This window comes from Mercenaria mercenaria, chromosome 3 (assembly GCF_021730395.1).
Source record: "Mercenaria mercenaria strain notata chromosome 3, MADL_Memer_1, whole genome shotgun sequence".
NCBI lineage: Eukaryota > Metazoa > Mollusca > Bivalvia > Venerida > Veneridae > Mercenaria > Mercenaria mercenaria.
In genome coordinates, this window is record NC_069363.1 from 73,623,289 (window position 1) to 73,757,113 (window position 133,825).

The 133,825-nt window shown below is 35.2% G+C and overlaps 4 protein-coding genes across 5 annotated transcripts; 1 reads left to right on the forward strand and 3 right to left on the reverse strand.

Annotated features, from left to right (window-relative positions):
• The first annotated feature begins 5,479 nt into the window (after nucleotides 1–5,479).
• On the forward strand, nucleotides 5,480–15,554 carry LOC123525686 (uncharacterized). Its single transcript, XM_045304828.2, has 5 exons — nucleotides 5,480–5,582; nucleotides 10,633–11,235; nucleotides 11,625–11,684; nucleotides 12,225–12,626; nucleotides 13,376–15,554. Exons 2-5 carry the CDS (start codon nucleotides 10,644–10,646, stop codon nucleotides 15,091–15,093), a joined length of 2,772 nt encoding a protein of 923 aa, XP_045160763.2. The 5' UTR covers nucleotides 5,480–5,582; nucleotides 10,633–10,643; the 3' UTR covers nucleotides 15,094–15,554.
• A 3,930-nt stretch (nucleotides 15,555–19,484) lies between these two features.
• On the reverse strand, nucleotides 19,485–34,164 carry LOC123524398 (neurogenic locus Notch protein-like). The gene is made up of 5 exons (XM_045302567.2): nucleotides 33,837–34,164; nucleotides 27,899–28,045; nucleotides 27,503–27,688; nucleotides 22,095–22,202; nucleotides 19,485–20,771 (listed from the first exon to the last, which is right to left on the reverse strand). The coding sequence occupies exons 1-5, from the start codon at nucleotides 33,889–33,891 to the stop codon at nucleotides 20,647–20,649; spliced, it is 621 nt and encodes a 206-aa protein (XP_045158502.2). The 5' UTR covers nucleotides 33,892–34,164; the 3' UTR covers nucleotides 19,485–20,646.
• Nucleotides 34,165–44,812: 10,648 nt separating this feature from the next.
• Nucleotides 44,813–94,467, reverse strand: LOC123524396 (uncharacterized). Of its 2 annotated transcripts, none has more exons than XM_053538901.1 (5): nucleotides 94,229–94,467; nucleotides 52,197–52,814; nucleotides 51,668–51,727; nucleotides 49,784–50,188; nucleotides 44,813–48,980 (listed from the first exon to the last, which is right to left on the reverse strand). In XM_053538901.1, the coding sequence occupies exons 1-5, from the start codon at nucleotides 94,251–94,253 to the stop codon at nucleotides 47,281–47,283; spliced, it is 2,808 nt and encodes a 935-aa protein (XP_053394876.1). In that variant the 5' UTR covers nucleotides 94,254–94,467; the 3' UTR covers nucleotides 44,813–47,280. The 2 variants fall into 2 exon arrangements, with proteins under 2 accessions (XP_053394876.1, XP_045158496.2); XM_045302561.2 differs by having other exon boundaries at nucleotides 49,784–50,203.
• Nucleotides 94,468–109,112: 14,645 nt separating this feature from the next.
• LOC128556055 (uncharacterized) lies at nucleotides 109,113–112,772 on the reverse strand. Its single transcript, XM_053539962.1, has 4 exons — nucleotides 112,566–112,772; nucleotides 112,097–112,258; nucleotides 109,767–109,925; nucleotides 109,113–109,263 (listed from the first exon to the last, which is right to left on the reverse strand). Exons 1-4 carry the CDS (start codon nucleotides 112,750–112,752, stop codon nucleotides 109,133–109,135), a joined length of 639 nt encoding a protein of 212 aa, XP_053395937.1. The 5' UTR covers nucleotides 112,753–112,772; the 3' UTR covers nucleotides 109,113–109,132.
• Between the last annotated feature and the right edge of the window lie 21,053 nt (nucleotides 112,773–133,825).

Here is a 133,825-nt window from a genome sequence, read left to right on the forward strand (position 1 = left end):
GTCTTTTTATCAAATCGTCACAGAGAACATTCGCCCCGCCCGGGGATCGAACTCGCGACCCCGCGATCCGTAGACCAACGCTGCCCCTACTGAACTAAGCAGGCGGGCTGATAACATGACTAATTAACATAATAAGACACTGTTTTGACAAGTTAACACCACACTCTGACATGATAACATGAAATTTTAGACATAAGACAGCTGTGGCGTTCCATACGTCTTCCATTAAATTTTTGGAAGAGGGTCACGCAATGAACACGTGTTTGTAATAATTATGAAATCGAACAAGCAATAAAAGAAAATATTTTTAACAGATAGAGAAAACATGTCCGGGTTTTGTCGAGATGGTTTGAGACTCGTAAAAGTCACACAATCGATAAACCGCAATAATCATTGTTAGTTTGTTTCATTTTTCTAGATGTATAAACAGATTTTTTTGTGTTTGCAAGAAGCTTCAATTTTCAACAGATCATCATGAAACTTGAGCAGTATGGATGTCTTGTCAAAGCAGTATAGCTCTCATGATTTTTCGTGGGACATTTCATCTAAACTTGTTAACTATATTTGATTTTAAAGAAAAATGGTCGCTTGCGGGCCTTACTACCTTCTATATAATTATGTTGTTATAATCAAAATAATGATTTTTCTACAAAAATTGTTCAAGTTGTTTCCACCATGTCTTTAACAGCTAATCCTTGATTTAAGAAAAAAAAATCAAACTCAATTGTTAATTAGGTTTCCTCCTATTAGATTTGCTAATGCAGTGGTAGTACGTTAGTGTTTGTTAAAAAGAATGGTCGCCGTGAGCATGGCACGTTTTCTATACTTGTTTGATTTGAAAAAACAGTCTCTATGGGAACAATTAACTAATGAATGATTTAATGGAATATTTTTTCAGAAAAATGAATGTAAATATTCACCTTTCTGTACAATCATAATTTAGGTGATATAGAGGTTGTAAGGGTATGGGAACATTACGAGAAATTTTACCGTATAAAGGACCTGTATATAAATGGAAAAGTACGAAGGGCGGTTGGAAAATAGCCGGACTTTTCATGCAGCTACTTACACATAGCATACATGGTCGAAAACTATATTTTATCGCCTATAAATCGGTCAGTTTAGTTTTGATGAGAAATGCGTATACACGAAGTTTTAAGCATTTAAACAAGGTAGGTGCTACCGCTACCGTGAACTCAACGCTGGAGGGACAGAGATCTGTAATACAAGTAACCTTTATCTTTTGGATTAGGAAAAACCCTTGCCACATTTTTCAAAGGTTACAGAAAGGTGTTTCTAAAGGCTGCATATCCTGTTCATTTTATCTTTTTTGGTTTTCTGGGTTTCACAGTTTAAGTTGGACAGGACAAGCGTAAGAGACAAGTCTAGGTCAGGGAGGCCCACTGAGGCAGTGACCTATACAGTGGCTGTGTATGTTGAGGTTTCGCAGAGTGATATTGCAGGAGGTAGCCAATCAGTTTAGGGGCACGTCAGATTTTACACGCAAAATTTGGTATAAGCAAGATAATTGCTAGGTGGGTGCCGACACAGCATATAGAAGACCTAACGGCATCTAGGGTACCCGTAGCATAAGAACATTTGAGGCGTTTTAGCTGTTATATTATGCTGGTTCATTTTGCTGAACCTGAAACAGAAGCCAAGTCAAAGCAGTGGAAACTAGCTGGTTTCCCAACAGCTGTATTTCTTTGTTGGTAATGTTATGCTGGTTGCTTTTGTGGGCTTTCGTGTAATAATACTGGCTCGTTTCATGCGTTTCATGCCAAAATGTCATACTTTGACTGCTAGATACTGTTCAGAAGTAATTTTGAAAAGAGCTCAAATAAAAACTGAAAACGATCTGTCCGAGATTAGCCCAGACATGACAATGCCCCCTCTCATACTGCCTCATATACAGTAGCACTTATCAACTCCTACAAATAGCAGTTGTTGCCCTACCTTCCGTACAGCCCTGACTGTAACTTATATTTGTTTCCAAAACTCAAAAAAAAAGGCTCGCTGGAAACAAATATGAAAGTAGGGCGGCTTTGATTTCAGCTGAGAATCGGTACCTTATCAGTAGGTCTACTTCATGGTTTGCAAAAATAAAATACAAAAGCTCCCACGAAAATGTCAAAAGTGTATAAATGTAGGATGGGAATACGTTGAAAAAGAATTAAAAAAAAAATTGAAAAATATTGAACAATTTATGAAAACGAGCAAAACGTTCGCCCCTCGTATTTCGCTGGCAAGTTATTATTACGAATAAAATTCGGCTTTCGTGGATTATGCAAGGTCGGACTTGCACGCCTCGTGGAATCCGATCTGGCAAAAATCCGCTCAAGCCGAATACAGCATCCCAGATCGAGCTACTGTTATAATAACCCTATTGTATCACATACAAGATTATAGATAGATCAAATAAGCATATCATGCGAATTTCGTAAAATCATGCATACTGGGGAGAGGCCATAGTAAGTAAATTTTGATAATTGTATTTTTTTCAAATTTGACCGTCGATTCAAAAATCTAACATCTTGATTTTCGAATACCATCAACAATAATTTCAAACCAAATGTACCGGGTATATGTAATAGAATGACCCATTGAACATTTTGACCCTTAACCTAAAGTACAGTGTTCGAGCTTGTACCTGAACATTCCGAAACATATAATAGGACTGTAGTGAAAATAACGTTACTCGTATATGCTGTGTTTATATAATGCTAGCTTTAGTTTAGTTTTCCCAACATATACGGATAAATTTTAAAGTTGTGAAATATGGGCTTTGATATAACAAACAAAGGACTTTGTATGAAGATGTAACTATCAACTCGGCTTTTACTAATATTTTGCGCCCACGTTGTTCTGTGACTGAAATTCTGTTGAAAAGGGCCTTAAACGTCAATAAAAACAATTAATTTACTGAATCATTATGACTGATTCTTTTTCAGTTAATGGTAGTACTATAGTTTATTATTTACATCTACTTTCATTTAAGTGAATGCAAGAAGCAGTTCACCGGTATTAAGAGGGGGCTTGGGACTGTACCAGTAGGCTTTTGTTTAATCAGTTCATGCGATTACTTCGGTATTGATGAGGCATACAAAAAATTTTCGTTTTAATATTAATCATTCTCTTGTACTTTCAGCTAAACAATGACTGCTTTGAATGTGTTACAGATATACATTTTCCATTTCGAATCCAATTATTACTTGATATTGGACTACACGAGTAAACTTAATGTGTATATAAATCGTTTTCTTTCCTCAATGCAGTCCGAATCCAATATTAAACAAATTCCACGTGGAAAACACAGTACTGAGCCCTAAAATCAAAATTACAGTACTGCTAATACAAATGAGTTACGTTATAACTGCAAGAGTGTCTATCAAAGAACAGGCCTGAAATCTCCCGCTACAACATTCAGTCTGGTGGAGTTTGTTGAAGCTTTAAGTTGTCAAAATGCAAAGGTAGGATTTACACTTACTAAAAATGATTTTCGTAATTAGTTTAGACAGTATTCTATTACTCTTAAGAATATAACAATTTCAAGAACATATATCTACAAAGAATATCTAACAACAAGTTCTGACAGCATTATATCTATCATTCCATACAGCAATATAAGCAAAAGGAACGAAAACATAAAATTGTAAGCTATGTTTTCTTTCATTGAATAGTTTCAAAAGTAAATGAAATTAACAGACATGCATGGTCGTCACAAAATTATCACGAATGATTTTTAAATATAGGAGTGACTCTCTGTTGGCCCTTCTGCTGACCTGTCTTCTAATCGGAGTGGTCACCCCCTCACCTCGTTATTCCCTTTCCCGCCTCAATCCCACCTGCCTTTTCGTATACCATTCAACACAAAATAAGGTAAATTGCAGTCGCCAGATACAAGAGCCATGGACGGATCTTCACCATTGTACGAAGATTTTGTAATTTTGTCATTTTCATGAAAATTTCAGCACTGTAGGTTTTTTTTCTTCTTTTTTGTTTTTGTTGTTTTGTTGTTTTTTGGGGTTTTTTTGCTGACGAATCCCGAGGCACTATATGGTACCAACGTAACCCTCCAAATTGACGTCCTCTGGACAAATATTCTATATATGCATACCTTTGCATATGCAGCATGATGTGACACCGTACCTGTTTTACAGTTCGAGAACAACTTCAATAGTTTACTGCAGATGTTGTCTTTCATAGCTTGAATCGATAACTATATTTTCACGTACCTTGACGTTGTGCCACTGTCTATTTTTGTGCTTTTCAGCTTACCTCTCGTAACACCGGCCATATCAATGTCTCTTCACATATAGTCCATCAAACATTGGTATTTGAACAGGTTCCTCCATTATATGATATTTGTAATCACTGATATTTATGTTTCAGTTCTGTTTTTTTTTTCAGGCAAGATTCTGTTTAAAGGAACATTCTACTGACGTTACATTATACATCTGTGAACCAACAGAATGACATAGATCTAATATGATCAGTAGTTCGCTTCTTGTATTCCATATAAAATACATAAAATCATTTGATTTGCTTATTTGCAGGTATCAATTTTGCATTTCTTTAAATGTCTTATTATTGATTTAAAATATAATTCATTCAGGATAAATGATTTATTTCATCAAAATGGTTTGGCACCAGTATATATTTTGTACTATTAAGAATATCAAATGGCGTCCAAAGACAGACATTGTAAGACTTTAGTGTGATTATCTGCTATTATATTTTGCTCGTTGTAATTCAGATATAGTAAATGTATTGACATAATTTTAAAGATGGGTAATTAAATCTGAGCAACACTTTATGACATTTTTCAGTGTTCACATATTCTGTTAGAGATTTATTTAAGGAGCATTAAAAGCTATTATATAGTGTTAGATCACTATTTGAAATGTATGTTTCATTACTTTTTATGAAATTTTGAAATTATCTCCTTTGAAAATGAAAATACTTAAAAAGTTGACCAAATCTTTTAATTTCAATATATTTTCCAGTTTTACATATGCATTTGGTAAATATTGGGATATTTCAATTACCTGAAACAAAAAGCAAGTTTTAAAACAGTTTGTAGCTTCAGAATTAATATATTTTCAACCAAGATAGACAAAGGGACGTAATAATAATTTTATGAATTAGTATTTTTAATTGATTTTGGCAAAATACGTACTTGTCAATGCACATATTTGACAACGTTAATAAGTAATACTTATATTCATATTATTCCTTAGGCAAAATGTGTTTATTAAAGTTAACTTGCGCTAAAATTGGTTGGGCAACCAGGACAGGAAAATCAAACTTTAAAAATACTTGTAACTGAAAATCTGATTTGTATTAAAAACTCGGTGTACACAAATTGGTGTAAATATCAGTTGATTAAGTTTTGAACAAATAAGTTAATTGATTAAAATCTGATTAACAACCTTTAATAGATTGTCGTGCGTAGTTTTACATACCCAGCCATGCGGGTTTACATAACAAAGATTATATTATATTTTCCATCTGTACCTTGTACGCTAATATGCAAAGTGTATCTGTAACTTGAGGTTATGGGTAGTAGGAATACTATACCCGTAAGTTTCCAGTATTATCTTACTATATTTATTAATTTTGATTTATTACAAAAAAAAATCATTCGAATGTAGTATTAACTAACATTGAATTTGCAGTAAAATATATAATGATAATTTTTATGCATAAACGTTTAAGAAAACTGTTTCACAAAAATTAATAATTTTGTCGGTAACTGTGCATTAAAGTCAGCATTTGAATTACACTTATTTCCTCATTTTTTATCTAATATTATTTCTAAAATGTATCTTTAAGCATATATTTGAATAGTTTTAATGGTTAGGCATCGGATTTTTTATAAGGCAGACCCAGATTATTATCTAAAATCTGAAACAAGTCAATTTTAGATTGTTATAAGATTTAATTTTACTTTGATGTCTTCTTAAATTAAGGTGGAATGCGCCTAATTTGAAGTTGTTAGGTTTCTGTTATGAAATTTTGTTTAATATAAAATTCAGCATATTCCTCATAGAATGCGTAGTTTACTTGTTTGATATTTCTGTAACTTTTTTCTCTACAAACCTTCAAACACGACTATTGACGTCCATTTTTGATGAACCATGATTTCACGTCCGTCCGTCAGACTGTTTTCTTAAATCGTTCTGTTCAGTCAACAAGTATCGATTTGCTTGTTTCTCATCATATTTTCATTTAAAAACGTCTTTGAAATGGTGTATAATTTGTGGAGATCATTTTAACGTTGAAGCCGATATTTACGTTAAAGTGGCGTCAGAGCGACAAATATATGACGTTTAGTTTTGAATAAAAAGTTTGCGTTAATCTTGTCTCATGTAAAACCCAAACGATGCAATTTCACAAAAGACTAACGTGATCATGAAAACTTCATTTTCTGTCGATTGAAGGAATAAAATTCAGGGAACATTTAAAGTTGTGTGTATGTACTGCATAATAGCATGCAATTCTCTCTAACGGAAATTGATACCACATTTTAGCTCGACTGAAGAATAACGAGAGCTATTCTACTTGCCCGTGTATCGTCGTTGCCGTTGGTTAAAGGTTTGTGTGCAAAATCAAATATTAGGTGCCATTGCATACATATGATTGAAACTTCACATAAGGCTTCCTAATTGTTAAACCTACTGCAATAGTCATGCAAAAATAGGTATGTTGAATTTGATGCAACTTATATCCTATTTTCAGCTTAAAAAGGTGGTTAAAGTTTTTCATGCAACTAACTTTCAAGCTGTATTTCAAGAACAAATTAATTGAAACTTCAAAAAACCGTCTTTGTTATCAGGCCTACTGACACAGCCTTGTAAGATAACTTTCGATAAAAAAAAATATTAAAATCATGCCCCATTTAACCCGCCGTGACGCAAATCACCAGAGCTTAGCAAATGCGACTTCCTTGTCATAGGACAAGTTTCAAATTGATTCAATGGCTGTTTCACTGTAAATTTTAGGTGCATTTGTCTCCAATAATTTTCTATTCGGACTTTCTATATTTTTTAATTTGTTTGGCATTTGTAATGTTCCTTTTGTTTCTTCAAATATGATAAAATAAGGCACTGCCACAATCGGGAATCGATCCGACATAACATTTGAAAAGAACTGTCTAATGACAGCACGGAAGGACACATTTTTTAATTCGATTTAAATATCTCTTTCGGTATACCGCACGTTACCGTAGAGGGATCGATCCTGATTTTCGTCGCTAAGCGTAGGATCGATTCCCTATCATTTTTAAAGGTATATTTTGGAATTAAAACAACACTGCCTGTAATGTATTGTATTACAGGTAATTCCAGCCTCTTGGAATGGCGTTATCTCCGGAGAGGTATTTTTATTTATATGAACTGTGTTCACGAGGTGCTTTTATTCACAAGTGCACACTACATGTATATATACCATATATCCATATTTGTACTGTTGTTCAAGACGTGCCGGGAGTACACATTTTTTAGTTCGATAGTATATGTCTCATTCGGTATATCGCATGTACCGTAGAGGGATCGATAGGATCGATTTCCTAATAAACACAAATCTCGCTAGCAACCAATACATGCAAAAGACTAAGAATAACAAAATCTTTGGTGTAATTTATAAAAATTTATTATTTCCTTTCGTCTGGTGATATATATTTTTTCGGCGTAGCTGTATAACATGGATTTTGACCTACCTTCTATAGTAATCGGGATACGGATCAAGTAGGAGCTGAAAAGATAAACCATTTACTACTTAGCCTTAATTGATTTAATATCAGAAGGCACATAATAAAGAGATGATATTTAGTAGTTTTGTTACAAAAAAACTAAAATGATTTATTCTAATTTTAAAGTCTTAGTTATTTATCACCGCAAGTGAAATCGAAAGTAAATTTCTTTCTCCGTTGCGTACCTTGCTTAAAGATGAATGAGTATAACGGCTGGTTGTAACCGTAGAAACAGTGTACCCGGTTTCGCAACATACGCGGTTTCACACACCCGGCAAATTCATGTGACAATTAAAATAATGAGTACATTAACAACAGCTCTTATTAGCAGTGATCTTCCAGAATACAAAAACATTCTTGCCAGCAATATATATATATCACATGATCACATGGATCAAAAGAATTACCGACATATTTGTATGCATTTGAACGCAATGATGTGTGTTAAAACATCAATAGATAGCTTAATACTGGTGCATTGATCAAAATGAACAAAATAATTATGATCAATAGGGATTCATTATGACGGTTTAAAGGTTGCATACATTGATAATATCTCTATGCTTAATTAGTTTATGGCTTTTATAGAATACATGTTGAGTGTACTAAAATTCAAATTTTTTATGTTTTTTTCAGGTGAAATCATGCTAATGTGGTCACCAACATTTCTAATATTAATGTGGGTTGTTCCAATCTTCTCCATGTCGAAAGAGTAGAAATGTTTGATATCAAAATATTGACTTTCTCAATTTGAGCAAAATGGTACACAATCTTGATCATGACGTTTTTTAAATGAATTTTAGGCTCCCCAATTATAGTTCATATCAAAAGCTCCCGAAGTCTATCAAAATTCAATGGTAAAGTAAGTTACTCTACTTTCGAACATTGAAAAGCAATACTGTACTTACCTTTGTCTTTAATAAAAGTTCAATTCCAAATAGCCAATGAGTCTATTAAGGCTAGTGAAAAAATTAGGTGTAACGAAATTGACTGCTCATTTATTAAGCTTTAACCAAACCATACAAAAATGTTTTTCTTCTCAAAAATTATTAAATGATTTTTATGTAAACAAACCCATACACCATGTTTACCATCAAATTTTTCACACCTATCAAAGAATGTCACTAAATTCAGTTGAATATTGATTGCTTTATTTTTTAATGTATGACCCCAAGAAAAACCATTTATTTTCATTGTGTAAACAGTATAAGTTTTAAATAATGTTTGATACCGAAATTATTCACTGCAATTAACTTTGTTTGCAACATTTAAATTAAAATCTCTTTGTTGGTTTAGGTAGTTGACTGTAACGAATTCAACAAAATAGAGTATCACTAATTGTTTTTTCAGATTTAATTCGTTGTTTAAGGAAAGCAAATGATCGTGCAGTCCCCACCAGAAATATGTTGGAATTAGAGATTTGCTTAAAATACATTACAAGAGTCTTCCTAGTCAGGACTCCTAACAAGTAGAATTTAACCACTGCTTGAAAAGTTGTATATACTTTGACGACAATGATTTTGGTTTTACAAATTTAACTTTTTTGTAATTCTCAATTGTGATATAACATTTACATTTGTGATATATCAAGTTGTGTAAACCCATGTATCACAATTGACGAACAATAATATAAACAACTTGCTAAAAATCAAACAGAATAACGTTTCTTGATGCCGTTAAATAATTCAACAGGACCTGTCATGCATTTAATTAACTACATTTCATGCATTACTAAATTGCTATCAGGGCATCACAACAACTTACAAAGATAACTGTCAGTTAATCTGAGGAAATGCAGTGCATATTGTATATTGAATACAAAGGATTTAACAATGGTAGTCATATTTCCTGCCAGAATAATTTTGTAAATCGGAACCATAATTTTCTTCACATTTGATCAAGACTAATAAATATATGGCTATTCAGTTTATTGAATCAATCAAGTTTGTCCCCCCTTTGATTTATTATGCGTAGTACATCTCTACAGTGTACTTTAAATTTATTTGTATTTGATCTCGTATTTCTTACCTTAACAATGCATTTAGCTCTGGAGTCATTCTCTCTATTCAAAGTTATTGCTTCAAACCATACATGATCAGAACAGCATCCAGGTTAGTCCCATTTTGGCTTGATAGCAGCTGACGCTATCTATGGGACAAGTGGGCTATCCGATTTTAGTCAAGAAATGGAGCTTCGACATGTTTGTGTTCACTAAGCGCTTAACACAAGTTAGATCATTAGAAGTATTTTTGAAATTTGAATTACTTACCCTGGCTGCACAACCAAGATTTCGTTTCATATTGCTGTAATATACCAATAGTTATCAAATACAGGTGCACAACTAGATATTAGTTTGAAATAAAAAAGAAATATCGTTTCTAAACACTTTCATAATAAAGGATGTGGGGTTGTTAATTACAAATGTTATCATACTGTATATTGTCCAGGGGCAGTAACAACATTAGGTTGTCTAACCGTAAATTTCGTCATTACTTAACTTTGAAACCAACGCATTCAAAATTTATGTTTTTTTTCTCTATAAACACAAATGTGATCATTTCTAGTAAAATTAACCTCAACACGTGTGTGTGCCTGCAAAGATTTTACTTCTATCACCTATCAAAGAATTAAGTTCTAGTTATAAATCTCTACCTTAAGTATGTGATTGCGTTTCTTTTTTTTTAATGTTTTGAATCACTCTGGCAATGAAATACGTGCAAAGTAGTACGCGAATGTAGTTATTGAATGAAAAGTGATATTTATCATACATATGTTTTTTACCGAGCTATTATTAACACGTGCAAATGTTCACACAAATTTTGCATTTTAACTGTAAGATATCTTTCTTAACTGGTCTCGGACTTTTCATGTAATTGCAGACTAAAGAAGAATGTCACAACGTAAAGAAAGGTACGGTCGACTAACTGTTCTCTTGTCAGGGTGTGTAACGAAATTGAGCAGACGCTTGGTGTTGAAATGCGTGAAAGATTCGTCACCCGGAGACCACGAACCATATCCGTGGGAAGTTAAGCATTTCTTGAAGTACAACAGAGGAAAGATCTTGCGCTCAGATCATGGATCTCGCAAAAGGGATAAGATGTTTAATCGCAGCGGAAATGGATATATCAACATTGAGGACTGGGATCTCCCGCTCTGCTGTTTCGTCTTACAAGAAATCTGTCAACTTCCGTCAAATATAGCTGAAGACATCAAATATGTAAGAAAAGTCCGCAACCAGTTGTGTCATGCTCCAAGTCCAGAACTGCCTGACCACAGATACGAAAAACATATAGGCAAACTTAGTCAAATACTTCAGACAGGACTGGCGTTTATTGATGACACTGATTTGAAAGAAGAAATGATGAACGAGTTTGACCTCTGCCAGACAAGGCTGTTTAGATTAGACGTGGACATGTGTACAGATATGAATAAGGATGTGGACTTAGGCGAAATCAAGACAAGTCTTGATCAAGACGATAAAGGTGTTCAGTTTATCGTGAGTGAGTGAGTGAGTGAATGAGTGAGTGAGTATTTTCAAATGTTAGTTTCACTGGTACACAGCTTCACCCTTATCCAGACAAGAATGAATTATATGTAATCGGAAAATCACAGTAAAATATACTTCAAATGCATATTACTCCACGAACATAAAACTAAACACCCACCCTATATACATATTTCGATTTTTCTGAAACAAACAAAAACAGTCTTTGTAACACACTCACAGCTTTCGTATTTGAGATTATCCTTAATAAACATCAATTTTTACGAATTCGTATTTCAGTATAATTAGAATTCATCGGTATTGCTTTAATTTAAAATATTTGAGGTCTCTGGTAAGCACTTTCAAGTAACATACTGTGTATTTCAGAAGAATTAATTGCTGTTACAAGACGAGACATGGTAATACTAGCGAATCAGGCAGTCCCAGGTTAGTACTTTTGATAATCATTGTTTTGTTGGGTTTAGAGAGTGAATGTTAAGTATCATGCACACAGCTTATTTCTTATGGCGACGCAAAGTTGGGCACATTTCCAGACTATCCTCTACAAGAAGATTCAAGAAGTCTGTTCATGGGAGGTAATTAGATGTGTAACACTCCCCACGCCTTCTAGCTCCGAACGACGTTTTATAATATAGATACGCTAAATCCATCCAATGATCCCGACAATATAGCAACACCAAAACGAAGTACTGAGAGAATTTAAAGAAGCGGCACGCGGCAAAATTAGGACTGTTCATGTGATATTTGATAAAGTCTGTAAGAAAATCATTAGTAGGCATATAATGCAAGCAATTAGAATAATAACAAGCTCTGTTTGAATGGGCTGTTAGCCAGTTTAGTAGCTTCTTCGGTTACTATTTGATATCCCAAGATATATATGGAGGTCTATTCCTGTTAGCGACTATATCAAATAACTTGTAACTTTTAAGAGACGATGATTAACTCCTGTAGATCGTTCCTTTTCAGACGCTGCTGTTGAACTCGTTCTGACGGGATGCACGGACGACAACCGAAATAATATATCTGAGCTCCTTGTCAGTCTGTTTAATAAAAACTTAAAGAACACAGATATTTTCAATGAGCTGTCACAGGAGCATCTGAAAAGCATTCGAGAAGCCGTTTCTGCTGCAGTTACCTCACTTATGTCTGATGGAAAAGAAATAATATCTGCAAAGAAGAAATGCGTCAGCCTTACAATAAGGTGTGACTCATTTGTCGCCCTTGCATCTTTATTGAAAGAATGTGTCACGGGGGAAATGACGCAGAAATTTGACGCAGTGGCAATGGCATTACGGAAAGCTTACAGTCATTGTGAGCTATGTGTTGTAATTTATGAGTATGAATTCTGGAAATGCATTATGGAGACAGGTGAATAACGTTACTAACGTACATGGACATTTATTCCGTTTTTTTTTTATTTTGTTTTTTTTTTACATTTTTATATAAACGGGAAATTGAGGTATTGAGGTACCTAGAAGAGATTTTATTATATAGAGATTATACAGATTTTACGCATCAGCAAAAATAGTTATCTCGATGGTAAAAAGACATATTAGATTACTTAAATACCTTATATAAACGAACATTTAAATCATCTTTAAGAAAAACAAGTCAGATTTTGAACGGGTTGATTTAGCAACTCATTCAAGATTTTAACATGAAAATTGTATATCATATTATATTTCTTGCTTGAGAGAGGTATTGGAGGCATTAAATTACGAGGTCTGCATTACTTTAGAATATCGAACCCACGAAATGTATTGCTTGGTCAATATTGTTTATTCAGAATAATTAGGGTATATTATATTGCTGAAATACCGTAATTTCGTTTTAGAGCATTTAAAATACTTGACTAAGAAACTGATATGTATACAAGAAATACACAGACGCCTAATTGCGATCAGGAACGTAATTGGCGGAAATCAATATAGTTTGAGAGCATTTCAGACAGAAGGTAGGAATTTTCATTATTGAGGAAGTTACAAGCAGTTATTCTTTCGAATTGTAAAAACATACTCGTAATTGTAGCAGTATTAACTGTGTTACGAAAGATTCTCTATTCACTGGGAAACTTCTGTAACCTTGTGTATAGGAAATATTGTACCAATTATTTGCAGATACTTCAGATGAGACAGATAGCGACACTAGTGAATCAAGAAGTATTGGTCATGGTTATGAAGAACACAAAGAAATAAAATCAAGCACAATTAGTGATCAAGAACAGCGGAGTCGGTCTCTTTCCGTTGATGAATCGGCAACAAAAAGTAAACTGGGTCTAAACTTAGTGGATACGTATGTTGAAAATGAATGTTCCAACGAAGAAATCAAGAATCAGGTTGAACAACAAGAATATGAGATTACTGAAAAATGCAAATTGCATACAACCAAATTAGTAGAATGCTTTTGTAGTCGCCACGACGTGCTTTGTTGCACAATTTGTGTTGTATCTGAGCATTTAAAGTGTGGGGAAAATGTTATATACATTCCTAACGAAGTTCGTGGCACCGACGTGACTGACAGTCCAGAGCTAAAAATGGTAACAAATAAATTCAAAGCTCTTACTGAAAGAACAACTAACAGTCAAACTCGTGTAAAATTGAATAGAGAAGCCATCGATGCTTACCAAGGTGATGCAAAATCATATATAAACCAGTTACAGAAAGAAATGAATGAACGCTTTGAACAGATGAAGTGTGAAATTGACGAAAAATTGAACGACTTCAGGAGAGAGGACACTGAAAATATGGAAGCTCTGGACTCATACTGTTCCTCTGTCTTAACAATATTAGCAAGAGAAGCAAATGAAATCGATGAAGCTGAGAAAAGCAGGAATGTGTGCCAACTGTATACAGCTATGAAGAAACAAAAGATGAACGCGTTCAAGCTTGAGCAACAGGTGAAAGAAATCGAAAACAGAAATGAAATAAATCGATATGGATTTCAGCCAGATTCTAAACTTGTTGATTTATTACAAGGAAAACTGGCAGGTATAGGTCGCATTATAAAACGGGAAGCCAAGACATACAAAGTAAGGCATGTAACCAATATTGACATAACTGCACAAGAAGACAATGACTCTAGCACATGTTGTATTTCGGGAATAGCAGTTCTGTCTGATGAGCATTTAGTAGCCAGTGATTCCGAAAATAAACTAATAAAACTAGTATGCATCAAGGAAAGCAAAGTTAAATCGTCCGTTTTGCTAATCTCCTCTACAGCAGATTTAACTGCAATTAATGAAAAAGAAATCGTCGTTGCACTTCCAGGTGTGAACACTTTGCAGTTTGTGACATTATCAGATGAAATAAAATTGAAGGTCGATCGAAGAATTTCAGTAGATCAAGCATGTCACGGCGTTGCTTATCATGATAACAAGTTGATCGTTTCCTTTATCCCTAAAACGTACTTGCGACCGAGCACAGTGCAAATTCTAGATATGTCGGGAAAAACACTGAAGTTCATATATCGAACGTGGATTGGAAGTCCAGGTTACCTTACCATCAATAGTTCAACAAACATCCTGTACATGTCGGACTGGTATAATGCAACCGTGACTAACTTGTCTCTGGACGGCGACTTAAACGCAGTGTTTTTAAACAAGGACATGGGAAAGCCAAGTGGTATTATTCATGACTCAGAAGGTTATGTGTATGTATGTGGTCGTAAAACTAACAACATCATGCAGTTGTCTGCTGACTGTAAACAAGTTCAGATACTAGAAGGACTTGGGGCTAATGTGCTTGAACCTGTTAGCTTAGCTTTCAACAAGGCTGACCAAAGGATGTATGTTGGAATGAATAGAAGTAAGGTCATCAAGGCATTCTATCTGATATGATAAGTTCACATAATAAGACATGTCCAAATCATGACAGCTTGGCTTGGTTTGACTATTATTATCATCAGGCTCATTTCTTACAAATAAAATGGCATAAAATTATTATCAGTGTATATAGTCCAAGTTTCAGTGCTGAACTTTTTGAAATTATTTCAAAGGTCAAGAAACGGCCTATGTAATTTTTATTAATGTTTTTCGAAACATTGATATAATGTGTCTGAAGAAAGAAAGAAAACTACAGTGCATAATTCGAGATTCTGCATTTTTATGGACAAAACTCTGCCGTCGGATTCAATTTTTAAAATTGCCGTTTTTTATTTTCATTTTCAAATGTTGTTGGACCTTTGCTATGAATTTTGACTTCGACTAAAGTGTTAATAATGTAACATAAAAGTTTTCCTCTGAGTGACTTTGATTCAAATGTTTATGTGGTCACATAACTATATATATTTATAAGTTATCACGTTGTTTCTTTATGTTGTATGTTAGAACTCTGTAAATAATGAAATATATTGTAAATATATTCAGCCCTGCCTCGGAGCCCAGTGGTAGAGCGTCCGCTTCGAGTGCGGGAGGTCGTGGGTTAGATCCCCAGCCGCGTCATACCAAAGACGTAAAAAAATGATACTAGTAGCTTCTTCGCTTGGCGCTCAGCATTAAGAGGCTAGTGCTAGGACTGGTCAGCCCGGTGTCAGTATAATGTGACTGGGTGGGGTATCTGAATGGGGTATCATGCCACGTGTCTACGGCGTGATATTCCAGTGAGGCAGCATTATAAAGCTGGGCATCACTGCTACAAGTAGACGCCGTCGTTTATATGACTGAAAAACTGTTGAAAAAGACGTTAAACCCGAACACACACTCTTGCAAATTGAAAGAAATGAAGCATCTACCTGTTTACCCATAATTCAGGGTATGTAACTCTTTTCTACAGATTTAGTTGAAAGGCACTAGAATCCAGATCGTTCGAAAATAAACAAAAAAAGTTTTTTAAGATATCCGGAAATTAATGCTGTATTTCTTAAGAAAGCTTTGAAACTTAATTTCTGACAGACTGTATGTTAAGGAAACACATGAAAACTAATTTTTACTAAGCTTGTCTATAGGTTAATTGCCTCGGTTATAAATATCTTAACCTCATTGAACACTTAATTCTCTATAGCAGTATTGGTAACGACAGCGGAAAGCGGCCCAGGTTCGATTCCCGACGCGGTCATCTTTTTTTCTTAATATGGCAATTTGAAAATAGTTTAGGAACAAAAACTAATATTCTTATGTTCACAATATGACCAAACTTCAATTAGAAAGAAAGATCATTTTTAGCCAAAGTCTGAAGGTCAGTGCCTTTAAACAGGATAAATTTTTGAGAACAAATTATAACATTTGGAAAAAATACCAGACTAAGTAAGATTTCGACACAGCGAACTCTTATACTTGCGAGTTCTGAAATGAAAAATTGGCGATACTGGATGAATATCTAAATAAACTGTTAATACCCACCAACGCTAGTATATATTATATTAAAAAGCCAAATGTTTCCAAATATATAAAAGTCCCTGTAAGTTATATTGGTCATTTTTCGATTTTTCATTTACTGACGCTTGGCGCTATGCCATATGCTTTCAAAGAGCTTCATTTTTTGTACTATCGTGATAATAAGATAAACAATGATTTTATTTATTGTGAAGCAAAAAATAAACATTTATGATATCTTTTGCTTCTGTTTATCGATTAATTCCTGTTACGATTTTGTCTTCCAGTGGATATCGTATTTATAACCACTGAGACTGGAAGACCGATTGGTTAAGGCCAGTGGCTTTGAATCACTTGCCTCACGTAGAGACATCTATCCAGCTGGCTTTCGGAAGGTTGGTGCACACTCATGTCTAAAAATGCTCGTAAGGGTACCTGGGGTCTTCAGTCGCAATCAAAAGCTGAGGAAATCGCCATATGAACTATGATTTTGTCGATGTGACATTTAACCCAACAACAGTGAGAGGAGCTGGAAATAGTTTTGGGTATCATAGCTCACGTTCCTAGTCTTTGGCACATCTAATGTGTCTTGTGATTTTCGGTTTCTAACTGGTCTGTTTAATACACATTTATCGGCTAGAGACTGATCATGTAGAACCTTGTATGTGTGGGTCAGAATTTGTACCGTATCCTGTTTAGGTATTCCCGGATAACCAATGGAATGGACTTTCTACAGTACGGATAGAATATGACTGCAGTGGAAAGTCCTACTGGTAATACCAGCTGCTGTGTTCTGAACATGTTGCGATTTGTCCAGTTGCGTAATTACAGCAGTCTAAAGGTGAGATAACTTCGTGACTACGCAGTTGTACTTTTCGAGCCTGTTTGCTGTTCCATATCCTTTATTTTAGTGATGAAAGATTCCTCATACCGATTGTTGATTTTATTACAGAGTAAGCGACCTTCACCGATACGACAGCATTGTGCCTGCAATTCAATGTGATCATTACTACCTTTGTTCTTTTCAGCTTTCTGCTTCAGTACGTTGCGATGCGAGACGAACCACAGTGTTATTTACATATATATAGTATTCACAAGAATGCAGTGTATCAAAAAGCAGTTCAAGAAGTATTTTATAAATAATTGCTCTGTTTATGAATTTTAAGCAAATAGTGATATTATTAAATACCCCACCCACCTGCTATAAAATTGTGAATACACGTATTTTTTTTCTTTCTAATTTCTGACACATGTTTGGTGCTCAGTCCTTTTACTCTTGGACGATACACTTCCCATTTTGGTTGAAAAGCAGATAATCTGCTTTGATGCTTTCCATTTTAAGTGTATGTAACAGGACAAAAGTGGTGTATTCCATGATATGCAGACAACCCGCTTTATTGTTTTCATACTGCCTGTTTCTTTTTAGTCCTTTATGGTGTTTCTCGTTCAACTCTGCCATTAACAAAGGCCTCGAGTACACACGTTTATGCTTATTTAGTTTTGATTTTCATTTTTTTTTCACACAAGCATGTCTGTGATTCAATGTTGTATGTATGTCTATCCGCATACCGCTGTCTTCGAAAAATGACCAATATAACTTACAGGGAAGTCTTATTGTATGTGTATACCTTGTTGCAAGGAGCTATCTACGATATTAGAGGGACTGTATACGAAAACTAGCAGAATTCGGTCCAAATTTAGTTTTATATACATGGATCAAAATGCTGTAATGCACTTTTTTCTACGTTGCATTTCCTTACATACTACTTGTTCCACACCAGAAAGTTAATGTTGGAATTTGTTCAACCCTGAAAGTTAAAATGACCAGCTTATCTTGACGTTTTGGTGATATGTCTTTTTAAAGGTAAACAAGTAGAACGGTAGTGACATAGGTTCATAAAGATAATCACCAAGAAATATTAATGCACGTTGCATTGTCCAGCCTTTTTCGAACAAAAAAGGATGCACAGAAATGGACGGCGTCCCTCCACGTGTTCGGTCCAAAACTCTGTCATCCATCAAGGTATTTCGAAATTATTTTGCACAAATGTTTCCTATAAGAAGTCGATATTTTTCGCGTAAAACCCAAACCCTAAGCTCCAAGGTCAATGTCATACTTGGAGGTCAAATATTAACAGAGAGTGTTTCGTGTCTAACTATCAATTATCAAGGAATTTTGAAGTTACTTGGCGACTTGTCATGCGCAAGACCCAGACCCATAACACAGAGGTCAAGGTCACATTTTGAGGTCAAGGGTAAAGAGGGTCTGTTTCATGTCCGGTCTCTACCATTCATTATGGGATTTCAAAATCACTTGGCACAAATATTTCCCGTATTAAGATAATATGTTATGTGCAAGACCCAGGCCCCTATCTCAAAGGTCAAGGTGACACTTAGAGGTCAAAGATGTTAGTCTCTTTTTTGTCTGGCCAATAACTTTACTTGGCATGGATGGAAATTCAAATTACTTGGCACAAAAATTCACCATAACAAAATGATGTGTCGCATGTAAGATACAGACCTTTAGCTCAACACCATGGCCACACTTGGAGATAAAAGATTTTTGGTATTTTTTGTCTGGTCTGTAACTTTTTTATGCATGGATATATATTCAAATAACATGCCATAAATATTCACCATTACAAGACATTGGTCTTTTGCAACACCAAGACTCCTCTCACAAAAGTCAAGGTCACGAACTCTCTTTTCTTTTTGTTGGTACATGCAACTACTTCAATTTTTATGCTAATGTGCAAAATATGTGTTGTTTTTTTTTTTTTTTTTTTTTGTTGTTGTTTTTTTCCATCAATTTTCCCACTTATTTAAAAATGAAATCATGTTTAAGATAAGATAATTGGTATTGATAGATATGAAAAAGCTATTACCAATTGCAGGTTTCCAGAATGCAAACCCAAGCATAAGTTACAACTTTATTGAATATATAGGTTAATACAGCATCACTTTATGTTGACATGCAGTGCAGCTCTATACATATCTACTTTTACATGTGAATGATTAAAGCAATGGTTAAAACAAGTTTCATTAGTACCATATAAATGTTGTCTCCCAAAGTCATGCATTTCATTTGTTTATTATTGTTTCCCTTTAATATGATAAAATATTTCATTAAATTTTTATTTCTTTTTTCCTACAAATTTAAAAATAAAATCGCATTAAATCTTTAAAATACTGAAGCATTCATCAATTTTCCAGACAATTTTATACCACATACCTCTTTATACAATTATTGACTTTTTCATAGGTTGATATCAGGATTTATCAACCCGAAAAGAGTTATATTCACCGAGCCGAAGGCTCGAAGGTTTTCCAAGCACCTACTTTGATCTATTTTTATTATCAGGTTGATATTGGTTTTCCAAGCACCTAAAAAGATCCAACAAATGGAATATGACCGGCAGTTACGGAATGAACCTCCTCTGGAAACCCAATTAGTTGTTAAAGTGTTAAAGATATGTACCACTAAACTGTTGAAATTGTAAGTGCATGAAAGTTCGTGGCGGGAACTACCTTCAATGTTTCAAGTGAAGTCATATCAAACTTCTTGCATGTAGTCACCCATTCCCCAGTTTACCCCCTTTAACCCTAGATACATGTGCATGATTTTGTTATGGGGGTACTAATCATTGTTTCAGACATCGACAACAGTCAAAAAGTCAGAAATTCATTGGTTCAGAATTACACTTAATCGATGAACAAAGATATACACGTACATAAGTACTTACACGAACCATAATATCTATGACCAATCTTATCAAGATGTAAAAGAAATATATTAGTCTCGAAGAACTATTTAACTTTTTCCAAACTAAACATAGTGACGTCATGAAGTTGCTTGTTGAGCGTGGAGTTCATGTGCTCAGTTTGGTTTGAACCATTAAATTAAGGTGAAAATTGTGTATCATTTCTGTGAAATCGACTGATCTTTTATTCGTGAACACCAGATTTTAAATATTCAATAGTGGCTGCACTGTGCATGAAAATATTGCATCACTAGGTGAAAGACGTTTCGATCAAACACTTGAAAGACAAATATCACCTATGTCTAAGCCTTGAATAGATTTAAACTGTCAGCATAGCATACATAAAGAAAGACAGAAACGGTATGATGATACTGCAAACGAGTTGGGACCCTTTTCCATCTTTGGATTCCTCTGTTTTGATCTCTCCGACGTCACAAGAAGAGCCTGTTATGCAAGGGAAAAAAACTTTATAATAGCAATGAAGTCTTAAATGCTGATATACAATTTTAATAATACAATTATTACTGCTATTCAAAGTCTCGCTGTATATAGAAATATATATAATATTTTCCCTTTAATGTTACGGCTGAAATATTAATAAGCAATTACTTATTTTAAAAAGTTTGTTCTTTTCACTTTTTTTTCTTAATATGTTTACTTTAAATAAGAAAACATCAGTAAAAATACCCCAATTAGCTATGTACACGCAGTTAATAGGATAAAAATGATACCTTCAAGACAGTGAACAACAACACAAAATAACAACGGTTCTCAAAATATATTATTTTGGATGATTCAAATCCGAATCTTATTAAGTTGTTTATAAGCTTTTAAATAACATCGAAACAAATAAGTTATTGTTTCTCCCATCTTTCCTTCTTACAAATCAAAATAAAGACGCACGATAATCTAAACTTGTATGTAGAAAGCTTAATATCTATACTACAATGCATTCATTTTTGTACGACTTGAATTTATTATTTGCATTAACTTTGTAATTCTGTGTACTGAAATAATCACGTTATATCTCATTGCTGCTGACAAGTCTGGCCTAAAGGTTCATCAGCTATGCTTTATTGAAAAAGAATTTCTTATTTTGTGATATGAAATATAGCCATGTCTACAGAAAAAAATTCGAATTTTTGACACCACCATTTAAAATACTTCGAACTTTTTGAAGAATTGAAGCAGTTCCTTTGTGCCTAAATTTCATGTCACATTCCTCAAAAAAAGCTGTTGTATATATCATCTCTTTCTATTTTCTGTTTCGTAACGAATGAAGTACTCCAGCATAAAACATAAAGCACATTATGGGTTTTTGTTGTTGGCTTTTTTTTTTTTTTTGTTTTTTTTTTTTTTTTTTTTTTGTGGTGAGGGACGAGTTTAAACTGATGAGTAAAAATGACGTCAATATGATCAGAGAACTTCAGTAAGCCTACTGGCTTCCAGTCCAATCCAACATTTATGCATGTATCTTATTATCTAAAATGTACATATTGGGAAATACAAATATGTTTATACCAAACAACGTTGACCTTCCGGCGCAGTTTAGGAGCATTGATGGACAATATATTCATTGATTTAGCTTTTCATACGTTTTATGCTAGAATAGCGTTAACACATGTTTGTTTCTAGTTTAAACTGCTGCTGAACCACTCGAGATACGTTGGCATCCTCACCCTACTGAGGCTTGAGAAACCAACCAGTCGCTCAGAATTCAGCAGATGCTACAACAACAATCAGCATGCTTTATCCCTACATTATTACCTCGTTTACAATCACAGATCTTTCCAGTCCACCCTTCTTTGCATGTGCATTGAAAATCTCCTTTTGTATTTTGGCATGTACCGTCGTTTAAGCATGGGTTAACAGCATCTGCAATATGTGTATTCATAAAGGAAATAAATATAACATTCATTTATAAAATTGATATAAGTATATGCATCTATTTTTATGACAAACCCAATTTCTACTACAGTGTAAAACAAATGAAGCGTTTAGTTTCTAAACAATATTGCTCCGGCCTTCGTACACATTGTTCTAGAGATCAAAACAATTTCACCAGGTGATTTTCTGTGATATATGTTTATATTTGTGACATCTAATGCAAAGAAAATATGCATTGTTAGAAGCTCATAATGTCTTTGTATATATTCAGTGGATACCACATTTTTATTATGGGTACCACATATGTCTATTTTCTATTAAATTATATGCCTTTCTTCCCCTTTTCTATATTTTGCATAAAATTAGAATGTACTTGTTGGATTTTTGATGCAACCCGTCTGAAATATTTTTCCGTTACAACTTTTTGTTCTGAGCTTTTTTTGCAAATGCGTGACTCTGGGCCTGTGGTCGTGGTGCTCTATGCTTCCGACTTGACTTAATGAGATATTATATAAATTATCACACTTCTAAGCAGTGATAGATGAGAAAGAAAAAAACATAATACATATATGGAAAAAGTATGTTTATCTGGACAGAAAAACGTTTTTGCTTTGAACAGAGCTGCTGTCTTATTAATTAATTATTCACTATTGTCTTTTAAATCAGGTTTAGAGTGATACATTAGACTTTAGAAATGTCTTCTTCTTAAAGCAGAAAACATAAAAATATCAAATAGATATTGGATTCTTCTCCAACACAGATGTTACACAGATTACATAATTTCAAATTACAATAAAGTGTATTCCAGCTTCCAAATTCAAGTAGAAAATACATCGTTGAATGCCTGAAAAAGCACACATACTTACCTATGGCAAGAGTGGTCATTCATTTTTTTTTGCTACCATATGTATACAATTATCTCAAAAATCATTCACTGATATCAATAAAATTTCATTGTAAAGTATATTTTGGTTATTTGAAGCATTTGAAAATCATTTCCTTTCTATCTGGAAAGTATTCCTCAAGACTATACGATTTTGTCCTTATATAGCAGGAAGTTTTGTTTTCCACCTTTTATTGGAGTCCCTACACTACTTGAAAAGACAATCAGTCGAAATTTATTCAGGAAAGTTAATTCTTATATTTTATAGAATGCGTTTAAGAAATACTCCTTTATTTTACAAAATATCCAAAAAAGTAAACTATGGAGCAAACCATATACAAACTCGCTTTATACAAAATTATCCGGACCTAAGAAATATGTTCGTATCAAACGCAATTCGTATTAATGACTGTATGACCCCCCCCCCCCCCCCCCCCCCCCCACCACGAATAATTTGTCCGAGCTAGTTGGGCAGTATCACTGGTATCATCGGTGAATAGATTCCGATATAAGGAAGTAGTTAATAGTTTTAAACTGATTAAGTTAATTTATTCAGATAACATTGAAATTACTCAACAAAAATCATACTTAAACACGTAAAACTGTATCAGTTTTCAGTTCACACTTCATAGTTCACACTTCACAATTCACACTTCATAGTTTAAACTTCGCAGTTCATACTTAATAGTTCATACTTCACAGTTCACACGTTACAATTTAAACTTCTCAAATCAAACTACATAGTTCACACATCATGGTTCATATTTCATAGTTCATACTTCTCAGTTCATACTTCATAGTTCATACTTCACAGTTCACACTTCACACCGAACTTCATAGTTTGTGTGAAATATAAATTGTGAGGTATAAGCTGTATAGAAATATATCAGTTTTCAGTTCACACTTCATAGTACACATTTCACAGTTCATAATTCACACTTCACAGTTCACACTTCATAGTTTACACTTCGCAGTTCATACTTCACAGTTCACACTTCATAGTTCAAACTTCACAGTTTATAGTTCACAGTTCAAACTTCTTAATTCAAACTTCATAGTTCACACTTCATGGTTCATGTTTCATAGTTCGCACTTCATAGTTCGCACTTCATAGTCCACACTTCATAGTTCATACTTCACACCGACTTTCGGCACAAACGTAGCTGCTTCGTCCACGAGGCAAGGAAACTCAATCGGGAGTTCAAAACTGAGCTGAACATACCAACGACTCCCCTAGGCAGTGAAGACATTTTAAACCCAATAGCGAATGATCTTTTCCTAGTGACTGTGAGAAATGCTGTTCCTCATCTTGACTGCGGGAAGCAAGAGGATGAAGGTATTCGGAAGAGCCTTACACTGGCTATGATCAATGAAGACTATGCTCCGGAAACATGGACTCATGTCTATACAGATGGATCAGCCACATGCGCCATCAAAGATGGGGTAGCAGGAGTTTTCATTGAATATCCATCTGGCAAGAGAGAAACACTACATGCAGCCACAGGAAAACACTGCAGCACAAGGCAGAGACTGAAGCACTCATGAAGGCCGTCTTAAGGGTTCAAGACTCGGCATAAGAAAGCTCCTCCGTCGTCTTTCTCACAGATGCACTGTCTGTCTTGGAAGCTCTGATCAACGATTAGCTTCGCAGCAAGCCAGGAGAATGCAGAGCCTAAGTATAACCTGCAAAGTAGCACCTCAATGGATTCCATCCCATTGTGGCAATGAAGAGGCAGACCAACTGGCTAAGCTAGGAGCTCATTTAGAACAACCAACAATACTTGTGAGCTGCAAGGAGAAAGTTACCATCATCAAAGCATTAACGAGACCGAGGATAGAGGAAAATGCTTTTTATCTACTTTTTCAGTCTGAACAAGTGATGCTGGTCAGGCTTCGCTCAGGGCACAACAAGACCAATGCTCAGATGTACAAGAAATACAGACTGGTACCATCACCAACCTGTCCATGGGTCGGGGAAGATCAGAGTACGGACCATATACTCCAGAGATGCAAAAGGCATGACCAGGAGCGAGCTGCAACTTGGCTGAAAGATACCTCATACAAGAAACTGTATGGAGGCACTGCGGCAAACCACAAGTTTCATCGAGGCAGCTGATCTGACAGTGTAGTAATGTGTACGAAGAAGAAGAAGAAGTGTGAATTGTTAACTCTGAGGTATGAACTAGGAAGTGTGAAGTGTGACCTATGAAGTGCGAACTCTGAAGTGTGAACTGTGAAGTATGAAGTGCGAACACTGAAGTATGAACTGTTAACTATGAAGTATGAACTGTGAAGTATGAACTGTGAACTATGAAGTATGAAGTCCGAACTGTGAAGTGTGAACTATGAAGTGTGAAGTGAGAAGTATGAAGCGAGAAGTCACCACCGGGCTTTCGTAGACATGCAAAGGTCCTGCTTCGAGCAGAGAAGTTCAGGTCTTTTCAAGACCATCCCATGAAAGCCAGGTTGGATGACTACACAAAAATATCGGCTGAAACGTGGCAGCTTTGTTCACGAGGCAAGGAAACTCAATCGAGGGTTCAAAACTGAGCTGAACATACCAAAACCTCCCCTAGGCAGTAAAGACATTATAACCCAACTAGCAAATGATCTGTCCCCAGTGACTATGATACTTACTGTTCCTAATCTTGACTGCGGGACGCAAGAGGATGAAGGTACACAGAAGAGCCTCACACTGGCTATAATCAATGAAGACTATCCTCCAGAAACATGGACTCATGTCTAGATGGATAAGCCACATGCGCCACAAAAGATGGAGGAGCAGGAGGATTCATTCAATACTCATCTGGCAAGAGAGAAACACAACATGCAGCCACAGGAAAACACTGCAGCACAAGGCAGAGACTGAAGCACTCATGAAGGCCGTCTCAATGGTTCAAGACTCGGGTTAAGAAAGCCCCTCAGTCATCTTTCTCACAGGTGCACTGTCTGTCATTGAAGCTCTGATCAACAGTAGAGCTCCGCAGCTAACCAGGAGAATGCAGAGCCTGAGTATAACCTGCAAAGTAGCACTTCAATGGATTCCATCCCATTGTGGGCTTGCAGGCAATGAGGAAGCAGACCAACTGGCTAAGCTAGGAGCTCAGTCAGAACAACCAACAACACTTGTGAGCTACAAGGAGAAAGTCACCATGAGCAAAGCATTAACGAAACCAAGGATAGAGGAAGATGCTTTTTATCTCCTTGATCGGTCTGAACAAGTGATGCTGGTCAGGTGCGAACTCTGAAGTATGAACTATGAAGTGTGAACTGTCAAGTATGAAATATGAACTACGAAGTATGAACTCTGAAGTGTGAACTGTGAAGTATGAACTGTGAACTATGAAGTGCTAACTCTGAAATGTGAACTGTGAAGTATGAACTGTGAACTATGAAGTGCGAAGTGTGAAGTATGAACTGTGAATTATGAAGTATGAAGTCTGAACTGTGAAGTCTGAACTATGAAGTGTGAAGTATGAAGTGAGAAGTATGAAGCGAGAAGTCACCACCGGGCTTTCGTACAATCGATTAAAGTTTGTATATTTTGTAAGACATCGGCCACCTCTATCAACGTCAGTAATGTGTTTAAAATTATTTACACCTCTTTAAATCTTGACCTGTCAATTCATTAAATTGTTTTATATTAACATGACACACAAAGGACCGAGTATTTGTTTTTGAATAAGTGTGAACTACTCCATCCAATTACCACGTGGCACAAGGTTGGCCATATTGTTATTTTCAGCACATTTTATTTACTTTGATTAAATATCAGCACTGTACAGTTTCAAACTATTAAATAGTCAAGCGTAACAAGGGCGAAATGGCCTCCGACTTCTAAAATTAATTGGTATCAAAAGATGGAAAATTTTAATATTTCGGCTAACTGGGACTTCCAAAATGTGTTCGTGTCTACCGATTATTCGTATGAAGCGAGTTCGCTATTACCGAAATAATTTTACAAAGAATATAGAAGGACTCGACCGGGAATTCCGGATTTTGTCCGTTTTATCCGAAAATTCGTATCAAGCGAGTTCGTATTAAGTGGACTCGACTAATAACATTCTGACACAACTAGTTCAATTAATACGTTATTTCAAGAGACTGCACGGTCTACCTGAATAACTTGACATATTGTTTTCATTGTTTTCTATTTACAAACTCATTTACATATGCATTTTAAACCTTAAATCTTCCTGATGAATAATCATAGGGAATATTTACTTAAGTTATGTTATTTACTGTTGTACAACACGGGGAAGTTAATCAGAGTTATACACATTATATATCGGCAATTATAAAGCTTTGGTCCTTGAAAGCACATATAGTTTGATAAAATGTGTGTTTTATATTTCATTTTAAACATTTAATACGTATGCACAAGTAAAAAAAAACGTTCTCGTACCTTCGCATTCATTGACGTCTATTTCACATTGCATACCAGTCCAGCCGGGCACACAACCCCGACAGTGAGCTATCCCTGTCGCTCCTTCACAGATTGTGTTCGGACCGCAGTCACCAAAACATAAGCTACCCTTTGGACAATTTATCTTTCTTTCCAAACAGGGGTCATCAAGAGTACAGTTTGCTCCTGTGGAAGAAAAAAAATCGACTTTATCAGAAACACAAAAATTTCCTTTTATTTATTTCTACTGTATGATATAAATTTGATTTAAAAGTGTGTCAAGCAAACTATTACATGTACAATGTTCAGTAAAAATAAAACAACAAAAATGAGTATAGTCCAAATTTCAAAGAAATGACTTAGTTCTGAGCTTAGCGTAAGATATTTTAAACAAACCTGTTTTTCCAGGACTACACATACAGCTAACAAAATCACCAGTATCGATACATTTCGAGTTTTCCGGACACACTGTATTCTCGCATGTTCCAAATGATGGCCCAGGAGGTCCTAAATCTGGTGGAATCTCGGCCGAATGTGTAAATACTGAAGTAGATTAAATCCTCTTATTGAATACATTTTCTTAAATATATGTACCTCACTTATTCTTTATTAGCTGGGCACACAATTGAGCTTTATGGCTTTAACACATAAAGTAGGGAACGTCGGCACGGACGGTATTGACAGTAGAACTACTTCACATCTGCGAGCATGCTTCGTCACATAGGGGACGTCTTTACCAAGAGAGCCAATCGTCATTATCTAGAGAAACAGTCCTCACATGCACGACGTCTATAAGTCTACACCCTGAGAGTCAATCTTGACATGAAGGACGTTTATACCCTTAGAGCTAATCCTCAACTGAGGACGTTTATACATTGATAACCAATCCTCGTATGAAGGACGTCTTTACCTTGAGAGCAAATTTTTACACAGAGGATGTCTATTCCCTAGTAAAGCCACTAATAACATGGAAGACGTCTATACTCTATATAAGAGCAATCTATACATTGTGGGTGTCTATACCACTCCTCACATGGAAGGCGTCTATACCCTGAATGCTAGTCTTCACACGGTGAATATCTATACCCTGAATGCAAGTCTCCACATTGAGAATATCTCTACCCTGAGAGTCGTTCTCCACGTAGAGGACATCTATACCCTGAGAGCCAATACTCGTATGGAGGACATATGTATCAAGAAATCCACTCTTCACATGGAGGATGTCTATACACCGAGAGCTAATAAACATGGAAAACGTGTATTCCTTGAGAGCCAATACTCATATGAAGGACGGCTTTACCCTGAGAGACATGGAGGACGTCTTTACCCTGAGAGCCAGTCTTCACTTGGAGGACGTCTCTACCCTGAGAGCCATCTTCACATGACATGGCGGACGTGTATTCCCTGTGAGCAAGTATTCACATGGAGCACGTCTATATATTGAGAGCCATCTTCACATGGACGACGTCTCTACCCTGAGAGCCATCTTCACTCGGAGCACGTACATACCTAGTCTGTGTTCAGACCCGATGTTTTGTTCACAGGAGATAACTCTTGAGGCTACACAAATTTTGTATCATTATGTCCCTTTTATTCTCAAAACATACGGTCTGTGCAAATCTTGTTTGAGCATCTCCTGAATCCTGGAGATCGACCTTTATCTAAGGTCAAGCTATTTAACAGCTGAAAATGATCATGTTACATGACCTGGTGGTTCTGGGATATTTATTGCCATTCACACATGTTTATAAACAACCCCTTGGTCTGTAGATTATGCACTTTGGTAAAAATTATTGAACTAAAAAGAATACCTAATGAATAATTGTTATATATAGTGGATTAATGCTGTTGTTTAACTTTTTATATATTATGTATTCTGTTTTTAAATTTGAATTATTTATTTTAAAAAAAAGATGTTGCACAGATGATAATGCTTCTATATAATAATTCATGTCTTAATTGCTAAAATAAGGAAATGCTGATTGTAATCTACAATGGATAAGAATACCCGGCAGAAGGAGTTTTAAGAATAGAACTAACACCTTCCTACAAAACAGAAATCATGTATAATGTGGGAAGAAGAGTGAAACTGCTCCCAAGGGACAGAAAGAAACTGACAACAGTTGGCAACCAAACAATGACTTGGGTGTTTTATGAAACAACTGAAAAATATATCTGCCTATCACTGATCTGTTTCAAAGCCATTATTCTAAAATAAATTTCTTTATTTTGAAATAAATAAGCGTGATTTGTAAACAGTTTGCTTTGAATTTCTCTTTCTTTGTTTTCATTGACTTATTATGTACAACTCGCATGAAAGAGAAAAAATATAAGAAAACATCTGGAAAAAGGAGAAGGTCGTTTCCTAAGTCTCCTTTTCAGCCGCAGAAAGTAAACACAGTATGTTCTTTTTGCCCAGTTTTCCTAGTAGAAACTATATACTAGGGCCCCTGCTTACTTGTGAAGCAATTAACCTTATCACTATAGCAGTAAAATTCCTGGCCCCTGTAGAGTTATGTGACACCAGGTCATCACAATAGTGATTTATTGTGGTGTATTTGTATCTGGATCATTTTGATCTGTACATGTATTGTTATAGCTCGAATCTATTACAAAAGGAAGTCTGTGTTATTTATAATTCAATATTGTGAAATTTATTTCAAAAAGAATTGTTTGTTTATAATTGTGGCAAATGAAAACGTCAAGTAAAATTATTATATATCTTAAGCATTTTGTATTTTCTAATTAAGCCCCGAGTTTGATATTCTATATCATCTGAAAATAATATTATAAAGAGTACTATTTACCTGAATTTCCATAATCTATTTCCTAATTAAACTGCATGACCAAGATCAAATGCATAGAGCATCATTTGGGTTTAAGAAAATGGAAATAAACATTCATGTTATAAAAGTCGTAATATGACAAAACCTTCAGTTTTAATAGAAAATCATTTTTAGCCAAAATCTGGAGTCCAGTCCCTTTGAGAAAGCGATTTAGTTTTAACAGTGTTTCAGGCTCATTTCATGATTGAAAAAGTATTAAAGGCACTAACCAGATCTAACCATTTATGATCTAACGTGTCACACACAATTAAGGTCAAACAGTCAAAGTCAGATAAGCGAATTCTGTTAAGAATAAGAAAAAATATCCTTATGATTCACATCATTAACGTAGTTTACATGATTTTGAAGAAAAAAAACATGTATCTTTAATTAAGATGTTGCTGTTTTGAAAGTTTTGATATTGAGATGTACCAATAAATATTTATATATAACTTAATAATTGTTCAGCGAAATATAGTACAGTCCAACTTTGTTCAAGTGCTCCAACTTGCTCGGCCATGTACCAGGCTGGACACGATTAATTCTGCCTTTGCGACCAGTGTAGATCATGATCAGCCTGCATATTCGTGCTGTCTAATCATGATCTGCACTGTTCGCCATTCAGCCAGTATAATTTTGGTAAACATCCCTTTTAACAGCTTTAATGGTACTAGAGGAAGAATCCAGGTGCCCGTCAGGCACGTAGGAAGCATTTTTAGACTGAGGGGCGGGAGGGCGGCACACATTTTGAAAGTCAGCCGACCTATAACAAACCCAGTTCCATTAAATGTTAAACAATGTGTTTTTTTTTTAAATGTTTGATTGTTAAAACATCAAAAACAATTACAAAACTGCAGGGCAAAGCTAAAATTGACTCGTTGTCAAAAGATTGCTAAGATAATTAACTTAATTGGTCAAATTATTGGGGGTGGGGGGCAACACCAGGTGCCCCTCCCTGCATGGTACTAGAGAAAGACCTCAGATTCCCCTCCATGCATGGTACCAGAGGAAGACCCCAGGTGCCCCACCAGGCATAGTACTAAAAGAAGACCACAGGTGCCCCTCTATAGATAATCAGAGCCAAGACTAATGAAGTCAAAATATATAAAAGAATTATTTTTTCTAAAAAAAAAAGATTATCTGGTCGGTAGCCAGACTAGTCTATACCTTGAGAACCATCTTCATATGGAGGACAGGACGTCTATATGCTGAGAGCCAGTCTTTACATGGAGAACGTCTTTACCCTGACAGACATCTTCACATGGCTGACGTGTATTCCCCGAGAGCCAGTCTTCACATGGAGCACGTCTATATATTGAGAGCCATCTTCACATGAACGACGTCATTGCCCTGAAAGCCACGTCCATACGTTGAGAGCCAGCATGGAGGACACGATGTCTAGGTGCTGAGAGCCATTTTCACATGAAACACGTCTATATCCTGAAAGCCATCTTCACATGGAACACGTCTATATCCTAAGAGCCATCTTCACATGGAACACGTCTATATCCTGAGAGCCAGTCTTCACATGGAACCATACATACTAAGTTTTGTAAAAAATTTCTTGGAGTAAAAAACTCAACAAATAATATAATTGTTTTGGGAGAATGTGGCAGACTACCAATGTGTATAACCTATTATTCAAACTGTGTTAAGTATTGGTGTAAACTAATACAGATGGATAACTCTAGATACCCTAAACGGTGTTATTATATGCTAAAATCTTTAGATAACGTAGGCAGAATCACCTGGGCTACTCAGGTCAAACACTTACTATTTTTGTATGGTTTTGGTTATGTTTGGGTTTCACAGGATGTTGGAGATATTGACTACTTCGTTAGTATTTTTCGTCAAAGACTCATAGATTGTCATACACAAAACTGGAAAGAGTCTATCGATGAATCAAGTAGATGTCACCATTATAAACATTTTAAAACTTTTATTAAATACAGAACGTTACCTTACAATAAATTTGCCATTTAAATACAGGCTAGCAATGTCAAAATTTCGTTGTTCAAGCCATAAGCTGCATGTTGAAACTGGTAGGCACAACAATACCCCTTTTGAATCTCGTATCTGCCAATTTTGTTATAATAGAAGTAACACTAGTATTGTTGAATGTGAATATCATGCTTTTTTTCAATGTGAGAAATTTAGTGAGATCCGTAATCAGTATCTTCTTAATTGGTATTCATCTGACAGAAGTATACAAAGTTTTTATAACATACTTAGCTCTGATAATGAAAAGGTGTTATATCAAACAGCATTGTATCTTGAGAAGCTTTTAAATAATGTTTGATCCGTTAATTATGATATTCAGCAGCCTAGAGAACTATTATGTTAAGATATGTTTGCTAGTCGACTGTGTGCTGAATTTATGAATATGTGTCTCAATTTAATCAGTGTATATGTATACATTTTGTGGGATCACAACTATCTGATTGAACCACTTACTATATATTATGTAGTGTATTTTGGGCCGGAGGCCTTTGTTACATTTAATAAACTTGACTTGACTTGACTTGAACACGTCTATATCCTGAGAGCCATCTTCACATGGAACACGTCTATATCCTAAGAGCTAGTCTTCACATGGAGCACGTCTATATCCTGAGAGCCATCTTCACATAGAACAAGTCTATATCATGAGAGCCATCTTCACATGGAACACGTCTATATTCTGAGAGCCATCTTCACATGGAACACGTCTATATCCTGAGAGCTAGTCTTCACATGGAACACGTCTATATCCTGAGAGCTAGTCTTCACATGGAACACGTCTATATCCTGAGAGCCATCTTCACATGGAACACGTCTATATCCTGAGAGCCATCTTCACATGGAACACGTCTATATCCTGAGAGCCATCTTCACATGGAGCACGTCTATATCCTGAGAGCTAGTCTTCACATGGAACATGTCTATATCCTGAGAGCCATCTTCACATAGAGGACGTTTATACCCTGAGAGCTAATCCTTCAATGGAGAATTTCTTTACCCTGGGAGCCAATCCTCATATGAGGAGATATGGTCCACACATGGAAAAGGTGTATATCCTTGGAAATAATCTTCACATGGAGGACGTCTATACTCTAAGAACCAATCCATCTATTGCGGAAAGGCATCAATCGGGTTCGGAGACACGGCCAAAATTAACAGCTATTTGCACAATGTAATTTCCTGTTTTGCAATAGATTACACCACAAAATATTGTAACGTATTAATATGCATTTATGCTTTAGAAGTTATGACAATATCTGTCATAAAAATTCAGTGTAAAACATAATATTTCATTCACCTCTGCAATTGGCATTCGAAGGAACACCACGTAGCACGTGGTGTTTACAAACAAGTAGATACAAATAAATCTGTAAAAAGATCCTTTGGAAGCAAAGAATGCAATCAAGCAGAATAATAGCAGACTTGGTACCTATTAAGATTAAAGTGGAAAATACAAGAAGTAATTTAGCGCATTTAAAATATCAACATTAGATTCTTAGAGACCTTACCTGCCATATATATCATTATTCCAAAACAGAACCAGACTATTTCCAGTTGAACCATTGCGAAGTAATTTTGTCAAGTCCTACCTTGTCCTTGTACTGGATATTTTTGTAGCAAGCTTTCAAACTACAGATTTGTGAAATAGTTAAAAGGCTATCACTTTTTGTCCATTCCAACCGCTTAGAAAACTGACGCTTCTGTTTCTAACCTTAACCACTACTAGACTAGTTTAAAACTTGAGCAAATGTATTTTTGAAATATATGAAACAGAGCTACTGAATGTAAGATATTGATCGTATTTTTTCTCACCAACTTTATACTGCTTGAAACAATTGTATATTATACCCTACAATTGACCTTTCATTATTTCAAGTGGAGAATGTTTATTTATAGTAATAGTTTGAAAGTATTTAACGTTGACCAATTGTACCACTTAACACACAAACACAAAGGAAATGCACTTAAATCAAGAATGACAAGTGAAGATGCGTGAAATCCATGTCAATGATGTTTCTACATCGGGAAAACAAAGTCGTTTTATACGGTGGTATGTACAGGATATGCACTACTTTTTAATATTTAGTTATCTCGAGCACACGACCTATGTTGAGCACTCGAGATAAGTTGTCGAGCGACGATATAAGATGTCAGACCCTAGAGTTAAGATGTCATGTGCTCGAGTAAAAATTCTAGCGATCGAGACCAATATCACCTCCGTGGAAAATCGCTTTTACAACAGCCACAGCAAAACAGATTCTATATCGTACATGGTAGAACAAGACGCCTTTAATGGACCAAAGGCAACGCTTTAATAGCATATAGCTTTTACCTGCCCGTTTTTACAACAGAGACGTCCAAACAGTTTTATGAAATATTTTGGTCAGACGCCAATATGTAGTCTGTATCGTATAAAGGTAGAACAAAAGGGGCCAAAGACAACGGTTTAATAACATTAAGCTTTTATCTGTCTACTTACCTTCAGGTATTGCTACAACATAACTTATTCTTACTACTTTGCCCGCTACCAGCATAAATTTCTATTGTCCACATGCATTTTTTCTTTACCCATGGCTCAAAAGAAATTTCTTTTTAACATCTGCTATAATATAAAACAAAACAAAAGATTGTACCGCTATATGCTGAACAAAATGTAACACAATCATATACTTAATGCATTGATTTAAATACTTGCCCATTTGGGAAGGTCAGCACTGCGATTACAATTAGTTCGAGTTGTAGAAAAACCGATATATCCTTCATACACACTTAACTTTTGTTAAATACGACTAAAAATAAAAAGAATTGTTGCTAATGAATTTAACATCATCCCAGAAAGGGCTATACTAACCGACAGACAATTAAGAGCTGGAAGCGGATCCATATACTATAGCAAGGGGGTCTATGGTTGTTGCACAACAACGAACCCATGTTTTAGAGGTATGTAGCAAAGGTGGTCAACAAGTATGCAGACATATGTAGGCCCTACTTATACATAGTATTATGTTCAACACCTCTGTGCGATGCTGAATGGCCGGCAGGTAGACGCAGCCCTGCTAAACTAAGTCACAGTCAGTTTGACGACATTTAATTGTTTGGTCGGTACAAGGCCCCCTCTAACGGCTGACGGTATGACACGCCAACACAGTACCAATGTGAAACATGGTCAGTCAAATGGCTATAATATTGCATTGCTGATTATCATGACCAAGTTTTGCAATTTCCCTTAAAATAGGAATTAAATATCGCAAAATATGTTATCCTGTGGGCCTTCCTGAAATTACTACGTTTTACTTGATATGATTTTTTAAAATTCGCGATGAACAATTAAATAGTCGCAGTTATTCCTCGGAACAAACAATATAAGAAAATATACACGCAATTAGACAGTTGATCATCATATATTCAAAGACATTTTCTTTATTCACTTAGGGTAGTCTTACAGGTTGGACTGCATAGTGAAAAATGTGTGTTTCATCTTAAATTATGAAAAAAAAATTGACTCATCGAATCTAGGACATGACACATGTGAACCGTCAGACGATTTAATGTCAAAGCTACAATGTCTTCAAGACTGGTAATAAAGAATTTCGATTTAATCATATTTTATTGCTATCTAGAACATGCAATACATAGTACATACAGATTTATAACACAATAAAACAAACAAACATATGATGAAGACGATTTAGGTAAAAAGCAAATGGGTTGGGCCACAAGTTTTACCAACATTAATGACGGCCCTCCCCCGAGATAAGTAATGTAACAAAATGATCAGAGTTGTGTTCAAGATAAATACATACTAAGTAAATGTTTTATATGCAATTTTTTCATATTTACTTTTGGAAAAAAGAGGAAGAAAATAACAACAAAGATAACCTTAGAAATGAAATATCAAATTTAATTTAAAAAAGAAAAAAAAAGGGAAATGTATGTTCTGTTCGCTCTCCACGCCCCCGATGCAATAATGTTTATTTGTAATATATTTGCTTGTTATCCCCTTGACTCTTGTAAATGACAGCTTCTTATGACTTAAATATTAGTCATTGTTAAATCGTCTCGTATGCTTTATATAGTTGTGTACTTGACGAAAAATTATAGCGTTGACTTCATCTGTTAAATTATCCCAGCCAAAAAGTAATTTTCTGGTACTTATGGGATGATACTGTCGCGTGTTAACAAACAATTGTCGACGTTGAAACGCAAAATTTGGACAAATTAAAAAAAGAATGTTCTGCATCTTCATTAATATATCCGCATTCACAGACTGAATTATCTCGTAAGTGGTTTGTGAATAAGTCTGCATTAAGATTGCTGCATTTATTTCGTATTCGTGCGTGACGATTCTGTGGAAATCGCTCTTCGTAAATGAAAAAAGACGGTACTAAATGTGGTTTGAATTTTTTTCGGCGACGCCGTCTAAATTCGTTTTTGTTACCTATGCCACGTGACTTCAGTTTGCAAATCAAACTACTTGATAACGCATTATAGATAATTTATCAAAATAGAAGATTTATGCAACACTCTGCCTGATTGGACGAGAGTGTCAATTTCTTTCACTCTGTTGATTGTGCTACGCTGAGTGAAATGTAGACAAAGCGTTTATCCTAAACGACGCTGTTCACAGTTTTAAAGCTAACTTTGGCTCAGTATATTTAGCAAGAATATTTTTATATCTCAAAATGATAAGTAAGTTTAATAAATATGATAAAAACCTGTTCAAATACCAACATATATCAAAATAAAGAAAGAGATGAATACGGTCTGCGTATCACATGAATAAGGGTGTGATAAGAGTCTTTTATGTAGAGAAGTGCTTTTTAAAAGATTTTCTTTGTTACAATTGTCGTCTGTATATGAAAAGGTTTCTTGCTTTTTTGACTTATTCAGATAGCATATTAAAATGAGTACTTGTTTGCTTTGATATATTTGTTATAAATTATTTAACTGATTTATTATATATGAATATTTTTCTTTAGTATGGTATGCAAATATTGAACTCAGTTGAAATCTGTTTTATTATATATATGCTATATAATGACTGAATCTCATAACACTGAAAAGAAAGTACGCTGCATACAGTTTATCTATGTGATATATGACTACGGTCAAACTTTGCTTATGAAACAGAAATATTGAAATAATTACAATTGTATGTTTTGCTTGACCTTCACATTTTTATTGATGTGACGTCATTGTCCAAAGATTCATGAATAGCGAATATGCATTTGTTAAAGCAGGATCAGTTGGCCTATTTTAGAAATAAATAAAAATAATAAATAAAAAAATCCTTTAATTGATTTTTTCTCATGTATTCTAATCAAACTTGATTTGTAGCATCGGTATTAGGCCCGCAGCCAACTTTGTTCAGCTGGGACATTTAACCCCTTTTAGGGGCTGCTAGAGCTAAAACTTGAAATGCCTTTATACAGCGTCTCATGAACAGCTTGGTGGATCTTTGTCATACTTGGTCTGGAGCATCATTATAAGGTTCTCTTCCAAATTTATTTATATAGGAACTTGGGCCCTATTAGGGACCACTATAGCTAAAAGTAGATATGCCTTTCTTCGCATTAACCACTAAAATGTAATGGATTTTTATCAAACTCGAAGTGTAACAATATCGTAAGGTCTCCTGCTATTTTGTTACAAATGGGGATAGGGACCAATTTAGCTAAAAATATAAACACGTTTAATGACCTCTTCTCATGAACCGCTTCATGAATCTTCATCAATCTACTGCTGTAATTATTCGTCTAAGGATAAACGAAACAAAATTGCAACCCTACGAAACCTTTGCGAAAAATTAAAAGAGAACCATTTAAATTGTTAAAATGCGGTGTTTAGTTTTGCAATTTGAAAAATGTTAGATGAAAGATGAATGTTAGATGAAAAATTCATAAACTTCTTTCCTTATTACAATTACAATTCGCCGACCATCATTTTTAAAGATATTTCTTGTTTTAATTTGTGCCTGAAGATTGATAAAGAATCGGAGCTGCGTATCTGCCGATCAAGGTTATTCCAAAGATTGACTGATGAAGGTATAACTGAATTTGCATAAATTTGTAGCCGACGTGCCACAGTAGCGTAATCTGCATTGTTTCTTAATTCATAAGTGTTAGTTTCGAATAGGGTATCTGGAAATTGTTCTGTTAAATAATTTGGTAACTCTCCACGGCTATATTTATATTCCAGTATTAATTTTTGCATTTGTCTTCTGTCTGATAAAGAAACCCAGCCTATTTCATGGAGTAATCTTTCAATAGATACGGATCGAGTTAGACCTGTTACAATTCGCGCTGCGTCGTATTGAATTCTATCTAATAAATCTTTTTTCGTAAATTGTACAGCTGTCCCAGACTATCGAAGCAATCTAAATAACAGGTCTTAAGTAAGAAATATATATTTGATTCAATGTTTTTCGCTTATAAGTTTGAATTTCAACATTCTCATTGTTCCTAGAATTTTTGCTACACATGCAGTTATATTGGAAATATGATCATGCCATGATCCATTATTGCTAAATGGATCATAAAGATTGACGGCTGTTGCTACTATTAACAACAAACGGGAGTTTCACATGATAAGAACAAAGGTTTTATGTGTTATTAAATAACCAATTATTGTCCGACTTAAATAACGCAGTCCTGAATTAGTATTTGAAATAATTCGTAAGCTTGAACGGACAATAATTTTATCACAGTATTCATTTACGTAATAAACTAAAAAGACAAAATTTCTACTTACCACCAGAAATACTTTGGGTTCAAACTCGCTTAAATTTTAATAAGCGCTATCAACTATGATCAAACTGGAAGTCACGTAGACGCTCAGTAACCTTGTAGGCTGAACACCACTAAATCCGGCTGTTCTTTATTTTATATAAAATTCACTCATTTTAAAACGGGTTTTCGACTTTTTCTATAATATCAGATTTTCAGAGACTTATATTCCCATAAAGAACTATATCGCTACTTTAGAAAAACAAAAAGAAAAGGGGGTGTTAACTTTTATATAAGAAAACTACAGTTCGCTAAATACAACCCGCTAAATTTACTCCTTTTCGCTTCTTTCAATTTCTCTTTTCAAAACCTTAGATTCTTACGCCGCCATTTTTGCATAGAATGCGATAGGATTTATCAATTTCTTCAAATGGCAATTGTTGTCCCACCCTCCGTACAGCCCAGGCTGCAACTTTTATTTGTTTCCAGAAATCAGAAAAGGCTCGCTGAAAACAAATATGAGACCAGGACGGCTTTGATGTTTGCTGTAAATCAGTACCTCAGCAGTAGGTCTACTTCATGGTCTGCAGAGGAAATACAAAAGCTCCCACAAACAAGTCAAAAGCGTGCAGACGTAGGTTGGAAATATGTTGAAAAAGAATGAAAAGATTTGAAAAATACTGAACGGTTTATGAAAAATAGCAAAAGGTCCGTATATTTTCCGACCACCCCTCGTATTTCGCTGGCAAGTTATATCAACTTATGCCTAAAAGTTTTAAAAACACACATGTAATGTATATAGTGACGTTAAATCGGCCGTAAAATATAAATGAAAGAGAAGAAAATATTCTTAGATATGCGTGTTTTAATATACAGTGTAACGAAACGTGATATAATAGCAAAGCTTTCATCACATGACTTTTTCTACCAAAAAGTTCTTTTATGAAATTATTCTTGTACGTATTTATGAATATTTCTGTCAATTGAAACAGGAAGTTGATTTTTTTTGTCTGCTATAGGCCAAATTCTGCAGGGTCCCTAAAATACATACCCGGTACACACGGTTTGGATGCTTTATAATGTCTGAAGCACTCTTTTGATAATTGATACGTTAGACTGTAAGCTGCGTGGTCATTTTTCAGATAATATGGAATATAAGAGCTTTGCTACTGTACTGACAGCCAATTAATGATAGTTGCATCGTCAATAAAATGCGTCTGTTGCAAATTCCGGAAAATATAAATTGTTTGTACAAAGCTTGATATTTAGCTTCATAATCAACAGCAACCAATTTGGAAGAATGCATACGAGTTTTGAATTTTCAGAATATGATCATATTATGCTAAGGAACACCTAGTACGTTTAAATAATATAAATTAATATATACTACATACTTGCATCCAAAGTTAAGATATTATGAGGACATACAGTTATGTTATTTACGTTACCTTGGCTTACTGACAATACTTTTTAAAACATTTTAACAATATTACCGTGTACTACTCGCGCACGGTATTGTAACTATAACATATTTATGTTATAATTGAGAAAAGGGGAATCGGGTAGTGAAACCACTGGCGCCAGACCAGAAAGAAAATGTCTCTGTACATGTTATACCCTACCCTTAGGGGTTCTTATAGAATACCTAGGGGGTTGGTATAACATGTACAGAGGCATTTTCTTCCTGTTCTGGTGCCAGTGAGTGAAACCATTATCCGTGACAAAATAGTTGTACTACTGTTGAATTGCATCGACTATAACGAAAACCCTAACTTACCAAAAAACTCGACTTTTCCGATAACGTTTTCGTTATCGTTTTCTATTTATATTGCTTGATAGCACATGCTACATTATATTATCTGTTGTAGAGATAGTACCTTAGTTTTTCAAATCATAGGTATGAAGTTAAAAAGCTTTGAAATGAAGACAAATGTACATATATTTCTCAAAAATTGATATATTGACAATATTTTAACCAGAAGCGTAGAGTTATGAGCATTTAAGGTTTCGATGGAGGCCTTGAGAAACAAAAATCAAACAACACCAAATCATAGAAAGAAAGAGTTGTTTGACATGAAAATTGAACAGCATGTAAAACATGTATATTACTTTACGAAACAAGTGTCAGTATACTGATATAAACATTGAATTCCGGAAAAGGGCTGCCTAAAGGGGCTCCACTTCCGGACAGTTAAACGCCTTTAAAAACTCACCATTTTCAAAGAACTGTTACACATGTTTGTTTTGATGCATTTGCAATAGCGTGCGAGTGGTGAAATTTCACGTAACAAGGTGGAACATAGTTTTCAGCAATTGTTGATCTTTTTTTCTTTACAAATGGCATTCATTTTCAAAGGGAGACAACTTTTTCTCAAAGATTACTTAAAATAATCGGAAAAAAGTTGTTTCCCTTTGAAAATGAATGCCATTTGTACTTAAAATAATCGGGAACAGTTGTCTCCCTTTGAAAATGAATGCCATTTGTAAAGAAATAAAGATCAACAATTGCTAAAAACTGTGTTCCACCTTGTTATGCGAAATTTCACCACTCGCACGCTATTGCAAATGCATCAAAACGAACATGTGTAACTGTTCTTTGAAAATGGTGAGTTTTTAAAGGCGTTTAACTGTCCGGAAGTGGAGCCCCTTTAGGCAGCCCTTTTCCGGAATTCAATGTTTATATCAGTATACTGACACTTGTTTCGTAAAGTAATATACATGTTTTACATGTTGTTCAATTTTCATGTCAAACAACTCTTTCTTTCTTTGATTTGGTGTTGTTTGATTTTTGTTTCTCAAGGCCTCCATCGAAACCTTAACATTTTCATGTAAAAGAAAATTTTGTGATCAAGGAAATGTAACTCTTCTTGGACCTGGAGAGCAGAAACATCAAAGGGACATAATATAGCGAATATTTCCTAAGTCTAAGACTGTTGTGACTTAACAGTTCGCCCAAGTTGCTCTGCCAATGGAATTGCTCCATTTCATTCAAATCTGGCCATTCTATTTCACATCGGCTGTATGTATTGAATTTAATTGTTAAATGTTACGATTTAATAAGCTAACTGTAAGACGGTTGTAAGTTGAATACAGCAGTTTTAATATATTAATTTCTCGCTTCGCTAACGCTCGCTCGAAATTAATATCTTAAAACACAAATACAAAATCAGCTATATCTAATGTAGTGACATAATTTTAATAGATTGTCGTGCGTAGTTTTACATAGCCAGCCATGCGATCAGTATTATAACCGAGGTTGTTTACCCAGCAAAGGTCATATTATATTTTCTACCTGTAACTTGTAAGTTAGTATGCAAACTGTATTTGTAACTGCAGGTTATGGGGCAGTTGGATTAATATACCAGTAAGTTTCAGTATTATCTTACTAAATTTATTAATTTTGATTTACTATGAATTTATTATTTATTCATTGAAATGTAGTGTTAAGTAACATTGAACGTGCACTAATAGATATATATAATGATTTGTATGCATAAACGGTTAAGAAAACTGTTTCACAAAAGTCAATATTAATGGGTACTTCAAATAATGACTTTAAAGCACAATTAACGACAAAATAATCGGATTATTTTTTATTCAGTTTTTAAACTATGAGCATATGCAAACTATTTTTTTTCTTATACATAGCGAAAAGTAAGTCACTTTTAATGCTTTTAATTGTTTATGATGCAGGGTTCGAACGTGTTTGGGCTCATTAAAATTTTAAGCGAGAGCGAAAGGTTAGTTAAACTAAAATGGCGGATATCAGCGAAAGTGAAAGTAGGTAAATACACATTTTACCTAATTATCTCAAGTTTGCTAATTTAAAGAAAGAAGTCGTTCGTACATCGTGTGACGACTATATCGGTGAGAATGTTACAAGTTTTAACTCGATGAAACGTATTAAAAAGGTTATTGAATACATAAGTTGTTGTGTTTGTAAACAACACGCGGAAACGCCATCTGAAATCATAAAATATTATCGTTAAATGACACTTGGAGATTCTGATTTATTGAAGAAATGCTGCAAACAAGCTATATGACAAAATGAATTACAAAAAGGTGACACTCACTTGTGCATTATATCCAGAAAATGCATTCACAAAGTGTAAGTATGTTTTTTGGTTCAATAAAATAACTGTACGCTTAAGATATGGTTTGTTTAGGCAGATATAGTGTGAAATTCAATAAAGCTGTACGAATAACAAGCAATTAATTTATTTTTCAACACAAATCTGTGATGTTTCTGATGTAGAATTTATAAAAACTAACTTTTATTATTTGCTCCAGTACTTCTTAGAGCTTGACTTTCAAGAAAAAGCTTAGTTTATTATATTTGAAAAAAAAGACATTGTGTCTAAACTCATACGTCCTCCGCCTCTGATTAATGCGGAGATATTGACAGTTACGTGCGGAGACCAGGTAGCAATTCTGACAAGACTGCGCGGATGCACAGGCTGGTCTGGATCCATGCTCGTCGCAAACGCACTATGTTGGTTTTCTCATGGTGCGTCTCAATATATCTGGATTGATACAAATATATGTATAAAATTTACAACGGTTTCGTTTCGCCAGTTTTTTTCTCGGTCCAACTAAAATTGTGAGTTTATTTGACTTAATGTCCAGCATGTTTGCGAAGCCTGCTGTTAAGTTTAGCGGACTTTTGAGTATAACAGATTGAGTGATAACTAATGCACCTCTAAAATACACTGGCTGCAGAACTTACATTCTGAGATGCATTTGTGGTGCATGTTTTTGTTGTTTTCTTTCACGAAAGTCTCATGAAAACCACAGCTATCTGGTAAGGACTAAATCAGTGTGTATAATAATTCATGACAGACACTGTCCAAAAGATTTAGAAAGAAACTTAAAAGCTGAATGATTTGGAGAAAAAACTTATACAAATAATCAAAAAGGATCAAAACTATTCGTTAAAGACTGACTCAGTGTGTATGTAAACAATGACTGGCAGTGAAAAGGGATTAATTTTGAAACCAAAGCCGAATATTTTGCAAAAAAAGGTTCTTCTGGTTTATATTAACAATTCCTCAGATGTCGCAAAGAAGTATAAAATACTTGAAATTTAATATTTATGCTGCTGTAACATGTTAGGGGAGTTAGATGCACGCTGTCACTATGGTCATATTCCACATTGTTGTCCTGTTTACCCTTACCCTGCTAAATTTAAATAATCAATATTTTCATCTTTGAATCTGAAAATACTGCCATTAATTGTAAAAATAGATGCTAACAAAAAGATACTAACTGATTGGCAAACAGTACAGATAATGATCAGACAGTTCAGATGTACATACTGATTATGATCAGACTGCACAGCTGTGCATGCTGATTGTGATCTACACTGATTGCAAAGGCAGACTCAAGCATGATATTCAGCATCAAATGGTTTCTGACACATATTTTATTTTCAGATATAAATTTGAGAAGTTTACACTTTATCTTTACCTCTCTTAATATTTAATACTTAATATTTTTGACACAGATTCAAGCTATTGTGCAATATCTTCATCTACCATTGGAGTCATTAAACACTCCAGTGACAGCTCCAGTTTCCTCAGATATGTCCAGTTTCTCTATCCTGCAACGACATAGTCGGTGGCGCTGTCTCCAGTGACAGCTCTTGTTAGCTTTCGTAATGTTCACTGCAAGTGAATAGTCTTAATCTGGGACTGGGCTTTTACTAAAGACAGATATGTTAAAGTCATTATGTATAATAGGATTCATAAAATAATGTTGAATTTGTGTTCGTTTTGTGTGTTTAATATTTTGACATATTTCAAAGGTACAAAGTACAATCTGTTTATAAACTGGTATGTTTTTTAATTATCAGCGCTAGCATAAATCTTGGAAATGCCAGACATAAACCGATTTCTGGCATAAATCTTAGGGTTCGCATAGGCCACTCCTACTGAGATATGGTTTAAATCTAGGTCACTTCTTATCGTGGTTAAAACAACATGCCTTCAAGTGTGAGAGTAAGTTTGTAGCTTCTTATATTCGTGTCCTACTGATAAATAACACGCTCGGTAGACAGGATCACACAATACTTTAACAAGATAACATAGCTTTATATAATAAAAACACACTCTGCATACAAGATCACACTTTGACATTTTTTCTTATATGTATTAAAAAAAAATGCGTCACAAATGATTTTTCATAGAGCTATTTGGTCTGTGAAAAAAAAAACATGACTGCTAATGGCCTAGACTTGCTTAAATATCTTTTCTATATCTGCCAGAGCTGCGAAACGCAGAACATGAAGACCCTCTTGTTGGAAGAAAAACATCTCAAGCGCTCGACTTATCACCTTTTGCGCACAACACATTATACCGAGCGCTCGACATCTTTTCTCGAGCGCACGATCTCTTATTCCGACTGACCGACATCTTTTTTCTAGATCGCTAGATTTTTACTCGAACACAATACATCTTAACTCCAGAGCCGGACATCTTATCTCGTCGCTCGGTAATTTATCTCGAGCGCACGACATATGTTAACTTGATATTATATTAAACAAGAGGGCCAAGATGGCCCTAGGTCGCTCACCTGAGAAACACACCATAACAGTGTAAACATATTTGATCTAGTGATTTCATGGAAAAAATACTCTGACCAATTATCATTAAAATTGGATCAAAAATCTTTAGTATAAACAAGTATTTTCTTTGATTTGACCTAGTGACCTAGTTTTTGACCCAGACTACCAATATTCGAACTTGACCTAGATTTCATCAAGGCAACCAATATCACAATATTTCATGAAAATCAAGTGTAAAATGCAGCCCCTATCGCATACACAAGTTTTTTCCTTTGATTTGATCTAGTGACCTATTTTTTGATCCCAGGTAAACTAAATTCGAACTTGACCTAAATTTCATTAAGGCATACATTCTGACCAAAATTCATGAAGATTAATTGAAAAATACACCCTCTATCACCTACACAAGGTTTTCCTTTGATTTGACCTAGTGACCTAGTTTTTGATCCCAGATAACTCATTTTCAAACTCGGCCTAGATTTCATCAAGGTAATCATTCCGACCAAAACTCATGAAGACTAATTGAAAAATACAGCTTCTATCTCTAACACAATGTTTTCTTTGATCTGACCTAGTGACCTAGGTTTTTAATCCCAGATGACCCATTTTCGAACTTGGCCTAGACTTCATCAAGGTTATCATTCTGACAAAATTTTATGAATATCATTTGAAAAATACAGACTCTATACACAAGCTAAATGTTGACAGACAGACAAGCGACAGACGACAGCATACAGACAGACAGACGCCGGACGCCGGACATCGAGCGATCACAATAACTCACCTGGTGCTCAGGTGAGCTAAAAAGATGACCGCGTCGGGAATCGAACCCAGACCGCCGCGGCAATAAAGAAGTTTCCGCTGTCGTTACCAATACTGCTGTAGAGGATTAAGTGTTCAATGTGCGTTAAATATAGATATTTAGATATTTATAATCGAGGCAATTTACCTAGAGTAAAGCGTTACAAACGCTTTTCGATTTTCATCGTAAAAAGTAGTAAAAACAACTAGTTCTCGTGTGTTTTCGTAACATACAATCTGTCAATAATTGAGTTTCAAAGATTCTTAAGAAACACGGCATTAATTTCCAGATATCTAAAAAAATTTTTGGCTTGTTTTCGAACTATCTTGAGGCAGGTGCCTTTAAACAAAGTCTTTATCTGTTAAAAGATATATGAAATCGCTATGATAACACCATATTGTTTGAAAGATAAACGACATGCGATCTAATATTTCGTTAAGAACTGGAGCAAGCTTACATAAAATGTATCTAGGTAATCACAGGGTTCACAGATTGCTCATGTTAGACTGGTAGAAAAGAGTTAGTTACGTACCCTGAATTATAGGTAAACAGATAGATACTTCATTCCTTTCAATTTACAGGAAAAGCTGAACATATTTACAATAGACTGCAATATTTACAGAGTTCTGACACACAACGTAAAGGAACAACATGAAAACATATCTATATATATGTAACCATATAAATATTTGAATCAAAGTCTCTCAGTGGAAACTATTATATTACATTATTAACACTTTAGTCAAAGTCAAAATTTATAGAGAAGGTTCAACAACATTTGAAAAGAAAAATAAGTAACGGCAAATTTAGAAAATGAAGCCGACGGCAGAATTTTGTCCCTTTTGTCTTATTATGTGAACTCATCATATCAGATAGAATGCTTTGATGACCTTACTACTATCCATTCCTACGTACATCCTTTGCTCACCCTTACTGAAGGCTAAGCTAACAGGTTCTAGCACATTTGCCTCAAGTCCTTCTAGTATCTGAACTTCTTTGCAGTCAGCAGACAACTGAATGATGTTGTTAGTTTTACGACCACATACATAAACATACCCTTCTGAGTCGTGAATAATACCACTTGGCTTTCTCGTGTTCTTGTTCGAAAACACTGCCTTTACGGTGCCGTCCAGAGACAAGCTAGTCACGGTTGCATTATACCAGTCCGATATGTACAGGTTACCTGTTGAGCTATTGATGGTAAGGTAACCCGGACTTCCAATCCACGTTTGATATATGCACTTCAGTGTTTTTCCAGACATATCTAGAATTTGTACTGTGCTCGGTCGCAAATACGTTTTTGGGATAAAGGAAACAATCAACTTGCTATCATGATAAGCTACACCGTAACATGCTTGATCTACTGAAATTCTTCGATCGGCCTTCAAGTTGATTTCATCTGATAATGTCACAAACTGCAAAATGTTCGCATCCGGAAGTGCAACGACGATTTCTTTTTCATTAATTGCAGTTAAATCTGCTGGAGAGGACATTAGCAAAACGGACGACTTGACTTTGTTTTTCTTGATGCATACTAGCTTCATAAGTTTATTTTCGGAATCACTGGCTACAAGATACTCATCAGACAGAACTGTTATTCCCGAAATACAACATTTGCTAGAGTCATTGTCTTCTTGTGCAGTTATGTCAATATTGATTACATGCCTTGCTTTGTATGTCTTGGCTTCACGTGTTATAATGCGACCTATACCTTCCAGTTTTCCTTGTAATAAATCAACAAGTTTAGAATCTGGCTGAAATTCATATCGATGTATTTTGTTTTTATTCTCAATTTCTTTCACATGTTGCTCAAGCTTGAACGCGTTCATCTTTTGTTTCTTCATAGTTACATACAGTTGACACATATTCCTGCTTTTCTCTACTTCAGCGATTTCATTTGTTTCTCCTTCTAACATTTTTAAGACAGAGGAACAATACGAATCCAGGGCCTCCATACTTTCAGTGTCCTCTCTCCTGAAATCGTTCAATTTTTCATCAATTTCACACTTCATCTGTTCAAAGCGTTCATTCACTTCTTTTTGTAACTGGTTTATATACGATTTTGTATCACCTTTATAAGCATCGATGGCTTTTCTATTCAATTTTACACGAGCTTGACTGTAATTTGTTCTTTCAGTAAGAGCTTTGAGTTTATTTGTTACCGTTTTTAGCTCTGGACTGTCAGCCACGTCGGTGGCACGAACTTCGTTAGGAATGTATATAACATTTTCCCCACACTTTGAATGCTCAGATACAACACAAATTGTACAACAAAGCACGTCGTGGCGACTACAAAAACATTCTACTACTTTGGTTGTATGCAATTTGCATTTCTCAAATTCAAATTCTTGTTGTTCAACCTGATTCTTGATTTCTTTGTTGGAACTTTCATTTTTGACATACGTATCCACTAAGTTATGACCCAGTTCACTTTCTGCTGCAGACTTATCAACGGAAAGAGACCGGCTCCCATTTTCGTGTTCACTAGTTTTGCTTGATTTCATTTCTGTGTGCTTTTCATACCCATGACCAATGGTCTCGCTATCTGTCTCATTTGAAGTATCTGTAAACAATTGGTACAATAATTCCTATACACAAGCTTACAGAACTTCCCAGTTAATAAAGAATGTTTAGTAACACAGTTAATACTGCTACAATTATGAACGTATTGTTACAATCAGAAAACATAAATCGCTCGTAACTACCTCAATATTGAAAATACCCTCTGTTTGTCTGAAATGATCTCAAACTATACTGATTTACGCCCTTTACGTTCGTTATCGCGTTTAGGCGTCAGCATACTTCTTGTATACGTATCAGCTTCTTAGTCAAATATTGTAAATGCTCTATCATTGAACAGTTTACGGTATTTCAACAATATTCTCCAATTATTCTGAATAAACAATATTGACAAAGCAATACATTAATTAGGTTTAGAGTTCTAAAGTAATGCTGACATCGTAATTTAATGCCTCCAACACCTCTCTCATACGAGATATATAATATCATATACAATTTTCATGTTAAAGTCTTGAATAAATTGGTAAAATAACTTTATTGGTCCGAAAAAAATGTCTGTATCAGTTAGGTTTTGTTCCGAATAATTTAGACATTTTTGATCGTTGATGCAAATTAACTAGTTCAAAATCAGACTTGTTTTGCTTAAATATGGAAAATTAAATGTTCATTTATATAACCTATTAAACAAATATAATATGACGTCTTCTCACTATCGAGGTACTATTTTTGCTACTATGTAAATATTATATTTTCTAGGTACCTCAATTTACGGTGTATGTAAAAAATATAAAAACAGAATTAAGATCCATGTGTGTTAGTTACGTTACATACGAGTATGATATTTACCTGTCTCCATAATGCATTTCCAGAATTCATCCTCATAGATAACAACACATAGCTCACAATGACCGTAAGCCTTCCGTAATGCCACTGCCACTGCGTCAAATTTCTGCGTCATTTCCCCCGTGACACATTCTTTCAATAAAGATGCAAGGGCGAAGAATGATTTACACCTTATGGTAAGGCTGACGCATTTCTTCTTTGCAGATATTATTTCTATTCCATCAGACATGAGTGAGGTAACTGTTGCAGAAACAGCGTCTTGAATGATTTCCACTTGCTCCTGTGACTGCTGACTGTAAATAGCTTTGTTCTTTGATAAGTTTTTATTAAACAGACTGACAAGGAGCTCAGATATATTAGTTCGGTTGTCGTCCGTGCATCCCGTCAGAACGAGTTCAACAGAAGCGTCTAAAAAGGAACGATCTACAAGAGTCAAACATCGCCTCTTAAAAGAAACAAGTTATTTAATATAGTCGCCAACATGAATAGACATCCATATCATGGAGGTCAAATAGTAGCTGCAGAAGCTACTAAGCTGGCTAACCGTCTTATTCAAACAGAGCTTGTTATTATTCTAATTGCTTACATTGCATGAGTATAAATACTTTTCTTACAGATTTTATCAAATATCACATGAACAGTCCTTATGTTGCCGCATCTCGCCTCTTTAAATTCTCTAAATTCTTTGAGTACTTCGGTTTGGTGTTGCTATATTGTCAGGACCATTGGGTCAATTCAGCGTATCTATATTATAAAACTTCATTCGGAGCTAGAAGGCGTGGTGAGTGTTACACACTTAATTACCTCCCATGAACAGAATTCTTGAGTCTTCTTGTATATTTGATAAAGGAAAGTCTGGAAATTTACCCAACTTGATTCGCCATATGAAATAAGCTGGGTACATGCAACTTAACATTCGCTGTCTAAACTCAACAAAACAAATAAACAAGAGCGTCACCAAGAGGGGCAATATACGCACGAAGGCTTACATCAGAGGATGGGAGAAAAATTTAAAGAACTTGACTGTTGAAGCCCAAAGGACAGGAACAACAAAAAAGAAGAAATTCCAAAAAAATTAATTTCTAAGTCCACAAAAAATTCTTACCAGGTAAAGTTATGTCAAAATACATCTAAAAATTGGATGTACCATCCATGTTGTACCACAGAAAAGTGGTCTCGGTTTTTCCCTACGGCCAATAATAAAAAAGTTTCAAAATAAGCTATTTATAGTAACAAAAAAGGGAAGTAATTAAAAAAATATCGTAAGACAACAAAAATGAATCTGCCAAATAAAAACAAGAGCACTGCAATGCAGAGCAATATACACAAAGCAAAGTCATATATGACCTTTGACCCCTTAGTGTGACCTTGACCTTGAAGCGAGTCATCCAAAACATGCGCTCTGCACGTCACCTCAGTGTGGTGAACATTTGTGCCAAGTTTCTTTGAAATCATTCAAGCAGTTCAAGCGTTAGAGCGGACACGAAACACACTCATATGACATTTCACTCCTAAGTGTGACCTTGACCTTGAAGCTAGTCATCCGAAACAAGCACTCTGCACGTTGTCTCAGTGTGGTGAACATTTATGCCAAGTTTCTTTGAAATCTTTTAAGCAGTTCAAGAGTTACAAGAGCGGACACGAAACACACTCATATGACCTTTGACCCCTAAGCGTGACCTTGACCTTAAAATGACACATGCAAAACATGCGCTCTGCGCGTCGTCTTGGTGTAGTGAACATTTGTGTCAAGTTTCTTTGAAATCCATCAAGGGGTTCAAGAGTTACAGAGCGGACACGAAATTTCTAACGGACGGACGGACAGACGGACACCGGAACCATAACATAATACGTCCCTTCGGTCATATAAAAATCTAAAGTACTTACTTGGGACTGCCTGATTCGATAGTATTACACTGTCTCGTCTTGTAACAGCAATTACTTCCTCTGAAATGCACAATCTGTTACTTAAGTGCTTACCTGAGACTTCAAACATTTTATAGTAAACCAATAGCGATGAATTGTAATACACTGAAATACGAATGCATAAAAAATGATGTTCATTGAAGATATTTACAAATACGAAAGTTGTAAGTGTGTTACGAAGAATGTTTTTGTTTGTTTCAGAAAAATCGAAATATGTTTTATATGGTGGGTGTTTAGCTTTATGTTTCTGGTGTAATATGCATTTGAAGTACATTTTTACTGTGATTTTCCGATTACAGATAATTCATTCTTTTCTGGATATTGGTGAAGTTGTGTACCAATGAAACTAACATTTTGATACTCTTCGCGTTTTAAAACAGTGAGAATTACAAATAAGACAGTTAATGTTCAAATAATCACAAAAAATTAATGACATGAAACTACTCGCTCAATCATTCATTCACTCACTCACTCGCGATAAATTAATCACCTTTATCGTCTTGATCAAGACCTGTCTTGATTTCGCCTAATTCCGCTTCCTGTTGCCGCCATTGTTTATTCATATCAGTACACATGTCTACATCTAAACTAAACCGCCCTGTCTTGCAGTCTTCAAAGTCTTCCATTGTTTTTTCTTTCAAATCAGTATCATCAATAAACGCCAGTCCTGTCTGAAGTATTTGGCTAAGTTTGTACATACATTTATCGTATCTGTGTTCCTGCAGCTCTGGTCTTGGAGCATGACACAATTGGTTGCGGACTTTTCTTACATATTTGATGTCTTCAGCTATATTTGACGGGAGTTGACAAATTTTTTGTAAGACGAAACAGCAGAGCGAAAGATCCCAGTCCTCAATGTTGATATCTCCATTTCCGCCACGATTAAACATCTTATCTCTTTTGCGAGATCCATGATCTGAGCGCAAAATCTTTCCTCTGTTGTGCTTCAAGAAATGCTTAACTTCCCAAGGATATGGTTCGTGGTCTCCAGGTGACGAATCTTTCACGCATTTCATCACCAAGCGTCTGCTCCATTTCGTTACACATCCGAACAAGAGAAGAGTTAGCCGACCGTACCATTCTTTACGTTGTGACATTTTTACTTGGTCTGCAATTACATGAAAAGAAAGTGCCGTAAGTCCAAGACCATCCAAGATATTTCACAGTTAGAACGTGTGTATACTTGAATGTGTTGACTATAGCTCGGTAAAGTATATTTGATTAGTAGCACTTTTCATTTCTTAAAAACATTTAGTACTACTCTCCTTGAAATCAGAAAAAATGCTAGAAAACCTCCGAGTTCAAGCAATGATTATGTTGAGGTTAGTATTTTAAACATAATTAAATTGACAGCACTATTTTCACGTAATCACGCCAAAGTTATTCAAAACATTAAAAACGAAAACGCAACCACCTACTTAAAGTAAAACTACTCATCAATTTCATTTTTAACCATTTTTAGACATTTTATAACCAGAATTTTAATTCTTTGATAATATGTAGAAGTGATTTTTTTGCAGACACGCACACGTTTTGCTTGGCATGATCATATTTGTGTTAAGAAAAAAAAAACACACACAAAGAAAACAACAACAACAAAACAACAACAACACAAAAAAAAAAACAATAACAACAACAACAAACAAGAGGGCCAAGCTTTTTTAAGATGGCCCTAGGTCGCTCACCTGGGAAACACACCATAACAGTGTAAACATGTTTAACCTAGTGATTTTATGTAAACAAATATTCTGGCCAATTTTCATTAAGATTGGACCAAAAATGAGGTCTCTCGTGTTTAAACAAGTATTTTCTTAGATATCACCTAGTGACCTAGCTTTTGACCCCATATGACCCATATTTGAACTTGACCTAGATTTTATCAAGGCAATCATTCTGATCAAATTTCACGAAGATCAATTGAAAAATACAGTCTCTATCGCATACACAAGATTTATCTTTGAATTGACCTAGTGACCTACTTTTTGACCCCAGATGACCCATATTCAAACTCGACCTAGATTTTATCAAGGCAATCATTCTGACCAAATTTCATGAAGACCAATTGAAAAATACAGTCTCTATTGCATACACCAGGTTTTTCTTTGATTTGACCTAGTGACCTAGTTTTTGACCACAGTTGACCCATATTCAAACTTGACCTAGATTTCATCAAGATCAATTGAAAAATAGTCTCTATCGCATACACAAGATTAATCTTTGAACTGACCTAGTGACCTACTTTTTGACCCCAGATGACCCATATTCAAACTCGACCTAGATTTCATTAAATCAATCATTATGACAAAATTTTATGAGAATCAATTGAAAAATACAACCTCTATTGCAAACACAAGGTTTTTTCTTTGATTTGACCTAGTAACCTAGTTTTTGACTCCAGATAACCCATATTCAAACTTGACCTAGATTTCATCAAGGCCATCATTCTGACAAAATTTCCTGAAGATCAATTGAAAAATACAGCCTCTATCGTATACACAAGGTTTTTCTTTCATTTGAACTAGTGACCTAGTTTTTGATCCCAGATAAACCATTTTCAAACCTGGCCGCGATTTGATCAAGACAATCACTTTAACAAAATTTCACGAAGATCAGTTGAAAAATACAGCCTCTATCGCATACACAAGGTTTTTCTTTGATTTGACCTAGGGACCTAGATTTTTACCCCAGATGACCAATATTCCAACCTTCCCTAGATTTTATCAAGGCAATCATTTTGACTAAAATTCATGAAGATCAATTGAAAAATACAGCCTCTATCGCATACACAAGGTTTTTCTTTGATTTGACATAGTGACCTAGTTTTTGACCCCATATGCCTTATTTTCAAATTTCTCCTAGATTTTATCAAGGTTATCATTCTGACAAAATTTCTTGAAGATCAGTTGAAAAATACAGCCTCTATCGCATACACAAGGCTTTTCTTTGTTTTGCCCTAGTGACCTAGTTTTTGACCCCAGATGACCCATTTTCAAACACATGCTAGAATTCATCAAGGTTATCATTCTGACTAAAATTCGAGAAGATCAATTGAAGAATACAGCCTCTATTGCATACACAAGGTTTTACCTTGATTTGAACTAGTGACCTAGTTTTTGACCCCAGGTAACCCATTTTCAAACTCGGCCTAGATTTTATCAAGGTTATCATTCTGACCAAAATTCATGAAGATCAATTGAAAAATACAGCCTCTATCGCATACACAATGTTTTTCCTTGATTTGACCAAGTGACCTAGCTTTTGAACCCAGATGACCCATTTTCGAACTCGGCCTCGATTTTATCAAGGTAATCATTCTGACCAAATTTCATGAAGATCAGTTGAAAAATACAGCCTCTATCGCATACACAAGCTAAATGTTGACGGGCGACAGACGACAGACGACCAGACGACGGACGCCTGACATCGAGCGATCAGAAAAACTCACCTGAGCAACCCATAAAATTTGCTAAGCACATAAATGTGTTGGTCTGAAAGTTAAGTGATGTCGAAATTTATTGTTAGAAAACCTAATTTTGTTACCTACCCTCAACAATATACAATATGATAACATTTGTAATTACCACCCCCACATCCTTTTATGCTGAGAATGTTTAAAAACTGAGTATTTCTTTTTGTTTCAATATAATATCTAATATCTAGTTGTACACCTGTATTTGACTAATATCAGTTTATTACAGCAATATGAAACGAAACCTTGGCTGTGCAGCCAGAGTAAGTAATTCTAATTTCAATAATACTTCTAATGATTTAACTTGTGTTAAGCGCTTAGTTAACACAAACATGCTGAAGCTTGTAACAAATCCATTTTTTGACCGAAATCGGATTAGCCACCTTGTCACATGCTAGTCATCATGCTAGTCAAGCCATTGGGACTATCTATTTAGCTTTGGAGATCACCATATGAAGAAAATGACTCTACATAAAGCACTGACTATCGATTGATGAAAAAAGTGCGCTATGAAATAGAGAAAAAAGAAACACAAATGTTTAATTTCTTCTATAAAAGCAAAAAAACCTAAATTATGCATAGAGATATGATCAATATGCAACGTTCAAACCGTGACAATGAATCCCTTATGATCATAATTATTTTGTTCATTTTAATAAATGCACAAGTAAGCTATCTATTGATGTGTTTGAACACGCATCATTGCCTTCAAATGCATACAAATATTTCGATAATTCTTTTGATGCATGTGATAAAAAAATAAATATATAGATTGCCGGCAAGATAGCTTTTGTATGCTTTTAAGAGCTGATGTGTCATTCTTTTGTTACTTTACTCAATATCTTAATTGTTTAATTTTCTGCTTTTCTTTCGCGAAAAACACGAATTTGCCGGGTGTGTGAAACCGCGTACAGTGCGAAACATGGGTACATTGACTTTACGGTTACAACCAGCCGCTATTCTCGTTCATCTGAAAGCGAAGTACGCAATGGGGGAAGAAATATGTATCATCAGACGAAAGGAAATACTGTAATTCTATAAAATACACCAACGATTTTGTTATTTTAAGTCCTTTGCTTGAATATGTTGCTAGCAAGATGTGTATTTATTGCTAAAATAAAATATAAACGCCGTACTCTCAATGGGAAATTAAGGTATTGACATCTATGAAAATGTTACACACATCATATATAAAGAAACGAGAGGAAAATTACAAATACCAAACAAATTAACAATTATGGAAAGTCCGAATAGAAAGTTATTGGACATAAACACACCTACAAATTTACTGTGAAAAGCCATTGAGTCAATATGGTGAAATTGCATTAGCCCACGGCGGGTTGAAAAAGGCATGATTTGAATAAAATTTTATGACGTTATCTTACTTGGATGTGTCAGTAGGTCTGATAACTAAGAAGGTTTATTTGAAGTTTCAATCAAAAACATAGATTTGTTCCTGAGATATAGTTTGAAATTTAGTTCCACGAAAATCTTTAACCAACTTTTCTAAGCTGAAAAAAGGGTCGTAAGTTGTATCAAAGTCAAAAGACTTATTTACGTGGTTATTGCAGTAGGTTTGCCTACTAGGAAGCCTTGTGTAAAAGTTCCAGTCATATGAATGCAATGGCACCTGAGATTTGATTTTGCACACAATCCTTTAACCAAACTGTGACGACGACGACACCGACACCAGGGCAAGTAGGATAGCTCTCATTATTTTTCAGTCGAGCTAAAATGTGGAATCAATTTCCGTTAGAGAGAACTGCATGCTATTTGCTGTGCATACCCACAACTTTAAGTATTTCCTGAACATATTTCTGAAAATTTATCATTTAATTCATTTTTAACTTCTAAGTCTTAAATTATTATGACAATTAGCTTGTTACAACACTGACTCGTTCTTTTTTTACATTTATACAGACAAAAGTAGTGAAAAGTAGTACTGTATGAACTAGAGTTGTCACAGGAGTGACGAATTATACCTCCACAATATGGCCTTGTCACAGAACTAAGCCAATGTCAAAGCCGAACTTGACCTTTGACCTACTGACCACAAAATCAATAGAGGTCATCTGCTAGTCATGATCAACCTCCCTATGAAATTTCACGATCCTCCGCCCAAGCGGTCTCAAGTTATTGTCCGTAAAAGGTTTAAATGACCTTTGACCTTTGGAACTCAAAATCAGTACGGGTCATCTGCTTGACATGACCAACCTCCAGATTAAGTTTCCTGATCCTAGTCCCAAGCATTCTCAAGTTATTGTCCAAAAACTGTTTAAATGTTCCGGGTCACTGTGACCTTGACCTGTGACCTACTGACCTCAAAATCATTAGGGGTCATCTGCTAGTGATAACCAACCTCCCCATCAATTTTCATGATCCTAGGCCCAAGCATTCTCAAGTTATCATCCGGAAACCGTTTAACTGTTCCGAGTCACTGTGACCTTGACATTTGATCTACAGACCTCAAAGTCAAATTTGACCTGCATTTTATGATGTTAAACATGTGTACCAAAATTTATGATCCTAAGCCCAAGCGTTCTCAAGTTATCATCCGGAAACCGTTTAACTGTTCCGAGTCACTGTGACCTTGACCTTTGACCTACATATCTCAAAGTCGAACTTGACCTGCATTTTCTGATGTTACACCTGTGTACCTAAATTTATGATCCTAGACCCAAGCGTTCTCAAGTTATCATCCGGAAACCATTTAACTGTTCAGGGTCACTGTGACCTTGACCTATGATCTACTGACCTCAAATTCGAACTTGACCTGTATTTTCTGATGTTACACCTGTGTACCAAAAATTATTTAAATTGGTCAAGCCTTCCTTGAGTTATCATCCGGAATCCATGCAAAACCAACGGACCGACCGACCGACAAGCTCACTCCTATATACCCCCACCCCCTCCCAAACTTCGTTTTGTGGGGGTATAATGATACGTCCAACCGATCCAAACGTAACCAAAATATCGTAGTGCAAAACTCGAAAAAGCACAATATTTGTACATAAACTAGTATCATCTCATCAAACTTGATTACTTATCTATATTATCAAAGGGGACACTATTACTAGTTCATTTTATTAGGAACAGGGGATATTAAACAATATCTAAAATAACTCATCTCGTGTTCCCTGATTGTTATTCGCCTGTAAACGTACCAAGTATTATAACACACTGCATACTCACAGCACATGCATGGTGAGTTTGGACAAAAACTTTACAAGCCTCCATAGACACGCAATCGTATTGTCGGTTTAAATATCACAACTAACTACCTTTTCCGAGACAAAAATACTTTGCATGCTCATATTTCAAAATCAGTCAGTTAATTCAATAAGACATCAAAGAAAATTTAGATCTTATATGCAAATGTAAAACTGGAAAATATATTGAAATTAAAAAAATGGTCAAGTATTTAAGTATCTTTATATCAAAAGGCGGTAATTTCAAAAGTTCATAAATAGTAATAAAATATACATTTCAAATAGCGATCTCTGTAGAGATGTCTCTTAATGCTCCTTAAATAAATCTCTAACAGAATATATGAACACTGAAAAATGTCATAAAATGTTGCTCAGAGATTTGATTAACCACCTTTAAAATTATGTCAGTACATTTAATATATCTGGGTTTGTTTGGGTAAATAACAACGAGCAAAATTGTACAGCAGAAAATCACACTAAAGTCTTACAATGTCTGTCCTTGGAAGCCATTTGATATTGTTAATTGTACAAAATATATACTGGTGCTAAACCATTTTGTTGAAATAAATCATTTATCTTGAATGAATTACATTTCAAATCAATAATTAGACCTTTAAAGATACAAAACTGATCCCTGCAAATAAGCAAAACAATGATTTTATGTATTTCATACAGAATACAAGAAGCTACTGATCATATTAGATCTATGTCATTCTGTTGATTCATAGATATATAATACAACGTCTAGAGAATGTTCTTTTAATCAAAACCTTGCATGAGCCGGGGATTGTTGTAAAACAGAACTGAAACATAAATATCAGTGTTTACAAATGTCATATAATACAGAAACCCGTTAAAAATACCAATGTTTCAACAGACCACATTGTTACAAGAGGTAAGCTGAACAGCACAATCATAGACAATGGCACAACGCCAAGATATTTGAAAATCTATTTATCGATTCAAGCAATAAAAGACAACATTTGCAGTAAACTATTCAAGTACTTGCGGACAACAGTATGCAGTGTGTACATACCGTAAATGTTCTCAAACTGTAAACAAGTACGGTGTTAAATCATGCTGCATAGACAAAGGTATGCATATATAGAATATTTTTTGCAGATGACGTAAATTTGGAGCATGAAAAATCAATGTAAATGTCTCCAAGGGTCACGTTGGTACCAAATTGTGTCTCGGGATTCATAAGATGTTTAGACGCAAAAAAACAACAACAACAACAAAAAATAAATAAATAAAAACGTGTGTTAGTCCCTACTGTGATGAAATTTTCCGAAAGAAGACAAAATTACAAAATCTTCGTATAATGGTTATGATCCGTCAATTATTTTTGCATCAGGCGACTGTAATTTTACCTTATTTTCGCTTTCTACTTCCGGTAAGGTAACTGTGAAAAATGTAATCAAAACAAAAAAATGAAAATTGATATAACTGATGGACGAAGATCTCTGTGGTGTAAACAGAAACTGACTTTAATGTCTTAAAAGGTATTTGTGAACCAGTAAGACTTAAAATTTTGAATTTTGAAGTTTATTTGTATATCTCTGAAATTCGTGAAATTCGTGAAAACTGTATCACCATCTATATTTAAATACAAGCTACAAATAGAGACCTCCCGGCTAAAGATTTTGAGATCTATATCAGGCAAAAAAAATCCTGTAACATTAAAATACTATTACTGATAACAGTACAGCTGATTGTTCAACAACAGTGACTGAAAGTAACAAGTGGAGAATTATCAGATTATATATATATAGATACTAAAAAAATGGCGAAGTCACAAATAATTCTTTCTAGTGAAGACATCTAGTCAATAGTTAACATACTAAGGGACACATTTAGGTCAGAACTTTCAAGTCACCGTCATGCTGTTGATGTAGATACGCAAGTCAAAGCCATTTTAGACGGTGTCCTCCCTGGTTTGAACAACAAATTGGTCACTTAGAGGAACAAAATGCGCACAAGCATTTCAAAACTAGAGCAGTACAGCCGACTAAACTATCTTAGTTTTAATGGTATTCCTGAAGACAAGCATAAAGCGTCTGACTCCTTTGTCATGAATTTCCTCCAATGGAGCAAAAGGATAAAGGATATTGTCCGCCCGCCTCTAACAACAAATTTACTAACGGTAAAGTTCTAGAAATCGCTAATGCACTTGACTAAGATATGCACATTTCTGATATTGACAGGTCACACCGTATAGGACAAAAGAAGGATGCAAGCCACGTGACGTAATTGTCATTTTGTCTTCATTCAGGGTTAGAAATACTGTTTTCAGGGCAAGGGTATGTCTGAAAAAATGCTGCCACTCTGGTATTGTTATAAATGAAAACCTTACACGCATGCGATAAGCATTGTTCTTCAAAGCCAGGCTACATGTAAAGGGCAATCACCTAGCCGGTACTTTGAGGTACAATGGCACGGTAATGGTTAAGGACTCAGTCCATAATGTATCACGTGTGAGATTGTCTTGATGAAGGTCCGAAGTCCTGAACAAATTCCAGCTTAGATACTAGCTTAGGGCTAGAATTATTACTGTATCTGCACTTCTTTAACCAAACCTACCTGTGCAAAATTACTGAACCGTTCAGTAAAATAAATTTGTAAAATTCACCTTGATATATTGATATTGATACGCTACATAGTATTGGGTGCTATAAAGGAAGACAGGATTTTATAAAACTTAAGTGATCTTATAGCAAATATCACAACGTTTTTTTGGTTTGCATGGGACATAACTAATATTGACAATATGGTTAAGTTTCTACATTCGAATGTGTTAACTGTCACTGCAATATTGAAAGAGATATATTACTAGTTTTGTATTTTGCATGAAAACATAATGGTGTTGATTTTCATCTCAAATTGTAAATAGATATACATGTATTTCCTTTATGCAGTGATGCTTAATTGGTATATTCTGTATATCAGATAAACTTGCAGTCCATGTAACGTACTTTATCTAGGTACTATATTAGGTTAGAAAATGAAACCCTTTTATCCAGTCATTTGTTCTTTGGAACATAAGTTATCATGATATTTCAATGACATTTTATGCAAAAACACATTCTTTTTTTCAAAATATCACTTCATTTCTTAAGGCAATATCTTTCTGAAATTCTAAGAATTTAGTTGAATTTATCACAAGAGTATTTCTGCTTCATTCAAGTGTTTCTCCTAATTTTCTCTCTTTATGCAGTGTCAACAGAAGGAGACCACTACATCCAACAAAGGGATAAGTTTCAGAATGCATAATTAACAATGTTTTAATTTCTTCCCCTTTAGTGGTAATAGTTCATAAAAAAATACAGACAGTGAAGAATTGCTTCTCACTCAGAATTTCATAACTTCAGTTGCGCACGCGCAGTAAGCACTTCACGATTGGATGTTCTGGGGGCAGGTCGCGTATAAATGAGAGTTGACAATGAATTATTTCTGCGATGATAAAATACTAGGTATCCACCAACTGCAGTAAATTCTTTTGGTTTGCTGCTGTATTTCTTTGTTACGAAATAAAAGCAAAGTTTCACCGCAGAATTTGTTCTTACAGAACATGTCTTTCCACCTAAAAAATCATGAGTGTATTTACGAATTTTCAAGCGAGCGTTACTTTCTACTTTCAATCGGTGGCCGCCATATTTGTTTACATTACGGGTCAAGGTCATTGAAATGCTGAAGTTATGTATAAAGTAGATTCTTTTTCAGACTGATATCATTTATTGTTGTTTTGTTGATCGTTTTTTTTTGTTTTCATTCCTTATCTAAACATTTATATCTTACACACAATAGCAATTTTATTTCAGTTAAAAGTGACCTTGACAACATATTTATAAAAGTGACTAAGTACCATTCCATTTCCAACATATCTTTTTGTATGTGTAGCTTTCGATTTTGCTTTTGTGCATTTATTTTTTATTCACACAACATAAATATTTACTACCTACTAATGTGAGTACTATCGCATTGCCAGCAGAGACATCTGTGTATCTAGTTATAGTTTTCAATTTCAATATTTTAGAAAAATATAAATCACTCTCATAGTCAAATTTTCGCGGTTATGCAATTAACTATGTATAATAACGTATATTATTAATTTAAATACCTCAGTTCATATCATTTTCCAATTATCATAATTCGTTCAGTATGGATTCTATACATATTCTATACGTTCTTTTCTGAAAATCTATACAATTTCACTATTTACCAAATACTCTTATCTTTCTTTTTACAAGTTTCATCCTAATCAATCGGACCAGTTCAAATGGAATGCACTTAACATCAGGTATTCTTTTGCGCTTGTGCATGACTGTGGCTGAACTGTTATTGTTGTCATTGTCAGCTATAACATAATGGGTAACTCGTTCTTCCACACGGTCTTGCAAACTTATACCTGCTCATGGAAATTGCTATTACTTTTGCACACTGTCGTACTTCTAGTCACAATTCTCAATATATTATTAACATACTCTTTGACCTTTCAATTAAAGTTCCAGTTGAAAGATAACATTATATGGCCAAACAAGCATATGGTTCCAGGGATTAATTTCAAACAAAATCTTTCCTTTATGCGATATGTTATAATTGTCCTTACGGGATCCTTGTGCACAACTTTGCTATGTCTCTTAATAGATTTAGCTGGTGCTGTACAACCGCACCCTGGCCAACTGTCATTGGGGTCAAATAGTTCTTCCTCTCCCAAATTTTCTTCAATGTCTAACACCTTATCTATAATGGTAAATTCATAAACCTACACAGTTTTGTCAAAACATGTTTTGCTTTAATAAGCTTCTTCAGTTGACAATATATGAAAAACACAATGATATTTGAAATACGGAAAATCACATCTTATCTGAACAATTCAAAATTCATAAACCAACACAGTTTTGTCAAAATATATTTCGCCTAAACCTTTCAAGTTGACAATATATGAAATGCACAATGATATATGAAATACGGAAAATCACACCTTATCTTAACACTTTATCTAAAATAGTAAACAAGTACTAGATGCCTTTCAGCCTTACTATATAGCGTACAAAATCTTTTAAATAGAGCAGAGCTTGGTATCTTTGCTGTCCTTGCATTTGCAAAAACATGGTTAAATCCAAACTTATCTTATACTGACAGAATACTTCTATGCTTCCACACTCCAGAAAGACAGAACTGAAAATGGATACGGCGGAGTAATAGTTTACTTAAAGGAGACCTTACACTACAAAAGAAGGTTAGTAACCGATCCAAGAGGTCTGGAGTGTATCTAGATCGAACTGATCCCTTCTCATTTCAAGCATATCCTGTTTGCTGTTTTTATCGACACCTATCATACAAATCTGATTGAAGATTCCCTCGGTTTAGCGCTAGATACAGGTATTTGTTTTTTTGTGTTTAACGCCGTTTTTTAGCATTATTTCAGTGATGTAACGGCGGGCAGTTAACCTAACCAGTGTTCCTGGATTCTGTACCAGTACAAACCTGTTCTCCGCAAGTAACTTCCAACTTCCCAACATGACTCAGAAGTGGAGGGCTAATGATTTCAGATACAATGTCGTTTATCAAATAGTCAAGGAGAACACCAGCCCCGCCCGAGGATCGAACTCACGACCCCGCGATCCGTAGACCGACGCTATACCTACTGAGCTACGCGGGAGGGCTAGGTACAGGTATATCAGACATAATTGTCATTGGTGACCTTAACATTAATCAGTTTAACCCAAACTTGACTCGAAAATGTACTCTATTTGCCAGCAGTGTAATCTAACAACTTATTACTGAACCTACCCACTTCACAGAGTCTTCTTCTGTTCTTCTAGACCTCATTCTTGTATCTTGTAGTCATAAAGTTATAATCTCTGGCGTATGGGAACCAATTTCAGACCGGAATCAAAGGTTCCATTGTCCTGTTTATGCTCTATTTACATTTTTTACGCCCCGTAGCGGCGACTATACATCACTAAGACGTAAAATCAAGGATACCAACTGGGACCATTTGGTAGACCACTTGGTACATATTAAAGAGGAGGAGTGATTTATTACCAATTTTCTAGTTGTTATGTGGCCACGTTCATCCTGGCCACGGTCCTGTTTCTTCTTCTGAATATACAACTGCCAGTGAAAGTAATTATAAATATTTCCAAAAACGTGGTTTACATTTTTTCACAGTCATACAAGCTTTAGAAGACTTGTTTTACCTATATTACATGAAATTAATATTGTAGCACAAAAATCAAGAGCAGTCTGCCTATGTGTAACTGAAACATGATAAGAAAACTCTGTTCCAGATTCCGAATTCTTATTGAAAATCATCAAAGGCAAGGTGGTAGAGTGTGCATTTATATACGGACAGATCTGACATACAACAACCGCAGAGACCTAAACCATGAAGATCTGGAGGCTACTTGGATTGAACTGTCATTACCAAAGTCCAAACCTATTATATATATAAGTTTTAACTCAATTTCAAATTCAGTTTGTTCAAGTAACAGTAACTTTAGAATACGAGACTTTATTTCTTGGAGATTTTAATACATATATGTCAAGTACCAAATCTTATCCTCTTTTACAGTGTTTTAAGTCATTTATTGATATATTTCATTTTAGTTAATTGTTCACTGAATCTACTAGAATTTGTTCTACCAGTTCAACAACTATTGATTTAATTTTGGTATCAGAACGCGAAAAAATTCACAGTCAGGTGATATACATTTTTAGTGACCACAACATGATTTACTGCACCAGAAAAATGTTAAATCTTTCATTTGTTCTCATAACACTATTACTATAAGGTCCTTGAAAAGGCATAATAAGGAAGACTTTCAAACTGGTCTTTTATCAAAAGCCTGGAATCCAGCGTTATTGAGTGAATAAGTGAATGAGGCATGGAACATTTTAAAAAGATTTTTATATCTCTGAAAGACAATATTGCATCTGTTAAGCAAACAAGAATAAAGCAGAGATCAGAACCATGGATGGACTCAGACATTCTTCAGGCTATCAATGACAGAGACAAAGCTTTTATATTACATACACGTGACAGAAATATGGAAAAAAATATTTTTTAAGTCTCTTTTTACTCTATAAAGTTCCTCAAACATACCCAGGTAATCAAACACAGACATACTTTAATGTACCTCATGTACAATTGAAAACAAACCATGTATATAAATTGAAATATGCTTTGACTCGGCGATAAACCTACTAACAACCAGGCTTGTACAAGAAGTGTCCACTGAGAAATCATTACCGTGAGAATATCGTCGTGCAACCCAGCCATATCTTGGCCAAGAATTGTAACGGTTACCTAAGAAAGCGTTTCATGCAACCCGTTTGATCGGCGGATCACAATAACTCTCGCCTAACTCTAGCTTATAGTTGTCTAGCAACTGGCCATATGACGTCACTGTCAGGTATCCCTGGTCGGATAGTTAAAGTAGTACCAACAAATGGACTGTGATACACATTACAGACCTACGACTTACTACCATATCCATGATTTTTACCACTTTTCTCGGACTTAATTAATACATAGGTGATTATTGCCTGTGAAACCTGAAATCAGTTTTTCACCACAGGGAACCAAGGTGATCCACTGACTATCATTAGGGGCAATTAGCAATAGATACAAGATAAAGATCAAGTAACATTTTATTGTGTAATTTTATATATAAATACATGCAATTTGAAACTGGTCTACTTTCACTCAGTACGATATACATGTATATTAATAAAAACAGGTATTTTCACAATGTCAGTAACTGTTCGATACTATACACATTTTTTATTCAATAATTGTCCGATTATGTATAAAATCACTTATTAGGATTAATTAATGTATGTATCAAGACTTTTAATCAAGTAAATGATTTTAAATCACTGTCAAATAAGTTCTATTTTTGTCATTTTCTGTTGCCATCCATTGAAACAGCATGCCTGCATGGTGAAGCCAAGGAAAAGCCTGTGTGTTGGCACTTTGTCTCCTGGAAAAAATACATGTACATGGTATTTAGTGTACAAAGATGAAATGATAAAGTTTTGTTTTAATGCCGAAATTTCAGCTTTGTAGAACATATTTCAAGGCACTGACCTCCAGATTTAGGCTAAAACCAGATCTTTCTTTCAAATTGAAGTTTGGTTATGTAGTGAACATTAGAATATGAGTTTTCGTTTATAAACTATTTTATAAATGCCAAATAAAGAAAAATAGAGGCCCCGCTGAAGAAATAAAAAAAAATCCACTGTCGTTACAATAGCGTTGTGGAGGATTTAGTGTTAAGTACACGTTAAGTACATGTATTGATATTTTCGTTGTAAAAAGTAGTAAAAACAATTAATTCTCATGTGTTCCCGTAATATACTAGTATATTCATTCTTAGGAAAATTTAATATAATCTCCATATATCTTAACAAATCTTATATTTTTGTTGTCGGATAATCTAGAATTTATTCTAATATTATAAATGTTTTCATGCTCACATTGCAATATTGAGACGGTAATTTTTTAATATAAATATGATAAACAATTTATTGCAAAGTAGCTATAAATATTTGTATACGACCAAATAAACGTACAATGTTATCGAACACTGACCGTCTGTCCGTCCATAAATGTGTACGGAGTCATCTTATGGTTCAATTAAATTTTGTGGAAATGTTTATTACTGTATATAGTTGACCGCAGCATAATGTTTCCTGGTCGAATCCAAGATGATCGACTGGCAGTCATTTTTGAATTTAAATAATGGTTTTCTATCAGAAGTCATATCCTCGAAAAACCAGTACTAGTACTGGTGTCATATGAGAAGTCATGGTCGCGACCCCAGCGGGGCTCGAACCCAAGATCCCTGAATTGAGCGACCGACACCTTATCAACTAGATCACCGTTTCCCTTGAAAACATGTGTAAACTGTGTGTAACATCACAATGTATAATGCTAATGAAAACCTTATTAGAGTTTTATTTCACATAGAAACATTATCAGAACATGATCAGAATTATTACTGATACCCAACTTTTCTATGGATATCGATATGGTCTACACATGTTTTGTTTCCTACAAAATTGTTCAACTAACATTGGATGTCGCATATAATGTACTTGATTTTATTTTTTATATAAAACTTAATAATATATTAAAGGGGGATGTTGCTAGCGGTTGGTGGTCATAGCATGTGGCTTATTATCAGGTTATTATGAATCATCGGTTCATATGTTTTATTACCCAGTGACTACTGGAAGCAAACATGATCATCCATTTCCAGCTTGACCATTTGGCCTGCTGTGATTATCTATCAGTCAGAAATATGTATTATACGTGTATACTATATATTGCAATGAAAAACAAAAGTACATTGATATACTAACTTGTCAAAGTAGCCGGTATGTACCCAGCCAGAACGCATGTCGGTGATTTTTTTCCTTCTTTATAAAGTACCCCTAAAAGGACCATTTCCCAATTGAAAAATGCAATCTTTTTTCCCAATTATCATCCAAAAATTCCCCAAATGACCAAATTAAGTTTGCATTTGATGATTGCAGAAGGAAAACTTAGTTACATTGGCATTCACCATGATTTAACCATTTAAATAGTTTGTTTTATGCTATTTACATGGAATTAAAGGAAGAAGCATTCTAAATGATGTTATAAATTAACTATAAAAATTCCCAATCTGAGTAAAAACAACCCGTTATTTTTCCCAATTTATCCGGTACCGGGCCTTTTCCCAAAAGGGAAAAAAATCACTGCATGTGATCAAGGACCACACTGTTCACTAATATACGAGATATTTATTTTATGCATTTCAAGAACAATTTCTACAGAGACGTTAGGTTTTTATCAGAAATATTTGTTCTCATTATTGATTATTTGATTGTTTATTCATTTTCTTCAATTACCCGTTTTGAAAATATAATTCAAAATTGACCGGCAGGGTTGTCATTAATAATCAAGTACATGTAATCCTGTAATTAATACAGCTACAAGAATAAAATGTGAAATTTCCTCTTTTTGAAGTGCATAATGACACCATTTTGTGAGAAAAAATATGTAATTGTTACATTAGTCTTTTACATTTTCAAGCATTATAGTTCAGTACATTTTAATTATAATATAGTATAACTGTAATTTACCAGACTCTGAGTTTGGAATGTGGCTCTCAGTTAAAATAATTACATCTAGATACATCATTACTAGCAAACCAGGCCAAAAAAAGGTACCAAATTTTATTTTCAGTACACTTACAACATTTACATAGGTCTTTCTTATCTACATTTGCAATCTTAGACAAATAATAGCGCATTTTGTATATTTGTTATAATCACGGGCCACTTTTTTTCAAGTTTCATACCAACACATTACATGGTTTCCACTTTGAGTGTATAATGTATTGAAATCATTCTATGTATCATATTGTGAGAATTTTATACTGCAAATTTATTCTAAAATAAGATTCATAAGAACTCACTTAATTATAAAGATACAAAACGTGTCGTCATAATATTATAAAAGGGAATACCAAGTAATGTTGAATTATTAACATGGACACGGAATCAAATGTCTACCAATCGGCGTGATTCCAGTTCAAAGGTTGAACTGCCCCGTCTCGTCCTCAAAAGTGTATGTCAACTTACGATCTAGTACGAAATTTAATTTAACTTAAAAAGTCGTATATACGGAATATTTTCAGACAGTGCACATACCATTTACGATTTGATATTGACCAGCGTATACATATAGTAATCTCACAATTAATTAATATAATTAATCATTGATTACATCATGCTATTTTTATGAAATGCATCCATAATGAATTGAACTATAACTAACTTGGTGCGTGCACTTTGTTTCAGTAATTATATACGTTTGACGAATTGACTGTGACTACATGACCTAAAGAAATGACAGCGAGATTGGCATTGCAAAAAAATAATACTACAGCGGCAAAAAGCATCGTTTTCACAATCTCTTTTTTATTTTGAAAAAAAGAAAATACTGATAACACCTAGCCAAACCATAAAACACATGTGATGGTAATTAATATGCAAGATAAATATATCTGGCTGACCACAAACTGAGTATCCAATTTGCAGATGACTATTAATTATTGACATGCTGAAGTGCTAATATGTTTCCCTGGGAAATGAACATCCCCCTTTAACAGGCCTCAGCCTTTTTGAATGTTTCTTGTAAGTACTTAGTGTCTGTAGTATCAACAACATGATAAATTCTAGTAATAAAATACTTACCAGTATATATTCGTCTTGATTTTGAAATCATCGAATCTAAAATTTATCACTGGTCAAACACATTTGGCCGGTTGCAGGACAGATCGTCCGATAACTCGCGGATCAACGCTGAGTGGCGGGTTGAGTTATCTACCTATAATCTCCAGATTATCCCGGAGTCAAATGGGTTGCGCATGAATATTTCAAGACTTACTCAATTGAGTAATGGATAATCGGCGGATCATGTTTATTTAGCACATGTATAGTGGGTGTATGGGTATACACGGGGAATAGCTTTATAAAATTGATAGTATTAATGATAATACTAACTTTATTTCCTGAAGATTTCATACTTAGTGTACAAATACAAATATTATACAACTTATTTCCAGTAAGGCCTTCAGTTAAATTTCACATACATTTACACATCTACACAATCATACAGTCAATTTATAATTATACATTTATACGAAAATACACATATCAGAATTACTTAAATTTTCTTCTTCGACAAACAGGTCTCAAATTAAAGAAGTCTTAAATAAACATGATATACACAAACTATAAGTATAACAATAACTATGTTTTATAAGAATTACCATGCGTCGCAAGGATTAATTCACGACAATTAAGATGTGCAAAAAGGAAAGTATATCCAATAAAAAATATACATGTTCCAGTTTTGGATAATAAGATAATACATTTATAATTATTATTGTTAACCGAATTATTCAACATTCATGCTCATTTGGAAACAAAAGAACCGCGCCATGAGAAAACCAACATAGTGGCTTTGCGACCAGCATCTGCACAGTCCGGTCAGGATCCATGCTGTTCGCCAACGGTTTCTCTAGTTGCAATAGACTTTGAAAACGAACAGCATGGATCCTGACCAGACTGTGCGGATGCTGGTCGCAAAGCCACTATGTTGGTTTTCTCATGGCGCGGTTCTTTTGTTTCCAAATGAGCATGAATGTGGAATAATTCGGTTAACAATAATTACATTAATTCAACAAGATTCTTGTTTTAATACAAGTAACTGAAGATGCATAGGCAAAAGGGCATTTTATTTTCTCCTTTTGAGAAAGAATTTTTATAGAGCTTGTAGAGAATAATAAAATCATAGAAAGCAAATGTAACAATGCGAAAATATTTTGTTTCAGAAGGAGGGGGTTTTGTCGGAGATAGTAACATAATACATGTAATATATTTTTATTTGAACTCTGTAAAGTTCCTCAAACATATCCAGGTAATCAAACACAGACATACTTTAATTTACCTCATGTACAATTGAAAGCAAACCATGTATATAAATTGAAATATGTTTTGACTCGGCGATAGACCTACTAACAAGCAGGTTTGTACAAGGAGTGTCCACTGAGAAATCATTACCGTGAGAATTTCGTCGTGCAACCCAGCCATATCTTGGTCAAGAATTGTAACGGTTACCTAAGAAGGCGTTCCATGCAACCCGTTTGATCGGCGTATCACAATAACTCTCGTTTAACTCTAGCTTATGGTCGTCTTGCAACCGGCCAATTGTGTCTAAGTCTTTTCAATTAAATAAAATCATATACACCATCTGAAACTCAATGTAGAGTTGCTCGAACATATTCTTATAGGACCATGTAATTTCTCATTATTTTGCACTAAACACTATTATCTGTTTGACATGTTCTTACATCATGTCTCATTTTTATTTCATATATTCTTTTTAACATATCATCTAGGATCATCACAAAATAAATCTATTTTATTTATTATTTCCTGATACTCATCTCAGTGTGCACATGGTACAGCACCCCAAGAAACAGCACTGCTGACCTAGCATGATAATTGGATTTTTATTACTGGTAGTCAATTAACCTAGTTAGTGGTACTGATAACTAGAGCATCAGGATGATGCTGGATTTGTCTGTAAGCCGTAGGACGGATTAGGCCAAGACGATGTGTTTATTAAATATTATATTGAATGATTGTAGCATTATGCACTACATTTGATACAATGTCTAGACTGATAAAGTCTTTCTCTTACAGTCAAATATTATGAATTTAAATAGTTGAATAAGACTTTATTTAAAGTATAATACAAAGTCAAAACGGATAAAAGCTTCTTCCTACATTCAAATTTAATATATTAAAATATTTGAATTAGAAGTGCTAAGGAAAAATATTTAAGTACAAAAGCAATATTCGATATGAGAAGTAATAATCGAAAATGAGCATTAATTTATCAATTAATTACGGCCACCTTTGAATCTCTTTGACAAGGGTGCTGGTTAATTACACCAATTAGTCTGCATTTGTACCGTATGATCTTGAAAAAAATATCTCACCATGACTAAAATGTTACCTCCCCAGGTATCAATTTATGTGGGTACTGTTAGATAAATATGCCAGAGCCTCAAGGAATACTCGCAGTTCCATCTTTTAATGTAGACTGTGTACTAGCTAAATTATTTTGGCTAACGTTATTCTTTAAAGCATACCTTGGAGATAGTAAATCTATTGTTTGTTAGATCTTACTAACAATGCAAAAAAAGGCCTTCATTACTATTTCATTTTTACACGCTATACAAAATAACGAGAAGCTACCTCGTACATGGCAGAGCTCACTTTCACCTGGATATTCAGGAACCTACCCTGACAGAGCATTAACACAATAACAGGCTTTAATAAAATCTAACGTGAATCCATGTAATATATTGATTAATAATTTTAAATGAAAAATGAATACAAATATTAATACAAATCCATAAGATTCTACTAACGTAGGATTTAAATTTTATAGCAACTGAAGAAGACCTTCGGGTCGAAAGCGCTTTTGCGTCAGGATATTGTTTACCTGGTAAAATCTCCCAATCTGATACCGGTGTATTAATTATAAAATGATCCAAGTAACTGACAAAAATTACGTCATTAATTGACAACGTAAATACCGCAAACATTTAAATTACAATATATGATAACGTGTCAGCGGTATGCATACATACAGGGATATGTATTCTTAAAATACACGTTATAGAGTTGGTTGAGATTAAACCCATGAGGTTACATCAAACTTGGCACGGGGCCTTCTTGAGGCATTCTGAACCATCAGGTGTGGTCGGACACCCGCAAACCCCCTTAACAAATATACAGCGGCACAGATTTCAAATAAAATAATTGCGATTAGGTTAACTGGTTCTCAACTTGCCAATCGCTTACTGCTAAAAAAACAAGGTAAAAAAACTCCGTGGCACGAAAGCGTTTTCTAACAATTATCCTATCGTAGTACCGACACGCCCAGACACTACGGAAAACATAATCATACTTTTCCCTCCCACATAAACGTCGTGAAAAATTATTCTGATAATACTGGTATAATACAGCTCTATTGCATGAAAGCTGGTGGACTGTTTAGGTCCTTCCGGAAATAGTGTGCTATTGCAACTTCATCTGCAAACGTATTCAGTATATTTCGTTTCAATATAGCTGTAAAAACATAGATAAATAACAATCTTACTCTGAAGAAACAAAGTGTGATCTAAACTCAGCTTATTGTATTATACTTTGAATAAAATCGCATTTTGATAGATTTATTTACATTGCTCATTTTATTCCTTCTATATTCATTTCATAATTATGTTAACTGTGATTTATTTAGTTATTAACCAATTTTATCTTTATGATTTATTGTATTGTATTTGAGTTCGTTGCCACAGGAATGAATTAATAGTTTGTTGACTCGTTTTCTTTTTTATTTATTGCAACTTGTGAATATTTATTTATTGATGAAATCAATGAATGAATGAATAAATGAATGAATGAATCAATCAACATTTTATCATTCAGTCACTTCTGCATTGACTTATGCTTATACATGCACTTGATGATTGTTCATTTAATATTACATCATTATTCATTCAATCAATCATTCGATTAGTCAGTCAGTCAAGCTTTTGATCAATCATCATTTATTCATTCAGTTACTGAATGCGTTTGTACCAACAAAAATGTCAATGCATTGTTTAATCGTTTACTTATTCATATAGTGCCATTTGTTGATTTTCGTTCATTCTTTGAATCAGCGACTCAATCAGTCAATCAATCAATCAATCAATCAATTAGTATTGTTCTTCGTTTGAATGGTTTTTATTCATTCCGTTGTGTTCTGTCATTTACAAAATGCTCATTTATTCAATTAATTAGTCGCTCATCAGTCAATCGATCTGTTAATCAATCACTTTATCAATAATTGGCCATCTTTTATTTAGTCATTCCTTTATTTAAGGAGGTATTGCTATTTTCTCATTTCTGTTATCATTTTCTCGACATTCCGCTGTTTATATAAGAGCTACAGAATTTACTGTTCAAAGAAGGATTTTAATTTTATGTTATTTTTAAGGCAGTATAGTAAGGGGGTTTGCGGGTGTCCGACCACAGTTGGTGGTTCAAAATGCCTCATGAGAGTCCCGTGCCCAGTTTAGGGTTGCCTCACGGGGTTTAATTTCAGCCCAAGTGTTTTACAAACAAATTATTATGACGTTGTGTAAATCGGTTACTTACCTCTTGGATAGGTGTTCATGAATTGAAAATACCCGTGGTCGTGCGGTAACACCTTGAGCGCTCAACGCTCTCGGTGTCACGATTCGCACGAGCGCGGGTATTTTCAATACATGAACACCTCCTACTCGGTTAGTAATGCGTCGCAAAGATTAATTCACGACAACTAAGATGTGCAAAAAAGGAAAGTTTGTCCCATAAAATAATACACATGTTCCAGATTTGGATAATAAAAAATACATTTATAATTATTATTGTTAACCGAATTATTCAACATTCACGCTTATTTGGAAACAAATGAACCGCGCCATGAGAAAACCAACACAGTTTTTTGCGACGAGCATGGATCAAGACCAGCTTGCGCATCCACGCAGTCTGGTCAGGATCCATGCTGTTCGCTAACGGTTTCACTAATTGTAATTTTGCGGCAGAAAGCTGCATTATATGATTCTGATACAAATATCAAAAAGAAATCTAAAATTCCCCGCAGTGAAAAGGAGATTTTTTTCTAGTTTTCAGGGGAGATAACTCATGAAAAAACAAAACTATCAGGGGAGGTAATCTAAAGGAAACTTTTGAGAACTTCTGTCACTATATAATTTGTCAATATGCACTTTATTTCTATCGTTTGACATTTTCAAAGCTTACACTATCAAGTTGTATGTATGCTTTTGGTGAAACTGAGGCCTATTTATACGGGTAGTCATCCTTAATACAGGTAACTGAAGATGCCTAGGCGAAAAGGCGTTTTATTTTCTTCTTATGGGAAATAATTTTTATAGAGTTTGTAGAGAACAATAAGATCATAGAAAGCAAATGTAACAGTGCGAAAATATTGTTTTTGAAATAAGAGAGTGAGTTGGATTTTACGGCGAAACGACACAAAATGGTCATATATCGCCGAGAAAAAGTCATATTGTAAACGCCAGTTGTAAAGCATACCTTAAACCATTTATGTAAAAATGTAAAGCATATATAAAATCAGTTATGTAAAAATGTATATACATATGTGTTAAAATACCTGCTGCAAACACAATAATATTGCAAAAGATGTTAATAAAAATATGAAATGTCACCTGGGGGGGGGGGGGGGGGGGGGGGTGCTTAGACAGAGATATGTTAATAAAAATATGAAATGTCACCTGGGGGGGGGGGGGTGCTTAGACAGAGATAGTAACATCAGAATATATCTATATTTGAACTCTATAAAGTTCCTCAAACATAGTAGTAAAACTCATGTACAATTGAAAACAAAAGATAATAGGTAAGGGTAGATTTCTCGGAAGCACAGAGCACCAAAAACACAGCCCCAGAGCCACGCATTTACATAGTAGGCCCACAACAAAAAGAAGCTGTAATGGAAAAATATTTCAGACGGGTGCTTCAAACATCCAACAAGTACATATTAATATAAGCTAAATATTGATAAAGGGGAGGGAAATGATAATGGGCGAAATGAGGTCGGGGGTGGGGGAGGAATCCGAAGGGGGAAAGTTGAACAAGGACAAATATACAAGGGAATGCCATTTTCTTTAAAAACAGTCGCACTACAACGTAAACCACAAAAGCGCAGACACTCATGTACCAAAGACAAACACACAACGACGAACAACTGAATAACATAGAAAAACGAACAAGCAACACATAAGAAAACAGAAGGGCACCGTTATAAACTCACAAGCTTACAAACGAACCCACACAAGTAGGAAAAAACAATCAAGTACCGTCTTGGGATTCGGCTGCCAAAATAAAGAGGAGCCACAAAAACTTACTAAAAATAAAGGGGATGGGATGCTAAAAGTAGCGTGAATGCAAGGGAAAGGAGAGGGCAAAGGGGTGAGTGGGGCGGAGGAAAAACGCTTACATCAAACAAGAAAACATACGCAACACACAATACAAGACAGACAAAACAACTTGTTGAAAATAGGGACACCGCCTTGGAACGGTCAGTAATCTAAATAAAGGAAACTGGGGGTTTAAACGCGTTTAGGGTATGCCAACCTCGCACTTACCCTATCTTCAATAAGTTGAACAACACAATGTAAATAAAATCCCCGCTGAAAAAGGCTCTAATATTAGTGCAAAAGTAACAGGTAAATAAAGCAAAACAAAAAAATTAAAATAAATTTAAGGTATAATTACACCAATATACTCAACAAAAATTAAAGTAAATTTAAGGTACAATTACACCAATGTACTCAACAACTTGTCTTTATATACAACCATATATATAAATTGAAATATGCTTTGACTCGGCGATAAACCTACTAACAACCAGGTTTGTACAAAAAGTGTCCAATGAGAAATCATTACCGTGAGAATTTCGTTGTGCAACCCAGTCAAATCTTGGCCAATCTTGCATATCTTGTAACGGTTCCCTAAGAAGGCGTTTCATGCAACCCGCAGCTTATAGTTGTCTTGCAACCGGCCATATGTATACACGATATGGCATTATCAGATTGAAGATGCCCTGGCAAAAGGGCGTGTTATTTTCTCTTTATGAGAAAGAAGTTTTTATAGAGCTTGTAATAGCCCGGCTTATAAGTCATTCGATCTTGCACTTTTTAGTAGAGACAAGCCATGAACATAAAATGATTGAAGGTTATGCCAAATAGAAATCTGGATATGGAACACTGACTTTTCGCACCTTCTCTTGTCAGGGGCAGACAACTCATATAAAGGATATTTTCAGTAAATTTCTTTTTAAATCATCATATTTCACTCAATTTTTAATGAATCTTTAATATTTTTGGGATTTAAGTGTTTTGTGTTAATATCTTACTATTTATAGTATCAAAAGCAGGTTTACTCTCAAGCTTATTCATGCGCAACGACTTCCGTTAGTTTGATAAAAATGCTCTTAGTAGTTATATTTTTTAATGAATCCTGACAAAATCGTTATATGATTTATCTTTATAGGAATGCAAAATTGAAATAATGTAAATAAATAATATATTTCAGAAAAAGAATAAAATATTCATTGTGATTTATGAACAGCTACCGTTCATTCTTTTTTTATTAAAATTACTGTAAAATGTTTGAAATATAATACTCATTTTTCAATACAAAATCCTTAAAACAACACTTATTACACTTTTCTGCGAACGAATATTATCGTTTTCCTGAAAAATAATCAGTTAACGCAATTAAAAGGGAGGTAATCGGTAAATGGAAATATATTGTGCATATTTGTCGCATTACCGTGATTTATATGTTATAATATTGGTATTGGTTAGTCTCTTATGTGTTTAGATTAAAAGGTTCGTGGTCTCATAAAGAATAATTAAGTGGAATCATTCATGGCGATTTACCATTAAATAAATTGCACATTCTGACCTAGCTGGATTTGGTTGCAGTTTAATAAACAAAAACAAAGTAGTCAATATCTGTATATTTAAGAAATAAGAATTAATATCACTAGGGCGTAGCTCGAGTGATATAATAATACGCATCAGATGACAATCAATGAAGAGCATATCACTAAATTTGATATTTTATTTCGATTCTTACACGTTACGAAGGACTTTAAAGTACGCCTCGGTAGCCTAGTGGTAAAAACAAAGACAAATATCAAACAGGGAATGCCACGTACCAAAATCGCAGACTCCCCAAAACGAAACCTACAGCACGCAGACGTGCACACCACAAACACACACACATACACATACACGTGCACACACACAAAGCCAACACACGAGGACAAAACGAACAAAGGAACACACACACACATACGCACACACACACACAAAGCCCACACAAGAGGACAAAACGAACAAACAAAAGAACACAGTGGGGTACCGCCTTGGAACGGTCAGTGGCAAAAACACCACTGGGGAGCTTAAACCGGTTTATGGTGCGCACCCAATCTCACTCTTACCCCCACCATGTTATTTCATCACGAGCGGGCACCTGGGTAGAACCACCGACCTTCCGTAAGCCAGCTGGATGGCTTCCTCACATGAAGAATTCAACGCCCCGAGTGAGGGTCGAACCGACTTGGTGGGGTATCATGCCACGTGTCTACGGTGTGATATGCCAGTGTGGCAGCTCTATAAAGTTGGGCATTGTGCTCACTGCTACAAGTAGAAACCGTCGTTTATAAGACTGAAAAGTTGTTGAAAAAGACGTTAAACCCGAACACACACACATCGTTGACGACATCCATCAAATGCTAGTATTTGCCTATTTTCTATTTTGTGTTGATTTGTTTTCCTGTGCGACTGACGTAATAATTGTGACGTCAGAAAAATGTATTGATATATAAAAATACACAATAATCAGATAGGAAAATGATTTCGGTTGTGTTAGAATATGCGATAAACAACGGTTGACGCGCGAACCGGTATGACAGCATTATGAAGTCCATTATGACGTCAAATGGTGACATGACGTCCGGTTTATTACTACTTGGATAAATGAAGCCCAGCAAAATTTTATCATGAAATTTCAATGACCATGTAAGAATAAAAATAAAGAAGGCCGTCGAGTGGTTTTTCGCCTGATTTATCACAGTTCAGAGCTCAGATGCGCAGTAATTGAATCAAAATGTTTTAATATATCTAATTAAAATGCGATATGTTTTAACAGCGTGATTTATATAAAGACATGGGTGTGATATTTTAAGTGAAATGTTTCTATAAATCTAACAAAGCTGTTTTACTCTTCTTGTAACACTATTCTTCATATTTTTGCAAACTAATGTAAATAAGATATACTGAAATGAACAGTACTAAGTCGCGATTTATTTCTTACGTTAACCATTAATCACACAAAGCATGAAAAAGTCTTACAGGGTTGTTATTGACCTATCGTCTCACAAAGTTGTTATTGACCTATTATCCTAAAGGTCTATGGCCATAGTGAACAATAAAAATCAGCTAAATATTTTTAAATGTTAAGGGGTGCGTATTTCGGACGCGTCAATGTAGTACATACCAAAATGGAATCTGCTAATTTGCTATTTATATCATATAAGCACATTTTTTATTTGTCTTTCTTTAATATTGTTTACACTGATTCAGTTTTGCATTACTTTAACTGTTTTTATAGATAAACTTTTCAACTTAGGGCATATATTTATACTAGCATGCAACATCATGAAAGTGTCTAATGACTAATGTCTAGTGTCATCACAAAAGAATGACGACGCGACGTCTGTAAGCAATCGTACATCCAAACGTTCTGATATTTGTAGTCCCGTTTTGGAAAGCCAATTAACTTCGTAGAACTATATATTTCATTTCATTTCATCAAGATGTGTAAAAATGCTTATGTTCATCTTATACTCCCTTTCATCAAGAAATAGACTGTGGTTTAGTGGTACACATCTGGGTATGAAACATATGGACGTGTTTAGCTTACAGACGGCGGTAGTCATCACACGCGCTTTAAATAAAAATCATGTATTTCATACCAAAATATAAATTTGTAAACCACGATGGTGATGTGTATCTTATAACTACTACTTGAAATATTCAGTTTAATTTTACATATTTTGGGAGTTATACTTCTCGGGAACCCTACAGCAAATGTATTAATGTGGTGTCACAATGCAGTTTTCCCATTGGTCACATCCGGTAACATACACATCTACCATACCGCAATTGTTCCAGCTTTGCGTAAAGTCATAGTAATGGTACATAGGTTTATCATTTATAATGCAGAAGCAGTTTTAACATATACTAATGAGGTAGCCTGTCCAAATTGCAATGTACTTTGTTGACTTAGAAACATATGTAAAACTACATTTATAAATATTTTGTCTACAGTCATACGACAGACTAGCACAGTATATCATCTCACTATTGAAATGCAGTTTGATATAAATATGTTAGATCAAAGTCGCCACAATATTATTAAGCAATCATACATTTTTCCATATTAATTTATATAACAGAATAATGTATCTCTGACAGGTAAAAACACCCCAAAAATGAAATTTAGTGAGGAAATAAATCGTTTCAAACATGCGCAAATGTTCAGTTTTATTCATCAGTTAAAAAGTATATTCGGATGAGTATCCCCCCCCCCCCACCCACACACACACAACACACACCTTCTTTCCGGATATTCTACCTTATCGGGATCAACTTGCATTAGTTCGTGTCAAAATATTATCTCACATACCACATTTAAAATTATAGTTCTAAACAAATGTTTTAAATGACTACAATAAACAATAAAATATGAGCTAGATACTAAGTGATTTATTGAGCCGCTTCTAAATGGGTTGAGGCATTGATGTGAATAAAAGTATTTGATATTGCATGTTTCAGTTGGCCCCGAGTGAGGGTCGAACCGACTTGGTGGGGTATCATGCCACGTGTCTACGGTGTGATATGCCAGTGTGGCAGCTCTATAAAGTTGGGCATTGTGCTCACTGCTACAAGTAGAAACCGTCGTTTATAAGACTGAAAAGTTGTTGAAAAAGACGTTAAACCCGAACACACACACATCGTTGACGACATCCATCAAATGCTAGTATTTGCCTATTTTCTATTTTGTGTTGATTTGTTTTCCTGTGCGACTGACGTAATAATTGTGACGTCAGAAAAATGTATTGATATATAAAAATACACAATAATCAGATAGGAAAATGATTTCGGTTGTGTTAGAATCTGCGATAAACAACGGTTGACGCGCGAACCGGTATGACAGCATTATGAAGTCCATTATGACGTCAAATGGTGACATGACGTCCGGTTTATTACTACTTGGATAAATGAAGCCCAGCAAAATTTTATCATGAAATTTCAATGACCATGTAAGAATAAAAATAAAGAAGGCCGTCGAGTGGTTTTTCACCTGATTTATCACAGTTCAGAGCTCAGATGCGCAGTAATTGAATCAAAATGTTTTAATATATCTAATTAAAATGCGATATGTTTTAACAGCGTGATTTATATAAAGACATGGGTGTGATATTTTAAGTGAAATGTTTCTATAAATCTAACAAAGCTGTTTTACTCTTCTTGTAACATCATTCTTCATATTTTTGCAAACTAATGTAAATAAGATATACTGAAATGAACAGTACTAAGTCGCGATTTATTTCTTACGTTAACCATTAATCACACAAAGCATGAAAAAGTCTTACAGGGTTGTTATTGACCTATCGTCTTACAAAGTTGTTATTGACCTATTATCCTAAAGGTCTATGGCCATAGTGAACAATAAAAATCAGCTAAATATTTTTAAATGTTAAGGGGTGCGTATTTCGGACGCGTCAATGTAGTACATACCAAAATGGAATCTGCTAATTTGCTATTTATATCATATAAGCACATTTTTTATTTGTCTTTCTTTAATATTGTTTACACTGATTCAGTTTTGCATTACTTTAACTGTTTTTATAGATAAACTTTTCAACTTAGGGCATATATTTATACTAGCATGCAACATCATGAAAGTGTCTAATGACTAATGTCTAGTGTCATCACAAAAGAATGACGACGCGACGTCTGTAAGCAATCGTACATCCAAACGTTCTGATATTTGTAGTCCCGTTTTGGAAAGCCAATTAACTTCGGTAGAACTATATATTTCATTTCATTTCATCAAGATGTGTAAAAATGCTTATGTTCATCTTATACTCCCTTTCATCAAGAAATAGACTGTGGTTTAGTGGTACACATCTGGGTATGAAACATATGGACGTGTTTAGCTTACAGACGGCGGTAGTCATCACACGCGCTTTAAATAAAAATCATGTATTTCATACCAAAATATAAATTTGTAAACCACGATGGTGATGTGTATCTTATAACTACTACTTGAAATATTCAGTTTAATTTTACATATTTTGGGAGTTATACTTCTCGGGAACCCTACAGCAAATGTATTAATGTGGTGTCACAATGCAGTTTTCCCATTGGTCACATCCGGTAACATACACATTTACCATACCGCAATTGTTCCAGCTTTGCGTAAAGTCATAGTAATGGTACATAGGTTTATCATTTATAATGCAGAAGCAGTTTTAACATATACTAATGAGGTAGCCTGTCCAAATTGCAATGTACTTTGTTGACTTAGAAACATATGTAAAACTACATTTATAAATATTTTGTCTACAGTCATACGACAGACTAGCACAGTATATCATCTCACTATTGAAATGCAGTTTGATATAAATATGTTAGATCAAAGTCGCCACAATATTATTAAGCAATCATACATTTTTCCATATTAATTTATATAACAGAATAATGTATCTCTGACAGGTAAAAACACCCCAAAAATGAAATTTAGTGAGGAAATAAATCGTTTCAAACATGCGCAAATGTTCAGTTTTATTCATCAGTTAAAAAGTATATTCGGATGAGTATCCCCCCCCCCCACCCACACACACACAACACACACCTTCTTTCCGGATATTCTACCTTATCGGGATCAACTTGCATTAGTTCGTGTCAAAATATTATCTCACATACCACATTTAAAATTATAGTTCTAAACAAATGTTTTAAATGACTACAATAAACAATAAAATATGAGCTAGATACTAAGTGATTTATTGAGCCGCTTCTAAATGGGTTGAGGCATTGATGTGAATAAAAGTATTTGATATTGCATGTTTCAGTTGGCTGTAATTTTGACATTTTACTATCAATATATTTTTCTAAATGAGTAAAAATATGTGCATGTAGTAATTTGAACGGTATTTGAAAAAGTCTAAGTATGACGCTATAAGATTTGGTAAGTGCATGTTGTCATACAGTTTACAGCTGTATGCAACATCACGGTACTAATAAAATATCTCTGACCATTCCCTACCAATATTCTTTAAGGGGATATTTCTTCTTTCAGTTTTATATACGTTTCTTGCTTTCTAACAGTTAGAAAGGGTTTGCTTTTCTTAGTATTTTATATGCAATCCCTTAGCCTAGCTCTGTTGCGATATAGTCATGAAATTAACCACTCTACATTGTTCTTCATTATGTTATATCAAGTAATATATCGCTGCAAAAGTAAAGGAAAGTATTTAATTCAAATTAAGATCTACATATGACTTGATTATTACATAAACACGAGGTTTAGTTTGTATCCACAAGAAAGAAATATACAACATTTAGAATGAGCAAAATATGAGGCATCTCTCCCGTATGTGTGGACAAGTTTAAAATAACCCGAAAAGGCATTTATAGTCGGAACAATTCTAAAGCGATATAATCTAATTATGAACACATGTTTCCTCTTTTTTATAACACTATTTTATAAAAATTTTGTCGTTGTTTAAAAACAGGATGTAAAGTTTAAGAAATGTAATACGTCGTTTTAGATAATTTATCCCTGTTCATACAAATTATTCCAGAAGTAACCTTTCTTTGATATTTCTTAAAATAATGTAACTTTGAGAAACTCTACATAGCCCAATTGTTTTGTCACCAGGTTATTAGAAATTTTGAAAAAGGCGATAAAATTTTAAACGTTGCTGAACATGATCAAATTATTTTTACGAATTAAATAGTCCTAACGATGACGTCATAAAACAGTCTGCCAAGGCTTTCATGGTTGACTGATTCGAGTGTTCCATATCCAGAATTTATCTTCTGGTATTGTTCTTTAAGAAATGTATTATCTTAAGTCTCTACTAAAATGTGCAAGGTTCGGCCATATTTTGGGATTTATAAGCCGGGCTATAAAGATCCATAATGAAATATGCTTTGGCACGGCGATAAACCTACTCATGCCATGAATTCCCAGTCCAATATTACCGCTTTATATTTTTGCAGTAGCGAACTGTGGCAAGTCTATATCTGCATGTAGTTCCCGTGTGGCTATCGGTGTGTAACATTATCGTATTCGCATTAACCGTTAATTATAGGCTATATTCATAGACAATACTCCAACACCACTCATTGAGTACACTCAAATAAATTGCCTAACGGTCACGTCTTTACTCAGGAAAGATTCCATTGGTATTCATAAAGGTGAGTGACAGTCGAGTCAACTCCCAAGAGTGAGCGACTGTTGAGGGAGGTCCTGGGGACCCTTGAGTGTTTCTCAAGGTCTCATAATGTAAGTTTAGATGATAAATTTACAATATTTATTTAATTTGAAGGTAAGATAACAGTGTCATGTTAAAGCGGAAGTTCATATTTGTGCAAGGTATTTCGAAAAATATATTATGTTCTTTTTTAATACATGTTGTTGAGGACGACGAAAACGCAAAAAGACCCAACAAATTAAAAGACTGTTTAATTAATAAAAACGGTTAAAATAGATATAGGAAATCAAATATGCGTCTACGAAACCTAGCCAAACGGGGCTCATCAGTCACTCCCAGAAACACGCGTCGACTACTAGTAATAAATAAATTGCACTGCTGACAGCAGTATTTACATTTCACAAGCCTAGATATAGGTTAATCCATACTGAAAAATATAAACAAACCGTCAAATTAAATGTCATGAAGAACCTATCATTATTGAATCTCATTGTTTAAATGACAACGGAAACAGTTATTTTATAAAAAGATATGAGCCGCGCCATGAGAAAACCAACATAGTGCGTTCGCACTATGTTGGTTTTCTTATGGTGCGGCTCAATTATGTTTTTAGTAATTGAAATTCAAAAACATACGCGGGCTGGCATTCGGTAAACATCAACACTTAAAAATTCAGTTGTTTAAATAAATTTCAATTTCATCGAAAATTAAACTCTATATTTCTAAGTATAAATTAAATTTTACTAATGCAGACGAGTAGACTGGCTGATGGACGGACGAACGGACGGAAGGACGTATTATAAAACAAATAGACGAACGGACGGACGGATAATCATACAGACGAGCAATAAGATGACAACTTCCAACTACAAAAATAATGATCAGCACTTTTGCACATCTTTGATGTTATTGTCATATAAACCGTTATAATCCTCTAAATCCATTGTGTACAATGAAACCATTACTCGAGCTGTCCTTCCGAAAGTTAAGATTGAGTGGAATTTATGAATATGACTTTCGAACTCCACTCACACTCCCGCAAGGTCTACTCGAGGTCCACTTGAGTGATACTTACCCAAGTTTGAGTCAAGTGTGAGTTTGAGTAACGACTATGAATATAGCCCTATGGGTCGGTTGCAGGACAGATCGTCCGATAACTTGCTGATCAACGCTGAGCGGCGGGTTGAGTTATCTACCTATAATCTCCAGATTATCCCGGAGTCAGATGGGTTGCGCATGAAAATTTCAAGGCTTACTCAACTGAGTAATGGATGATCGGCGAATCATGTTTATTTAGCATTCACATGTATAGAGGGTGTATGGGTATACACGGGGTATAGCTTTATAAAATTAATAGTAATGATAATACTAACTTTATTTCCTGAAGGTTTCATACTTAGTGTACAAATACAAATATTATACAACTTATTTCCAGTAAGGCCTTCAGTTAAATTCCACATACATTCACACATCTACACAATCATAAAGTCAATTTATAATTATACATTTGTACGAAAATACACATATCAGAATTACTTAAATTTTCTTCGACAAACAGGTCTCATATTAAAAAAGGCTTAAATAAACATGATATACACAAATTATAAGTATAACAATAACTATGTTTTATAAGAATTACCATGCGTCGCAAAGATTAATTCACGACAATTAAGATGTGCAAAAAGGAAAGTATGTCCAATAAAAAATATACATGTTCCAGATTTGGATAATAAGATAATACATTTATAATTATTATTGTTAACCGAATTATTCAACATTCATGCTCATTTGGAAACAAAAGAACCGCGCCATGAGAAAACCAACATAGTGGCTTTGCAACGAGCATGTATCCAGACCAGCCTACGTATCCATGCAGTCTGGTCAGGATACATGTTGTTCGCTAACGGTTTCTCTAATTGCAATAGACTTTGAAAGCGAACAGCATGGATCCTGACCAGACTGTGCGGATGCTGGTCGCAAAGACACTATGTTGGTTTTCTCATGGCGCGGTTCTTTTGTTTCCAAATGAGCAGGAATGTGGAATAATTCGGTTAACAATAATTAAATTAATTCAACAAATTCTTGTTTTTTAATACAAGTAACTGAAGATGCATAGGCAAAAGGGCGTTTTATTTTCTCCTTTTGAGAAAGAAGTTTTTATAGAGCTTGTAGAGAATAATAAAATTATAGAAAGCAAATGTAACAATGCGAAAATATTTTGTTTCAGAAGGAGGGGGCTTTGACGGAGATAGTAACATCATAGTATATCTTTATTTGAACTCTATAATGTTCCTCAAACATATCAAGGTAATCAAACACAGACATATTTTAATTTACCTCATGTACAATTGAAAACAAACCATGTATATAAATTGAAATATGCTTTGACTCGGCGATAAACCTACTAACAATCAGGTTTGTACAAGAAGTGTCCACTGAGAAATCATTACCGTGAGAATTTCGTCGTGCAACCCAACCATATCTTGGACAAGAATTGTAACGGTTACCTAAGAAAGCGTTTCATGCAACCCGTTTGATCGGCGGATCACAATAACTCTCGTTTAACTCTAGCTTATGGTCGTCTTGAAACCGGCCATATATTTTTTATTAGTATATATTTTTATCCATCGGTATTCCAGAAATTCGAAGTGTTAAAGACCCACCAATACCTAGTGGTCTACTTTTTTCTCCCATATGAACTTGGGGCAAATAGTTCTAGTAATACTGGTATAATACAACTATTCTACAAGATGACAGGTAGACAATCTAAGCCCTGTTTTCACAACTTCATCTGCAAACTTATTTAGTCATTCTCTTCTCAGTATAGTTTTATAACATAGAATAATAACTATCTTACACTGTAGAAACAAAGTGTGGTCTAAACTCGACATAGTACATGAAGTACCGTGCATCACTACATTAATTGAATAATGTAGGCGTACATTTATTTGCGCGGCAAAAATTTAGCGCAAACGCAATTTTTGGTGAAATATCTAATTAATTCATGGACATGAATTAACGCTCTCGCGAGACCGCTAATTTCTAATTTTAGCGCTGTCCGAGATGTGGCTCTCGGAGATTTACGGAGATTCACGAAGATTTTCGGAAATAAACTTAACCGTCGGCAATTTTTATGTAATGTGTTTACGTACAGTATATAAAGTATATTGGGTCTATGACAAAACATCGACAAGAAAAAACGCCGACGCGACAATTGATCGATGCGACAAAAGACCGACATGTCGCATAGTGTCGTGTCGGCATTTTGTCGCATTTATGGTCGAAAATAATTTTGATATATATAACTGCACTTATACGTCGATTATTATGAAATGAATACCTTCATAGGAGGTCGAAACAGGTGTTATTACGCCATGACAAGGTCCAAATTTCTTATTCCAAGTATTCGGTGGTTATTTTTTAACAACTCGTAAAAAACGGTTATGGCATTGATTTATAACTGTTACAATAACTCTTAGGCTAATGTTTCCTTCTAAATAATCAATATACAGGGTTGTCAAATTATCTCTGAATTAATTTGTTTTATGCTTTTGTTCATAATTACTAAATGTATACAGTTTAACAACTTATGAATGACAAATACATCAATTTTAACGGTACAATGAAAACTAATCTATTTATATAAAGTTTGATCAAAGGAAATCGCATAACTTGAGTCGATACTGACATATATTATCCACTAAATAGACGTTTTGTTGTTTTGCCGATATCTTAAACCTTACCTAAATAATGTCTTTAATTTTGCAGGGTAAGGGAACGTATATCATTTTTGTCATACTTCAATTAATTTGAATGAATTTAAACCATATTGCTAACTTCTTTTCATTATTGACTAAATTACAGATATTATCTTACGAATATGAACAAAATGAGCTGTTATCTGTGACATAGAATGATATTATTTGACACGAAACTTGTCTAGTATGTCCTAGTATGTCCAAACTAAGCTCTTTGTCATCAAAATTGAGTTGTTGTCACATAAAAGATATCAGTGTTGCACTTAATCGAACTGGTATTAAATTTTGTGTCAGCTGTGGTCAGTACCTGACAGCAATTTTCACAACTGCACATTTTAATACCACCACCCATTAACTGAACATTAACCGTAAATGTTCGAGTCTTAATCTTAACTGTCTGAAGATTTAGACCGAACTTTTCAGATATGTGTAAAAATTTCAAGGTAATTTAACCCCTGAAAATGAAGAAAAAGTGTAAATAAATTATGTATCGATGTTTTGTCGATGTTTGTGTCGATGTTTTTTGTCGAGCTTTTGTCGCGCGTCGGCATTTTGTCGTGTCGATGTTTTGTCTGTCGATGTTTTGTCGCGCTCCCAGTATAATAATGCCTACGTAACTGTATTGTCTTCTTGTATTTAATTATAATAATCTGCGTGTTTTAAATACTGTATACTAGTTATGATTGCTGAAATAAAACGAGACTGTCACACATTTAAATCATTGAATCCCCTTTGTCCTTCATGCAATGTGTTTTAATACAAACGTTTACACATTTCCGTAAACGAGCGACTGCAACAACGGACATGCCCGAAGGTGATACGGAAATCGATAACAACTTGATCAAATGAGAAAAACACAAACTACAAACTTAAATATTTTATTTTGCATGATTATATATTTAAAATAATAATATGAACAATAAACAGGAATATCATACGAACCTTAAAATATTAGCAAGCAGTGTAACTAGTGCAAACTCTCAAGAGTATTTATTTGCAAAAGTTCGAAGAAAACATTATCAAATGAAAATGTACATGAAATGCTTGGACAAATTAATGCGCGGACATGAATTAGCGCACGTGCGATAGCGCTAAAAGCGCTGTTATTAGTACACCGCTAAAATAAGTAAGCCTACAGTAATATATTTGGACATTAAATACATTGTCTTAGCCTTATATCTGTTACTGTCATATTGTAACTAGATACTTGTTATTTCTCATTTCTCCATACAAAAAATGTATAATTACCATCATGGAAATACAAAAAATTACATATATTTTTGGTGTGTCTCTAAGGTAACTTGACAATAGCCACTATTGACCTTGACATTTTATAGGGAACATACAAGTATACATAACTCGCAAAATGTACTAAGTATTTAGAATTGAAGCTCAAAGAGCTGGCACTATTAGTGAAAAACGCCCCCAAAGTGTGCCCAAATATGCTACAGTTGTCTGCGCAAAATATACCAGAATAGTTTAGGTATGATTCATTTTGCGACCAGATTAAACAAGTTCTCCGAAGGTAACCTTGACCTTGGAGCTAGGGTCTGGGTCTTGAGCATGACACACCAACTCATAAGGAAGAATTGTGACAAGTAATTTCTGATGAATGGCAGAGTTATTGACCGGACAAGAAACATACAATGTTAACTTTTGACTTCTAAGTGTGACTTTGACCTTGAAGCTAGGGGTCTTGGGCTTGTGTCTGACAAGTCATCTTAATATAGTGAACGTTTATGACATGTGATTTTAAAATCTCTTCATCGGTGGAAGTGTTACGGACAACAAACACACCATGTAAACCGTTAAACTCTAAATGTGACTTTGACCTTAGAGCTAGTGGTCTGGTTGTTATGCATGACACGTTTTCATGTTATGGGGCATATTTATGCCAAGTAATTTCGAAATTCCTTGATGAATGACAGAGTTACGAACCGGACATGAAATAACAGATCCTATTAACCTTTGACTTGACTTCAAAGTGTAAACTTGATCTTGGAGCTAGGGGTCTGGGTATTGCGCGAAACAAATTGCCTCATTATGGTAAACATTTATGCAAAGTTGTTTCAAAATCCCTTCATGGATAAAGTTGTTTCAAAATCCCTTCATGAATAACAGAGTTTTTTACTGGACACGAAAAGGATCCTATTAACCTATGACTTCTAAGTATGACCTTGACCTTGGAGCAAGGGATCTGGGTCATATGACACATTGTCTGATTATGGTTACCATTTATGCCAAGATATTTCAAAATGCCTTCATGGATGGCAGAAATATGGACCGGACGCAAAAATCAGATCCTGTTAACATTTGAAGTCTAAGTCTGACCTTGACCTTGGAGCTAGGGGTCTGGGTCTTGCCCATGACACGTCGTCTCATTAAGATAAACATTTATGCTAAGTAATGTCAAAACCTCTTGATGAATGTCAAAGTTACGAACCGGACACGAAACGGACCCTATTAACGTTTGACTTCTAAGTGTGACCTTGACCTTGTAGCTAGGGGTCTGAGTATTACACATGAAACGTCGTCTCATTAAGGTTAATATTTATGTCAAAATATTTCAAAATTCCTTCATGGATGGCAAAGTTACAGCCCGGACAAGAATTTGCAAAGTTATGGTCGGACGGACGGACGGAATATGCGAGTTTAATATGCCCACCTTCGGGGCATAAAAATCAAAGAACATACTGTAGTGTAAATAAAAAGTTACTTGCTGAAACATCGTTAATACATGTAAGGATGTTATTGATAAATAAAACCCGAAATTATCAACTGCTTTTGTAAAAGATATATACTTAATGACTTAATAATAACATATGGCCGGTTGCAAGACAACTATATGCCGGAGTAAAGCGAGAGTTAGTGTGAATCGTCTATCGAACGGGTTGCATGAAACGCCTTTTTAGGTAACCGTTACAATTCTTGGCCAAGATATGGCTGGGTTGCACGACGAAATTTTGACGGTACTGATTTCACAGTGGACACTTCTTGTACAGACCAGGTTGTTAATAGGTTTATCAATTTGTATACATGGTTTGTTTTCAAATGTACATGAGGTAACTTAAAGTATGTCTGTGTTTGATTACTTGGATATGCTTGAAAAACTTTATAGAGTTTAAATATAGATATATTATAACAATGAGGTTACTATCTCCGCCAAGGCACCCTCCTGAAACAATATTTTCGCATTGTTGCTTTCTATGATCGTATTGTTCTCTACAAGCTGTATAAAAACTTCTTTCTCATAAGGAGAAAATAGCTCACTCTTTTGCCTGGGCATCTTCAGTCACTTGTATTAACAAGAATTTTGTTGAATTAATTTTATTTGAGCCGCGCCATGAGAAAACCAACATAGTGGCTTTGCGACTAGCATGGATCCGCGCAAGCTGGTCTGGATCCATGCTGTTCGCTTTCAAAGTCTATTGTAATTTGAGAAACAGTTAGCGAACAGCATGGATCCTGATTAGACAGCATGGATGCGCAGGCTAGTCTGGATTCATATTGGTCGCAAAGCCATTAAGTTGGTTTTCTTTTAGCGCGGTTCATTTGTTTCCAAATGAGCGTGAATGTTGAATTATTCGGCTAACAATAATAATAATTATAAGTGTATTGTCTTATTATCCAAATCTGGAACATGTATATTACTAGTATCTTATGGGACAGACTTTCCTTTTAGCTCATCTTAATTGTCGTGAATTAATCTTTGTGACGCATGGTCATTCTTTTAAAACATAATTATTATTATACTTATAAGTTGTGTATATCCTGTTTAGTAAGACTTCTATATACAATTTAAGACCTGTTTGTTGTAGAAATTCTGATATGTGTATTTTTGTATAAATGTATAATTAAAAATTGACAGTATGATTGTGTATATGTGTGAATGTAATATGAAATTTAATTGAAGGCCTTACTGGAAGTCAGTTGTATAACATTTGTATTTGTACACTTAGTATGTAGTTTCATTATTGCTATTAATTTCATAATGCTATACCATGTATACACATACACACACTATATATGTGAATTCTTAAATAAACATGCTTCGCCGGTCATCCATTACTCAATTGAGTAAGACTTGAAATTTTCATGCGCAACCAAACTGACTCCGAGATAATCTGGAGATTATAGGTAGATAACTCAACCCGCCGCTCAGCGTTGATCCGCGAGTTATCGGACGATCTGTCCTGCAACCGGCCAATAATATATTAACAAAACCTGAAAAGTAGATCCCTCGGAAGCACCGAGGACAAAGCTAATAGTGAATATTGCAGACTCGATTTGATTGAGACCGCATTGAATAAATGTGTTTTGACAACTTCATCTGCAAACTTATTCAGTCAATCTCTTTTCAGCATAGTTTCTAAAACATAGATGAATAACTATCTTACACTGTAGAAACAAAATGTGATTGAAATTTCACTAAATACACTGATTTCTGTACATACTGCAACAGTTATTCAATAAAATGTTAGGACATTACACACATTGTCTTGACCTAATATATGTCACTGTCAGTTGTAACTAGATACTTGTCATTTCTCATTTTCTTCATGCAGAGCATGTATAATTACCATCATGGAAACACAAAAGAATACAGTTATTTTGTGGTGCCTCTTTAACTCTAGCTTATAGCTGTCTTGCGACTGCCTAATGTGTTTCATTACTGTCATTGAAACTTGAAAAATAACTAGATCAGTAAAAAATATAGGAAAGGCGCTCATTACAGAAAATTATCCATTCAGGTCATTGATTGGTACAAGTATTATTTTGGTCCGCGAGTATTTACTTTTCTATACGTGCCGCCTAGCCGGCACAAAAGCTTACCTTGGGCACACAAACCATTGCAGTTAAATTAGTTTAATTACTACATGCTTTACAATAATGCAAATATGTACTTGAGCAAAAACTTCAAGGTTACTAAGTCTTGATTACAACGGAAACGTTGCATGCATAACTGAAATTCAAAACCACGTATCTGTACTTTATACTTCTATATAAAACTTGTCATTTGGTAGAACTGAAAGAACACCTAACTTATGTCAAATTATTTAAGGACAATTGGTTTATACGAAACATATTTTTCATCAGTCTAATAAAGAGTTACACATTAACAAATAAACAAAAGTGAACCTGCAGCTAGTTCCTTAAACAAAAACTATTACTTTGTCAGGCAAAGTGATAAATCTTGAAGAAAACCAGTCCGCTTTGCACAGTTGGGAAAGCACAGATCTGTAGATCATAGGGCAATTTGTCAGATACCCATACCTAAGCGAAGCGCGTGTTGTCTTAATTGTGTAAGAAATCATTCGTTCTCCACTTCCGCTGAACCCAAAACGAACCAAAACCAAGCATATACTTTGAAGAAATAGGGCAATAAACACAGTCTTAAACCTGTGTAAAGAGGAGAACAAGTCCAGTCAAACACCAGTTTCAATTGCCATTGCCAACACGGCAATATTTCTGAAAATATACTTGAAGATTGCCGGGAGGTTCTAGATTAATGGTAAAAAATAACTATTGAATCATTCTTATGTTACTGTATTTATTTATAAAGCTTAGTACGTAGGCTATTTTATGATTTATTATAAACAATTCTAATATGCTTGTTTCTGTTAAAACACGCTTTGGTCATATGGACAACTAGTACCAACGTTAACAACTCAAGTAGGAAAAGATCATAGCAAGAGTTTGTACCACATTAATAGTTAAGAACAAGAGTTCGGATAGCTTGCAGAACCGACCAATATAAAGCTGACAATTGTCAAAAAAATTCCTTCTTCTAAAGTTCAATGGTAGACCATTATCACGCCGTGCTCAAGTAAGGTGGAATAAATCAACTTCAATGGACGAACAAATGCTTAAACGTTTAAAGTAAGAGTGTTATTAAATGAATTTTTGCAGTTCTTTAAGTTCCAAAAAGTGTGTCCCAGTCGGGTACAAATCTGCGATGAAGTCCTAACCTGTGCTCATTTTTGTGCAATATGTTCCGAAAAATCCTTCCTGGAGCATGGTGTCCCGGCCGGTATGAGTTGAAATCGAAAGTACATTGTTTTCTTAGATTAGGCACTTGCATTGAATTATGCTCTATTTTCAGCATACAGGACATGATATACGGATCTAGTTGCTACTGCATGAGAAACTGTGACCTTGAAAACATGCCGCCTTCGCTTCGATTTTTCTGACCTGTAAAATGTCAGGTTAAGGGGGACGTTTTGGGGGAAACATAGGAATACTGGAGATATGAGCAATTACGACATGCGGAGGAAGGTTTTCTGCATTAGTCTCGACTAAATGTGTGAAGCAAAAGGCATGAATGAAATAAAACGGGATGCAAAAACAAGCTCCTACCTTCTAGCGTCACTTTCTCCGCCATCTTGGTGTGTCCTCTCCGGCTCACGGAAAATCCCAGCCGTTGCACGTATACGACAGTGAATAAGCATAAATTTGATAATATAGTACAAAAAACTTACAGTTATACATATACTCCAACTGCTTATAATCACAAATTACAAAAAAAATAATTTTACTAACTCAAATATAAGGTATAAACTTTTCATTGTGTTAGCAACTCGTTTATCGATTGCATGGCTGGGTATGTAAAATAACACCCCATTTCACGTCATTACATTAGGCCACACCAGAATAATTTCTTGGTAATTGGTTTAAAAGAAAAGGAACGTGCGAGCGAAATAAAAATAAAAATATTTTGTTTTTGGATTTAACCTATTTTTTGAAGCGTGCGAGGAACGATTTGAAGAAATAAAATCTTGTCACAAGAATTAACCAACACTACCGTAGCATATCAAAAAGGCTTGAAAATACATAAAAGAACCAAAGATTCTTAAAAATAGAAGGTTTCATGCCAAGCTTCCCCAGAAATACATGGCAGCCACTCAACACCTATACAGCCCCGATAGACGCGAAACCGTCTTTCATGGGAAGAACCAGTACAGGGCTGTTAGTTAGGTGGGAGACACTTAAAAGCATCTTAGAAATTTCCAGTGCTTGGACCGTGATTCGAACCCCGGACTTCTGGACTGACAGTTAAGCTCCACCGTCCCACCGTCTGCAAAAACTGAAGCTAGCGGAAGCTAATTTTCAAAAAAAAATTCTTGAAAATGGGGCGGGAAATCCGTTGAAGTAATCAATTTGGTATTGCCTTAAATATATCTTAGTTGACAACCCGCTATTGCAGCAGATGAAAGGATTCCTCTCACTGGACGCCATGTTACAAAATATGTTCTAGTCAAAATATTTAATTGTATAACCCTTTTCCCTTTTGTTTAAATAAAATATTTATCTTGAACTACATATAAGATCAAAAGATACAAAACTGATATCATTAAAAAAAAACAAGCAATGATTTTATGTATTTTATATAGAATACAAGTATCGAACTACTGATCATACTATCATTCTTTTAATTAAGATCTATCAAGTTCTACATGTTTTCACTTGATCAGTCCATGTATTAACGGGTAGAAAAATCGGCAATTTACCTGCTGTTAAAACATGACGTTTATTTATTACTGCTTAAATCATGACAGGTGTGTTATATGCGTATTGTTTCTACCATGATAACCTCTTTTTGTAGGCTAAAATATGTAAACTTATCCTTGGTAAGTTTTGCTGTATCAGTCATCAACCACAAACTCACTACTCCCTCCCCTACAGAGTCAACCACGTGTTTACTAGCTTCTCCATGTGTTTATTCCCTTTCGAACTCGGCGTCGGCTTAAGTTTTGCCGATAAACCGAGAATGTATTTAATCGCGTGTAACTTGTGCGGAAATCATAACAATGGTTGTCCTTGGGCGCTTCGTTCTTCTTCTTCCTCTGTGTCAACCCGAGACTGAATCGCCATAATGACACAAAGAAGGCCCAAGAAATTGTTCTCGGTCAAAATTCCACACTATGTCCTAATTGGGAGGACCGCGAACAATGCGATAACAATATGGCGGAATGCGATGGTTAGGACGATTCGTGTATGATTTGCAGGGCACCCCCATCCCTCCCCCCCCCCCCCCCCAAAAAAAAACACAATAAAAGAACTCATTTCCTGGTCTCTTTAGTATCGAGTGCAAACATATGATAGATTTATGACCAAATAAAATATTATTTGAATGAAGAAATTACACTACTGTTGTAGAATGTTGGTTTACCCCAGTCGATAATGTGAACAAGCGCCGTAATCAAGGCTGTAAACTCAACTTCCCGGTGTTGGTGCGTTTTACTCGAGCTAAGTTATCCGATTCGACTCAATTCCATCCGGGAAATAAACGCATAAGGCCGCCCAATGATTTTGGGTGTTATCAGTCGTTAGGGTTTTTACTGAATTTCTCATATATTTCATGTAAATGTTGAAAGCTTGACGTACTAATCCGTACACTAAATAAGTGTTCGTACTTAAAATAAATCAAATGTAAAATTAGTTTTCTTGAAATTGTGTTCCTGTTTACCGAGTTTTTCAATAATATGCAAAATCATGAGTAATGTCATGTTTGTAATAACGAGAAACGAAAAACAAAACAAAAATCGTTTAGAAACCTTGAATACATATTTTTGGTAGTGTTGTTGGTTATGGATATCTAAAACATGTTTACCGTTTCCAAGAACAACAGAATGGGAATTAAAAATTCTATCGGAATCGTAAAATCATCACAGTCATATGAAAACAAAATTAATCTTTGTGTCATGCTTTTCAGTATGCAAGAATAGCGACAATATACGTTTGTTTTGTGTATTAACGTCTGCGGAAGCCCTTTGGATAAGTTTGTAACCTCGACCTTCGGTCTCAGTCACAATTACTCCCGCGTTACTACACAAAAAAATGTGTATTACCCCTACATAAAATGTTCCTTTAAAGAGCATCGTGTCTGAACAGAGGAGTATCAGATAGAACCAAAAGTTATAAATGTCATATATTCAAGGAGCCCGTAATGAAATGCTAGACAATGTAGGTGAAGATATGAACATGTTATAGCGAACAGTGTTATGAGAAGTAAGACGAAAGGCACAAGCATAGACAGCGGAAGTCTGTCTATCGATACAAGCAATAAAGGACGATATTTGCAGATAACGTATCCGAGTATTTGAAGACAGCACTAGGACCCGACGAAATAACGTTTACATAGCTTGTTAGGGATACGTTGGCACCAACCAATTCTTCAGGATTGTGCAGATGTTGTTACAACAAAAAAGATGCCTTATCCCTACAGTGATGAAACTTTCATAAAAAAAGACAAACTTGCAAACTTTAAATCTCTGTACAATGGCTAGAATCCATCCAGGCGACTGCAACTTACCTTGTCATGTTTTGAATGGTTTACAAAAAGGTAGGGGGTGGGGGGGGGGGGCAGAATGGGGGAGAAGGGGAGGGGTTGACTGCTATGATTAGAAAGCCGGTGTGCAGCAGTGCCACCAAGTCATCATTAATCCAAACCAGGTAACAGCTACAATTTGTTAATGCTATCTATTGTGTTCAACCTCTTTTAAGTGTTAAAATCGTCTGAGAAACACCCATTGTTTTATTATGGTCTGTGACACCTCAAAATGATAGCAACGCATTTTGGTAGTCTCTACCAAAATTCGGCCGAGTTTTGGTAGTCACTACCAAAATGCGTTACACTGAACGCAAGTTTACAATAATGTAGTACCAAAATGCGTTGGATATGTACACATCCAACGCAAAACTGTATCAACGATAATCTCATGATTTACAGAAAGAATATTTTATGACGAATGGACCGTATTATTTCAAAGATAGTCGCTCATCCGACCTTGACCTTTTGACTTTGAAAATATAACGACCCTAGATTCAGTCAAGAAGGACCATTGAAACACAAGTGAGAGAGGTCAATACAACTCTAACTTTGATATACATCGAAAGACATTGAAGGAACTTGGCACAACTGTTCACCAAAATTGTTTGATGCGTCGTTCGCATGACCCTGTGACAGGTTATCAAGCAAGTATAGATTGTTTGAGATAAAAATCAAGGAGATTCATGAGAAAAGGTCACACAAAACGGGCTGTAAAATACCTTTAAAAATATATGTAAGGTAGACGTGCAACCTTTATCCACTAAAAATCTTCAGAATATTTCAATGTTGTTTAATATATATCAAATAACCCAACCCGGTAATAAATTTAATTCCAAGGGTAACCGATTAATTTATTCACCGAGAATTACCGAGGTTGGTCGAGTAAATGTCTGGCACTCGTATTTTTGTATACCAGACATAACTTTCTTTTTTGGTGAACACTGTATATATAACTGCTTAAGTTAGATAGCGGACACCTTTTGGAGCCGCCCGCCCGCCACCCACCCTCCGCAGGTATTCTTCTCATATAATACGTCGTATGCAAATGAGGGAAAAAGCCAAAATCTGCCATAAATATTTAGAGAAAATCATTCGCATTGATATATGTAGATAAATAATAACATACATGACACTGTATACCTTATTGAGGAGTAAGCTTCATTTCAGAGTAAATGATATATTTCAACATTTTCATGCTTTAAGAAATCTAGGTGGACTGTGACTCCGACAACACTAGCACATTATAACAACAAAACAATACAATGTTATTGCACAGGAAGCACCTTTCACACGCTCAGGAATCTACATTTTAGTTGTTTTTATACGAAAACTATATCTCAGGAGGGGACACCCCCACCACACACACACACACAACATTTTTATAGGAGACATTCCCTCCTTTTATCTCTCTCTCTCTCTCTCTCTCTCTCTCTTTCGTGCATAATGTCGAATGAACACAGCCCCTGATGTAGAAAAAAAAAACTACCAAAATACGTTCCATTCCATGATCCTTAACACATTGTAGGTACCCTTGCAACGCATTTTGTCGCTAACAAAACTCGACCGAATTTTGGTAGTGACTACCAAAATGCGTTGCTACCATTTTGAGGTGTAACAATGGTCTAATTTTAATTGAAACTACTTGGAAGGGCCAACAGTGAGATGGTGATTAATTATGGAATTACGGTACCAGTCTATCAAAAGGAGTCGCTTCTATATTTGAAAATCATTCGTGATAATTATTGCGAGCGTTGTTTACGATGACAACGTATGCCTGTTAGTTTCGTTTACTTTTGAGACTATTCAATGAAAGAAATTCCGTCTTACAAACATTTGTTCGCCCGTTATATTCCATTATATACATTTTATTAGGCACTTATGTTGTCGTTCTTTCTTTTTTTTATTTATATTGATTTTGGGGAGGAATTCTGTAATGTTTCCAGAACTTGTTAACAGACTGGTTTGCCGCTCGATACTCTTTACAGATATATGTTTTTAATGTGTATTCCAGAAAGTAATAAAACATGATTAAACTTAATTTGAAAATCATTTTTAGTAAATGTAAATCCTATCTTTGCATTTTGACAACTTGAGCTTCAACATACTCCGCCAGTGTTGTAGCGTGTTCTTTGATAGACTCTTGCAATTTATCATAAAAAAACACACAACGACATTATTATGAATTAATCTCCCTTGAAATTGAGCATACTCTTAAAGAAATAAATCAGCAAAGGTAGAAAACACTAAAATGTACATATACGAAAATAGGTAAAAATCTTGGATTGAGTTGCTTCTTCATGAAACATAATGAAACATAAAAGAGACAAAGCAATAATAACCCACCAGCAAAAGTACATGTACAATGACTAAATTATATATAATAATTTATAATTTATAATTATAACATTATGATTATGTTATATTTGAATATTTTGTTTAGCATTGTAAAAAACAACAGTGAAATGATTTTAGAACCTCTAGTGAAAAAAACCACAAACAAAAATTCACTGTCATTCGCTAAGTGATTGGTATGAAATGTGAAAACAATTTCGACAACAAACGTATATCAGACGCAATAGTAAAATCTTAGAATACAAATAGTCTTGCAAGTAAAGAGCTATAATTGTAAGATTTCATAAATGGAATACATTATAAGAACATTGGAATGCGAAAGTTTACTTTCCAAAGTAGTGTTAGTACTGAAAAGCTAACAGCAAAGTTTCTTAAATAAACTAGAAAAGTCGATGCTCGACATTATTTTGGAAAACTAAAATACAATTCCGCTTAAGCACAAAACCGAGATTTAGATATTCCGGATACACGTGCCAGAGAAAGATAAGTCTAACAGCAATTATTTAGAATTATTAATTCAGAGCTTAAAAACTTTATGCTAGTAGCAAGAGGAAACGAGCGTTTTTCATAAGCATACTTTATGTTTTGGAAAACGGTATTAATTCTTTGGAGAAAAACAAAACAATGCTAACCAGTTTTTGCAAATGTTGAAAGTTTACGATGTTGTTTTTACTAGTTCACCAAAGTAACGTTATAAACAATGGAGTGAAGTGAAAACTATCCTTGAAACCTATTTCAACAAAGAAGTCCTAGTTTTCAGTAAGTGTTTGAAGAGCCGCTAATAACTGGTCTACAAATTACTTCGAGTAAAACAGAAGCATTTGTCAATGTAATCTTTAATTAAGTAGTAAATTTCAATGGAATGTCCATTCGGCTTTTGTACGCCGACGAAGAATCCAAAAGAAAGTGATGTCGGCTTTATTCAAGTTATAGATACAGGCAAGGACTGTAAAAATGCCCCAAAAATTTAATCCAAGAAGATTTTCTGAATTCAGACATTTAGAAATATGCTTAATCCTTACCTTGCTAAATTTCTATAACAAACTCGTCTATCTTTTAATTTGGACAGTACTATTAACTGTTAAAAGGGGTGCATACCAAAAAGATACTGACTGAATGGCGAACAGTGCAGATCATGATCAGACTGCACGGATGTGCAGGATGATCATGATCTACATCAAAGGCAGAATCGATCGTGTCCAGCATGATAAGGGTTGATAAATAAGGTTAATGTGTCTGAGATAAACGAAGAGCGAGACTATTTTTCATGAAGTTCATATCTGGATAAGCTTTATTCGGAAATATAAATATTCGGTTAACATCGTCGGAAAAGAATATCGAATATCCATTTAAGTCGTTACACCATTAAAAGATAAATAAATTGACAAGTTTTTCCATTGATAAAAGGTTATCAATGATAAGTTGATTTTCGCGTTGCAAAACGCCAACGTAGGTGGTGTTGGCGTAATTTAAAACGTTCACGTGATGGTGTCAAACATGAAACACTTTAGCCCCCTTCTATTCGATAAAATTTCGGGGACTCTCCCATACCAAAATAAATGGATTGCGTTTTATATTATACCTTCAAAGTTTTCAATGGGTACATTAAATTTTAACTTTTGTATAAAGTGAGTTACAACAGGAGACACAACGGTCACCCTTCAAATATCACGACAGAAACCACCACGGTGGATCAGATTTAATTAATAATTACAAGTAATATAAACTATTTGAGCCATTAGAGTGTATTTTATTTTTACGATTAAGTGGTTAGAAAAGACAACCTTATTTTTGATGTAACAAAGCCTGTAAAGAATAGTGTTCCTTGGTGCTTCTTATAAGCAGTGTAGAAGAAGAAGTGTAACACCCTTTCACGACACATATTATAACCGACTGGAACTCACTTGTAACAGAACACTGAACATATAGAGGATATTACATGAGTGTCTTTTCATATTGAATTTATTAAACGAGTTGAATAAAATAATAAAATGCGAGGCTCATTTTATGAATTTTATTCAACGGGTTTAATAATTTCAATGTGGAGACACAAATGTAATATTCTTTTTATCACGTGTGAGCTTTACTTGTTGAAACATCAAAATTTCTCCTTTCTTTACCTATTATAGACCAAGAAAATTCACCCAACGTCTCCTATAAATAAACGTCGTCAACGTCAAAGCTTTATTACACTAGTGCATTATCAAATTTATGTAATTACTTTATTTCACTCCCGCGACGTCAAACATGTGATAAAGATATTTAAAATAATGTAACAAACAGTAATGTTTGAAATTATCTTTATTTCGTGTGTTCATGTTTATATGCCATTAGCATGTAGATTTTTACACTCATACAAGTTGGCTTTATCTTGAATTAAATAAATCTTATTCTAAAGAAAATATAAAACTGATCGCAATTTTATGTAAAATAAAAGAAGCCTTAAATACTTCTGTTGATCAATTGAACATGTATTTAAGAAATAATAAGTATGAACATTAGGTTTATTGTAGAATAACCTGAGTTTGGAGTTCTTATGCGTATGAATATAATACGAAGGCCGACACATAAGAAAAACAAAACGAGAGTTTTTCTACGATATAAAACAAAGACAAATATCAAACAGGGAACCAAAATCGCAGCCTCCCCAAAACGAAACCTACAGCACGCAGACGTGCACACCACAAACACAAACACACATACACGCGCACACACACAAAGCCAAAACACGAGGTCAAAACGAACAAACAAAGGAACACAGTGGGGCACCGCCTTGGAATGGTCAGTGGCAAAAACACCACTGGGGAGCTTAAACCGGTTTATGGTGCGCACCCAACCTCACTCTTACCCCCCACAATGTTCCAAAGACACGGGACAGTGTAAATAAAAGTAATCCCCTCCAGGTGAATTTCTAACACACGTAATGGAAACAAAAAAGCATGGCATGTAAAACATAAAATTGCTCGTGTATAAATATATAAAAAGCAAACCTTTAGAACCAAAAACGTATGTACTCAAACCTTATTTAGATCATTATTATTTCGATTCTAATACGACTTACATCAAATAACGTTAGACGAGAATCAGAGGAGTATTTTCATCAAACGTAAATAACAACTGCGTGAAACGCCGCAGCATTTAGCCAAAACACGGTGCGCGCCCAGCATAGTTCAAGGTCGGTTTACTGCAGAATAACCCGATATAGATTTTGCTCTAGAAGTATGTAGGTTATTAGCTGGTCGTGTTAGAATAATACATCATGCATGATTAATGTTTATGTTTTCAGAATGTTCAGTTTAATCATCGTCGTGTCTGAAGGTATAAAGACAAACAAACTCCCACTGTCTTAATCATGAATTACTGCTTGCTGTTCGACTTGAGCCACGGCAACACGCGCTCCTCCGTACGGGGCTGCTGCACCACAACCTTTGTAAGGCATAACTCTATTTGAAGATGCCTGATGCCTCGAAGGAATTTCTGAAAAGTGCACACAAGCAAATCTTAAGTAAGTTTTTAAAAAGTACTATTTACAGCTCAGATGCATATGAAATTCATTGCACACATGAAGGTATTCGGTTTTCGGCCTCCATACAATCTTAAACAGCTCAATGTATGTAAAATATCCATTAGGTAAGTACAAAACTAAACTGTTGTCCATAATTAACTAATAAATCAAATGCTAAAAATAAAAACTTTCTGGTTCCGAATGGGTAACGATATACATTTATACGATGTGTACTTCATGTTCCTGACACTTTCAATCTTTATCCCGAATGAGTGATTATGTGTTAGTGAACTGCGGTTAGTGTACTATATTCAATATAGATCTAGCGAACGAGAAAACTTTGATCCTCTCACAAATTTGCAATAACGACTATTACATAGTGGTGTGTCATCCTATATACTACATATATTTTCCGTCGGTTAAGCGGAGCGAATAAGGCGGGAAATATTTTCCTTCAATAGGTATAGATCTTTTGTTTTATAGATCAGGCCAATCAAAATCTTGTTTTGAAGGTTGTTTTTTTGGTAGCCTTAGTAACGCTGGTAAGGCAAGTTATCGTGCCGATTGTTTTGATTTGTATGGTCATTCAGCTTTGGGCACCAATGCTTACAGTCCATAAAATAAACAAACGTATTTGTAAACATGGACGGATCCAAACGGAAGGGGAAGAAGCATTTTATAGAAATATTTCGATGGCAAAATACAATACATATCGTAGCCCTGACCAACCTGTAAACCGGGCAAGTCTATTTTATAAGTACATCAACACGGTTAACCCATTTAAACGAGCTGTACAAACAGATTAATGTAAATCACAGGAAATTATTTGTTACTTTGTTTAAACATGTTTATACATATAGATGAGAACTGAATGTTATGCACGTTCAATCATTGAATTGATATTTATAAATGGAATGGTATTTGATGTTGTTATATGATTCATGTCAATATTTTATTATATGTAAATGTAATGGATATGATATTATTGGAAGAAGAAAACAATGTAAGCTAATCGTGCCCAAGTGCTCATTACATATTATACAATATATGAAGCATATTGTGTTTTTTTTGTTCTTTTGGTACAAAGATCTGTGTAGGTTTAAGAAAAAATAATGTCATGTCATAACGATCTATATTTGTTGAACATTTTGGCAACATTACTTACAAAAATACACTGGTTTCATAACATTTCAGCGATTTCTATATGATATTCAGAACGTTCTTCTCGAGCTTATCTTAAATAAAACTAAAATATATGTAATTCAGTAAAAGCCTCTGATTACCCCAAATAGGAAATACGCTAAAGACAACAGAAAAACAAGCAACTTATTTCATAAATTCAATACTGCAGCAGACACTAAGATACTAAGACGAAAAAACGTTTACACACAACAACAACGATTACTTGCAGCAACAACAATTACTCGCAGCAGGTACTATGATAAAACAACGATAACCCACAGCTACACCGATTTCCCGCAGCAGACACTAAGGTAAAACAATTACCTGCAACAAAAAACGACTACCGGTAGCAACAATGATTTCTTGCAGCAACGAAGATTACTCGCAGCAGATACTCAGATAAAACAATTATCACTTGCAACAGACACTAATGTAAAACAATTACCCGCAGCAACAACGATTACCCGCTGAAAAATCGATTACTTGCAGCAACAACAATAACTCGCAGCAGACACTAAGATAAAACAACGATTATTCGAAGCAACAACGATTACCTGCAGCTGGGACAAATATAAAACACGATTACTCGCAACTATACCGATTTCCCGCAGCAGACACTAAGATTACACAATTACCTGCAACAAAAACGATTACCCGCAACAACAACGATTTCTCAAAGCAACAAATATTACTCGCAGCAGACACTAAGATAAAACACCAATTACCCGCAGCGACAACGATTACTCGCAGCAACAACGATTACACGCAGCTGACACTAAGATTAAACAACGATTATTCGAAGCAACAACGATTACCCACAGCAGGAACTAACATAAAACAATTACCTGCAACAACAACGATTACCCGCAGCAGCGACGATTACTTGCAGCAACAACGATAACTCCCAGCAGGCACTAGGATAAAGCAACAATTACTAGCAGCAACAACGACTACCCGCAGCAGACACTAAGATAAAACAATGATTACTCGCAGCTACAACGATTACCCTCAGCAGACACTAAGATAAATAATTACCGGCAATAACAACGATTACCCGCAGCAGACACTAATATAAACAATTACCGGCAATAACAACGAATACACGCAGCAACAATGATTTCTCGCAGCAACAACGATTACTGGCAGCAAACACTAAGATAAAACAACAATTACTTGCAACAACAACGAGTACTCGCAGCAGACACAAATATCAAACAATTACCGAAACAACAACGATCACTCGCAGCAGGCACAAAGATAAAACAACGATTACCCGCAGCAACGACGGATATCTGCACCAACAACAATTACTCGAAGCAACAACTATTACCCTCAACAGACACTAGGGCAAAACAATTACTTGCAACAACAACGATTACTCGCAGCTGGCACTAAAATAAAACAACGTTTTCTAGCAGCAACAACGATTCCCAACAGCAACAGCGATTACTCGCATAAAACAATGATTATACGAAGCAACAACGATTACTCGCAGCAACAACGAGTACTCGCAGCTACAACGATTACACTTAGATAAAACAAATACCTGCCACAACAACGATTACTCGCAGCAACAGCGATTTCTCTCAGAAGGCACTAAGATAAAACAACGATAACTCGAAGCAGGAACTTAGATAAAACAATGATTATTCACAGCAACAACAATAACCAGCAGCAGACACTAAGATAAAAACAACGAGAACCCGCAGCAGAGATTACGATAAAACAACGATTACATGCAGTAACAACGATTTCTCGCAGCAGGCACTAAGATGGAGCAACGATTACTTGCAGCAACAACAATTTCCCACATCAGACACTTAGATAAAAAAACGATTACCCGCAGCAGGCACTAAGATAAAACAACGATTACTCGCAGTAACAACGATCACTTGCAGCAGACACTATGATAAAACAACGATTACTCGCTATGATGAAACAACTATTAATTACAGCAGCAATGATTACTCTCAGCAGGAACTAAGATAAAACAACGACTACTCGCAGCATCAAGGATTACCCGCAACATACACTAAGATAAAACAATGATTATCCGCAACAAGAACACTAATTACCCGCAACAGACACTAAGGTAATAGCGATTACCACAGCCAAAACGATTACCTGCAGCATACACTAAGATAAAACAACGAGTACTTGCAACAACAAAGATAACCCGCAGACTAAAACAACGATTACTCTCAGCAGGCATTAAGATAAAACAATGATTACCCGAAACAGACACTAAAATAAAACAACTATTACTCGCAGCAACAACGATTACCCGCAGGATGCACTAAGATAACATAAACGATTACTCACAATAACAACGATCAAATGCAGTAAGCAGTAAGATAAAACAACCCGCAACAACAACGATTACCCGCAAAAGGCACTAAGATAAAACAATGATTACCTGCAACAGGTAATAAGATGATACAGCAGGTTCCCAAAGCTCCACAACATCCTGTCTCGTCTTCTTTGTCATCGTCACTTCTGCAGTCGCAACACATTACTAACACTGCTAGAAACATCAATGCAAAGGATGTGGCCTCAAGACCAAGAACTCTAACGTCAAGTTCTGAAATAATTTTATCATAATAACCGAGATACATTTCTTTTATTGAAAGTAATTGTATTGTATTATGCACTGAAAACTTATTTTATATGTTAATGTGAAAAACAAGATGGCTTTACTACTAACGCTATAGTCTGTTCTATTAGACTATACAATGTATTTCTAGACTTACTCTTCATACTATATTTTCACCCATACATTGTAACCAGCTGACCGGCATTTATGCAAACATGATATCTCGACTGATATTCAACTGAGAAATGACGTGTTAATCATTAACGGTGAGTAGTCGCCAAAGGAAATACACATTTAGATCTTACCATCTCCACCATTGGAAATTGTTGTTTGTCCCCGTGCAACAGCTACATATCAACCCGACTGAATCACACGCCGAATTAGATACCCATTCTGGAGAGAACAATCCAACTGATTGCAGAATGAATGGCGGGAAAATAATGCAACAAATCGCACAGAAGCCTTCGAATGCACCCATCGTCTGTCTATTAGGTGTTTCTTACTGAAAAAGTTTGAACTGAATTTAGAACTACTTTCGCACATTTTGTTTAGCTTCCAGCCATTGTGTTGATTGCATACCTTGGGATAATTCGGAATGTTTTATCGAATTATATATTTGTATTTTATATTCTTTTCAAACGATAGTTTCGTCTTCGGAAGAAATTTGAATGATTGTGCTGGCAATAAAATTTAATGTACGTGATATTTTTTTATCAAAATTGTTATTGAAGTCTTGTAAACTTGTTGGCTGACATCAAGTCTATTATAGCTGTTATCATAATCATTATTATAGCTGCATTCTTCATGTGTGTATATAATTAAAAATTGCTTCACAGATGACTATCTGAAGAATACAAAGGGCCCCCGATAATCATAATATTGTTATAGCATCTGATCCAACGCTTTTAAATGTTTGCATTGATGTATGTATAGATACGTATGTGGCAACATTGCGATTTATTCCTTTTTGGGAGTTTTGTGCACGTTGCGGGTAATCATTGTTTTATCTTAGTACTGTTGCGGGTATACAGTGTTTTATATTAGTACCTGTCACGGATAATCATTATTTTATCTTAGTGCCTGTTGCGGGTTATCTGAGTGCTTCGTCTTATTCCTTGTTACAAGTAATCGCTGTTTGATCCTTCCGCATGTTGTGGGTAATCGTTACCGCATCTTATTCCTTGTTGCGAGTAATGGTTGTTTTAACTTAGTGTCTGTTGCGGGTAATCGTTGTTGCGTGTTTTTCCTTGTTGTGGTTAATCGTTGTCGCGCCTTTCTTCTTTTTTGTGAGTAATCATTTTTGGATCGGGGCTTTGCTTCGACTCAATGGAATTAAAGACGGAAAATAAAAAGCCACTACACTTATTAGTGGAAAACGGCAAATTACATATTCTTCATCCTCTGAAAAATAAGTGCTGCTACAACAAAACGCATGAATATGGCCTATTTACGGCTATTTTTAGAATGCAATCGCCAGTGACGTCACCAGTATATGTTATGTGTACCGCGTGATATACACAACAAACACGATAGCTTCTGAGAAACTGTTCTCAATAAAAATTGACGGAAACCGTGTTCCAAGGGCGAAGTTTCGCTCAAATGATATAAATGAGCATTCAGTATTTGAGCTGAAACGTTGGCTTGAATGCCGTGGATTATCTACCAGTGAAAATAAAAGAAAAGGTTCGTAAAATATAACGTCGCTCTGCAAACACTTGTCGTGACTTGATTCATTTATAAGGCCAAGGCAATGTGTTTAATGTCTTGATTATGTTATTTTAATTTATGTAGTAGTATGCACAACAACGTTGGGCGCATGTGTTAAACCGGCGGTCTTCCACAAGCTTGCCTGATAACTTCCTCAAATGAAATGAACTCTACGTGTAATGCTGAGCTCGAATCCACAAAGGTGATGGGAAAGTGGTTCGAAGTCAGCGGAGACCTCTTGTATAAATAACACAAAATGACATGCTACATGTGATATAATAAGACAAAGCGCAAGTTACAGAGCTTATCATTTTACATCATTGCACAACAATACAATTAGGTACGATAGCAATCAAAAAGATGTAACTCATTGCAATATAATGATGCCCGGTCCTGTCCCGTCCCGTATAGTACAGGGCAGTACATTACAGTACATACCTGTCCGGAAGAGAGCAGTTCGGTACTGAATAGTAGTACAGTATACAGTACAGTAACTGCATATCGACAACATTTATCACGTGACCCGGAACAGGTAAAAAGAGTTCCCCAAAGAGTTTCTGAAGGTATAAAGACAAACAAACTCCCACTGTCTTAATCATGAATTACTGCTTGCTGTTCGACTTGAGCCACGGCAACACGCGCTCCTCCGTACGGCGCTGCTGCACCACCACCTTCGTATGGCATAACTCTACTTGAAGATGGCTGATGCCTCGAAGGTATATCTGAAAAACGTACACAAGCAAATCTTGAGTAAGCTTTTAAAAAGTACTATTTACAGCTCAAATGCGTATGAAATTCATTGCACGCATGAAAGTATTCGGTTTTCGGCCTCCACACAGTTTTTAACAGCTCAATGTATGTAAAATATCTATTTGGAAAGTACAGAACTAAAATTTAGTCTTTAATTAACTAACAAGTTAAAACATAATGCTAAAAATAAAAACATTCTGGTTCCAAATAGATTTCGATATACGTATATAGTAAGCTGCCATTCGTACAATGTTTTCTCCATGTCCCTGACACTTTCGATCTTTATCCCAAATCAGTGATTATATGTAAGCCTTAAGTTTGGTATGACTAAAGTGAATTGCGATTAGTTAATTACACAGTGTACTTTATTCAATATAAATGTAGTCAACGAGATCACAAATTTGCGATAACGACTATTTCACAGATGCAAGCAGTGAGTCATGCGATATACTACAAATACTTTAATCAAACAAACCGTCATCATCCTTCATGAGTTTACGCAGGCAACAGCACATGATTATGGTCAAAAGTATAATGAAGCACCCAGAAGTCAGGCAGAGGTAGAACGACCATCCGAGCTGAGACGTTGAATAATTGGCCGCTATGATCATACAACCAATGAAACTGAAAAGACCTAAAACCATACAGGAGAAAAAATAGATATATAGATGACTGACTTGAAGAGTTATTCTAAAACCGAAACATTTTTAGAAAACTTTTATCTTGTCATCAAATTTTATCCGTTTTAAATAACTTGAAACTACTGGTACGATTATGTAAAATGGAAACAAGTCATTAAATATGATAATAACAGATGAACAGTTTACCGAGGCGATTTGACAAATTCTTAAAGTTTCTTGAGAAATCTATTTTTTAGATTACTTAATTTTTGGTGTGAATTTATTATTTTACAGATATAAATGATTGCCAAAGGTCTCATAATAAAATTGTCATTGTAATCTTTATCAAACTAAAAAAGAACACTTTATATGTATTTCAGTTAAAACCTTCGATTACATCCTTTAGGGAACAGGCTGGAAACAACGAGAATAAGACGCAAACACCATAAACCACATCAGGCTATAAGATGGAACAACGATTACATGCAACAGGCATTAAGATAAAACAATGATAATTCGCAAGAGGCACTAAGATAAAACAACGACTACTCACACTGTAAGGCGCAGCAAGAATTACCCGCAACAGGAACTAAGATAAAAGAACAATTACACAAAACAAGAAATAAGATGCAGAAACGATTATCCGCAACAGGCACTAACAGAAAACAACGATTATTCGCAACAGACATTAAGATAAACAACAATTATTCGCAATATGAACTAAGATAAAACGATGACTACTCACACAAGAATAACACGCAACAACGATTACCCGCAACATTCACAAAGATAAAACAACGATTGCTCCCAACAAGGAGAAAGATGCAGCAACGATAACCCGCAACAGGCATTAAGATAAAACAACGAATACTCACACAGGAATAAGACGCAGCATGAATTACCTGCTACAAGCAAAAGATAAAACAATGATTACTCGCAATAAAGAATAAGAATCATCAACGATTACCCGCAACAGACACTAAGATAAAACAAAGATTATTCTAAATAGACACTAAGATAAAAGTACAATTACCTGAACAAAGATAAAAGAAAATGAATATTCGCAACAAGGAATAAGAGGAAATAAGGATTGCCCGCAGCTGTCACTAAGAGTAAACAACGATAACAACGATTAGTTGCAACAAGTAAATAGACGCAACAACGATTACCCACAACAGTCAATAAGAGAAAACAACGAATTCTCGCAAGAAGGAAAAGATCCTGTAACAATTACCCGCAACAGTCAATAAGAGAAAACAACGAATATTCGCAATAGGCATTAAGATAAAGCACGATTACTGACACAAGGAATAAGACACAACAACAATTACCCGCAACATGCACAAAGGTAAAATAGCGATTACTTGCATTAGGAATAAGACCCAGCAACGATTACTCGCAACAAGGAATAAGACGTAATAAAGCTTACTTAGATCAAAACAACAATTATTCTAAATAGACACTAACATAAAGGAAAATTACTCGCAACAAAGAATAAGACACAGCAACAATTACCCGCAACATGCACAAAAATAGAACAAAACGAGTATTCGCACCAAGGAATAAGAGGCAACAAGGATGAGCCGTAGCTGTCACTAAAGCAACGATTACTCGCAACAGACATTAAGATAAAAGAACGATACTGACAAGAATAAATAAGACGCAACAACGTTTACTCGCAGTAGGTTCTTAAGAAAACAACGACTACTTGTAACAAGGAATGATATGCAAAAACGATTACAAGCAACAGGCTCTAAGAGCAAACAACGAATAATCGCAACAGGACAAAGACAAAAATTATTACTCGTAACAAGGGATAAGACGCAACAACGATTACTCGCAACAGACACAAAGGAAAAAATAACGAGTACTCACAACAAGGAAAAAAGCGCTACAACGATTACACGCAACATACAATAATATAAAACAACAATTACTCGCACCAAGAATAAGACCCAACCCGCATCAGACACCAAGATAAAACAACTCTTATCCGCAACAGGCACTTAAAGAAAACAAAGATTACTCGCAACAGGCACCAAGAGAAAACAGCGATTGCTAGCAGCATGGAATAAACGCAACAACGATTACCCGCAACATGCAGTAAGAGATAACAAAGATTAACCGCAAAAGGCACTAAAAGAAAAACAACGATTATTATAGACTAGGATAAATTAACGATTACCCGCAACAGGTAATAGGATAAAACAGCAGCCTCCCAAAGTTCCACACCATCCTGTCTTGTCATCGTCACTGTTGCAACAGGTCCCACAGCTTATTCCTAACACTGCTAGAAACATCATAGCAAAGGATGTGGCCTCGAGACCAAGAACCCGAACGTCAAGTTCTGAAATGATTTTATCATAGTAATAAACTTCTTCAACTGAAAATATTGGTGTTGTATAAATACACGGGATACTGTTTTATTATGCTGATGCCAAAACATAGCATGGATTTACTTGTACCACTTTAGTATATTCTACTAGAGTATACATGTATTTTTAGACGTTGAACGCTTCCAACCTTTTACCTATACATTGTAGACATTTGAAATGCATTTAAGCAAACCATGTCTCTAAGAAATGACGTTATAATCATTAACAGCAAGTTTTGGGCAGACTAGTCGCCAACGGAAACACACATTTAGATCTTACCATCTCCCCCATTGGTATTACTACAGGAGTTGTTGTTTGTCCCCGTGCAACAGCTATATATCAACCCGACAGAATCACATGCTGAAGTAGATACCCATTCTGGAGAGAACAATCCAACTGACTGCAGAATGAATGACGGGAAAATGATGAAGCAACAAATTTCACATATGACTTCGCATGCACCCATCGTCTGTCTGTTAGGTGTTCCTTACTGAAAAAGACCCGTAACTCTACATGTTTTTGATCTGAATTGAATTTAGAACTATGTTTGTCCATTTTGCTTCGTTTTCCACCATGTGTTAATTGCATACATGGAGATCTTAAATAATATTACATTGAAAAGCGGTTATCGGGAATGTTTTATCAAGTTTTATATTCTTTTCATATGTTTATTTCGTCTATTACTCTTTTTAATGATTGTGCTTGCAATAAAATTTAATGCACGTGATATTCTTATCAAAATTGTTATTATGGCCTTGTAAACTAGCTGGCTGACATAAACTTTATTTCTATTATCAGTTTATTCATTTTTTCTCTGATTGCAACCTGTTGCAAAATGATGTTATAGTATAAACCAGTACAGGTTATGAGTATCAAAGTTTTTATTTTTAATATTTGATTTGCACAAGTAAACAAAACAAAAATATGGTTTACGTTAATACTTTTTTAGCTTTCACATGTTGACGCTAAGTTAGGAACAGTTTGAAGAGAAAATACTGTAGTCTCCGGTCTGCTTTCCGCTTCTTTTTATAGAAATAACGGTGCAGCTTCCAACCGTTCAAGACGATTCTATAACTGACTCTCTAAATTGGGCAGAAATGATGGTGTATTTTAAAATCAATCCAAACAGTAATAAAGTTTTAAAGTAGAATTAAAATATCAAAATTTCGAAAGTGATAAGGATGTCTAAAACGTTAAAAGAACTTACAGTAGATTTGCCGAAATTAAAAATATATAAATGGTCTAACGCAGTCTACATTATTTATATTAAATATTTTTGCAGTGATATATCAACGTGAGTGTGTGTATAACTGATATGCAGCAATGTCGTAAATGTTTTAATATAAAGGCTTGTTTAAAGGTCCATAATGCTTTAATTTTTTATTTTAAAAACAAATGAAACGTCTTTCCAAATAGATGTGATGCGTACTTACATCAATGCTGCAAATTAACTGTTGTAGGTAGAGCATTAAAGGGAGGTAATAAAATTAAAATTAATATATTCAATAAAACATTATAATATATTCAGCAATATTCAAACCTCTGACAAATGTTAAAGAAAGTAATTATCAGAAATATGATTTAGCAAGGAATTAATGTATTTCATGTTCATAACGGAAAATGTGGCAGTCTCATTTTAAACAAAGGCACTATGAGCCTTTAAAATGAAATCCTAACCAAATCAAAACGGTGTCTAATCATTATATTGCAGACGTACATTCAACAGAACAAAAAACTGTAGCAAAGTTGTCACGATTATTTGTAAGAGCATCGCCTACGAGTGCCAACGCTCGTCTGTTAGTGTTTGACATAAGGTAATATGCAAGTCTTGACCTCTTACTCATCTTTTGAGAATTAAAAATGTATAAAGTTTCTAAGCTATAGTATCCAAGAAAAATGGACATAATAAAATAAAGAAAAAAAACAAGAAATACAAATTATCTAAGATAAAAAGGGTAATAATTCTCTCAAACTGCAAGAGAGAGTTATTGTTCGTGACTTCTTACTAACCTCATGATAATAAATAAAGTATCAAAGTAAGAATACAGGATACGTTGATCTGAACAAAAATTTCAACCCAGAAATTCAAATTTCCTATGTACATAACAGGCCAAAATGCATACCAGAGTTATGGGTCTTGGCCGACATACGCACCTATTAATGATAAATTAGTTTGCAAAGTTCAAAGTATTGAAGAAAAGTGGACATAATCACGGGATTCCAATTTTATAGGTACAAAAGAGCCCTAATTTTTAGGGCTCCTAAAGTCGCGCAATATTTCCGCTACAGAACTCGAGCATATTTCCCGAATACAAAGCTAATAAGCTTTAAGTATTCTTCCGAAACTTTTCTGTAAAGCACTTTTAATGCGTATATACGCATGTAAAGAGTACACCTATATTAATAATAATAATAATAATACTGTTAAATATATATAAATTGTTAGATTTTCAATTTTTACAAAGGATTACGTTTCTTATCGCTGATTCTCAATAAAACGTGCCATTTGATGTTCCAAAGGATATCCCTTTATTGAAAAGATCTGGCACACCATTAACATACTTTAATTGTAGATGGCAATGTCGGCAAACGGAGACATGGCCAATTTTCTTAATATGCAGTGTAATTCTGGCACACCAGCACTTCCAGCCCCCAGAAACGAAACATACGTTACTGTCGCCACTCCAATTTTTCAACTTGCCATCTTTACTACATTGTCAACGTGCAAAGTATAGCATTTTCTTACTATTGTTGTGAATAAAGTATGTTTACTGATTACTTGCGCGTGCCCATTGGTCTTCCCAATGATAAAACGCTTTTGCTGTATAAAATCATCTGATGTCGCCAAAATGCAGGAAGAAAATGATTCCCTCTTTCATCATCAATGTACAGATGTCAAAATAAGGTATAATTAAAACCATTTCGCCTCAATCAACTATGAGTATATCAACGTATATGTAATCACCCTCTGAAACATATCAACAAAATGCATTTTCCGAATATTTTGAATTTTCGCTTAAAAAAATCACAAGGGCATTTAACAATGAAACAAACGTTACCCTGGTTTTAGAGGTCAACGTTTAAGCTACATATGCACTATTAACAGGTATTAGATTTCAGTGCTTATATTTTACTATGGAGTGAAGCCTTTACATAACACCCATACAGCCATTTTTTACAACATTGCAAAATTGAAATGAAACATACGTTATGAAACATACGTTACCAAGAATGCATAAAACCAACGGTATACTGCAGTACGGATGCGGTACGGGTTTTATTTGTACACTGACGTCATCAAGAAAATGGCAACCATGTTTTGAAGGCGCTATCAATTTGATTTTTGGCTGGGAAATATACACGCTAATTACAGAATTATCCTGAAATACCTGCCACTAAGGTTAGTCTACATTCTTTACTGAAACAATCATTTGATGTGGATAAATGTTTTTTCCGAATTGTTGAAATATTTGTGATGTAAACAGACAGCGTCAATTCGTACCCAAAGCTTTTCGTACAGAGATAAGGTCGTCAGAAGTACTGAAACAAACGTTACCTGTGGTAACGTATGTTTCATCGAATAAATCTCCCATTTTAACAATGAAGGGTCTAGAATTTCTTTTATATTATAAGTTGTTACTACAGTGTCCTGTATATAAATGTTTTTTATCAAAAAATACCGTACTGGAAACTCGTTGCTAAGATTTATTAGTTACGGAAAATCTGATTAATATACATTTTACATGTTTGAGTAAATCCAAGAAAAAAGATCTCTTAGAAATGGTAGGTAAGTCCTGAAAAGCATTTTTAATTAGAATAGAAGTATTTTATTAGTTACATGCAATTTTTTTTACAAACTGAAACACTATTTGAATATTTTATGTAAAACCACCTTTACTCACTTTCGGTAACGTATGTTTCAGAATGCCACTTTCAAGAGCAGAGATTCAGAAGCGCTACAGAGAGCGTAAGAAGGTCTTAGAGGGTGAGATGTTCCTGCAGAAGGAACGCAGAAGGCAAAAGAAGTACTACACACCTGTATCACAGTTGTCGGTTTCAGAAAGAAAGAAGAGAAATGAACAGATAAATGTACGTGTACAGAAACACCGTCGGTCCAAGAAGGTAGAGGCAAACAATAACGTTGAATCGGATGATCAGTTGAATGAAAGTACAAGTGGATACAATACTCAAGAATCCGATACGAGTCACCTGATTGTTAGGTTTCCAAACAGAAGAAATGGGCCCAGAAAAAGATTGAATAAAGCCCTCAAGACGGCAAATGCAAAGCTTAGGAAGGTTATCCGAGAAAATATTGAAACGAAAAAGAAAGTTAAATCATTACAAAGAAAATTGCAAAGGCTTTCAAAACCAAAATCAAAAAATGAAAATATGACTCCAAGAAAAAAAACTGAAATGTTCATGTCGACCTACGGAATCAGAGAGGAACAAGTAAGAAAGCAGCTACTGTTTGGAAATGTACTACTGCATCACATGAAAACCGGTTCAAAGAACAGCGATAGAAAGCACAGTCATGGTTGGTACACTGCGGTTGCTGGTGAAGTAATTAGAAAATACCGATGCATTTCGAAAGTAGCTAAAGAACTTGAAGTTAATAGGCATAAACTATCAAAAATCATTAAAAATGGAGTTAACTTTACAAAAATCAGGAGAAATAGAACAATGCTTAAACTGAAAGAAAGTGTCACGCAGTTCTTTGAAAGGGAAGATAATTGTAGGATTCAGCCAGGCAAAAGGGATGCAACAAAATGCGAAGAAGGGAAGGTTCAAACCCGTATTCTCACTGATTACCTGGCAAACCTTCATCAGAAGTATCTGGCTGAAAATCCAGAACACAAACTGTCTGTGTCAACCTTCTGCAGAATGAGACCAAAACATATTCATTTGACAAGCTGCTTGAGCAGAAATGTGTGTCTCTGCACAAAACACCAGAATCTGGCACTCAAACTGCAAATGATGCGAAAATCGGGAATTGAAATTTCACAAAATCCAGAAACTTTCATTCAAAGCGAAGTCACAGTTGATAAATCACAACTCCCAGAAACTGTCATTTATTCTAAATGGAAACGAGTTACTCTAGAAAATAATAAGAAAAAAATGAAAATTGTATGTGATTCAGTCGACAGAGATACATTCTATGAAGAATGGTTGAAAGAGGTAGCTACCTTTAAGGTGCATTATCAAACTATGAAAACACAGTACAAGCAAACCCGGATACTTAAAGAAGCCTTACCAGAAAATGAAATAGTAATACATATGGACTTTGCAGAGAATTACTCGTGTAAAACTGCCGACGAGATCCAGTCAGCATACTGGAACGCAACACAGGTTACATTACATCCAATGGTGATTTATTTCCGAGGAGAAAACGGAAGTCTTGAGCACAAAAGTTATGTGGCAGTCTCTGAATTCATGTCTCATTCTTCGAGTACGGTGTTGGCTATACTCCAGAAATTGTTTGATAAAGAGATCAATTTGCCTGGTTGTGACGAAATACAGTATGTTCATTACTGGACAGACAGTCCAACGTCACAATATCGGAATAGGTACATTTTCAATTCGATTCTCAAACATGAGGCCACGTATGGTTGTCACGCCACATGGAACTATTATGAGAGTGGGCACGGGAAAAATGTGTGCGACGGGCTAGGTGGTAATGTCAAGCGTCTGGCGGACGAAGCGGTTCGCTCTGGAAAGTGCACTATACAAGACGCAGACGACTTTATGAATTGGGCAACCACTTCAAGCATGAAAGGTGTGAAGTTCTTCTTTGTCACGAAAGACGACTGTGAGGCCATGGCACTTAAATTGCAACAGGTAGATTTGGCACCAGTCAAAGGTACATTACAGCTGCACTCAGTTAGGCTAAACAGCGGTGGAAAATTGTGCACACGTGATATGTCATGCTACTGTGAAGAGTGTATCAGCGGCCGTATATGTGACTCATGGACAGTACTTGACACCGGGAAATCAGATAACACAAAAGCTAAGAAATCCAGTTCACCGAGTGCATGTTACGATACAGGAGACTACATTGCCGCTGTATATGAAGGTGACTGGTATGTTGGTCGGATTGTAGAAGTAGATCCGGACGCCGATGGTTACGATTACAAGGTTACTTTCATGCAGAAAAAGAAAGCGCTGTTCCAGTGGCCCAGAAATGAAGATGTTGTCTGGAGAAAGAAGTCACATATACTTTGTAAAATTGGCAGCCCGGTCGCGCATGGAAAGTCTAAGAGAATGTTTAAATTATCTATGTCGGACATTGCTGAAATAGAGAGGTGTTACGCGAAACTATAGAAATGTAACATACGTTACAGAAAGCAGACACTACACAACGGCACAGTTATACGTTCATTATGACAAATTATGTTTGCTATATAAATCGCTGAGACACAGCATTTTTGTTTTTAAAGACATATAAACATAAAACTATACCATTCACGTGACCGACGTATGCATGATCCTGGTAAACCCGTGTATCTTTTTATCCAAGAAATAGATCCATTAATAGTTAAATGAAATATTCGTTTAACTTTAACAATTTTAAATTGTGAATCTGAAAGACTTTCCACTAAATTGTTGTCTGATATGATTAAATCTTTAGTAATATGTTGACGTTCTTTCACAAATAATGTATCCTAACGTAACATGAAACATACGTTACAATAATATTAAAAACAAATACTTTATTAATTATCTAAAATGAGCTCACGTCACAGTCTGACTATGTTTGAATATTAGCCAACAAAAGTTAAACTTATTTTACTGGGTTCAACTTACCAGTTTCGTAGACAAAAGTTGTGCAAAACATTACAATATACGTTTCATTAACCAGTTTTTAACATTACAGTAAGTTGGAACTAATATGTTGCGACTATATACACATTGATATTAGTATAAACCATGGTATTCTTCCACTTTCTGGTTTTGAAGCAATACATAGGCATACGCCCCTTCTATTTCATGCCTGATAGCTTTCATTAAATAGTTAATGTTTGTGAAACCTACGTTACTGTTCAGAGGCATTTTATTCTCGATTTATTTCATGGCAAGTAGCAGACGATTAACCTACTTAACATTTTTTTCTCTAGTTTAGATGTTTAAATAATTCATTGTTAGACACTTGATGTAATATATTAAAGCATCATGAAGGTACACGTTTTGAAAAAATATAAAGTTATTGTATTTGAATTTTTGTGTGTTTCTTTTGTAAAACCCTTAACTTTCAGTTTGCCATCTACAATTAATAATCAATGTCATCGCTCTTGTGAACAACCTTTAGCTGTATAAAAGACTACCATATCAAGAGGCATTTTCACAAGGGTCGTTCTATAAAAAGTTACATTTATACACTACAATAATTATTACTGGTAGTAATGAAACTTACGTTACTGCTAAAATTACAGTGCCTTTACTCAAACGGCTTTCATTATGAAATTAGAAAGAGATTGTTGAATTCATTTTGGTATTCGATTCTACACACCCACGGCTTCAAAACATGCTCTAATTAATTGAAAATCACAGCAGTTGATTTTTCGTTTATTTAAAATCTCAATTGTTCTATTTTATTGAGAATTAGCGTTATGAGAATGTCAGGTCACCCCGAACATTACTTCACATTATTTCAAAAGGAGAAGTAAACTAGTATTTATACCTTATAAGTTTTATCCACAGCAACGTTATTTATTGCACCTGCGAAATTACTCCTGGTCATGTAATCGGTCAAAGATTCGTATGCGTCCTTAAAATAATGACCAGCTTTTGTAGGCATACAAATGCATTCGTGACCTGATTTTCAAGAGATTAAATTTCATAGATAGATAATCATCTGTCATACGAAGGGTTATGTAATCATTTTTATGGCTTCAAGGAAAATAACAAGGATGTTTAAAGCTTTGACTAACTTGGTTTTCATTAATGAAATAATTGGAATGACGAACGCATGTGACAAATGCAGTTTTCTGGTTGAAGAGTATCTAAAGAGACACCAGAAACGTGCGCAATTTATTCTCCAAAAGGAGGTATGGATGGACAATCTTTTAAAGGAAGGCATTAATATTTTACTGGCAAAAATAATATAAGACTCATTGAAGTTCAATGAAATGAATCAGATGATGATACAATAGATACAGATAAGATCAGTGGCATCCGACCAGAAAGAAAATCAAAGCCCTTAAAGGACAGATAGCCAGTGCTTAGATACACCTGAAGAATCAACAGTTCATTGTGCATAGATCGGTCATGATTTGAACAATGTTGGTAGAGGTCTATTGGGCCATGGTACATGCCAAATATCTAAGCTGTGTGCATTGTGGTTCAAGACAAGAAGATTTTTAAAGGTTTTCTCTACTCAACTCTATGTTAAACCAAGTTTGCCCCAGGGTGGGGCAAATTTCAATCCTTACCCTTACCCTAAACCCTAACCCTACAGCGAAATGATTCCGAATATTTCGAATGTGAATATTAAGTTCATAATTATTCTAGAATCCCTTGCTGCTTGTTTTTGTTGTTTAAAACAGTAGTCCTCAGTTGCACACACACTCACGCAATACCAATATTAAAAAAAATAAATAAATATGGGACTATTTTTACACGTCCAGAATATTTGTGTGATGCGGTCACATAGAAATAGAAGGAAAACTCAAACGACGCGTAGTTGAAACTTGGTAATTAATTAAGAGCTATAGCCAGTTGCTAAAGCACTGGCTAAACACTGTACATGTTATACCCTACCCTTAGCTATATCATTAGAACCGGTGTAATGAAGTATTTCGACCCCCATAGAATAACGACCCCCGGTCATTATTCTATAGAAATTGTGACTCCTTTCCTGTAAAATATTGACTCCCCTTATAAAAAACTGACTCCCTTTGAAAACTCTATAGAATAACGACACCCGGTCATTATTCTATAGAAAAACTGACCCCTCCAAGTAAAATACTGACTCCCTAAAGATGACTCCCTTAGAATCTCATAGAATAACGACCCCGGTTATTATTCTATAGAAAAAGTGACTCCTTCCATGTAAAATACTCACTGCCGAAATTACTACATTCGAACTCTCATACAATATCGATTCCCGGACATTATTCTATTTAAAAAAGTTACTCTTTCCGTGTAAAACACCGGCTCCTAAAAAGACTTTCGACGATAATATCTATTAAAAAGTGATCCCACCAAACCTAACGAACAATTTTACTAAATCTACAACTCTAATACCCTCCATTGCCAACAGTTAACATTTTGATTGTACTACTACTACTGGTGCCGCTACTTCTATTGCTATTACTACATGTACTTTTTCTACTACTACTACTACTACTACTACTACTTCTATACTACTACTACTACTACAACTGCTACTACTGATATTACTATACCTGCTTCCACTAATACGTCTTGTACATCTGCCTCTTCTTCTCCTGCTGCTGCTGCTGCTGCAACTGCCACTACCACTGCCACTACTACTACTACTTTCTATTGTTGCCGCTACCGTACTTTACTGCCACTGCTAAGTATTGCAACTTCTATTAATACTAAGTTCTATGCTAGCAGTTTCTTGTGCAGTTTTCTTCTGAAGAATTACTTCATACCGAAGTTTGCAGGGATTATTGACACTGGTGTGTTTTGTGAACGTATTGTGAATTGTTATTTTCCCGTTGCGGAATGCTCTGATTTCTGTGTCAAGTGATGGTATCTGGGGCTAATGGTCAAACGGAAGGACAGACGGACGGACGGACGGACAAGGGCAAATCTATATGCCCCCGCCCCCCGAGTGGGGGCATAAAATGCAGCAATTAGGCCTTAGATACATGAGTTATCACTAAATTTGACCAAATGACCGGGGGTCGTTTTTTATGGGAGTCAATATTCTTCGTAAGGTTCAGTTTACTTCACGTGGGAGAGTCATAGTACTATGATCTGGAGGTCATAATACTATGACCGGGGGTCACTTTTTCAATAGAATAATGACCGGGGGGTCATTATTCTATGGGGGTCGAAATACTTCATTACACCTGCCATGAATGGGAAAATGTACTACTTACTATGTATGACTTACTTTCTGTACTATAAGTTATATCTCCGCCTTTATTGCACGGAATAAGACTTCAGCTAGGTAAAGGTCACTAATTTCTTTCGATCCTTTTTTTCTATTACAAACGACCAATACAGTTCTTATGTACGTATCTTTATAGAACATCACTTTTTTCTACACCTTCTTTTTATGAAAGTTCCTTTTCTGCGATTAGGTGAAATGGTTCTCAGCTTGCCAATTTCTTACTGCACATAAAGCAAGGTAAAAAATACTCCTTGGCACGAAAGCATTTTCTAACAATCACCTTATTGTAATACGGACACGCCGAAACGGGACGGAAAACATCAACACTTTATTGTAAAATTGGAAGGCATAGATCTTTATATGAGTAAATATATTTGTTTTTGTTGGGTTTAACATCGCACCGACACAACTACAGGTCACATGGCGACTATCCAGCTTTCATGGTGGAGAAACCCCCAGGTGCTCCTCCGTGCATTATTTCATCACGAGCGGGCATGAAGAATTTAACGCACCCAGTGAAGCTCGAACCCACACCGATGAGGGGCAAGTGATTTGAAACGAAATTTATGTGAGAAAACATGAACAGTGTATATGTTATAAACACTCAAACACTACACCTACAGAGTAGCAAGAAAAAAATACTGAACTTGTATGAGACTGTTGTAAATAAAAAATATATATAACGATCTACGAGCAATTGTGTAATTACAATTCTGTAGTAATGAAAATCAAAACAAAATTCATTGAACAATTAACGTTACTTTATGTTTCGTCTACAAAGAAAAACAATCTTTTACCATTTCTTTTTACCAGGGTGCTTGTAAAGCTGACACATTAGTTTACACTGCAATGGTATTTTGTCAGTACGTTTCACCGAGAGAAGATGAAATAATACTTGTAAGGAAAGGCATGGGCGGCGGTTACCGCCAAAATTAGTAAAGATACAACCCATTCATTAACAAGCCAGTCAATGCAGTGCAATTTAACGCCATCTAGTCTAAAATTCCATCCCGTTCAGTAACTATTCATTCAATGCATTGTATTTAGATACCATTCAATACAAAACTTCATTCCATCAATTTAAACATGAAAAGACACTTTAAAAAAGTTGTTGCGATACATCGAAATGTGAAACCGTCCTACAAGTTATGGTGCCACGCAGCGTGACGACGTTCGACGCAACACGAGTTCATGCAGTGTAAAATGAGATTATTCATTCTAACATGACTCGGTTTGATTTCCAGTTAAACAAAGAAGGAAATCAAGCTCTGTATATACTGCGATAAACAACGGTTGACGCGCAGAGCGGTAAGAGAGCATTATGACGTCAATTATGACGTCAAAATGCCGCATGAGATCCGATACATTACTCCTCGGGTGAATGAAGTCCAGCATAATATTTTTTTAAAATATTTCAATGAGCATGTCAGAATGAAAACAACCAAGGCATTCTTGTGATTCATCGTCTAATTTACCACCGTTCATCGTTCAGATGCTTCAGTATTTAATCAGTCGGGCTAACGCCCCTTGGTTCAATTCCTACGCATCTGAACTCTGAACCGTGGTAAATGAGACGATAAATCACCCGAAGGCCTGGATTATTTGTTAATTAAAACTAGACGCCATCTAATGTATATTGAAACCATGTTGTTTAATACGAAGCGGTGTATAAAAACCTGATGCCATGCAGTGCAATGTGAAAACGTCCGATAAATTATGGCGCCATGCAGCCCAAAATGAAGACGTTTGACGCAACCTGGGTCCGTGCAGTGTAAAATAAGATGAGACATAATTATTTGACGCCGTCTAATGTATCTTGAAATCGCTTTGTTTAATACTAAGCGATGTATTAAATCTTGATGCCATGCAGCACAATGTGAAACCGTCCAACAGAGCTTCTATACGTGCAGTGCAAAACGGAATCACTCACTGCTATTTGACGCCGTCTAATGCATATTGAAATCGTTTTGTGTAAAACGAAGAGGTGAATTAGTTATAGTTATTGTTCAGAAATAGGTCTGCATGGTGTTTATAGACCTCACAGGTCACAGTTATTCCAAGCATGATACCTGACTTACCTATATGTTCCTTAATTTTAACATGTCCAGTTGGGTTTCAGATTTGCAAAACGTTTGTTTCAAGTGCGTATAATTGAAACAAATACATAGAAATAGATAAAACACCACGTGCTTAAAATGGTCGGGTACTAAAAATTGCCCGATTTTCTACGCACCTGTAAATTTTGTTCTGCATGGAAAACCCGTGCATATTCGGTAAACACTGTGGTAATTATAGGTAAGCAATGTTTGTTTAAACACACTTTCATATAACACAGATATCATTTTATAACAGTTTTAGAACATCTTCGAATAACTGCAAGTTATCAATTTCTTAATTTGCTACTTGTCGTATATATGTAATCATTACATTATAACAAGATCGTCTGGATCACGTGATATATAAATCGCTCAATCTCTTGTATGTTTTGGCAAAATAATCTAAAAATACATCCATTACCTCAATCTGAGTATATCGTGGTAATATAAGAACAATAGAAAAGTACGAAAGTTTGGATGATATTTTATTTTTTTCAACAATTTTGTAAGATATAAAGAATCAACAAGATAGTGAGATTATACCGAATTGATGAATTATTCAGATTTTTTTAACAAAAGCAAAATAGATAGAATTGTTCTTGGGTGATAAATAGATATATCAAAAATATCAACTACATTGAAATGTAGATAATAGCACTTTTCTAGAGATACTGAAACTTTTGTGCTTTTATATTGTTATTGTATTACCCCGATCAAGTAATGAAGTAATATAACACCGATTGGAAGATGTTGCATCTATAATTATTTACATTAGAGAAGACCAAATGCTTAGGTTCATATTTTCAATGAAGATTAATTATTATGATGACAATTTTATGAAGCGCGTGATAACAATGGTGAAACGCGAGTCCACGATTAAGACGGCATGAAGTTGTAATGAATCGTTTCACTTTACAATGCACGTTCTCATGTGTCGTTAAACGGCTTCACATTGGGCTGCAAGGCATCAAATTTTTATACACCACTCCAAATTACACAACACGGATTCAATATGCATTAAACAGCGGTAAGTTTTAATGCATCGTTTCACTTTAGACTGCACGAACCCATGTTGCATTAAACGTCTTCACATTGCACTGCATTGCATCAAGTTTTTATACGCCGCTCTGAATTACACAAAGCGGTTTAAATATTCATTTCACGGCGTCAAATTGTAATAAATCATTTCATTTTACACTGCACATACTTATGTTGCGTTAAACGGCTTCACATTGAGCTGCATGGCATCATGTTTTGTCGAATAATTTCAGATTACGGTGCATCATAACAAGTTTTTCAATGCATCGTTTCTTGTTTAAATGGGCGTCATGAAGGTTTTACTTCATGGTTTCAAAATACAACGCGTTGAATCCAAATTTATTAGACGGGATGAGGTTTAAATTTAGACTAGACGGCGTTGAAATGCACTGGACTGACTGACTTGTTAATGGATGGATTGTATATTTACTAATTTTGGCGGTAACCGCCGCCCATAGAAAGGATTTTGCGTAATCTATTATATATCGGCGTGTTCCTCTCCGGGAGAACTACGTTCCAACGTAAGTCATGTCTCAACGATATCATGTGACATATCTCAACGACTTCTGGTTACGGTATCGCTCAGTATGACACGGCTTATATTATTTTCATATATAGCAATCACTTTTATGATATTTCCATATGTCTTGACTTGAACATGTATTCAGATTCTAAAAGTAATCGCATAAATTTATCAAAACATTTAAATTTTAAAAACAGTTGCCTGTTATTTAGAAAATAGAAGCATTTTGCTGTTTTCCAGAATGAAACAAATATACTTCATTTTTCAACTGCAATACTTACTAACAGTCAATGATCGATTAAAGGCAATGCCAGTTATAAACTTAGAAATATACTACTGCAACTGCTTTATCATAAACAGACAATATTTATTTAATATCATGTTCCTCATTCTAACCGATGGTGTTACTAACTCTAAACGCGACATAGGCAAGCGTTACTGACACTCATCGAAGTCTTGCGGCTAAACATTACTTATATTCGAGTGAAATGTACCAGCAAGTCTGTGATTGAAAATCAGATTTTGTTCAAAGTATGTACATATGTACTAGTATTTTTTATCCGTTTCTTTTATTATCATTTGACGGTTTCCCCAAGATATCTTACTAGCAATATGTACGGGGTAGCGCGGAGTTGACTTATATTATTACATGCGCACACCTTAATTATTATTTAGTCTGTAAAAAGATTCTTTTGAAGCACAGGACGCAACTAAGAAACCTGAAGTGAGCATGTAATCGTAGGTTATTAGATTTGTATCTAGGTATATGCACACGTTCTTCAGCGGAAATAGAGAAATATTGCGCGACTTTATGAAGAATGAATGCTTGTTTATCGATGGATATCTAAAAATCTTTTTATAATTAATACGTGTGTATTATTCATTATATCAATGATAAAAAAATAGTTCTTTAACCCAAGTGGAACTGAAAATGTCCTAGTTAAAGAACTTAAAAACGTGACGACATCCATGAAACTGACGTCACAATTGACGACACGCACCTGAAATAAAACTAAAACGTCAATATTTATAGATTATTGACTTTGTATGTGGATATAACGCATTTATTCTGCAGCAGTAATATTGCGCGACTTTAGGAGCGCAATATTATCCGCGAAAGAACGAGTGCATATATCCACATACAAAGTTGATAACGTTTTTATTACCAAGTAAATACTTTATGTCTAAATTTTCGTTCTGGTACGAAAAACAGGAAAAACACGAGAAGAATTTCTCCGAAAATCTAATAAAGAAATCAAGCTGACGCGCATTCATATTTTCCGCAGGTTGAAACGTCAAATAGATGTCGCAACGTGCGCGTGGACGTCATTGACATCACGCGATTCTTTCCATGTAAACGCTTAGAAAACATTACTCTCCGATATGAAAGCGTTGTCCGCAATATGTACAGTTTAATATATGGGAGAGTGGTGCCTTTGAGTAATAATGGCACTCCCAAGGTGATAATAGCCCGAGGGCTAATATTTTCTTTTAGGGCCATTATCACTAAAAGACACCGTTCTCCCATCTATTTACATGTTTATTACACCGTCACGTGTACCTATAATCATGTAAGAAAAGTTTAAAGTGCATTTTTCATTTGTTCAAGCATTTACTGGCGTTTTTCAGTTTCTATACCATTTTTTTTTCTTTTTTTAACGTCGCACCGACACATGATAGGTCATATGGCGACTTTCCAGCTTTTAACGGTGGAGGAAGACCCCAGGTGCCCCTCCGTGCATTATTTCATCACGAGCGGGCACCTGGGTAGAACCACCGACCTTCCGTAAGCCAGCTGGATCGCTTCTTCGCATGAAGAATTCAACGCCCCGAGTGAGGCAAGTGATTTAAAGTCAGCGACCTTAACCACTCGGCCACGGAGGCCCCCTCTATACCATTTGGATAAGAGATGTTGTATAAAATCAAATGCCTTGACAGTTGTACTTTCTTACATAAAGCATAATTTAGGGTTGAAAAGAAAATCATTTCATGAAGAATTGCAACGAAGTTAATATACGACTGGGTTGTGCTTTCTTGCCATAATGGCACGTCTAGTGTTATAATCGCCCTAGGGCTTTTTTTCGAGGACCATTATGAAACTAGGTGTGTCATTGCTGCTAGAAGGCACAACCAGCCGTTTATTGACTTTTTTATCATATACGTTCACTTCATATTAATCTTGGTATTTTCATTTTATATATTTTCCAAACACCTAAAAGAATTGTATGTTTTGCTTTTTTATCAACAGTGCCATCAATATTTGACAATCGAACTGATTCAGCGACCTTTCAATCGCCATAAACAATATTGCTTCATGACGTCAACATCAGAACGTGCTGACGTTCTGGTTACCCGGGGCTGTTATGGTTATGGCGCCAGAGGCGCACTGCGCCATTATGGATACATAAACAGAAGCCGCAATGACCGTTTTAAACGGATTTTTGTTACTATTTATAGTAACATATATAATAAGGAAAAATATTGCACGACCGCAGTCCATTGAAACTCAATTGGAGTAATTTTAGATACGGAATAAGGAAAAATATTTCTTGCACACCGTACTGGCCTTTCCGTCGACTTTACCAATGCCTGCAAAACCCATCTGGCACCCCATGCGATGGCTCTCGTGCTGGTTATGACAACTTGTGCTGCTTCGATATTATATGGTATTGTATATGTGAACTTAGACAATGTCATGTACATTTAGATCTTCTCTTCGTCCTATTTACATGTGGTATTTTTGTCGGTCTGAAATACGTTATTTTACGGAAAGAACATAGGCCTACCGTTACGCTTTAAACGATAAAACTAAAGTGGAACTGTTTATTGTGCTTCACTTGAATGTAATGACGTCACTTCGGCTTACGGACGTTCATTTCCCGCGCTGTTGGTGCATGCTCTGCCATAAGAATGAGTACTGCAAATGAAGTGTTTCTAACTGCTTTTAAATTTCTGTTGTTATTTGTAAAATACGGCATGCAACAAAAATGATCTGTCAGAATGAAACGCTAATTTTTATACGATATGCAAGAAAAAATTCAGTTATGTGTTTACGAACTCGACAGAAATATCCGTCCTGAGGGCACTTGCGCCTTGTATGGTTACAAGTTATGACGTCTCAGGTTCCTAATACATTTGCACGGCGTAATAATAATTATTATATGCGGACAAAATGAGCAATACGCCTGCACATGGTGTCGAAAACATTTGTTACGAAATAGCTAATTTATCTGGAAAGTTCTTGAAGTAATGCTTTACGATCCTGATTATCTATACAGTATTAATTACCGGTGTACGCATGTACGTACTATCAAATAAGTGTAATTTTCTACAAGTTCAAATGGTAATTATGATGCTGAGACTTTGCAACACTGTATGTGAGACGTTGTCACATAATGTATGTTATCGTTGCGGCCTTGCAACATTTATGTAGCTTACATAAGTGTATTTGTAACTAGTTCTTTGTATCTTGCAAAATGCTGCAAATAGCTAATATATCTTCTACACATCAAACTTATCTTTTCAGTTATGAAAACGTATAATATACGCTTAATTACACATAATAAGTGAATCAACAAGGTCATTCGAAGCGATACCGTAGCTTCATCGTTGAGGTATGTCACATGATATCGATGAGACTTGACTTACGTTGGAACGTAGTTCTCCTGGGGTGGTGTTTACTGTTAGATGAACGGGAAATGAGAATGTCATACTCGTATTTTCTGACGTTCGCCTCCATTAGATTCGTAACCGCAAGCTGATATATTACCATTTCTTTGTATAGCTTCTCATCCAACATTCATTGACGTTTTGGTTTTATTTCTGATATTGAATATTGATAAATTAACCATACATAGTATCATTCACTATTGGCTGAATACATGTCCTTCTCTGGAGTTGATTCAAACCACATTCTGATAATAACAGTAATGATACGTGATGAATTATGACGTTATAAATGAATCACGACTTTATCAATAAAGATTCAGAGGTTAAAGAGAAACTACACTATTACGTCAATTGGATAAGATGTGTCATCATAAGGGAGCGTTAAATACACTTTCGGAAAATTCATTCTTCATTCTAAAGCCCTAAAGCTACCCGCACCCCCACCCCCCTCCGCGCTCCCTTGATATTTTTAGCATTATAACGCTTTTTTACATAATTTATGCAGAATCAGGTCAGCCATATTGATTGAAAGAGCTTAAATAATTTTCTTTAATCCTGTCCTTTCCACCCATTTAGCTCTCAGTATTTCTGTTCATATTCATCAAATGGTAAATAACAGGTTGTTAATTCTAATTATTTGTTGTAAAAGACATCATTTTCATACCCCTTTTTTCTGTTAAAATATTTTAAATACCCCTCATCCATCTTTTAATTGTCAAGAATATGCATTTCATTGTATGTTTGATAAAAAGTATGTAACTCCTTTATTTTGGTCGAATATTTTTTTATTATGATTTATTTGCATTATATAATTATATAAGGTAGGTGGGGTACCCCCTTTTTCTACTTAAAATCTTTTAAATACCCGTCATCCAGCTTTATATGGTCAAAAATATAGATTATATTGTATACGTGATAAAAGAACTGACTTTTGGTCAAATATTTTTATTAGAATGTGTCACTTTATGTACCAGCACTTTATGTACCACTTTGGACACCTTATGTACCACATATATGATATATAGTGGATGATCATTTTTGTATTGATTTGATGAAAATGTTACATTTTATGTTACTTGAAATCTTTTTTACTAAATTTAAAAGTTAATTTTCATAATTAATAAGGTAAAATTTAACTCTTTCTCATAGAACTGTTAACAACATTCTATGGATTTGAGCTGATTAAATCAAAGTTGTTTTCACAGGTAATTATCACATATTCACAGTGACACTATGAGATACAATTACTATATAATATATAGGTGGTACACTAAGTGTCAAAGTGGTACATAAAGTGTCTGGTACATAAAGTGACTGGTACATAAGGTGTCGCACCCTTTTTATTATGCATTTTTTGCATTATATAAAGTGGGTGGGGTAACCAAAACTGAACTAGATTGCACTATAGAGTATTTAAATAAATTACTTTCCAAATGAATAGTTTGCAAGAAAAGGTTCCATCGCCTTTCATTAGTGTGGCTCTTATTTAATAACGGATAGTTAATTCTAATTATCGGTTGTAAAATACATAGGTTTTCCTACCCCTTTTTCTGTTTAAAATCTTTGAAATACCCCTCATCCAGCTTTATGTGGTCAAAAATATGGATTATACTGTATACGTGATAAAAAGAATATATCTTCTTGGTTGTTGGTCGAATATTTTTTATTATACATTTTTTGCATTATATAATGTGAGTGGGGTACATAAAATACCCCGGATTTGCGTATTTCTTAGCCAAACCTGAACTAGTGTATGTAGATGATTTTCTATTCTAACATACTGTTTCGCAGTTCAAGTAAAGTTTTTGGGTCCCATTCTCCCTCCAGAAAGTATTTTGAAAAAAAAAAAAATCTTCTAATTGTTTTTGTAGTTTCCAGCCAAAATTATTATACATAATTACATAAACCTTACACTGGAAAAAAGGTGTAACATTATTATGGTGAACTAAATGTTGCGACAGAAAAAAATGTAAAAAAAACTTCTCCCTTTCACACGAAAAAGGCTCTAAGATTCCCCCTCGGAGCCAGAGGGACTGGCCCCATTACCCCAAATAAAAGGGTCCAGGCTATGGCTATTTTGCAAGTAGAGATACGGCTCTCTAAACACGTTTTACGTTTCAACTGTGTATAATTATTTCAGTCACTTCGAACGTTCAACGTCAAGTACTTTGTAGCCGGTTTGACTGAGGAGTGAGGTCAGGATGCTGAGGATGGATGTATTAACCGGCCGGTTTAACTGAGGAGTGAGGTCAGGATGAATGTATTAACTGACCGGTTTGATTGAGGAGTGAGGGCAGGATAAATGTATTAACTGGCCGGTTTGTCTGAGGAGTGAGGGAAGGATGGATGTAATAACTGGCCAGTTTGACTGAGGGGTGAGGGCAGGATGAATGTATTAACTGGCCGCTTTGACTGAGGAGTGAGGGCAGGATGAATGTATTAACTGGCCGCTTTGACTGAGGAGCGCGGTCAGGATGAATGTATTAACCGGCCGGTTTGACTGAGGAGTGAGGTCAGGATGAATGTATTAACCGGCCAGTTTGACTGAGGAGTGAGGTCAGGGATGAATGTATTAACCAGCCGGTTTGACTGAGGAGTGAGGCCAGGATGAATGTATTAACTGGCGGTTTGACTGAGGAGTAAGGTCAGGATGGATGTATCATCCGGCCGGTTTGACTGAGGAGTGAGGTCAGGATAAGTGTATTAACCGGCCGATTTGACTGAGGAGTGGGGTCAGGATGGATGTATTAACTGGCCGGTTTGACTGAGGAGTGAGGTCAGGATGGATGTATTAACTGGCCGGTTTGACTGAGATGTGAGGTTAGGATGGATGTATTAACCGGCAGGATGGATGTATTTACCGGCCAGTTTGACTGAGGAGTGAGGTCAGGATAGATGTATTAACCGGCCAGTTTGACTGAGGAGTGAGGTCAGGATGGATGTATTAACTGGCCGGTTTGACTGAGACGTGAGGTCAGGATGGATGTATTAACTGGCCGGTTTGACTGAGGAGTGAGGACAGAATGGATGTATTAACCGGCCGGTTTGACTGAGGAGTGAGGTCAGGATGGATGTATTAATTGGCCGGTTTGACTGAGACGTGAGGTCAGGATGAATGTATCAACTGGCCGCTTTGACTGAGGAGTGAGGTCAGGATAGATGTATCAACCGGCTGGATTGACTAAGGAGTGAGGTCAGGATGAATGTATTTACTGGCCGGTTTGACTGAGGTATGAGGTCAGGCTGGATGTATTAACTGGCCGGTTTGACTGAGGAGTGAGGTCAGGATGGATGTATTAACTGGCCGCTTTGACTGAGGAGTGAGGTCAGGATGGATGTATTAACTGGCCGCTTTGACTGAGAAGTGAGGTCAGGATGGATGTATTAACTGGCCGCTTTGACTGAGATGTATTAACCGGCCAGTTTGACTGAGACGTGAGGTCAGGATGAATGTATCAACCGGCCGCTTTGACTGAGGAGTGAGGTCAGGATGGATGTATTAACCGGCCGCTTTGACTGAGGAGTGAGGTCAAGATGGATGTATTAACTGGCCGCTTTGACTGAGGAGTGAGGCCAGGATGGATGTATCAACTTGCCATTTTGACTGAGGAGTGAGGTCAGGATGGATGTATTAACCGACCGGTTTGACTGAGGAGTGAGGTCAGGATGGATGTATTTACTGGCCGATTTGACTGAGGAGTGAGGCCAGGATGAATGTATCAACTGGCCGCTTTGACTGAGGAGTGAGGCCAGGATGAATGTATCAACTGGCCGCTTTGACTGAGGAGTGAGGTCAGGATGGATGTATTAACCGACCGGTTTGACTGAGGAGTGAGGTCAGGCTGGATGTATTAACTATCATCCTTCTATTTCATAGCAAAACCAAAGGAGTATTTTCTCTTCGCAATAAAAAGCCATTGGAAATACGAAATGAAATTTTGTGCATGTGCTTTTCTTTCAAGCGTAAGGTTTACAAATGCATAATAATTTATGAGGTACATAACCTTAAATAGACACGCATATGCATGAATAATGTTACATAAAATGTTGAAAGCAACCTGGTCCATATATACAAATCTACATATAAGTAGGGCTGTCATTGATTGGGTCTTTTGCATATCGACGATACCGA

What these genes read in the sequence shown, in the direction of transcription:
- LOC128556055 (XM_053539962.1), bottom strand. Translation starts at nt 112,752, where the DNA reads ATGGGTGCATGCGAAGTCATATGTGAAATTTGTTGCTTCATCATTTTC. An exon ending in TATCCTATTACCTGTTGCGG is followed by an intron (nt 109,926 to 112,096) that starts GTAATCGTTAAT and finishes GTATGGTTTTAG; the next exon opens with GTCTTTTCAGTTTCATTGGT. An exon ending in ACTCATGAAGGATGATGACG is followed by an intron (nt 109,264 to 109,766) that starts GTTTGTTTGATT and finishes TACGTTTTTCAG; the next exon opens with ATATACCTTCGAGGCATCAG.
- LOC123525686 (XM_045304828.2), top strand. Translation starts at nt 10,644, where the DNA reads ATGTCACAACGTAAAGAAAGGTACGGTCGACTAACTGTTCTCTTGTCA. An exon ending in AGCGAATCAGGCAGTCCCAG is followed by an intron (nt 11,685 to 12,224) that starts GTTAGTACTTTT and finishes GTTCCTTTTCAG; the next exon opens with ACGCTGCTGTTGAACTCGTT. An exon ending in GAAATGCATTATGGAGACAG is followed by an intron (nt 12,627 to 13,375) that starts GTGAATAACGTT and finishes AATTATTTGCAG; the next exon opens with ATACTTCAGATGAGACAGAT.
- LOC123524396 (XM_045302561.2), bottom strand. Translation starts at nt 94,253, where the DNA reads ATGGCGGAGAAAGTGACGCTAGAAG. An exon ending in ATCGAATCAGGCAGTCCCAA is followed by an intron (nt 50,204 to 51,667) that starts GTAAGTACTTTA and finishes TGACTCTTGTAG; the next exon opens with ATCGTTCCTTTTTAGACGCT. An exon ending in GAAATGCATTATGGAGACAG is followed by an intron (nt 48,981 to 49,783) that starts GTAAATATCATA and finishes AATTGTTTACAG; the next exon opens with ATACTTCAAATGAGACAGAT.
- LOC123524398 (XM_045302567.2), bottom strand. Translation starts at nt 33,891, where the DNA reads ATGGTTCAACTGGAAATAGTCTGGTTCTGTTTTGGAATAATGATATAT. An exon ending in AGACGTCAATGAATGCGAAG is followed by an intron (nt 22,203 to 27,502) that starts GTACGAGAACGT and finishes CACATATTGCAG; the next exon opens with ATGCTGTTAACCCATGCTTA. An exon ending in GATCTGTGATTGTAAACGAG is followed by an intron (nt 20,772 to 22,094) that starts GTAATAATGTAG and finishes CTTGCATAACAG; the next exon opens with GCTCTTCTTGTGACGTCGGA.